This window comes from Phalacrocorax carbo, chromosome 13 (assembly GCF_963921805.1).
Source record: "Phalacrocorax carbo chromosome 13, bPhaCar2.1, whole genome shotgun sequence".
NCBI lineage: Eukaryota > Metazoa > Chordata > Aves > Suliformes > Phalacrocoracidae > Phalacrocorax > Phalacrocorax carbo.
The window spans coordinates 5,836,950-5,950,502 of NC_087525.1; the positions used below are offsets into that span (position 1 = coordinate 5,836,950).

The window sequence follows — 113,553 nt, forward strand, 5'->3', positions numbered from 1 at the left end:
CAGCCGGCTGTAGCAGCCGGGGGTCCGAAAGCACTGGGCCCTGCCTGCAGTGCTCAGCTCTTTATTTGCTCCACTAGGAAAGTGGAAATACATGTTTTGCACAGGCCACTGCTCTGGGGAGCAGCCAGTACGGAAAAGGCTACATCTGTTATGAGCAGAGCTAGGAAAGGGGGTAAAGAGAGAATGATGGCAACAGAACAAAAATAGGCGTCAGCCTGAGCAAGGGGAAGAGCCTCTGCATGGCAGCTGGGTTGAACATGAGCGGTTTTTTTGCCCATCTTGGGAAGGCAGAACAGGTTTCTTCCCACACACTCTCTGCTGAGGTGGGACGAGGTCCATCAGACCTGGACATCCAATGCACCTTGAGCACATTGATTCATCTCAGAGAGCACCCATGAGCTCCCCTGTTAAATGCCGCAGAATCACCCTAACCCTGCTCAGCAGCGAGCTGCCCTCCAGGCGGGCAGCCCAGCTAGATTTAAGGGTGCTTTTTGCCACCAGCTCATGTTCAGCCAACCAACGTTTGGGGACTGAAAGCAAAAATATATCCTGCCTCAAAACAGCAAAGAGCTGGCAACCCAGGGAGAGAGGTTTGGGTCAACCTTGCGGGATTTCTAAATCCAGCCCTGAGCAAAGATGAATTCTTAACCTGGCCGCATCTGAGCTCAGCGCCTGGCCCCCGTGTTCACCCGTGTACCCGGAGCACCGTGGCACACGCAGCAGGGCAGAATGTGGCATCCCTCGCCTCTCGTGCCACTGCCTCTTGTGTCCGAGGGCGGTATCAGGACCTGGCCTGTGAAGATAAGAGTCAGATCTTGCAAGAAATCATTAACGTTCACATGCATTGCGTAGAAATCAGACATTCGCTGCCATCTAGATCGCACAGAAGAGCAACTCCTTGTTTTTTCCGATGATGAAGGTCAAGCAGCACATGGGGAGATATCTTTGCTGGAAAGCTGCAGATGTGTCGAGATCGAATGGAGCCACTGTCTGATAGGAAGCTGCCAACGGCCTTTCCCCACCAGCGATCTCCCCTCTGCCAAACCATTAACTGGGCAATGGGCCTGTCCTTCAGGAGGGAAAAAGGAGCCTTCCTTCATGCCGGGAGGTGCGATGGTTTCTGCTTGCACGCGTTGAAGCCCAGCACAGCAGGAGGTCTTGGCTAGCAAACTCAGGACTATAGTTTAAAAGCAACAACTTGTTAAGACACGACACATGAGCTGAGCCCCAGTTTCTGGTTAGGGAGGCAACTCCAGTAGCCATCCTTCCTTCTTTAAAACCGCATCCCAGAGCAACTCCAGCCCTGTGGTGGAACTGCCCAGCCCTCACTGGGCACAGGCCCTGCTCAGCAGAGCAAGGGGGAAGGGACCCCTCTTCACACAGCTGCTCGTTGGGAAATTGCCCCTAAAACCACAGGGAATTAACTAGGGAGAGAAAGATGGTAGGACAAAGATGTTTTGAAAGGAAAGCGTGGTGCCCTGTTCCTCTGCTGCTTCTCCAGGAGTGTCTTCTCGTTGCAAACGAGTTGGTGTTGCAGCGTACGTAGCTGGTTCCAGCTTGGTTACCTGGGTATTAGCACAGCTATTTTTCCATAAGATGGTTTCTCCAGCACAGGACACCCTCACGACTGAGCTGCTCAGCAGATTTTAGATGTGTTTTATCATCCCTGGGCTCTTCCCCTGTAGGCCCACCCTGAGCAGCTCACCTTACCTCCGCTCCCTGTGCGAGTGCAAACCTATTTCTAAGCACAAGCCCCGCCAGTGCCACATAAAAACTTCATACTGTGGTGGGAGAGAGAGGGCATCAGCAAATTTGGGAAGATGAAAAGGAATGGGAAGCACAGACATGCCTGCAGAGATCTCCCTGTGAACCAGATCCACTGCTCCCTTTCCATGTGTAAACCAGAGCTTCAGGCCCCAATTAGCCAGCCCTTTACCTACCATCGTAGCTTTGCGACCTTTGCTGTGTTGTGGGGGAAAGAGATGAAATTACATTTAGACTAGAAGAAAACAGGTTTTTTGCATTTCCTATTAACCAAAGGAGCTGGGTAGTTTTTAGCTAGGTTTAAAGATGTTTCTTTTAGTAGAAATATCCTTTGTTTTGAAGCGTGACACGCAGAAGAGAAAAACAAGGCGTGTGAAGCAGGCCTGCCACGGGAGCCCCTCCCCGGCGGGACCGCACACCCCAGCCCACCGACCTGCCCCATGCTCTAGGGGTGGGCGCTGCTGCGGCACAAAGCAGCGCATTACAAACGGCCCTCCCGCGCCTCCAGAACCAGGCCACGCTGCCAACGAAGCTGCTCTGCCCTTGGCAGCACAGAGGATTAAGAGGAGAACGTCCCTTTAGAAAACATAATTTGCATTAATTAGGAGAAAAAAAGCATTTTTTGCCTTTTCTTACTTCAAAGAGACAGGCTTTATAATAGCTCTATTTTTAAATCTCTTCCAGCACAGAAGAGCACTCAGACGGGTCAGCCAGCAGGGAAAGCCAAAGCCGGAGCAGGAGTCCTCTCACGGAGCGTTTCCAGCAGAGAGTGCAGCTGGGAGGCCAGGCCAGGCTGACCAGGAAGGCGCTTGCAACACCTCGTGCCTTTATGGTCTTTTCACGAGCCCTATGTAACACCGGCAGCTCGGTGCCGTAAGAAAACACTTAAGGCAAAGCACATGGAGAAGTTAAAAGGATTTGAGGGTTATTGGCCAGAAGTTCCAGATGTGGACAGGCAGGACAGACAGCAGCGTGCGACACTTGCCAGGGCTAGGTGGCCGCACGCAAACCATCGGTACATGTTTGGTGTTCAGAGTAAACTTTGCTGGCAGGGGGTTGTGGTGTTCTTTACTGCCCCCTCCTCGCCTGCAGCCTACGTGCTGGCAGTCAGATCCAGTGTCACTATTTTAATCTCCTTGTCTGTACTAGATGTCGCTTCTAGGGTGTCACTACCTCTGTTACTTAAAAAGCCCTGGCTTCTGGCAGACGGAGGCTCTGGGCCCACCCGATCGCGTCCTTGCGTGGGCTGCTGTGAAACGTCCCTGGCGTTTGCTGAACCCACTGGCTAACAGCGATGGGCTCAAGGAGAGCAGATGGCCAGCACTGAGCAGTTTGAGGCCCTGCCTGGGAACCACTTGCTCTTGCTCCCTCCAAGACAGTTGGCGTACAGGAAATCATCTTGTTAATTCCTTTGTTTCTTTTCGCACCACCCATTTCACCTGTGGATCTCGGAGTAGCTGACGCAAGTGCTTGTACTCCTCTTATGCCATTCAGTGACTAACACCAGCTCAATCCATCACACGCCCGTCGCGATCTTGCACTCAATCACTCACCCAATTCCTGTTTGTTTCAGCAGAAAATTGTGTTAAAAGCCTCGATCAGTTAAATCTTTGCATTGGTGTCTGATGCGAACTAGTATGTCTCTTCCACAGCGACAATGAGCACGTAAACAGACTTGAAGTATTTTGTGTGTAACAAATGCCAAAACCTCAAGCACTGAACATTTATAACATTGCTAAAACCACCTGAATTAAGGTCTTTGCCATTAAGGGACCAGATTATCAGTCACTTCTCTCTAAACAAGTGCTCGATACCACAGATTTTCTGTTCTGAAGGCAAGTAAAATGTTTGCAAAACATGCCCTGCTTAGTGTCCTCTGTCCAACAGTCTGCCTGGCGCATCGTCCAGATCTTCAGCTGTAATGACACAATCGTACAATGGTTTTGGAAAAAAAGGCACCCAGACAAATAGTCCTCGCAGGAAACCGCTGACTGTTTGTACGCCTACCCGTGACAAGAAAGAGCTGGAAACCACCAGCCAAACTGTAAAATTAAAAAGTACTAGTAGGCACTTTGGACAGAGTTCCTGGGAAGTTCATAAAAGCAGTTTTCAAACCAAATTTAAAATCTGCATTAGTCATTTGTGATGAGCTCTACAATAGCCAAAGATGTTGCAACTGAAGAGGAAAGAAAGTTGACAAACGCTTCTCACCACAAATTTACGCACTTGATTTTAACATAACAGTCTTCAGTTCTGTAACTCCAAGACTACAGAAAGGTTGGCCTTGTGAGCTGCCAGTCCAAGTCCTCCTTTGCAGGACTGTTCTTGGGCATTTTGTAATGAAAAGTTCTCCAGAAAACATCTAGGAAATACTGACTAGCTCAGTCTTTTAAAAGAAAGACTCGAGTAAAGCTCATCTTCACCCGCTCAGTGCTGAGTGAAAGGAAAACACCAAACAAAACTGAAACGCACACAGCCCCACGTTAACAGGATCAGCCTTGTTTCTCGTTGTCTGATGTGAAGCTTAAGCAGGCTCCTGCAACAGCTCCAGACATGGAAGCGCTGCACCGATACCTTGAGGCAACTCCATTTTGCAGATCGAGAAGGAAACAATCTGCCTCGCCAGGACCACGCGAGCCTGGGCCGTGGGAGGATCAAAACTCCCAACAGAGGAGCTTTGGGGTGCGCAAATAGAGCAAACCCAGCCTGGGGACCTTTTGCTTTTGCCACAATGAGGCAGCAACTGCCACTCGCTGCTGCCCTTGCAACACGGAGGAACCTGCTTTACTGCCGCAAAGGGGAAGCGAGGGCTCGCTTCTGCCTGCTTCCCCTGGTATTTTGGCTGGCCTAAGAGAGGAGAATGGCAAAGGACGCAGCTGTCACCTCCTGCTGCTCCCCTCAAGGGAAAAAAGAAAGAGCCTCCCTTGATGGGCTTGTAGGGAGAGACAGACAACAAGGCACTGGTTCCTTTCTCTCCTGAAATACTTAAGCACAGCATAACCTTCCCAATAAACCCATTTTATAACACATACCATGTCTCTGGCCAGCACGAGAATTAAGAGCATTTCAATTGAAACAAAACTGTGCTTTTAATCAAACCAAATTACTTCTCCTACTACACACTATTTGGAGAAGTACGCTGAGGTTATAGCCTCTGAGTTCAGATCTCACCCTTGATATGAATTCTGCACAAACATGGGCTTCTCGTAAACTTCGCTGCTTTATGCTAAGGAGGAAAAACTAGTAGAACAACAGAAAGGTTTCAGTTGTAAGATATTTTTGCTGTACAAAAAGGAGTACAAATGCAGGTTAGATTAAGTTCACAGGAACCTAATCTTTAATTAATCTTTGAAATAAATGCCTGACCTCACACATACTTTACAGTTAAAACTCAACATTCCTGAAGGGAGCTTTGCTGCCTAATCCAACAAGCTCCCCACCCCCTTTTTTTTTTTTTTAACCTAAATACACAATCTTAAATTCATTTTCTCAAATCATTGAACAGGAATTATTCAAAAGGTTTCCTTAAAAAGACACGTCTTAAAAGGACCACAACATAGTCTTGAATATTTACTATAGGAGAAGGCGACTCGGCGTCATCGGTCTCTGCAATTCTCTGTGCATTTATATGAAATGTATTTGCACGGTACCGTACAGTTCTTCTGAAGAGCTGCAAAGCTGAAGCGTTCCGGGATATCTTCAGAGGAGAGAGGTCTCCAAACCACAGCACCAACCACACAGCTGTGTCAAAAAAGCTCTGATCTCTCTTATTTCCGGGCCTTCTTAACTACAGACCCGCTCCTACCTATCTGCTGAGCTCTCGCTAGGATTTTGGCAAGCGCAGGGTGCTCCTCTGCACACCACTGCCAGTTAAAAGGGACGCGCCGCCCCGCGCCTCGCTCGGCTTTGCCTGCCCTGCAGGTAACTTTTAACACTTGGTTCAGACCAGTATTTGAAGGATATAGCAGGAAAAAGAACAAAGAATTAGTTCGTATGCTAGATAGCCCAAAATCTATCCTTCCCCAAATTACAAGTAAACTTAAGTTTGATGAGCCAATCCTTGCTCTAAAAAATTTGCTCAGAGGCACTCAAAGGAGGAATAGTGAAGAATAGAAGAAACAAAACCAAACGCCAGTGAATCAAACCCAAACATGTATCGCCACCTTCTACTTGAATATGAAGCTAGAAGATAGTAAAAAACAATTTTAACTTTCCAGTTCTGAGTTTGTGGTAAAGCGCGTGCTACCCTGAATTGAAGTCATGGACAAAAATAACGCGCGGTACAGCCCGCCGAGAACTGTTCCACGGCGAAACTACGGGCCGTCCTACCTTCAGGCCATGGGAAAAACTGAATTAAAGACCTGACAGCAGAAAAACACCTAAAGGCTGATGTAACAATTGTTTAATGAAACAGAAACACCACACACGCATGTGCACACACACTCTCCTTTACTCTATATGCATGCAGGTTGCTGGTCTAATTTTGTGTTTTGCTGCCTCTTGTTTCCAGTACCCATTTGCTGGCCTATTTGTGGTTAGACGTCTTCTGCAGAGAATTCTGCAAGCTACAGATTTTCACCACACGTTTAGGATGTACATGCTTTCTTGCTTGCACATGCTTCCCCCTCACGCTCTCCAAGCTAACATCATTTTTTCCCCCTCTCACTTTCTTACATTTTCCAGAAGAACCCCGGTTGTTTTGACTGTTCTCCTTCAATGCCTTCTATTGCTGTAAATGTCTTCCCACGACCTTGACGGTGACAAGACTGCTGGTGCAGACTGGCACACTCCTGCGCACCCCATTATCTTGTCACTTCACTTTCCCCATATCCCCTGGCATCTCTGACCATAACCTCTTCATATAGTTGGACAATGTGCTCAGCGTACATTTTATCTAAAACAGTTCCTGGTTCATAATCCTTCTATGGACGCCAGGAATACAAAGAAACCCCTGTGTACATTTCAGGTCAGAAATGCAGCCTGGACTTCCATAAAGGGTAAATAGGTGGCTAAATTAGAACAAAGCAAAGGTTAACAGGTTGCATAGAATCAGGAATGTTGCCAGATCAGGTCGTCCTCGATGTCCATCAGAACAGCTTTAACAGAGAATTCAGCGATCGCTGGCGCACAGGCAGATTTTGAATAGTGCCTCCGCAGCGCTGGGAGCTGCACCAACTTCAGAGGGGTCCCTGCTTGCAGCTCCTGCTAAGGCAGCGCCTGGGCTCCCTGACCAGCACAAGGTAAGACCACACCATCCCAGGCCTTCAAGCTGTACTCAGCAGCTGTTGGGAGCACTAGAGCGCAGCACCTCTACCTTGTGAGATCTCTACAGTGCGGTTGAGCGGGGCATCTCTCTTCTCCACCAGAAGCAAGAAAGTTTGCAGCTTTCTTGCTCTTGGTTTTGGTACTTCAATTGCTCACACTTTTACCAAAGACAGTCATGGAAACACTTTCACAACTATTTATTTTGGCCAAAGTTGTAACATATATCGGATCTCAGTAAGACACAAGGAAACAGAATTCTAAGGACTCTGAAAAAAAACATTTAGCCAAGCTAGTCCATTTATTGAGCCTCTATCAACTAAGTGTTGATTAACAGGGGTAAAAACAGAACACTGAGCAACACACAAAATAAATACCAAAAATAACATAAAGCTCCCTTCATACAGGTAAAGTTTTCTGGGGACAAAGGTTAGAAGAGATAAAATATGTTCTAGATAGAAGAATGTGCCTCAGGTTTCTCAGAAAAATTTTCCAAGAGAAACAAGAGATACAGCACTACATTTAGAAACTGAACCATATGCCAAAGGAAAAAAAACAGAAGGGAGAAAAGGTTTATATTTACATACAGGACAAACAATACAAGGCATTAGCTGGACATTCACTTTACATTTAAAGTTTATACCATTAGTGTGGGCGAGCTACTGAACTGGAGAGCTCCGAGTTTCTCACAAAGATATACTACGGCAGGCTCGAGGCAGACTGCTGAACTGCAGGCACCTTAGTTCTACCAATCGGTACAGCAGCTGTCCAACAGCACTGGTTTTGACAGATACCATTTTAATAGTGCACATTCCCTTCAAGGCAAGTATTTATATGAACGGACAGAGTTTTGCTCTTAGCCTCTCCATTCTTGTTGGAAGAAGACCCACCATCTCCTTACTGAGTTCCAGTTCAGTTTCAATGGCACGGACAGCATCTGGGTACTTCTCACAATAGTCTACCAGAAATGTGTAATATTCCAATGATGTCTGCATGTTTTCCAGCTGCTTTTTGCTATCCGAAGTAATAAGCTTACCATATAGTCGTGCAATATGAAATTTTGCCACCATTGCAGGGCGAAGAACATCTTCCTCGAGCTTTTCAGGAAACACCTTATCTGGGTTCCTCAAAGAATCTAAGAAGAGTTCATAATACTTGATCGCTAACTGAGCCAGAGAATTGATTTTTTTAATTGTGTGGGAGTCTAGCTCCTCCAACCTGTTACCAATAGCTACCTTTAAATCCATCATCTCATAATAGGTGTCGGCCAGTTCAAACTGAAGCTGCCTACTGATCAACAGGTAGTACTGTGGATTCAGGTCTGCATAGATAGGCTCCAGCATGTCTATTCTACGCTTGTGCATTTTGCAACGTCTCTCATAGTCTTCTTCAAAGAAAGCAAGGACCTTAAACAAAGCACTGTGATCCTGAACAATTTCAATATGGTCAGTAACATAACCATCAACCTGAAAGAACTCTTTTGCTTCCTGAACATAGTTCTGACCAACTAGAAAGATTTCTCTGGCTTCTTGAAAATCTAAAGGATATGCACTGCTCACTTTCTCTTCCATGGCTAAGACAGAGTCACATATATCACTTGTCCCAAAAAGGACAGCCTTTTTCCTGCCCTTCTCTTTTTCATCCTCTTCTTTTCTCCTTTGGGCTTTAAGTTCCAATTGCCTGTCTGGATCCAATTCTCCTATGTTATCCTGAAATGACAAAGCATGCTAATTAAAAATGCAGGTGGCTTACAAAGAGTGACTTACACTGAATCATTTTATTTACGAGGTACCTTTGAAATGCAAACTACTTAGCAACAAGACAGAAGAGAAGATGCGTCGGCATATTAGACCTTATGTTCACAAAATATCATGTAAATTAGTCTCAATTCTGTAAAAAAGTTAAGACTAAGACAATTTAGTCTCCCTACCCCATGTGACAATATAGCCAAAACAATAAACATAAAGCCCAAAAGGCCCTGCTTCTGCAAAGCACTTCAGCAAATGCTGTTTTAAACATTCAAAAGAACGATTACATGAATGGAACAAACGCTTGCATGAATGAGAACACCAGCACGCAAACCATTGCATATTAAGATGTTCTTACTAGCAATTAAATAAGTCATCTGTCAAACCAAGCCGCAAGAAAACGCAGCAGAGAGGAGAGAAATCTGTGAAGTTGCTGTACAAGCAGTGCACTGATCACACTACGGAGCTGATGTCCTATCGTGCTTATTTCTAAATGCTGCATTGAAGTCAGAGCGCACTATGAAACACCTGCTACACTGCAAGCATCGACTGTATTGTTCACCAGGCAATCGTTTATGATTTGCTATCAACTACGAATTGATTCCTGTTACAAACATCAAAACAGACACTGTTTTTAAACTATGGCAGCTACAGAACAGATCTGTTTGTTACCTCAAGTAATTTCCGAGCGCTTTGCAGGAGATTCAGGCAATACTTAATCCAGCACCTTGCAATTTCAGCTTTTCTCTGTCGAAGGTCCTGTTGGTCTTGCTCCGTTTCATCTCCTGAATGGATGTAAACATGTGAAAACCTTAAAAGAAGTCAAGCACTCCAGCAAGAACCTCAAATGTTACATGCAAAGAATACATTACTTGTATTAAATTAATTTTCTCCTCATTTTTAGACAGAAACATGTTCTCTGTGTTAGTTTATGTAACAATTCTGTAAACTGTCATTCTGGTAGAAAACCATAAAGATGAACATGGATTTGTCATGCAAAAATTCTTCCCCAAAAATAGATCATAATGTACGTTTAAGATGAGCTTTGATCTTGGAGGTGTTTTACTGGAAACGGTTTTTATGTCTCTTTTCTGAGATTCAGCTGCCTGCCCAGTAATTGTTTCTGAGGATGACTACAGTGTCTGTATTGCAACGGGCCCCAGACTTGCTACCAAAAAAGGGAACAAAAGGAGGGGGAACTGCCTTTGGTTAATCTACCTGGTACAAACACAAGATTTATTAGCTCTACAACTTCTGTATTTTTCTCCCCACAGTCTCGCCACTGTTGCAAGTAGCAGGACTGCTGACGGCTCAAGATAACGTTTTCAGAAACCAAACGGATTCCAAGGAGAGCTCATCTCCCAGTCTCTAGGCAGAAGGCAGTGAATTAGCTGACCAATGAGGGGACGCTAGCATTCCTGTTCACCAAATAAAAAGCCAACTTCAGACTCAGATCCACTGTGTTCATTATCTTTCATTAGAGCCAATCAAGCTGTTCTTATTAAGGAAATAAGAATTTGTTACTGTGTTTATGTTCCGATTAAGATGATAAAAAGAATGCGCTTGAGAGCGGCCAATGCTGGCTATGTATTAAGTCTTTCTGTACGTTAGACCTTTCTGCATAACGATCAAGTCCACAGCCCAGCTCTCTGTTCCACGAAAAGGGAAAATAGGATGAACGTTTACTCCACTGAAACAAACACGCTACTCCCATTGGTGTAGGAGAATGTCAAGATAGAAGTTAGCTGACCAAAAATCACACAAGAAATCTATAAAAAGCCATTAAAAATACGACTCTTATCTACCACTTCCACTCTTCACGTGAATTTGAAACCATAACTGACTGTAGGTTTCTACACATGTATCAAAAACATAACCTCATTTTTTTGGCTTAAATATCATATTAACGAACTCTGACAACTGTGCAGTGAGGTAGCTATGGAAGCCCACAAACACTGATTCAGACCTACTGAATATTTCCTCATATACTGTCTTCAAACACCCTAACAGAATAGTATAACCTGACTCTTGATGGCCCTGCTTCCCTGAAACTAAAATGCTTTTGGACATGATCCTCAAAGTACTTAAATAGTAAGAAAGGCAACTGCATCGAGTTCTATATTTTTTAAGCTACGAGCAATTGCTAAAAGCAATTAATGTACTGTCACTCAACTTCAATTAAATAAAACTCAGTTGTGTCTATTCAGGTTATATTTTAACCTGAAATAAAAACATCAAATGCATTAAAGAACTTGTGCTCTAAACAGCTCAAACCATTAAAAGTTAACCAATATATTCACTGTTCAAAGTCAGAGTTACCAACTCACACAGGGGCTACTCTGAGTACTCGCTCACTCTCTAAGGGTTAAAGCTGTATTGATGTGAAGCCTTCATTCGCCCAAGACACAGAATGTAAAAGGCTGTGCTGTAGGTACATCTGGTTTAGGCTTAGTCTTTGTTTATGTTGCGTACTGACACTGTCATGTAACCACAGGTCCTAAAATTATGGTCCGTTCTCTAAAAGTTTCTTTCATCTATTTTTGCACTGAACCACAAAGTTGTTCCTTTGCATCAATACTCAAAACAACAAGGAGAGGAGATACAACCCCAAAAACAGCCTCTAATGAGGCTGCAGCATCCAGCAACTCAAGACAATGTAAGTAACTCCTGGATTTCAGGCTTTTAAGAGCTGCAGTTTCCCTCCCCCTTTTAAAACTACTCCCAGGAAGCATCTGGTTTGGTTCATTGAATCGCTGCCCTCTGATCATGGAGAAGCAAAGGTTAAGCTGCATTTTAAGCACATGTACAAGGACAAACAGTGAACAGAGACATTGCCACAATTGAAATGGATATTGTTTTAAGTTTCACTTTTATTCTGGTATGCTTTCTGAAACACCAGCAAGAAGCACTTGAGTTGTTCCTCACAGGCAGTCTTAAGCTGTAGTAGCAGCTCTTCAGAAACATTCCACTTTCTTGTTAATTAAAAAGATTTTAGAAAATTAACACTGGGCTAAGTTTTGTAGATACTGCCAGACTTCACTTCTAACATTATGTATCAATGATGCTTAACTCACAATATTCTATTCAAAACTTTTATACGAACTTACTGTCTTCAGCAGATGGCACCTGTCCAGCTTGGCTAAAGATGACACTGGCTGCTGCTAAACAGTGTCGAGACTCCATAAAGCATTGCTGAGAAAAAGAAACGGTGTTTATCACTGGTATAAGCAGCCCAAACACTGCTCTCAGCTTGGCTAAACGCCTCACCCCAGATAGTAAAGATACATGAACACAAGGGAAATGGTAAAACTGAGAGACTCTGAGGCATATTCCCCCGGACACTGGAAGAAAAGACACAGTTCTTCCACATCTACTACTGAACACAGTATTTTCTAACCAAGCATTTTCTCTCTGCCACAGCCACAACAGCAAGCTTTGCTTCTCATATTAGACACATACACATTGTGAACATTTTCACTGTTCTGATCTATGCTACTATCGCTTCCTTGCGGTAAAGGAAGTGATGTCTTGTGGTAAAGATTGTATCACGTTAGTCAGAATGAGCTGGACATACGAGTCAACATTATGAGTCAGATTTAGATTCCTTTACTTATATTCGGCAATGCATTGTTTGATGATTAGTGCTACAAATACATCAAAGACACGGAGATTACAAAGTACTACTGAAATTAGCATTAGCTGTCATTAGATGTCATCATCAGATAAGAACATCTGAATAGTCTAGAATATAGAAATTCCTAGATAGGACTGAAGCATTTCCTAACATAGTGGATTATTAGGAGTCAACACAGATGTGTGAAAGCAAACAGCTACCATCTTACACATCCGCTTTGATGTTCACATAGGCTCAAGGAAGCCTTAAGCACATACTGAAGTACAAAGGACAATAATTTATAGGAAACATACAACGTGCAACACCTCCATTCTAAGATGTTTTTGTTTTTAAACTCTGTACTGCAACAGAACAATGTGATTGTAAGAAACAATTTAAAATTGATTACTTAAGTTTAATTTATAAGCATCACATAACATCACTGCTAAGTCTTCATAAACTATAGAACTTTTCTAATGTTTACAACCCTGCTCGTTTTTCTCCGCTGCCATCACACCACCATGGGAAAGTGAAGCCACTATATCCTCTCAGAAAAAAACTAACAGAAGTTTCATGTCAGAAGACAACTTGTCCTTCTGCAGGACATTTTTAATTCGACAGGGTACCCCTTCTCAAACAGCTGTCTGAACGATTGTCTTACTTGATAGTTACACATTTATGATATAATTACAGCAGAAAAACATTTGTTATATTACCTTGGAGAGGTAGTACTGTGACAACGTAGCAGCATTGAGTGCCCATTCTACTGGGTAGTAGCCACAATACTCAAGCTGCCGTTTCAGAGTAGTATGGCAATACTGAGCAGCTTTCTCAATCATCTCCAGGTGTTGGTAGACTTGTGCCAGGTAATACAGAGTATGTGTATAGGCTTTTTCAAATCTAGAAAAAAACAACAGTCTCTTTAGATATTTTTTTTTCCCCCTCCCTAAATATACCCTCATAAATTAAAAAAGGAATAAAAACCTAGGTATGCTGTTACACACCCACCTTTTGGATCTTTCTTGGTCTGTGAGTTTTTCTTCTTCCGCCATGAAATGTTCACTGGGATCCAGGGGAGGATTTCCATCCTGCAAGAGTTCAGGATGTATTCAGTAAACTACATTTCTCTTACTTTGTAACATAGTGCTCCCTCTTCTGGCTGCAGACGATTTACCGTTTTTCATTCCCAAATTCAATAAAACTTCATGTAACACACCTACGCCTATCTGAATGTCACATCTCTGGAGCAATGCCACAAAACTCAAGAGATTTAAAGGAAGAAAGCCACAATTCCACATGGAATTATAAGGTTTTCAGCTTGTAGAAGACTTCTGCTTACATACTTTAAAGTAATGCATGCTGTCCGCACCTGAAATACTAAACCAGGATCCTACAGATCTGTAACTGGGTGTCTTTAGTTTGTACAATAACATAGTGTGTTTTAAAGCATCATTTTAATACTAAGCATGCCTTCAAGTGTGAAATATTCGTTTGCCCAGCTGCACTAATCAGTAACAAGAAAACATCCTGCAGGAAGTACTGCAAAGAACATGATGTGCCGAGTGTTCAGCAGACCTGGTGTAAAAACTGCTCTTGCTACTGTGAAATGACTCCCTTTGTTCGCAAGCTGATAAGGCTGTTTACTCAAATACATGAATGAGACAACATCTTTGGAGGGTGAAGGCGCCAAACCTTGATATAAGGCATGACCCACATGCAAGTTATTAATGATGTGAACTACTTCATTTAGAAGGGCTTTTTTGTTTTTTAAACCATGATTTCTGTCAGAATCCTTATGCAGCAACGGGTCTCGTGACACATACAAAATAGTTCATTCTCCTTGATCAAGAACACAAAGCAAGGTATTGCTGTGCACACAGAAGTTACTCTGATTTTAAACTTTTGTTTAAAGCATTCCGTGACATTAGTTTCTGAGATGAATGCGGAATGGTGGCAACTATACATCTTTTAGGAGTGCTCTCTTCCACCTTTCCTTAAAACAACTGTCGATAAAGTTACAGCAGCATAACTGTCAAACCCAACAGACGAACATTGCTTATGGCAAAGTTTTATTAGTCTGCACTTATTTGATTTCCTTCGTAATTGTGAATAAGTTCAGATGCCAATTCTAACATGCTTCAGCTGAAGATGTCTTTCTTAAAGCTGGCTTTTTACCACTGCACAGTGCATTCTGAAAAATGCTCAACATGTCTGCTAGCAACGAAGCCCAGTTTAGTATGCAATTTTCCTAGCCCTTTCCTAAACCCATTAATATCTTAGCCCAAGAAAAATTAAGGCAATAAATAAGCAGCAGACCAGAGAAATACTTTTCGTAAGGTAACAGAGACTCAAGCAGGGAAGGAGCAACAGTAGAGACTGCATTAACTTTAAAGGGAAGAAAACATACTCTCATGTTCATAATTCTTATAATTAAAAAGATCCTGAAGGGATTTGTTCGTTTGTATTTAATGGAATTTTTTAATTCATCTTCAAACATGAAAAAATGGATCCAAAACAGACAGCAACAAGTAAAAGTGTTTAACCTGCCAGAAGTATAAATTTTTATATGACCTTTTAAACTTTAGGGTTTTCTGCTTATACCTCATTGGTTTCTAAGTTGTCAATTTCTAACACTCCATCTTGTTTTCTTTAGAGATACAAAGGCTTGCAACCTTACATAGGCTCCCAAGCCTTCCAACAAGATTTGTGGTATATTCTGGCAAGACCAGAGCTCATAGTCCTGCAAAGAAAGCAGCTGAATTGACACAGTAAGCCAGACCTTTGTCTCCTTCCTGCATCTACAGATTTATCCTGATGTCAAGTTTTATGCCTTTAATCATCCCAAGGAAGAGGTCCGCAATTCTCCTCTGTTTCAGGTGGACTTCATCAGCCCAAGCTCCAGCCCATAGTTTAGCACCCTCAGTTTTTCACCATACTGCATTAAACAATCAAATACCTTTCCTAATAGCAAGATGTTGGTACAATAACTAATTATTTTTTTTTTAATAATTTAAAAATAGATGTGAACTCAAAGCATTCAGGAGCAGAAAGTAAAGGAATCTTTTAACTTTACCAAAATAAATATTTTCTTGCAATTGCCTTGGTTGCACTCTAGTTGCTTGGCAGGGCATCCTGGTTTCAGCTGGGAGTTAATTTTCCTTCTAGTAGCAGTGACAGTGCTGTGTTTTGGATTTAGGATGAGAATAATGTTGATAGCAACAGCTAAAACACCAGTGTGTTAAGTAGTGCTTACACTAATCAAGGACTTTCCAGCTTCCCATACTCTGCCGGGTACACAAGAAGCCAGGAGGGGGCACAGCCAGGACAGCTGACCCCAACTGGCCCAAGGGATATTCCATACCATGTGATGTCATGCTCAGCATATAAATGGGGGTGGTGGGGGCGGTGGTGTGTGTGTGTTTGGGCAGGGTGGGGAGGCAATCGCTGTTTGGGGACACACTGGGTATCGTTTGGTGGGTGGTGAGCAATTGTATCGTGCATCGCTTGCTTTGTATATTACTATTGTAATACTACTACTATTTTACTTTATTTCAGTTATTAAACTGTTCTTACCTCAACCCATGCGCTTTCTCACTTTTACCCTTCCGATTCTCCCCGCCATCCCACCACGGGCAGTGAACAAGCAGCTGTGTGGGGCTTGGTTGCTGGCTGGGGTAAAATCACAACAGGTGGGGAACAAACCAACACTACCCAATTTGTAAGTTAATGAGACCCAGTTAGAAAACAACTAATCCACCAGTTCAGGAAAACCACCAACAATTTACCAAAGATTCCCAGAAAGGAAGGCTTCCTAATAGCCTAAAAATGGGGAACCTTAAGAAAAGTATAGTCATATCTTTATAATTTCTGAATTATGAATGTTGACACAGTTGTACAAATCCTAAATATCAAACACCACTGCAAGGAACTCAAGTCCTCTTTATAAGCCATAAAGCAGCTAGACAAGCTCCTTCATCCCCTGCTTTTAATTTTTTTATCTCAATTCTTTGTGAATTACGTCAAATACAGTTTAAGTCTTTTCAGAAAGATATGACACAAGCCCAATAAAGTTATCGCAGAAACAGTCTTTTGGTGTAGTTGCTTTCTAAAAGAAGTGTCTTTAGACATAGACACATTTGACTATAAAATGCCCTCAAATATACGGGGCGGGAGGGGAAAATGTGACAAGTGATTTCATGTGGGCTTACTGACAGTCATGCCTGTATACCCAAGCCGGGCAGCAAAGCCCCAGGAGGAACGCTCACTGCCATTGCCCAACAACAAACACAGATAACTAACAAAAATTAACCATTTCAGAAAAGCCCATGGTAAACAGGTGAAGCGTTTGGCAGCATGTTTAATCAACTGAAATATGTGGTAGCACTAGTACAAATCCATAATCACTGGAGCAAGTGCCAGAACCTTTTAGGGGCAATGTAGAAGCCAACTATGTCGTGCTTGGCTGGGTATAAATTTTTAGGTTGAACATCAGGAATTAATTAGAGAGAGGGTCTGCAGAGAGATGTACTACCTCTAGTTAGACCAACCGATCCAGAGGGCAGAAAACAAACAGACAAGCTTTTCAGTGCAAGTGTTTTTTCTTTTTTTCCCCTCCTGGATCCACTACCTGGCCTATCGCTGTAGACCGGCATGGCTAGAAAGGTGGTAATACAGCAGGAGATAACCTATAAGAACTAACCCATTCTAAAATTTCTGTAATAATCCATGCTATAAACCAAGTTCACCTAAAACCTGAACTGCAATTTCATTAATCTAAGTTCTGTCCAACCTTTATAGCTGTCCTGAAGCACAGATACTGCTCCTTTAAGGCTACAAATGTTTCTAGCACACTCACAAACTCTCCCTGAGGCAGGTCAGTGTAGGAAGAGCTTTGCAAAGAGCTTAAAAAAAGCACAAGGGAGTCTTTGTTGATACACAGCAGAATCCACAACTCAAAAGGTTGTTTAATATGCATGAGAGGTTTAGCTGTTTATAAGGTTGTCCTCTTGGATATGGAACTAAACTACTTGCCTCAACACAATATTGTGCAGTCAGAGCAAACCATGCAAATATTAGTTTTGTTTCCCTTTCCCACAGAAAGCAATGGATTGACATTCTATAGCATTTCCAAGCGAAGATTAAGAACAGTCTCTATTAAAAGCCAACTTCTGCCTAGCTTCAACTTCGGATTATCAAAGAGCTTTCAAAAAGGACTGTTATTTTTGAGGAGAATTATTTTCCTGAATAAGCCAATTTTGAAATTAGCAAGTGATCTTCTAGATTGCTTCTTCCTATGCTAGCAGTACAAATCAGATTGCTTTTCAAAAGTATCACAGCAGCCAGTATACAGCTCAAAAACTCCAATTCCACTGCATGTTTTTTCAAAGATTACTAAAACTGTAAGTGGCACATCGAAGACAACCTGCCACAATATTAATAAACACAGTACCTCTTTCATGTACTGATTATACAAAGCTTCTGCAGATTCCAAGTAAGTCTGCGCAGTTTTAATTTCATCCCTTTCAGACCACAGGATACCTAGATTGTTCTAAAGGTAAAAGGAAAAACAAAATAGTTATTTTCTCATTACGTTCCACTTACATCGCACATTTTCTCCAAACAATTTATCAGTCTTCATCCTTATATGTACATGTACTTCATAACTTGTTACTGCATCTGTGTACCCACCTTTTACCAAAAAGTATCACTAACTTTATTAACAAAGACTGAAGGCATTAATAACAATCCATGTCTGATGTGCTAATTTAATTCCTAGGCAGCATTATTACCAAATCCAACAGGGCTAAAAAATAACTTTAAAAGAGTTAGGATGTGTAATTGTGATCCAGCTCCGTGTCCCTTTCAATTCCATTTTATGATTTTTAAAAGAAAACACCACGTAGCATGATGTTTATGAACAGAAATGCTTTGCCCATGGCCCAGCACTGGAATGGACCAAATTTAATTAGACAGGAAGTGTCATATGCATCCTCATGCAGAAGCTCAGAAATTAAAAGTAGGGCTACAGAAACAGGCCCAGCAAGGAAAAAGAATGCTCCTTCTTTCAAAACAGAAGTCAGCTCTGTAACAACATACTCTATACAACCTGGAACATGCCAGTGGCCGCTGGTGACATAACTGCTTTTATATCAGGTTGGTTTTTTTTTATTAGATACTCAAGTCTTTTACATCCCTGGGGACAGAAAACCGAGGGCATGCTCATTTATCATCATTGCTCTGAACTGCATGCCTGATGATAGAAGACCTGTCTTCTGCTGGACCAACAGCACTTCATATGCTAACACAGAAAGTTTATCCTGCTGTTTCCTAAATGTCCCAAAACAGGAAAACCCATGCAAAGGACAACATTAGTCCCGTAGAGAAAAGTACTGTTTCCAACCCACCCATTCAAAAGCACAGTGGAATCCCCGGCCCTCAGCCACAAAAGCAACAACTCCCCAGCAACGCACACTGGGAAGATGTTATCTTATTTTGACTGGCTTCTCGAGCAATCTCCATTCTTATAATGAGTAAGATATTTGTAGCCATCATGCTGAAGGACAATGAGCAGATGCAACCTCATGAATTCCAGACAACTCAGTTAATTTAACCAATGCAGGACAAGTCACTGTTTAACTACTGCCTTTCCACGTGAACACACAATTCCTTAACAGTTTTGCAATGTTTGACAAGGAAGTACTACTAAACCTGTTCTAATTAGAGCAGCCATTTTTGACAGGGACATCTAAACTGCTCTATTTCATTTAAAGTCTAGAGACAGATATCTAACTATATGCCAGTTACCGTGATGGAGTAGTTGAGCAAAGGCCCTTTTGTGAATCTTCATGTGATAAGAACTAATTTTGTTAACAGTATTACTTTCTTCAGAATAGAGAGGGGCATATTATTTCTAGCCCTGCAAGACTATATTTACTCATCTGGAATAAAATATAATCGATTAAGAGATAAGAGGCAAGGCTGAAAAGCAAACAAGTAAATGAAATCTTCTGAGAACAATTTATGTTTTCAAGATACTGCATAAATAAAAGCATCCCCCCAACTTTACTTTGACAACAAATGACAGTTAATGAATCACGAAAAAGTTCTGGACATACTGAGGTCTTCTACTAATTTATTCTCGCTCAGTTCTTACAAGTTCTGTCTCAAACTATCCTGAAGAGGACACTGCTTTGCCTACACCCAGTTTTTATTAAGAGAACACTGTTAGACGCTCTGCACACCCAGAGGCATCAGCAGCAACCCTGAAAGAGTGCAGCATCCCTCCACAGCCCTCACCCGCGAATTATTTGTTCCAGCACAAAATAAATGCCAGCAGCCCTGATGTTTATTACTTAACAAGCCGTACTTGTCAGCAGGGGAGCGAAGTGCCATGAATCCCCCGTTCCAGACCGCACAGCTTGGTCCAAGCACCCTCACACCACCCACATACAACCACAGAACCCCTCACAGCCCCGCACCACAGACAGCCCTTCGGCCCCCACAGCCCCGGCCCACCTGGGCCTGTATGTAGAGGGAGACGCAGTCTGGGGAGAGGCGGTGGGGCTCCAGGAGCTGCGTGCAGCGCTGCAGGTGCTCCTCGCCGGCCGACAGCTCCTCAGTGTCGGTGTGGTTGACGCCCAGCTCGTACTCCAGCACGGCCCGCCGCACGGCCACCAGCCGCGCCTCGCCGCCCTCCTCGGCGGCGCTCAGCAGCTGTTTGACCTCCTGGAGCAAGGCCCGGGCACTGTACTTGGAGCGGTAGGGCTCAGTCTCCGGGTCCTTGCGGGACTCCACGGCCGAGAGCGTCCGGGCCGTGCGGAACTTCTCGCACACCTCGGCCCATCCGCCTCCCGCCGCCGCCGCCGCCATCTTCTCTCCCCCGGCCGACCAGCGTCACGTGCACTGCCGCCCAGCGCGCCGCCGGCCAATCACTGCCGCGCAGCGGGGAGGACCCGCCCCCTCGCCCCTCCCTCGCCCCGCCGACATGGCGGCGCAGCGGCGCCCCCTTCCCGCCGCCACCCAGCCCCTCTCTCCCGCTGTTCCAAACCGTTTTCCCCCAACAACCTCTGTGACGGGGCTGAGGGCAAATGGTGCCAAGCGTGCATAATCAGCTAGACGGAGACTGGCAAGCGGGAGCACCCCCGCGGCCACTGGAAAGGGTGCAGAGTGACTTGATCTCAAATTTTTCTGAGAAAAAAATTGGGTTTAGAACCAGATTTTTTTCACACAATGGGTGCTGAGCAGGCAGGGTGCAGCAGCTACGTGTTCAGAAGAGCACTGATCTCCCATGGCACCAAGTCTCCAGTGAAATGCTCACCCCTCCTGTCACATATGGCGTTTAATGGCAGGAAAATGGAAGGTGGTTCTTCTTGCCCAGCAAACCAGCTGCTGCCAAAAAACCGGGTCACTTCAGCAAATGTGATTTTTAGCCATCCTCAAAGACAGGCTGCCTTATCAAGGAATAAAGACAAAGAGGAACGTCTAACAAGCTTTTACTTTTTGATAAAAATCAACTCAGTCCATATCTGTACCAGAGGTTAATCAAGTGACCTGTTAAAATCGTGTCCCCGGTTTCCATTCTTAAACCAGTTGTTTCTCTTGAAGCCACTGTCACCGTGTCTCCCATTTCCAAACCTGGAGAACCCTCGTCCTGCCTCCTGGGGGAACTCTTCCAACTCTGGCAATTCCTTTGCCACCGACAGTTGCCAGCGCCTGGTGTCCCTCCACTGCTCCTGAAATAAGACCAATGTAATGAGACTTTATGTGCCTGCAGGTATGTCCAATATATCATTAGAAGTAACACAAATGCAAAGTCATTTCCGGACAAATCCCACCCTCACCAAAATAGGTCGGCAGATCCCTCTTGGGAGATAACTCAGTCCTGTGACAAAGGGACAAGGGGGAGTAAAGTCAACAGAGAACTGGTTAACTCTCAAATACACTAGAGAGGTCAAAACCCAGAGCAGCCAAAGAATACAGGATATTGCTTAGTAAAATCAGGTAATATAATAAGAACAGAAATTAGAAAGAGGCATGACAGTATTTTCTAACGACTGTGCTGTGCTCTTTCTAATGACTGTTTTCTATGCAACATTACCACACAAACCTTATCCTCCCAAACCACCCTATATTCAATCCTATATATGACAATCACCAAATTCCAAATCTCCAGGTTCCAAAGCCAATTCTGGCTACAAAAACATACCTGTATGTTACTCAGTTCGTCAACAGGGATATCAAAGCACACCCCCTATAACAGAAATACAAAACAAAACATAAGCATTTGCTTTCTAAAGATATATCCAAGAATAGAGACACACAGCTCCAGAGAGGCAGCACCTGCTACTAGCTCATACACACTAACTGTAGAAGCCAGAAATGCTAGAAAGCATTGTCTTTTGGGGGAAGCTTTTTATAAGCCAAAGAAAAAAAGCAGTTAAAACACAAAAGCTCAGAGCAAAATGCAGATTCAAATGCTCCGTGCTGACAGCTGCGTTGCCCGCAATCAGCCTGTCTGTTTGAAAGTAAGAGAGACATCACCTGGCACCACAAGCTCTCTGAGAACACACTTGCACAAGAGACAAGTGTCAGGAGCCAGGCTGACAGTCAGATGAATACTGTGCCGATCAGCTCCGGCATGCAGTCACTGCCCTGCTCTACAGCTGTCTTTTCAATGCAATGGTATACAGTGTTAGCAGGAGTTTACAACAACAACAAAAAAAAAAGGTCACAACCACCACTCTAACTATATACATATGTCTGATGCCTTTTTTGTGGGGGAAGATAATTCCTGCATTACCATTTAGGAGCAATGTCTCCATTAAAATAAATGTCTTTTAAAATCCTCGACTAGCTGTAAGGATTTGGGGTGGGTTTTTTTGTTTGTTTGGTTTTGGGGTTTTTGTTTGTTTGTTTTTTTAAATAGGTATGCACACAACCAGCAGTTACACGGGAGCCTCACAATAGGTTACCATTTTATGAGAAATGAGATTGAGTAGGGAGAGTGAGATATCAACATTTGTGTACTGGTATTTCAGAACTCCTGCCTCAGTCGCTGCAAAAACTGGCCATATGGGTATACACACCCACCCACCCTCCTTCCACAAGATTGGCCCATCTTACCGTCTTCCCCTTGAGGAAACGCATTGCAGATACTTTGGAGTCTACCTCCTCACCAAGCTGTTCTTTTAGTCCTCGCCAGGCATAGCTCATGGAACGCATTTCTATTGAACACTTTAACACCATGGTCACAAAGCCCTTCAGGAAACAGAAAAATATTTACAAAACTAACCTTAGTTGGACAGCCTGTAACTCACTAACTAACGAGCTATGCAATAACTTGTTATTGCAATGTAGTATTTAATCCTAAGAAATCAGTGTCCCAGAAGTGAAGCAACTAAAAGCCTTCTAAGAACCTGAAAGCATCCATCTAACTTAGGATTGTGCATTGATATAAAGGCCAATAGCATTTCTGTATTTTAGCCAGAAGCAGAGACACATTTCTTCAATACATACAGAAAGTTACTGCTAGAAAAGGGGTAAAAAAAAAAAGAAACACCCAGTCACATGCTATTACCAAAATTATGTTACCATGTAACAAACTGGGCAAAGTTGTCCCTAAATGCATTAGAAAAAGGAAGGGCTGTACTTTTCTTCTGTCAAGATCTCTTTGAAGTCAGGTAGTCACATGCCAGACTTACTTGAAATATTACAAAAATGTAAAAGCTTCCTGGGAAGGGAAAAACTACAGGAGCATGAACCAATCTCTTAGCTTGTAAAATGTCATTAGTTAAACTCTCTTAGAGCATCAAAGTCTCCTGTCACTTAACTTCTTTTAACTCTCGTTACAAAAAAATTTAGTAACTGATCTCGAGTTTCTCTGGTTTCCTGCAGAGTGCCAGTATTTCAGTTAAGGAATGAGCAACAAACCAGAAGCTGGGGATAACAGCTATTCAGAAACCCTACTGGAAGAGCCTGAGAAGATGCCACACTCGGACTGGGCGCAAGCAATTAATTTATCCGTTCTTGTTAACATAGGTATAATGTTATTTACCGCCGTTGAGTTGAGTAAGGAGCGCTGCTGTATGTAAGATGCCCCAGAAATATGAGCTAAAGCTGCAGCCAGGGCAGCAACCGCCCCTTTTTCATCTATGAGCTCTTGAGCAGATTGTCTGAAGTAGTCTACTGCAGAAGGAGGAATGGTCTCCAACAACCTACAGGGTGACAACAAAAGAGGTCAGCAAAGGCCAGTGTGAAGTGCAGCCACGTTTGAGAAACAGACTTCAGACAGCTTTCAAGATTAATGAATTATCTCTAAAAGCTAACAAGTTATCTCTGTCATGCTCATGCTTCACTACCACTTATTTAACTCAACACCTTCAGGATGTTGAATACCCACCACCTCTGTTCATTGAGCCAAGCCTCTTGAAAGATGTATTCAAAACTGAGGATGTACAACTTGGCATGTTTGAGCACATTGATAAAAACATCAAGGGAAGGCTCTACAGTATCAGCATCCTTAAGGCTCCACCAGAAAGTGTGGCCAGCAAACCCAAGAATCCCTTGCTTTTACTTCATGGGGAAAAGAAGCAAACCACTTCAATGCCACTGATGGGCTGGAGCAAGGCACTTCTCGCTCTCAGCGCAAGCTGATTAAATTCGTTATTTCTGGGAGAGGCAGTGAAAACAAGCTGGGAAACCGAGAACAGCTACTTCTGTAATGCTATATTTGGTACACCAGCACATCACGCCATTTTTCAGCACGCGGTGAACCCAACACCATGCCCATGATCTCCTTTACACTCGTCAAATCCTTGCCAACTATAATAATCTCTGTCAAGGCAATTTCCACCAATGAGGCAGCAAATGTAAACAGAGCTGCACGGAATAAAAAACACAACCGTTGAGAACAAAACAATTCAAAGAAACACAGGATGGGGCTACAATACCCTCACTACTGCAGGTTAACTCCTCAGTATACTAAGTATTGCTTTTTACACACTGCTACTGTATCATCTGAGCAGACAAAATCAGTTTCCCCTCATGACAGTAATTCCCTGTTCTGCTATTGGTTTCTGATGATATAAACAAAGGTTAATTTTTGCAAGAACTTAAAGAACATTATGTTGTATGGAAAGGTCTATGTTCAAGCACACAGAGGTTTATTGGTATCATCTCATGAAAATAAGGCAGTGTCTACATGCAAAGCAGCTGACTTCTATGACACAGGCAAAGACATGCTCACATAGAGGTCTGATCCCTTGAAGCTTTGCATTAACAGCATTGCTGTTGGTAACATGTCTAGACACCTTTTAAGAACAGGCAAATAAACTTACTTTTTGGCATCATTACTTGAAGCTTTAATTACATCTGTAGCAGAGGGAACACCTACACGCTTAAATGTAATCCCCTGAAATCAAGAAAACAAATTACAGTTAAAGGTATTTTCAGCACTCTACAACTCAACCCTACCTAAGTCACATTACTGAGACTTCTAGTTACTGTTTATAACATCAACACAGTCTTTAAGTTATTTATAAAGCTAGAAGAAAGCTTTTAAGTTCCTGCCTTTGTTATTCTGGAGCTACTTTACACCAGTTTACATGCAGGCTGTAATGTGAGGTATGGTCGTCTTCATGCATTCCTGCCACAATCTGCCTGCTGACATCAAAAGAGTACTACCAACATGAGAAAACTCATGAGACATTAGAACAGGCTGATACAAAAGCACTTACAAACACTTACCAAATATCAATGGTTTAGGCCTACCAGTCTACGGCACATGAGTCCTGTACTGGACTCAAAAGGAGCCCATGATAACAAAGCCTAAGAGTGACAGAGTCTTTTTAGGAGCTGAATAATTTCATTAAGCAGAGGTCTGAGGTACAACTCACCGCTTTGTGCTCAACTTGTTTCAGAAGATCTTCTTCTCTTCTCTGAAATAAACAAATGCAGATCCCGGTCCGGCCAGCTCGACCCGTACGTCCAGAACGATGGATGTAGGAATCAACATCCTTCAGAAATCCAGATTAACATGAGATAACCTTATGTCATCTAAGATGTTGACATTTATACATTGTAAAAGGGAAGATGCAAGCTAAATGCTAATTCAGAAGCCTAAGGAGTGATGCTTTATGTCTCTATACCCAAACCTGTAACTACATACAAACCATTCAGGTTTGCGTATGCTAGCCTGCCCAAGGTATGCTGCCTCAGGTTTAACAAAATCACTATTGACAAAAGTTTGTTGTGGCTTTTTTTTTTTTTAAATAAAAAGCTCCACTGGAGTTTCAAAAGAAGAAAAAAGCAGCAGGAGCATTTTAGAATTATTATGAAACTCAGCAACGTACAGAAGGGATTCAGAAATGCTGAAACAACATAACAAGCTATCTTACGACCTTCCAGAGTAACTGAAAACCATCACTTTTTCTTTAATCAAAGCTCAAAATATAAAAGTTTAACTAGGAAGTTCTAGGCCTGCATTTACAAAAAAACACACATCAATTTTGAATCAGAACATACTGCTGGTGAAACAAAGAAATAACCCACTATTCTGCCACAAAAAAAAAAAAGAATACTACAATTTTAGTTTCCCCTGATGACTTACTTTTGGTGGTGAACACTGTATAACAAGGTCAACCTCAGGAATATCCAAACCACGGGCAGCTACATTTGTTGCAATCAGAACTTCAAAAACACCGTTTCTAAAGCCTTTTAATGTAATTTCTCTCTGTTTCTGGGGAATGTCACCATGCAATGACTGGGCATCCTGCAGTGAAACAAACCATTAAGATGTCATTCAACAGAGGAGTCTAGGCTGCAGTATCTAAAGGCATTTAATTACAAAACCCAAAATATTATGCAGATCAACAGAAAATAATTACACAGCTGATACTAAGAGAATATAAAGCATCCTACTTTGTGGTTTCATCCTTCTCTGGGACAATAATACTTATTAGTAGTAGTTTTACCATAACGTTATTTTTTGTAGCATACCAACAGAAGTAACTTTGACAAGGAGAAAGACAAGAGTCACAGGCTCAGAACTCAAATGAGTAACATGTTAAAGCAGAACTTACTAACGTAAGAGAAAAACACGTCACGTACTGACACAAGAATAAAGTAATTGGATTTACTGTGAAAGCAGTTGGGCCAACAGACAAAAATTGTTGCTGCAAGATTTTAGTGTGGAGAGTACATTATATTTATCAGATATTGGGCAAACCATGTATTCCCACCTCTGCTCTTTCGCCATAAATTAGTATTTCATATCAAACAGGATTTTCTCTGAAAAAAATCCAGCACTCCCAAAAAAAGGGCGCTAATTCAAGCAAACATAGAAAACCTGCTCAATATGTCACCTGAGGTCTGAACAAACTGTTGGACAACAGGGCATTCTGTCCTACCATATCAGTTGGATTTTCCTGAATACTGACTGTTCAAATAATAAAAGCCATTAAGAAATAGGAATCCAAAGAGCACACTAAAATGAGATGAGATGTGTGCACTGTAGTAACAACAGTAATAAATAGGAGCTATCTCTGCTTATTCAGCATAAGCTGCTTATTTCCACTGATCCGGTCCTCCATGAACAAATTCATAATCGCAGCCAAAAGGGTATTTCAACTGCAAAGCTCTACTTTTAGAAACAGCTTTCCTAAGTCTTAAAACCACCCACAGAAACAACTTTATCCGCACAGTTTCAACCTCATATTTATTTCACGGCATTCAGCCCCTGAACATCCATAACTGCTTCTCTCCATTCAGACCCCAGTACCTGTTTGAGCGAAGCATTCATAGCCAATTCATTTGCTTCCTTTTTGGTCTCACAAAAGACAATGGTCCGCCCATGGCTGCCACTGTAGACTTGAATGATATCCCCAAGTACTCCTGCCCTCTGAGATGAACGACACTGTATAGCCAAGTGCTGTTTGGGAAAGAAACACGACAAGCATCCACGTTAAATCTAAGCCATGCACAGGACAGACAAAATGAACACAGAAAGATTTTTATTCTTTTCAAGCTTCCAAACTACTGCCCGCATGTGAAAGCTTTGCTTAAAAAAATATGTGTGTCTATCATGTGAAAAGTCATTCCACACCATCATTTGTAAATGCAATGCAGAACCCATCTCATCCAGGCCACATGCTCTCAGGACCCACACTGCTCTGCAGCAGAATCACTCACTTCCACAGTCGTGGCAGTCCTTTGAGTTTTCTTTCCAATCAGGTCAATCTGTTCATATTCATCTTTCATGTATTTTTTTGCTACATCATATACCCATCGTGGACAAGTTGCAGAAAAGAGCAGGGTCTGGGGGTTGTTCTCAGAACCTGGAAGGAAATGCCACCAATTTCAGTCATCACAAGAGACTTGAGAACTGATAAAAAAGCAACAGAGTTGCTCTCAGATTGAGAGGTTTATATGTGCAATAAGTCAGCAACAGGAAGAAAACTTAGAACCAATGAAACCCTTAGACACCAAAGGCAAAATTACAGTAATTCTAACTGGACCAAACTGAATCCCTCATCCTGCCTGAGAAGAAATGCAAGACATGTTTCTAGATCATTGCTAAAAATGGTTTAGACCATGCCTGAAGTCCTCTCACATACCTGAAAGAACTCTTGTCTCGATCCCTCCTTGCCTGATATTCACAGCTAGTTAGTACTGGAAGAGTATGGCTATGTGCAAAGGTAAAAGGCTATTAGCATCCTAAAAATGACATTCTGCAGACTGGGGCGCGAAGAATAACAAGATTGATTACCCCAGGAAAGAACAGTTTAACAAACAGTATCTTGGAAGAGCTTAACCTACCTTCATAGCTTCACAGGATCGGACAGAAAGAAACACACACTGCAGAAGAACGCTATTATTCCCTACAATTTATTTTCCAGTTATAAAGAAAACTTTTAAAATTGAATAATTATGATGACTCTTCCAAAACCTTGATAGATATCTCCTTTTTTAGGAGATTATCTGTACTTTTTGGCTGTCAGGACAAAGACCAACTCCGCAGAAACTGGGAGAATGTAACAGTCGGGTAAAAATGACAGTGGCTGTACTGGGCCAAACCTAAGATCCATAAAGATCATATACTCTCTCCAACAGCAGTCAAGTGCAGTTAACAGAGATGTGAAGAAACACGGCCAGCAACCAGGCTTTTGTGGCTTCCAGAGCCAGAAGTGATACCCTTGGTTTTAATAACCCTTGATACTTCTAATTCCAGTAATTCAAGCCACTTTTCAAAACTTTTGGCATTAGTACAATGTGGCAAAGAATTTCATGCTATTAAAATAACCTCCTTCTGCTCTGTACCTGCTACCTGGCAGCTTCGCTGAATGCCCATTACATCAGAAAAGAGCAAATATTCCCTATTTGTCAACTTTGTGCAATGACAAGTGTACAGACACGTCATAACCCTGATGTTATGCTCAGTCACCTCTCTCTGGATGAAGAGCACTAGGGCTTACGGATTTGGGTTGGGTTTGTTGCTTTTTTGCCCTTTTCCCCCCACTGCTCCCAGAGATGCCATTCTGGCCCCTCAGACATCTGTCACCTTGCTTTGAACCTTTTCCAACTCTACCTTACCCTTTTCTCTGAAGTCCAATACTAGCGTCACACAAAGGATTCAAGTTGAAGGTGTACCACCAGTTTTCAAAGTAGCATAATTGTGTTTTCTGCATTGTCTGTATTCCTTTCCTGATGTCAGAATTTACCTTTTTTATAAGCAAATCCTAAGATTTCTTCCACTTGTTCAGCAAAGCCCATGTCTAACATGTGATCAACTTCATCCAAAACAACATGCTTCACACTGGAAAGTTCCAGTTTGCTATTCTGAATGTGATCTTTGATCCGTCCAGGAGTTCCCACTAGAATATCAATGCCACTTTTAAGGAGATCAACTGGAAGACAGAAAAACAAGGACAGTGTCTGAATGCTAAGAGACAGCAAGGTAAAGAGCTAACAGTCACAGCAACACTTCTAATTTTAGAACCAGAAAATAACTGCCCTTCACTTTAATCTCCCAATAAAGCACTACGTCCAGTCCAAGTAACAAACAAGTAAGCTCAACAGCAGTTCATGTTGCTCTGTCAGGAATACCAGCTAAACCACAAGCAAAGTTACAGTAAGACATGCCAATTTCTAAGCACCAATGAGCTGGCATTAAAAACCTCCAGAGCTTTATCACAGAAAAATGCTTTAGTTTTTCAGCTAAATTCTTTTTCACAGCTACCTCTGGAGACACACAACAGAGCCACACGCACATACACGGTTCTCTCTTTTCCTTGGACAGTCATCTAGTCCCAGTATTTGTCCACGCAAAACCCACACAAACATGCAATAAAGAAGAAACTAAAAGGACTAGTCACTTTGCAGACCTACAACTATTTTCTTAAATAAAGATTTATTTCAACTAAAATAGTTCAACCCAGGCTGTATGCTTCCTTTAGAAGCAATGTCGTGGTTCCTAACTGAAGTGAAACTCTGTGGGGGGAAAAAAGCCAGTTTTATTCATGGAATGGTATTCGGAGAAAGTCAACTCCAATCCAGTTGTAATTCCTTAGTGTTTACTTACGCTGGGCTTTATATGGAGTTCCTCCATAAAAACAAGCCACCGACAGTTTCCTGGTGAGATTCTTGAAGTCTTTGGCTACCTGAGTGGCCAGTTCCCTGGTTGGAACAAGAACCAGCACCTGGAGGGATTGAGAGAGACACAAAAATGCAGCTGTGCTTGGGAGGGGGTGCTTCACATCTAACAGCTTGTACTCCCATTCTTATTCTACGCTTGTTGCAGAGGTGCCCACAGCTCCCCACCATCCCAGAAATATTTCCTGCCACCTGCAGATCACAGCCTGCAAGAGGAAACAAGGCAAAGCATTACAAGATAACAGAGATGTAAAAGAGCAATATAGTTTCCTTAAGTTAATGCCAGATAAAATAGACACTTTGGAAACATTGCCAAGGACAATGAAGGTGCAGTTCAGCATTAAAGGATAGGAACAGTCACTAAACGATTTGTAGTAAGACTTTAAAAGATACATAGCATGACGCACTGTAGCCAAATATCCTCCTCCTTTACCTGCCTTCCTCCCATACCTATCTTTCCCCCTTCATTTTCTTTTAAGAATGAAATGATAAAGAGCTGAATTCTTCTCTAGAAATCTTTCTGACAACAAGACTTTAGAATTTACATCACTGTTAAAATTAATAAAATAGAAGGATGAAGTAGGTAAACTATAAACAGACTATAACAGTTTTTCAGTCTAATGATAATTCTACACACTTCATTTGCGTGGAAATATGATATCTGTTCTGGGTAACAATTCCATCTCGCGCTTAAGTAGAAAGGTAAACACCGCTTGCATCCATCAAGTTGAATCTCCAGACGTGAGGGGAACAAAGCCTCCAGTTATCACCATGGAATTTATAGTGAGAAACAACCTCAATGAATGGAGACAAGTCCAGCTGACTCAACCACTACCTGAGAAGCAGGGGCTTCAACCCCAAAGCCGCACACTAACTTCCTGAGGATAGCAGTGTCCCAAATAAGGTCACCAGGAACCCTAGAAGTGAAATGTGCTAGCACTGCAATGCTGCAAAATATGTCAAATTGTAGCTCCTGATCTGAGGAAAGTGTTCAGTATTACGAACACCAATAAAGGAGAAGTCCCAAGAAAGTCCCCAAAGCAATTACAAAATAATTTTTGAAAACTGCCATATTCTAAGGTTTTTATGTTAACCCTTAAGTGGTAAGTTACTTTTGGTGAACGGCCTCTTCTCCCATCTTGCGAGACACTCTGCAGTTTTTCAATCAGCGGAAGAGCAAAAGAAAAGGTTTTCCCAGTTCCTGTTCGAGCTTGAGCAATTAAGTCTTTGCCGTCATATATGGGTTGAAAAGTCCTCACTTGCACGGGGAACAGGTATTTTACACCTCGAGCTGTAAAATAATCCAAAGAGGTTTCATTAAAAGGTGCCGATTCTACTGCAAGCTAGACAATTAGAAGTCCTCATGTATAACAAGCCCAAATATGTAAGACACATTATGTCAAATCCTGTATAGAACAGAAGTATTTCCCCTTAAACACACAGCTGAGTATTCACAATGAAATAAAGCCTTCTTTATGTTTGGCATAAGACAACCAGAGGGAAAGAAGGGGGGGGGGGGGGGGAAAAAACACCACCCAAACATGTTATTTTCTGATACAGCCCAAGATTTTATGGTAGCTTGGTTTTGAGGGCAGGGGAGGAGACGAGGGTGTTTATTTTAAGGTATTCTAAAAACTGAGAGAGATTTTGCACAGCGGAAGTGAAACAATTAATCCAAAAAAACTTCCAAGCAAGGAAAATCTAAAGCAACTACAAGAATTTAGTCTGGGCAACAAGAATCACAGTTTCCCAACACAGAGAACAAGAACTCTACAGTGGTTACATCCACAATAATCCAGTATGAAAATGCCTGGAAGTACAAGACTAACCAGAGACAACACATTCACAGGAGCCAAATAGTCCTCATACAGGAAACACCATTACACTTATTTAAGAAGTGATACTGCAGAGACCAGATACTGGAATTAAAATAAAGATATATTGAAAGTAAAATGAGGCCAATGAGAAGAAAAACACTGTCTCTAGAATGCATATGTAGGAATAACCAGACCATGGAATAATAAACTCATCTTAAAACGACAGCCCTTGAAACAGAAGATGACAGAGATTCTGTTCCTAGTAATGACAGCAGAGTCTTCGAGTCTACAGTGACTGGTCATGTGCATGTTCTTACTCCGCAATAAATTTAGGACAATTTACCCTTGGCTTTTGTCTCTGCTTGCATGGGTAACAGTGCAATTCTGGACAACCATTTACAGAAATTTCTTTTGCCACATTAACTAACCTTCGAGAAGGTTGATGGTGTTTTCGGAGAGAGGAAAATTGGAGAAGGCGCCTTCTTTTGCTTCTTCTGTCAGCTCCTAATAGGATAAAAGACAAAAAAGAAAAAAAAAGATCAGGAAAACTTATTACCCCTAAGAGATGAGCAAACACCATACGCATGCACACACGGAAAGCTGTGCATTTACTTTGTCACTGCAGTTTTACCAGCTACCTCCTTTCTGTTTAAAGGGAAAGAAAACCCTTGTGATGCAGGTACTTTACACACAAAAATGTCATCACAGCCTAAAGTGGGAAACTGGAATCCAGCCACCCTGTATTAGAAGACAAAACACACTGACACAGGCTGCACCAGTTAGCATGACAGAATTCCTGCAAGTGAATCCTGTTTTTACACCATTCTTCAGTAAAGACTTCCTGCCAAAGGTCTTCCTGCTCTCGTTACCTGCAAAAACTTGTTCAAAACCATGACTACTGCTATCTCATCCCTATTTCAGATATACCTGCACCACCTTTTAAGACCCATGGTAAACAAAAGGGAACAAATGACCTTTCCGTGGGATCTTACCACATTATGTATATATGCTTGGCAAGTCAGAAAAGGGAAACTACTTGTTAAAAATCTTAACTGGAGTCTACTGAAATCATTAGGAAACTGTTTTTCACAGCAAAACATATTTGGTGTCACAATTCACTGTGTGAAGCAGGAATTTCCCTCTAAATCACACCTACTTCGTACACCATGCAAACAGCTTCTAAACTTTGCACACTGTTACTTACTTAATACTCGCTATTTAGCATCTAGTTCAAAGATCCGAGAGATCCCATCATTACACCCAATGTACAAAGAGCACTCTCTTGATCCGAATTCCCATCTTAAACACAAGAGAGAAAACTTCCCACAGAAGGCCCTATACAAGGGAAGGAAAGCTGCAGGGCCCTCTTGTACACACATGTAAGGCCAACAGTGAAACCTCAACAGGAAGAACTCCAGAAGTGGGAATTGATGGGCATAACCATGACCTTCCCTTAGAGGACACCTTGCCAAATGCTTCTTCAAAGTGTTTGCTAGGAGCAAAAGTGCTTTCACAGCACAAAGCAATACACATTTCTGGGATGGTGACTGCCTAGGCAGCAGGGAGACACCCTTACGCTGCAGGACAAAAAACAAGTTGCCACACAAAGATGGACATGGAAACTGCTTCCTGCTAGCTAGCCTCCTCCACTGCAGGATAGCTACTCCAAACAGCCTGGCATTTACTATGACAGAGGAAGAAAAAGGAGGGATGGCTGCCAGGTTCTGGTGTATGTACTGCTGTGCTTCGCTCATCCACCTACAGCTCTGGTGGAAACAGGCATGGTACTGGGCCCTGCCTGATGCCCAGGTGCCATAAATCTAAGGGGAACAGCTTGCCTTGGCAGCCAAGAGGGCCAAGCATGTCCTGGGGTGCATCAAGCACTGCACTGCAGCTGGTCAAGAGAGGTGATTGTCCTGCTCTACTTTGCACTGGTGCAGCCTCACTGAGTACCATGTGCAGTTTGGGGTGCCACGGTACATTAAGGATACAAAGCTTCTAGAGAGTGTCCAGAGGAGGGCCGTGAAGTTGGTGAAGGGTTTAGAGGAGAAACCATATGAGGCACGGCTGAAATCACTTGGTTTGTTCAGCCTGGAGAGGAGACTGAGGGCAGACCTCATTGCAGTCTGCAGCTTCCTCCCAAGGGGAGGAGGAGGCGCAAGCGCTGATCTCTTCTCTCTGGTGACCAATGACAGGACCTGAGGGAATGGCAGGGAGATGTGCCAGAGGAGGTTTGGGTTGGGTATTAGGAAAAGGTTCTTTGTCCAGAGGGTGGTGGAGCCCTGGAACAGGCTCCCCAGGGAAGCAGTCACAGCACCAAGCCTGGTGATATTCAAGAAGCACTTGGACAACACCCTCATACACATGGTGTGAATTCTGGGGTTGCCCTGTGCAGGGACAGGAGTTAGACTCGATGATCCTTGTAGGTCCCTTCCAAATCAGGACATTCTATGATCCTATGGTTCAAAGGCTGCCTATGACAGCAGCCTAACCCTCCCACAGCCCTTGAGTCAGACTGTTCAGGAACATAGGTGGATAATGCGCTTTGTAGTTTAACATAATGTAGTCCTCAAATTGTAATTTGATGTGACTTAGAAACATGCCAGTAAGAGTAAGTGACTTATACAACACCCATAAACGTGCTAAGGTTAGACAGGAATCAGAAACCCAGAAAAATGAAGGAATCCCCTGGTGTGCACAAGAGAGAAGAGGAAGTGAAAAGGAAAAACACTTTATGAGGCCACCTGTGAAACCAGACAGAACCAGCTTTACAGGCTAAATCTACAAAAGGTGAAAAGGGCACGGGGAGGAAGACTCGGGGCCTTCATCACCACAACCACCAGAGAGACAACCCGAAGATTCCGTGCGTTCACAGGCAGAATAATTAAGGGTGGGGAGAAATATAAATTAGTTCTGGGAAACCATTACCATAATGATGTGATCAGAGGCAGACACAGTATAAGAGGATGAATACTGAAACAAGGGGCATGCGTGCCTTTGGAGGAGTGATCCCCCACACACCCAGTGCCAAAATAAACATACCTACTTTATAACTCTTTGAGTTGTAAAGTTTGTTCCGCAGCTCACCCTCATACCCAAAAAGTGATAGAATCATAGAATCACGAAGGTTGGAAAAGACGTCTAAGATCATCAAGTCCAACCCAACACCACCACGCCTCCTAAACCATGTCTACACGTTTTTTGAACACGAGTCTGGACACAGCACCCAGTATGTTATTAAGCCCGCTCATCACCAGCGGGACTTCAGTTAGACAAGACAAGGGCTACACTGGTAGCGTTACTACCTCGGCATCACTCTCCTGCTCTGCAGCGGCCAGGGACGCCTCATCATTGCTTACAGCGGAGATATGCTCGGAGCCGTTGCTCTTCTCCTTGACTTTTTTTGTCTTCTTGGGCAGGGGGGGCTCAAGGTCGCTGTCACCCAGCTCGCTCTCCTCAGGCTGGGCCTGCTCGCCCTCTGCTTTACCGCGCCGCTTCAGCTTCTGCCGCCGCTTCACCTTCTTCTCCTGGGTCTCCTCCTGCCGAGGGGAAGCAGGCGTTACACGGGGGAACCTCCTCCCTCGCCCGCCCCCTCCGACATAACGCCTGAAGCCCGGGGCGTCCCCCCCGGATCCCCCCAAACCCGCGGCGGGGCCGGGTCGGGCCACACAAAATGGCGGCCCCCGCGGCGGCACGTGGCGCGCGGCCCCCGCTCCCTCTCACCTTGGCCTTCCTCCGGCGGCCGCGGCGGAGGGACTCGTCGCCCGCCGGCGCCTGGGGTTCGGCGGGGCCGGCGGCGGGGCCGGCGGCGGGCATGGCAGCCGGCTGTTCCCCGGGGGGGTGCACGGACAGGTTGCTGCCTGTCTGGCAGTGACGGCCCCAGGATCGGCGCCACGCCCCGGCGCGCAGGAAGTGAGGCGCGGCGCTGAGGGCAGCCGGCGGAGGGAGCGGGCCGCGGGGCAGCGCCGCCGCCAGCAGCAGCAGCGGACCGGCCCCGGTGCCGGACAGACAGCCCAGCCACCGGCGATCGCTGACCGGGGCCGCCGCTGCCGCCCGGGCCGCGGGGAAGCCGAGCCGCGCCGTGCGGCCCCACACGCCGCCCATGCAGCCGCTGCGCCGCCGGCTCGCCCCGGCCCGCCCCTTCCGCCGCGCTGCGCCTCTGGTCCGTTCCTCCGGCTTCCCCGGCGCAGCCGGACCCGAGCGTCCCACCGCCGCCTCCCCTCGGGGCGCTGCCGTCGCACCTCTGTACCTGCAAAACAATACCCGCCGCAGGTAAAAATGGGTGTAACCGCCTCCTATGGAATCACAGAGTCGTTAAGGTAGGAAGACCTCTAAAATCATCGACCCAACACCCCCATGCCTCCTAAACCAGGTCCCGAAGTGGTCGGCCACCCTCACAGTAAAGAAGTTTTTCCTCAGGTTAAGGTGGAACTTTCTGTGTTCCAACTTGTGCCCATCGCCGGGCACCACTGAAAAGGGCCCGGTCCCATCCTCTTGGCACACACCCTTCAGATATTTATAAGCATTGATAAGATTTCCCCTCAGTCTTCTCCAGGCTGAGCAAACCCAAAACTTTCAGCCTTTCCTCATAAGGGAGATGCTCCGGTCCCCTGATCATCTTGGTAGCTCTTCGCTGGACTCATTCCAGCAATTCCAAATCCTTCTTGAACTGGGGAGCCCAGAACTGGACACAGTACCACAGATGTGGCCTCACTAGGGCAGAGCAGAGGGGGAGGATAATCTCCCTAGACCTGCTGGCCACACTCCTTTTCATGCAGCCCCGGATACCCTTGGCCTTCTTGGCCACAAGGGCACGGTGCTGGCTCAGGGTCAACCTGCTTCCACCAGCACTCCCAGGTCCTTCCCAGCAGAGCTGCTTTCCAGCAGGTCAACCCCCAGCCTGTACTCATGCGTGGGGTTGTTCCTCCCCAGGGGCAGGACCTTACACTTACTTTTGTTGAATTTCATGAGGTTCCCCTTGGCCCAGCTCTCCAGCCTGTCCAGGCCTTGCTGAATGGCAGCACAGCCTTCTGGTGTATCAGCCACTCCTTACAGTTTTGCATCATCCGCAGACTTGCTGAGGGCATGCTGTCTCTTCATCCAGGTCATTGATGAATATGTTGAACAGGACTGGACCCAGCACAGACCCCTGCGGAACATCTACACATTTTTGAACCCCCCCCAGGGATGGTGATTCCCCCACCTCTCTGGGCAGCCTGTGCCAATGCCCAACCGCTCTTTCAGTAAAGACATTGTTCCAAATATCCAACCTAAACCTCCCCTGGCACAGCTTGAGGGCATTTCCTCTCATCCTGTCAGTAGTGACTTGGGAGCAGAGACCAGCCCCCCCCTCACTCCAGCCCCTCTCAGGCAGCTGTAGAGAGCAAGAAGGGCTCCCCTCAGCCTCCTCTTCTCCAGGCTAACCCCCCCCAGCCGCTCCCTAGCACACTTGTTCTCAAGACCCTAACATACAAACACGCTCCAAGCGTGTATATTCAGCTACATTACTCACCTTTGCCCAACACACGCGCTTTTAAAACCTAACATAGGATATGAACTTGTAAAATAATATTTTATTTTTCTGGAAAATGTACAGGTTTGACCAGGGGTTAAGATCTATGTATTATACAGTGAGCCAGGCAACAGTTTTGAATGCAACAGACATATTCTGGAATAAAGTAGGTCTTACAGTTGAAATGGCGATACAAGAAAGAAAGGAAACAATAAGTTTTATTTTTCTTGTGGTTTTTTTTTTAAAGTGAATAGGATCTTGTTTATGACCAAAGCAGTACTGAGAAAAGAAAAAAAACTCTGAATGACAGATTTTTCCAAGTGGTACAAACACACAGGAACAGCCTATTTTAATGTAATATAAAATACTGCAGTCCCATTTTTTTCCCACTTCTGGATTGTTGAAGTTAACGATCAAATGCTCTGTCAAAACTTCGTTTCTGGCCTCTGCTTCTGAATCTGTTTCTACTGGAGCTACCGCGCCGCCCATTCCTGGAACTTGAGAAGCTTCGGCCATTTCCTCCGCCTCCTCCTCGCTGTGATTCTACTAACTCAGGTAATTCAGTCGCCACGCACAAGCGCCATTGTTTTGAATCTTCCCATCTTGCCTATCGAAATAAAGTCAGACATCAGAAATCAAACTCAAGGAATGCAAACACATGGTATTTCATAATTATTAAATTTGATCAACTGAAAAGGTAAAATTGTGAGCTAATATATGGGATTCAAGATTCTAACTAAAGTAGTCAATACCGGTTTCAAAATTTTGAGTGTATGAGCTACAGATGTCTGAGTACACCTCAGATACTATAGAACAGAACTGAAACCCACCTTAGAGCTTTACAGAGCCACCTCATTAATAAACTCTTTCCCCACCTTTAATTTATTAAGAATACTAGTATAATTATTACTGATCACAAATCCACACCCTCCTCTCAATTCCCCTCTAATCCAGAACCAAAAATTGTTTTAGGAGTGAATGAATGCCAGGGCACAAGGGTATGGAGATGCACTAACAGAGAAATACCTGAAGGAAAGATCGGAAATCTAGAGAATTTTGGCATGGGAATTTTAATTCTGCCAAGCAAAAACCTGCAATTCACTTTTCTGTGGAGAGAATTCTGGGTGAAAAGAATGGGCGGTGAGGAAGAGAAAAAAAGGGGATTTTACAGTGGAACGAGACTTGTTGCCTACAAAGATGAATCCAGCAGCAGTAACAAGGGGTGGATTGTTCACACCACCACTCTTCTCACTGCAAAAGTCTCAAGCTACAGATTTTTGGAGACAGGGTAATACTTTAGGAAAGGAACACTGTATGCTTGTTCTGTTCTTCAGTTCCTTCAAAGACATCCCTTTTGCCACTAGGAAAGGCAGGACAGAGGCGACATAACGTTTTCTGCCTAACCTAGTCCTGCCAGTTTTATCTAGAGTCTGCTGTAACCAGAAATTTCAATGAATGTACCTCTATTTCTTTTTGGTCCGCTGCAGGAATATCAAAGCACACACCCTAGAAAGAGAGAATAATTTTAATGGATTGACTACAACTTAAAATTAATCAATAAATAAATTGAGCCTACAAATCTATTAGATTTGGTGGATGGATATGAACGAAGTATGCATGGCAATGTAGGTGTGTGAAAGCACCAGAAAAATAAAACAGCACAATAAAGGACAAGAGAACGGCATGTTTTGACAGCACATAAATTAAGTCATCAAGATCACAGCATCTCTCTGCAGTTTTATTCATCAGGGTGTGCTGAGAAATAAGAAATACACCCCCCAAAAAAAAAACCACAAAGACAAAGCAAATCAGCAATAACGACCAACAACTCGCAAGAACAGGACATAAGCATTCCTTGTCCTCTGTCTCACCACAAAGAACTCTGGACAGACTATCTGATTGCACATTTTCATGTTTTCGAAAATGCATACAAATTCTGAGACAAGAAGGGTGAGGGGAATCACTTTTGTTTAAAATAACTGTCTCTCAGTGAGCTTTGCTACACTTGTTGCAACACTTAGGTACACAACTCAAAAATTAACTGTCTGATCTTTCACTTTCAGGTACCAGAAGTATGATGAACATGCACTAATCAGAACTAAGCAATCCTGATCTATGTTCTGCCATTAAGGCACAGTAAACACAGTTCACACCTTTCACCTGTTCCACTCTCCCTATGGCCATGCTATACACTGCATTATACTACCTCCTTAGCTTGTCAGCGGAGCAGAGCCCTAAGCCCCCGAGATGCCTAAGCCCTAATGAAACAGATTGAGGCCCATCCTGCTACCAGAGTCATGTCCTTATCAACAGAGCCTGGAACAGAGGAAAAAAGGCCAAATTTCTCCTGACAATTGCTGGGAAAAGGCTACAACCAGGAGAGCTCAGCTGCAAAGGTACAAAAAAGCTTACCATTTTTCCCTTGAGGAAACACATTCTGTTCACCTTCCTGTCAACATCATCACCCAACAGTTCTCGCAGTCTTCGCCAAGCATAGCTCATATTGTTTATTTCTTCAGAGCAGTGTAGTATCATTGTAACAAATCCCTAAGGAGTAAGAAATGGAGCGTGCTCCATTCAGTCAGAGGAATAAGCTTCGGCACATCTATCAGACATGAGAAACAGCTCATAAACTAAGTTTTCAAGTGGATACTGTTATGGGAGAGCAAGTGTATTTATACCCACTATATTCTTGCTTGTAACTAAATTAGTAGTTCCTAGTGGCTTTAGTACAGTTTCCATAAACAAAATCATATGGAGACAAATAATTATCTATTTAAACAAGAGTGAGGTATGCTGTTTTTTTTCAGATTCAAGACAAACGTTAATCCATACACCCTTACCGCATCCGAGTTCAGCAGGGAGCGCTGTTCAATGGAAGTAGCACCTGAAATATGGGCTAGAGCTGCAGCCAAAGCATTAACTGGTCCCTTTTCTTGTATTAAGAACCGAGCAGATTCTTTGAAATACTCGATAGCAGTTTGAGGAACAGAATCCAGACACCTACATAATTAAAGGGGGGGGGGGGGGGGAAATGTATACACTAGTATTTAGTAGGCTCTGGAGTAGAAGAAAAACAGCAGTAACAATGAGCAGTTCAGAGAGTTCAGAGACAGCAAAGAGCAATCCAAACTGCCCTTCTGAGCTAGAACAATAAGAAGATACAAGAAGGCTTGAGTCACCAAACACACCTGATGGCATCTTTGCTGGAAGCCTTTATTATATCTGTTGCAGTAGGAACACCAACACGCTTGAATGTAATGCCCTGAAATTTAAAAAGCAAAATACAGATGAAAATTGTAGACCATAAATACTTCCATTCTAAAGAAATAGTACTGACTCCAAGGAAACAACCATTTAAATCTATCATTTTTCTTCTTTTCACTTTTTAACTCCCAACTTTTCCGAGTGAAAATTACAAGGTTAAGCTTACAGGGAAATGGTTAACACTTAAAAGCCTTTCATGTAGCAAGATCAGGTCAGTTTGTTTGATCCAGTGCCCTTACACTGAATCAAACCATTTTGGCAGATTCCAGGGGAAAAGGTCCTACAAATTCTAAATTTTTTATTATAGTTTGATTTACTTTGATTTAAGTACAAGTTATACAACCTTTCTAAATTTAAGTCTGAGTTTTATGTGCCAAGACTAAACCATCTCATCCCAACTGACCACTTAATTGGCAAGAGAACTACCACATGGAACAGTGCACAAAGTGCAAAAAATGGAAGTAACAGTTCTCAGTAAAGCTACACATATGCAAATCACTTATCAGACATTAACACTAAACTGAAATCCTGCTAGCTTTTTCTCATTTCCACAGGTACAATCTTACTGGCATTGAATCCAAAAGCGTGGGCTTGAGAATCTGCAGTGCGGTCCCTGCTCCTGTAAGGTAACTGAACCTCAACTGGGTGCTTTATAAGCTATATTCTTTAATTGAATTATTGACCAAAACATGAAGATTTTACGTGCTACCCTAACACATTACATTTGCGTGCTTGTGATTAGAAGAAAACTATACTTTACCGCTTTTTGCTCCACATATCTTAACTGATGTTCTTCCTTTCGCTGATAAAAACAGATACAGATCCCAGTCCGTCCAGCTCGACCTGTGCGTCCAGAACGATGGATATAGGACTCCACATCCTTCAGAATAAATAGCCTTATGATATATCTAATTTATTGTAATTTAATCAATTCATTGCATTTACATAGCTTAGTAGAAGCTATTACAGTTGAGCCTGAACAATACACAGTATCTGCATCAGAGAATTAAATGAAAAACCATTGTTTCACTAAAGTCAAATGAATAAGCCTTTCCATAACCCTCTAAAAATCACAGTTTGAAAGCCAGAACCATGAGAATGGATCAACTAAGTCTTGTTTGGCATCACCACAGAGAACGTGAGAAAACATTTTGAGTGTATATACCTCTGAAACAATCCCACTCACCCTCCTGCACATCAACTCAAGCGTGGTTACCAAGATATTAATAGTGAATTCACTGAAAAATTATCTTGCTCCTTTTAAACCCTCTTAACTTCAAGACAATGTTGGCACTGTTGGGGTCCCCTCCTCATATCTGCCCCTACTTCTTGCAAAGCAAATACCCTTTCTTCACTCCAACTGTTTCCAGATTTGCACTCACCATACATGGCCTTGAAGGGAGAGGCTTTGAACAGCCTTAAAAGAAGGCACTTTATGGAGACCATCTTTAAACATCCTAGGGACCAACGCACGCTGAAAAAAATCCTCTAAGAAACAACTACTGTGTATCGGGACATTTCTTACCCTCAAAGGCAACGCTGATAAACACTGTGTGGTGAACACCATCACCTAAGTAGCATATACTGCTTGAAAACAAGACTACAAATTATTACAAGGCACCTAAATAACCCGCTCCTACCTTTGGTGGTGAACTTTGTACAACCAGGTCAACTTCAGGGATATCTAAACCACGGGCAGCCACGTTGGTTGCAACCAGAACTTTAAATGCACCGTTTCTAAAACCTTTCAGGGTGATCTCTCTTTGCTTCTGAGGAATGTCACCGTGCAACGACTGGCAATCCTGAAAAACAGTGTTATTACAGGACTGTACCAAAATCCAAGACAGTGCTGCATTTTATGGTCAGTTTTGGGTACGATATCTTGGTATTTGATAGATACCACATGGCAAGATACAGAAGAACTGAATTACCAGAGTTTATATTTTAGCTGTCTTACCATATTTACTCAGTATTTCTTATTCATATACCTCACAGACCTTTAACAAAAGTAGGGAAACAGAATTGCAACGTGCATCTTATCTCCAGCTCTGATTACTGTGACCTATGAAAAGAACTTGCCATCCACACCATCTATGCAAGGCTTAGCTGTTTCAAAAGTTATTGACAATTTTCTCAGGCCTTTTTAGTATTCATTTAGAGATCTTTTCCAGAATATTTTTGCTTCTTAATCCCCCTTAACACACTAATTTCCCCTACTACCAATTAAAAAGCATTAAAACATAAGTGGTCCTAAAAAAGAAAAACAACTACAGCTTCAAAGATAATTTTCTTTCAATCCAAACATTCTGAAAGTCCTTCTGTATCATAGCAATAACAAGTACAAAGACCAAACATACAAAAATTGGCTTTTCCTCCACTTCACATTTCACAGCTTGCCTGTAGATGGCTGCCACATTTTCCACATGTAAACAGGGAATGATTTGAAAAAAGTACTAACACAGCATGAAGGTCAGCACAGAATTCAAAAACTCTTTTTGAGACAGTTTTGGATTAATGTCAGCTGGTAAATGGAAGAGGCATATATCCTGTTTTCAAATATCAATATGCTAAAACAGAAACATCTAAGTAATTTCCTTCTCTTACCTGCCAAGATCAGAGTTCTGCATCGCCTATGCAAGATTTGATATCACTAACAGCACCAGTAACGTAAGATAAGGCTCCACGCTCAGGTTTAGCTGTTACTGACGTCATCTAGGAGTGTGGGAGAAACACTCCTAACACAGCTGTGGCAGATGGAAAAGCTTCTCCTTTCCCTAGGAATGTAATGCTATACTGCTTTCTAGACATAACTCAACCCACCTCCTCAACAAAAACACATACAGAAAAAGGAGGTGCTGTGATACCACCACCAAAACCAAGCATGCAGTGGCAGTGTCGCTACACATCATAAACATTGCACCACTACATCAACGAGTTTTTTTCCACCAGTGCTAGAGCATGCCATACCACAAATCTCAGGAATACACTAGAGGTCATTCACAAGAGATGGCAGATTGAATTCTTCCTGTGTATACATCATTAAACTCTTCATAACAGCTAACAAACATCTGAATGAAGATACAAACATAGCCTCTGTTACATTACAGCTCTAAACCATACTTGCGCCCTGCTGACAACACTAATGTCAGCATCACAGCTCAGTAACTGCAATTACAGTATCATGACCCGTTATCCTAGTATTCCAAGTCTACTGCCAACTTTTAAACCAAGACAGTCCTCTCTGCAGAGAAATTAATTCACAACTGCTTCATTTAATGTCAATGAGAACTCTTCTTCTAAGAAAAAGTCCTTTGTAGCCCAGTACCTGTTAGTGCAGCCTGGTCCTGAAGACTATAACGCTGTAAATTTTCAACCAGTTTGGGGTTTTTTAAAGGGTCTTTTTGGCAGTTTTGAAACTATCTGGCCACCTGCAAAAGCCTGCCTTACCCACTTGGAAAGTCTCCCTTTAAACTTACTCAGCATAGGTCTGGTATCAACATAGGGTTGATAAGTCTCTGACAGGTTTTGTTACTTAATGCAGATGGTAAAATACCTGTTTGATTGAAGCATTCAGAGCCAGTTCATTTGCCTCCTTTTTGGTCTCACAAAAGACGATAGTCCTCCCATGGCTGCCACTGTAGACCTGAATGACATCTCCAATAACCGCAGCTCTCTGAGACCAGTGACACTCTATTGCCAAATGCTAGGGAAAATAATTCCAGTGTTAAACTTACATAAAATCACAAGACTCTTTTTTAATACATTTGAAACTGTAAAATCCCAAAATACTGAACAGTTAAACAGTTTCCTGAGGGGAAAATACGCTAAATCATGTTGTTGCTGGAACATGCAAAATCCATAAGGCTCTTACATCCACCACAATTAGTCTAACATTCAGTGAAATAATTACAGTAAGAGGAAAAAAGATGACAGTCCACAAATCACTTTTTTAAAGCAAGGAAAAAAACCCAGGAGGTGTTATACCACTTCTCTGGAGGACAGTCAGGGCTGCAAGATTTTGTCACAGTTCTATCAACTAAAGCTTTATAACAGATAAAGTGAAACAAATACATACAGTGTTAACAGCTTTTTTTCAAGCACAAGAATAACATTCTTTCAAACCAACTGATACAATTATGATGTGTCCAACTGATCTGTCAAAGTAACTGCTAAGCAGTACTTAAAATAAGATCTTGGTTTTGCCTATCACATAAAGATAATTAATTCAGGCTTCTTGCATATGTGTGTTGCATTCCTTACTATGGTATTTACTGCATAGCAAGCAAAGGCCTAGCGAGGTGAGATACCACAGGAAGTTTGAAAAAAGTCTCCTGTATACAGAATAGCAGAATTTGACTGTGATATCTGTGGTGATTTAAAAGAGTCAGGTTGATGTTAATGTGTGCCTTTTGCTTCCAGCTTGGATAAATTCAGGTATTGCTTTTCTCTGAAAACCAACAAAACTGATAACTGAATCTTCATTCTACCCGAGATGTTTATATGGTTACCAGATCCTGTGATGAGAGGCAGATCCAAAACGCAGAAACAGTTTGACTCGCTGTGATATGCCTTACGCTTAAAAAAAAAATAATTCTCAAAACTCCTTTCAACATTGTTCTGATAATGTACCTTAGGATGGGATGACCATTTGTAGCACAGAGGAAAAGGCCTGAAAACATTCCACATTAGATAGATTACTCACTTCTACTGTTGTAGCAGCCTTTTGAGTTCTTTTCCCAATAAGGTCGATCTGTTCATATTTAGACTTCATGTATTTCTTAGCCACATCGTACACCCAATGAGGGCAAGTTGCAGAAAACAGTAGCGTCTGGGGATTGTCTTCAGAATCTTAAAAGACAATGTTTCACAAAATTTATATGTTTCTTCTTACAGATGTTCACAAGTTGACTATATGGGTTATTAAAAATATGAGGTCAAATATCAGTAGATAAAACAAAGAAGGCAATTCTGCTTTTTAAGTTGATGCATTACCAACAGCTGGAGAAAAAAACACTCTAGAAAGTATAAGTACTTTCAAGATTAGGAAAAAAGTTACCATGACCAAAAGTCCACCCTGTTTTCAAACAGTGAAAACAGTAAAATAGCTTCTAATTCCTTTTAACCGGAAGACGACCAAGTACAACTTATAGATAGGTGTAAAAGAAAGTTATTTACAGATCCCTAGGTACTGGATTTTAAGCTTTGCAAAGGTACTATGAATGATTCCCACTTTTACAACACTTCACATGCTACATTCACAGTATGTTTTCTACAACACAGACACTTCTAAACAAAGCCACCTTGCAACTTTCAGAAAAATATACTGAATTTTAGCACACTAAATTATTACTAATATTTCCTACTATTTGTTTAAATATTGAGATTACCTTTCTTGTATGCAACTCGCAAAATGTCTTCCACTTGCTCAGCAAATCCCATGTCCAGCATCTGGTCAACTTCATCGAGTACAACATGCTTCACCTTGGTGAGGTCCAGCTTGCCATTCTGAAGATGGTCTTTGATTCGACCAGGTGTCCCAACCAAAATGTCAATGCCGCTTCTCATGAGATCAACTGATAAACAGGAAAGAGCAGAAGAGAAGTTAGCAGTAAACACATGGTAGCTACATAATAATTAAACGGTTTCTTAAGCCATTCGTATGTACGCCCCTTACAAATGTGAGAACAAATAATGAACAGGAGGAAAAAACTTGGGGGGGGACACAAAACAAAAACTGGTAAGGTAGAAGTTCTACTGCTCTTCCTGAAGGAAGAAAGATTTCCCACCTCCCTTCCCTCTCCCCATGATTTAAATAAAGTGGCAAACAAACTGCTTCTTTTAACATACTTTGGAAATAGTTAACTTTTCCCAATTTGTCCACCTTCATTAGAAGCTTAAAAAAAACAAACAAACAAAAAACACTTCATTCATTTGACTATCCAAATTACTGATATCACCTCCTTCCTGAAGTTCTGCAGGAAAAAAAACTTCATCCCTAATATCTCAAGATATGTGATGATGAAAGAGCTTATTCTCACTTGATTAAAACCTTCAAGATGGCAAATTATGCTGTCACAATAAATGAGTTGTTCTCCACTTTGTAAATCCTCTAGGTATCCTGTATCACACAAAAAAAACCCACACCCACTCACAGCTCTAATACTAAACATTTTTTAAAGAAAACATAAATGTTTACAAGAACATAAACCCATATACTGTGTATAGATACAGTATAGTCTCTGTCACTTTAAAGTACGCGAGTAGAAAAGGAACACCATGATTATAACTGAGAGCTATGGTTATTTCTCACCATAAGAAGATATATTCCAAGCTACTGAAATCCCTATGAATACTGTCCAGTTATTGAGTTAAAAATATATGTTTGGAAGGACCCAACTGCATTTCCCAAATACGTCAGTCAATAACAGAGTCGCAGAATGGCAGGGGTTGGGGGGACCTCTGGAGATCATCTTGTCCTGCTTGAGCAGGCTCCCCCAGAGCAGGGGCACAGGGCCGCGTCCAGGCGGGGTTTGAATGTCTCCAGGGAAGGGACCCCACAGCCTCCCTGGGCAGCCTGTGCCCCTGCTCTGGCACCCGCACAGGGAAGGAGTTTTTTTCTCATGTTTATGTGGAACTTCCTGTGTTCCAACTCGTGCCCGTTACCCCTTGACAATTGACATTTCAATTCTTAGTGATGTGTCACTTACTTTGTCCATTATATGGAGTTCCCCCATAAAAACAAGCTACTGTTAGCTTTTTTGTGATGTCCTTGAAATCTTTGGCAACCTGATTTGCCAGTTCTCTTGTTGGACAAAGAACTAGTACCTAGACAGAAGAAAGACAAACATATGTTTTCTCAGCGTGGCTTCTGCCAGAAAACGACTAGACTTCTAATCATCAGTTTAGGTCTGACCATTTACATAAATTAAAAACAAAATCTGGTTTAAGTAGTTATCTAAGCAAAGATTAGACAACACACTGCTTAAGTCTTTTGTAGTATCATTCATCTCCTTCAGCACATACTCATTTAGGACAGCCTAACTTCTTTTTAAATGAGATAGGAGGTACTTAAATCTTAGTTCTTGAACAGATCATCTACAAGTTTTCATCTATATGCGCATATGCTTTTTGAGTACAAGACTGAAGGATTTGGGTAGTAGAAGGGTTTTTTTACACATGCTTGGTAATGCTTCACAGTCCTGCGAGAAGGTGCAAGAAAGAGCTATCAACTGTCTATCAGCTTCCCTGAGACTGAGGGGAATGTATGTTCAGTCTGCAAAGCTGGTGTTCTGCATGATTCTGAGCCTGTGCTGATATCTCCAAAGAAGCAACCAAGGAACCATCCTCTCTTCCAATACACCGGCTTCACCGCAGGTGATGGACAAGCTAATTTAGTTTAACATGTGATTGCAGTACTGCTCTCAAACCTGGCATTAGTGGCTTGACAAAAGGAAACTTAAAATCCTTATCATTGCTTCTTTCAACGTTGAAACACATTACAAAAAAAGAAAGTAGCAGTCTACTATGGTAGAGAGGCCTGAAATCTTTTCTATTTTAAGACTTGTGACCCCCTCAAAGAAAGCTTTCCCTTCTCTGCAAGACTGCCAGATCTAGAGCCAGCATTCTCAGTCTAACAGCCAACATGACAGGCAGAGGCAAATAAAACACCTAGTACTAGTTTTGGAATGAGTTTCAGGTAATCTATGAGATGGGTGACAAGATGAAATAAATTGGCAAAAAAAGTATTCCACTATTAATGGGGATCCAATAAGCTTTGGCCTATCTAGTTTTGGAGGGCATCATAAGACTTTGGTGAAAAAACATACATGGTATTCCCCAGCAGAATGCAGACAGCTCATAATGAAACTGCATTCTCTGGAGCAGAAGCTTCAATATCTGGTAGTAGTCCTATTGAAAACTAAGCCTATTTTTAAACCCTCCCACTATTCACATGTTTAAACAAACACGTTTAAATAGACAGCTTTTATCAATCAGAAAAAGTCACTATCTGGGAGAAAAACCAGCATCCAGTAACCACTGGGCCTGAACAAGTAAGGTGGCAGAACAAAATTAAACAGGAACACTTTGAACACCTGTAGCTTTGGTCTCCCTGTAAGCAGAAAAAGGAATTGACATGTGGATACAGCTATTTTGCTCTTGATCAGAGGGTATGAGGCAGCACAGGATGCAGGCAAAGCTCAAGAAACATGACTTTTAAAGCGGGTTAGCTTATCCCTGCACAAACTTGAAGAACTTTTCCAGCAGGTTAAAACAGTGAATCACTCCAACATGAGAAAAAGCAAAGTCAGCACTCTAACTAAGCATAGTTACCTTTGGTGAACGGCCTCGTCTTTTCTCCTGTGAGTCTCCCTGAAGCTTTTCAATTAAGGGAATAGCAAAAGAGAATGTTTTCCCTGTTCCAGTTCGTGCCTGAGCAATTACATCTTTGCCAGAAAACACTGGGTCGAAGGTCTTCACTTGCACAGGAAATAGGTACGTCACTCCTCGAGCTGTGACAATTTCAACAGACTTCTTTAATATGATCATTTTACAAGTGTTCTTGCATACTCTTCAGAGGAAGCTATCCTAAGCAGAACTTCCATCACTTCTAAAGTAAGTCAGGACTAAATTATCCACTCCAATGATTTATTTAATCACAGAGGTCATCTGTAAAGAGTGCCCTGGGACTGTCCATTTTGTTCTCCCACTTCATACCACCAGACAGTGCTAGCTGTGACAGATGAAGTTAGCCTTTAATGTAAGCCTTTAATGAAAGCTTTTAAGTACTGTGGCTTTATTTATGTAATACTCCCCACCAATCTTCAAAAATCTCTTCCTTTCAAATAAAAATATATCAAAAACACTTCTATTCTCTTAATTCATACTAAGTCATGGACAAACTAATGGCAAAGTTACTAAACATAGCTGGTTTTCCTTTACTCACAGTGAAATAACTTTTAACTGAAAAATTCTCACACTGAATTAATTTTTTTTATCTTATGCCATTTGAAATTGTACTGTAAAGGCTGAACCGGGCAATACTGCAAACAAAAAAGTCTATGTTCAAAGATGTATTTATATGCCAATCAATATGCCTTGGGTATAGCATCTGTGCTTGCATATGCACAAACAGAGCACATCTCAAAGATCATTGATTATGTTGAGCATAAAAACACATGACAGAGATAATTTACCTTCTGTGGTCACACCATGCCGAGAAACTTACCTTGAAGAAGCTGAACAGTCCCTTTGGAAATAGAAAAATTGGAGAAAGCACCCTCTTTCTGTTCTTCAGTCATCTCCTGTTAGGTAAACAATAAATCAGATAACATTCCATGTGAATATTATATGACCATCAGAAAATTCAAAGTAAGGGCATAGGCCCTGGTGTCATACCCAAGGGTCAAATTTTCAGTGACAGTGTCACAGCTGCAGCTAAAGAGCCTTCTTTGTTTTACTTACTGTCATATTTTAAAGTTAGAAAAAAGTGATCTGTAATTTAAGACTGTTTCATATCTAATGGCATAACCCTGAAAATGCAAAACACCCAAATTAAAACTCTGAAAACTCTTAAATTCTAACATTTCATTTTAAATAATTACCAATGGCCTAACAGATTATACTGTAATATGCAAGAAATCAGGGTTGATATCTAGCCTATTTCCTACTTCCCAATTAATAGAGCACAGTGACTTACAGATACAGAAATCAACCCCCAAAAGAATAACATTACTAGGTAAAGCATCAAACGTGCCTACTTAGTAATGCATCATTTTCATATACATTTTAAAAGCACAGTGATTAAAATGCTAAATGGGAGGAAAGAATGCTAACCATGGAAACCCTGGATGCTTTGTGAAGCATCAGCTGGAACAAGAAACAAAACCAAGCAACAGTAGAACATACAGGTATACAGACTTTTCAGAACAAATCCTAGGTACAAGATATGTTTCCCTTAAAAAAAAAAAAAGGAAAAAGACCCACAAAAACACTATGGTTCACTTCAAGCAATTTTAAAGGAACTTAAATCAGACAGAAATAGTCAGACAAAATAAAAACATTCTTACAGGAAGGTTTAAAAAGACTTACAAAGTTATTACAGCATGATTATGTTAAGGACCATCTTATCACATTAACTACTACTTAATAAGATGATAACGTAAAACATATTCACACATAACTTTTCTTTCTCCACTAGCTAAAACCAAATAATTCTTATTTCACTGCAGAAGCACTCGTAATACCAAGAAGCCAATTAAACTATATCTGTAGCAATTACAATCACATCTAATGATGCTGAATCATATTAAAGCACCATCTCACTGCAGCTTGTCCGTCTGCCAACAGCTACCACAGTACCGGACTGTTGAAGTGGGGAAATCATGGTGCACTGATCTTGAACTTCATGACTTTCAGAATTTAAAATTTTGGAAATAATTGACAGAAGGGTCAGTTCAAGTAGCTTTAAACCCTGAAAATTTACAGCAGTCTTCCCAGTGATTGGGGGAAAAAAAGGGGAAAATAACCTGTTTAAATTTAACCTTGTTGCAATGCAGTAATTGAAAGCTAAACACACTGTTTTAACTAAATCAATCTTAGTTTTACCTGCTCTTGGTCACTGTCACCATCACCACTTGATGTTTCACTAGAATTACTGTGCCGTTTTTTGCTGGTGGATTTACTGTTCAAAGAAGATAATCTCATGTTTTCTGAGCTTTCTTCTCTCACACTGCCGTTTTGTTTAACTCCACTCCTCGACTTCTTGAGTTTTGGGGGGTCAACATCATCCTCCGACTGCTCGCTTTCATCCGTCTGAGTCCTTCTTCTCTGAGATTTGTCATGGCGTTTAGACTTCTTCTCCTTTTTCTCCTTCTGGCAAGGCACAGAGCAACAGTGCGATACGTGAAAATACACGCACATGACCCAAGCAACAAGAAACAGAAAAGACTTTGCAGAACAACTAAAACTTTACGTTCCAGTTATTGACCAGGGGGGTCGTATAAAGCAATCGATCCCTCCCTGCCGCAAGCAGGTGCCGCCAGGAGGCATTTCCCGGCCACGACACACCCGGGCCTTCGTTTCTGGGATTCTTGTCCCATCCGAACGCGCTCCCCGGGCCGCTGCGCGACCAGGGCAGCCCCAGCAGGCCCACCCCGGTCCCCGGCAGCACCGTCCCGACATCAGGCGGTGGCCGTGGGCCGTCCCCACAGGCCTCACAGCCCGCCCGCCTCCCAGGAGGGAGGGAGGAAGGCCCCGCCGCCGCCGTCGCCGCGCACGTGGCCGGCCGGCCCCTCACGCCCCGTGGCCGCGCCGCTCAAACCCGCCCCGGCCCACGCCTCGGTGGTGACAAGAGAGCGAGGAAAGCCCCGCTGGACATTTGCCCCACCGTGCAGGCGAGGCGAGGCGAGGCGAGGCGAGGCGGCGAGGCGGCACGGCGCGGCCAGGCCGTACCCGGCCGCGGAAGGCCCCGCCGCCCTCCCCGGTACCTTGTGCCGCCGCCGGCTGCTCTCCAAGGCGGACTCGCTCTCCATAGGACACTCGGGATCCGACTCGGCCCCGCTGCTGGCGCTAAACCGGGTAGCTTCAGGCATCTCCGCTCACCGGCAGCCGCGCCACGCCGCCACCGCCACCGGCCGCCGCTGTGTGACAGAAACAGAACCCGCCCACTGCCCCGGCAACGCGGGGCGGGGCCGCACCGCCCAACCGCCGCCCGGCAGCCAATAGCCTGCCGTCCCGCCGCTGTACTACAACTCCCAGCGTGCCTCGGGACTCACCTCCGGACTACAGCACCCAGCATGCCCCGCGCCCGCCGAGCGCGTGGTGAGCTCCGCGCCTCGGCCGTGAGGCGGCCGCCGTGACGGGCGGAGCGGGAGCGGCGGGTTGCGCGGCAGCCACCGGCGTTCCGCCGGGGCTTGCCTTCTGATGGACCCCCTTGCGCGTCTGAGCCCCTGGGAGGAGGGGTTTTTTTTTGAGGAAGCGGAAAAAGCTGGTGGCAGCGTGAGGCGTTGCGGGGGAAATCCCGGTACCGGCGTGACTGGAAAGAGTCCGTGGACTGAGGAGGACGGGGGAGAGCGCTGCAAGGGCTCTGCTCGGCCCCAGCCAGCACAAAGGCAGTTTTTTTCAATTTCTTCACAGCCAGAGACACCTTCCCTAAAATAAATCTCCAGTAGCTTTAAAAAAATGATAACTACAACTTTAGCCATCTTTCTCCATAACTGCACGGACAAGTTCTCAGTAAAAGCGAGCCTAACACAGCAAGTAACAGTATGGCCAAGTGCCTCTAAGATTTAAAAGGACCGCAAGCATTTGGTGATTAGCAGCATGAAACCAGCACAGTGCATTTAGCTACAGGAAGAAATCAGAATTAGGAAGTCAAAATTAGCCTTCTGAACTAAAAGCTGTAAAGTGCTCCTGATGTCTGCTAGGATGTTGATTCCTTAAGAGATGGAAAGGGGTGGCTGGGGGCAGAGCGGGAACGTGCCGGCCTGCAGCAGGGTTTCTCTCAAAGCAATGCCACTGACCTTACCTCTTGTCCCCTGCACCAACACATTTTAATTTGCAAAGACTAAATCCTGCTTGCCAGATATAAACACACCGAAGTAGATTCAGGAGGACAGCTGAGGTTTCAGGCCACAGTTGAAAGAACCTCGGTATTCAAGGAATGTTTGTAGTAACAAGGTACGTGCCTATCTAGCTCATTGCTTTGTTTTCTGACAGGGGAGATGGAGCGTGCTGGTATTTCTGTGGCACAAGTATGGAACACTTTCAAGAATTACAGTGTAAAATAGTCCCATCCAGCTGATACAGTTCCTCTTAGAGCAACAGATACCCTTTCCAGGTTAATGGTGTGATCGGAATTAAGTATATCCGTTCTCATTTTTATTATCACAGGGACACAAAAACTAATTAATGATGAGATTAACAGAAATACACATTAGCTCTCCAAATACTATGGTCAAAAGTTTTAACTAACAGCTTTGATATAGAGACAGCCTCACAGTTGTGACTGGTCACATTTATAGTATGGTTACCTTGTAACAAAGGGAAAGTTTACAAAGCTCATTAAAAATATAATCAAATATTCATGACCATAATTAGCCAAAGCAAGGAATTTTGTTGTGATTGTCCTTCCACTTTGTCCTCCTCTTTGCGTTAGTAGCTATGCCTCAGAATTTGGCAGGAAGCTTCAGCTTTTTTTCAGTCCATCTAAAATAACAGAATTATTAGACATCAGACTTCACAATCTAAAAATAAACAGAGTCAGCTTAGCTTCTGTTACTACAGATGGCATCAATACAAACAATCAAAAAGACCCTTTGAAATATATTTTGCTAAAGAGCATCCAACAGATTTCAAGTGTTCATGTCCAAGTAATACACTAGAAGTCTGCCTGAAAGAAAGCACAGCCAAAAGCTGCTAAAGGGAGGAAACAAACAAAAAAAAAATCAGCAGAATTTCATTAAAAACTGTAGTACGTGATTTGTTCATTCATATAGTAGCTTCTCAAGGGGGTGGTACATATCTAATGAGAACTCAAATGGTTTAATTACATTTAAATGCCAGTTGTTTACGATCTTAAGAATATGTGATGCTATTAAAAAATTGGTATGATTTTTCCCTCACACTGTTTTAACTTATGTTCTTGCCAACTTAGTTAACAGTTTTGTAGGTCTTTTCCACGTGCAACTGTGTAAAACGTTGTTTCATATCAATTTGTTTTTGATTAAGGGATTTTTCAAGTAGTTACAGGCAAAACGTACCCTATGAAAGGAAGCAGAAGCTTCTAGCATAAGTGATGTACAGATTCTCCTGTCTATTGTGAGCAAGTCAGATGGTATTTTGTACTTTAAATTGTGATTGAACACCTTTGTAAATGACTTTTTATCCTTTGTCTACAACTGGGGAAACTATGGCGATATCCATAATGTCATATGGCAAGATCAATGCCAGCTGAACCTGCCTGCTAACAGGAGTTTAATCAATCACCGTGTTTAACACCAAGTTTATCAGTCACCATGTTTCTTAATACTTCTGCACTTGGCCATCTCCATCTGCAAGGCAGAGGTCATACTATTTTCTTGACTCATGAAAACAAATGCAAAATATAAGCAGCAGCATTTGCATAGCTGATTTACAGGGAATGTTCATTTAAAAAGACATGGTAGAACTATACAGTTTGAGTATTTCCAGGACATAAGACCAACGTTTTTAAAGATAATAAGAATTTTGTAGTTGGGGGACGGGGTGTGATTTACAGCAACATTTCTGCCTAAATCTGATTGTTAATTTGAAGATAAAACGTCTAACATAGTTTCATGTGTTTTCTTACCTTGGGGAGTCAATTCCACTGTCTCCTGTAATGCTGTGGTTTTCTGTCCCTTCTGAGTGTTTCTGTCCTGGTACCACAGCACACGCATTCTTAAAAAACAGATCTTTTTTTCCTAGAGGATTTCTCATGTCTTTGGTCTGTGATCCCAAAGCACAGCGTGCCACTACTCTACCCATCTCATAGGTGAAGTTCTGCAAAGTGTCAGCATCTGAGTCAGCCTGATTAGTGTGGCAGAAGTCCACTATAGCTGAAGCCTTCGCACATTCAGTAAGGCCAGTTTCTTCTTCCTTTCTGAGGCCTGTCAGAAGAACCTGACTGCACAAACAACTTTCGTCTGTGAAATCTGTTTTTGGATGCTCTTTTGAGCCATTTATTGATTCTGCAAAACTAGCACTTTCCTTATATCCATGCTCTTCAGGGTCATGCTTATTTACAGTTGTGTTGTACTGGGCAGGATAAGTATTAACCTTACAGTTTTTTAGGGACATAGCTTCCCCCAGCTTTTGCACAGCTTGACTCCAGTCTCTTGTATCTGAAAAAGCATGGCCAAGAGGCAGGTGACATGGTTCATTGCCTTCAAAATTGTCATCCAGATGTAACGAGTTACAGGTGTCACCATCATGTGCTTTTTGGTACAAAAGACAGCAGTTATCAGTAAATCCTTCACTTTCCAGATTCATTGATCTGGGATGGCTGGTACAGTCATAATTAAATGTAAGTTCAGTTGTCTTATCAGTCTTTTGTCTGTACTTCACACCTTTTTTTTTTGCCAGGTTAACATTGGCTGTATAATTTGACAGATGGACATTTTGAAATTCATTTGCTGTTTGATCTAATAACTGACATACTGTGTCAGCTTTGCACCTGCAATACTCATCTTTCAGATATGAGAATTTTGCATCTTCTTTGCATGCACCATTATCTTCAGTGTAGGAGTGAGGGGATGTTTTAATACCCCCAGGATATTTTTTTACTCTTCTTCTGTAGGTGTTTTCTTCAGAAATATTACTCTCCAGAAAGTATTTACTTTTATTATCCATTTGCAAAGTACTGCCTTGCAAATAACTAAAGTTTGCACTTAAACTGTCTTTCTTCAGTTGGAGGGAAGACCTATTAGCATGGAGTAGTTTATTTTGCTTAGTTTTGTCAGCCTGCATTGCAGTAGCCAGCTGTTCAGTTTCATAGACAAAGGTTTTTGAGGAGTCCAAGGACCGTGGCCTTTGTAAAGCTCCTTCTTGCTTTCGAGCCCTGGACTTCAGCTGACTGCTAATAGTACCTTTGTACCCTTTCGCATAAAAGTTGTGTCTCCATGACATACCCTGAAAAGGGTTCTTAATTTGTTTTTTATATATGACCTGAGATTCCACTGCTACATCAGATGGCTGCTGTTTTCTGATAGGTGGTGAAGGGTTCTCTTCCAGTTTCTCATTTTGGGATGTTAGCTCATGTATATAAGATTTCCTGTTGCTTCTGCTAATCTGCCTCTCTTTCTTTGACTTGGTTTTCCTGGTGTGTTTTGCTGTTTTGCTTTGTGTCTTTTGAATAAAATCCTTTGAAAGATGGTTTTGCCTGACTATTGATGCTTCAGCCAAGATACCCTTACTGATGGTTTTTTTTTGCTCCTCAAAATTCTGCATTAATATTGTGTGTTTAATCAAATTATCAACTGTAAGAGTAGGGTTAATACGCTTGATGATTTCATGTTCAATATCACGTGGAATATTATCTAAGTCATCTTCATCCCTGACTGGCCATTCCTTGGGGGGAAACTGGGCTGAAAAAGTGGAGTACTCCTTCTTACATTTTTCTTTTTTAGAAGCACTTCTCCGGAAAAGGCCAAGGCCAAACCTTTTGCTTTTCAGTTTTTCTTTCGCAGATGTCAGGGATTTGATGGTGTCCCAGGAATGGTTTTCAGCAGATGTGGACATCCCTTGAGTTTGAATTGAAGGCTTCACTTCACTGCAGCCTTTCGTACCTCCTCCATTAGGTTCGTGGTTCATTAGCTGCCGATGTCTTTGTTCACAGAGCATATTCTGGTGGAGGAAACCATGGCAGGATCTGTAACAGGATACTGTAGGAATGTTTTCTTTCACTGAGTCTGCACAATGCTCAATGTTTACCAGGGAAGTGGTGGAGGGTGATGAACAGCAGCAACTGTCCTCCAACAGGACCCTTCTGTTATCTTCTGTGGCATCTTTTGTGATGAAGTATGTGTTGGGCATCACAATGAAATAGCCTTCTCCCATATGATAGATTTTCCTTTCTTTCTTTAGAGTGCCAAAGATATTGTATAAGATATCGTGGGAAGGAACTGCAATGCCTACAACAAAGATACAGATACTTCAAATCAGAAATAAGTTTTCAAATAAAGTGGGAGCTGGCCAGAAAATAACTTACATAAAACAGATCTGGAAGCCACTGAACATGAAATACCCAATGTATTTAGTTCACAGGATTCCAAAAGAAGTTTGAAACTGACCTGGCAAGTGTAGTTTGAGTAGGGCATACTCAATTTCAACATGAAAATGCCCAGTATCAGCAGACAAAAGGCAGGGCGTCTGCACCTGCAGGGCAGCGACGGCTGCCCCACCTCTCGGGGCTAGCACAGGCTGCAGCCCTGAGTCAGGGAGAGTCCTTCTGGACCAACCAGGCGGGGCAGCACAGAAACATCATCCATCCGAGGGCTCTGGTAGGTACAATCCTACCCATGTCTTACAGATCAGTAAAACCATTTTTAACTCTGCCGAGGCAATTCCTCACTGATGAGGCAAGGTCACCCCTGAGGAAGAAGGTAAAGGCCAGCTGCGTTTTCTGGTTATTGTCACTGCAGACTGCTGTGATGAAGCTCAGGATGGTCTTCAAATAAGCAAGGATGTTCTCTTTGTGTCTATCAGGATATGATATTAATGAGAGAGACCTTTTGCCAGGTACAAACCAAACAATGTGTTGTTCAAAGCATTTTCCTCTTGGCAGGTTATCTAACAGTGACTTTTATCACTCTCTTTGAAGCTTCTGGAATAATTTTGTCAGATGACAACTGCTTACCTCACTGAGACTGGCCTCAGCTACTGGTGTCACAGTCCCAGAGTCATTAGCCTAGTGACATCTGATCTACTGTCCCAGGCTTCTGCTGATCTCCTGCCCACAGGAATGAAAACTTCCAGCAAGGTGAAAACATAGCAAGATATATGCTCTCTTCCTACAAACTTTGAGAGTGCTACTGCTGGCTGACTTAAAAATGCTACCTTGTGGTTGTCTCAGTGCACATATGGACTACAGCACGTTCCTGGCAGGGTTCTGGACCTGTTCATGGGGTTGCGTTAAAATTTTTCCCACTAGTGAAAATGCCTACCAGATCAACCTGTAACGTTTGCAAAGCTGTTAAGTTTACGACTCAAAAAGGAAGCTCAGTGTCAAACAAAGCAGCCTCCTGCAGAGGGCCATCATGAGCCTTTAGAGTCTCACATGCACACAGACTTCAACACTGCAGATCTAAGGGTAACTGAACATTTTTCAGACTGAAAAGAAAACGCAGTCTTTAAGGGAGGTGGCTGCTACCCCATCAGAAGAGAAGGATTAATGCTCATTTAGTGTAAGTAATTTGCTTTCAGGAAGGAAGGGGCTGGAATTTGACCAACCTGAATTTGAGGCCAGTTGTGTTTTTTGGTAACAAACACCACATGTAGACTCCTACCCACTCCCTTTGCTGTCAAAGGCAGCTATGTTCCTGTCTCTTAAAGGAGGACTCAAAGTCTTTGTGATCTGACACACAGTCTCTTTTATGCTGTTCTATATCTGGCACCTAAATGCCTCATCTATGCTTTCCCTCCCTGTAGAAAGGGCATACTCTCAAAGTACTCTGCACTCAGTTCCCTCTTGTTCTCAAAGGTTTATTTAAATCTGTAAAAAAGATTACATTCAAAACAATGCTAGTGACTCTCACAGATTGATGAGGATAGTATGCACATTCATGTATTCTACCGGCTGCCTGTTAATTTATATTCTTTCATATTGCCAGCTTTGCTTGTAAACATTCAGTGATCACTTGCCCAATATCAGAAACTTAAGCTTGATGATACAGTCACTTTTAAAAGGAAGGAGAAATTAACACATTACCTGGATAATTTTTCACTAATTGCTCCATTAAAGTTTCCTGTGTGACCATCACATGATCTGCGTTCACGTCTGATACGGTACAGCATATCCCTTCTGCCGGAGAAATGGAGTGTGACTGCGAGAGAGGATTCATGAGAACAGGTGTCACATCACCTGAAGTCCAGAAGGAGAGAAGGAAAAAACCAAAAAGATTGTAACACTACTTAATTCAAACATTTTTTCTATTAGCTGTGACAGATTTTCACTGAAAGTTTCTTGTGTTACCTCAGAACAAGCACCTTATCCTCAGCTAATTTTCTTTGGGAAGTTACTCGGAAATATTTCTCAGAGAAGGGAAATGACTCTAGCACTTTTCAAGTGCCTTTGTAATGAAGGAAAGAGAAGGTTACCTTAAGCATGTTAATTTGTTTGGTACTAAATTTCAGCTTAAACCATCATTTAGCTTAATAAACAGGCTGGTGAGAGAGAGAATTATGTCTGATGACTGATGACTTTTTAGATGACTGTTTACATATGAAACAATGCAGAACCTGTATTTCTCTAAGTAGCTACTGAAAAAAGGTCAACATCTAATAATGTAAGTACAAAATCTTTTCACTGAGTCAGAATGCAGGGGAAAAAAGACCAGGAACAGGCTTTGTCCCTTGTCTAGCACACAATTTTGAATAGAAATGGTAAAAAATTCCATTTGTAGACCAGGGTCTAGAACTAGAGATTATCTACTTGACTGGGCAGAGGGCAAAACCTCTTGTTACAGCTGCATGCATTTTTTAGGCTACATCACCATCTCTCCCGGTAAGAGACAGTAATGTTGCTCAGAGCGGCTGAGAGTGTGACCCAGCTCTCCCAGTAACTCTGAGTCCCAGCCCAGGGGGCTGAAAGGGATCTTAGTCCTTCACCTGAACACCCCCGTGCATAAAACACAAAGATAAGCACTGCCCTCTCCCCTTCTCCCCTTCACAAGATGGCAAGGCCAGTAAGAGCAAGCCCAAAAAGTACTTCTGACATGGTACCGGTGAATGATGTAGGAAAACCTGAAATAAGTATTTTCCCTGAAAGCTGATGACAAAGCACGAAGCAGGGACTCACCTGAGGTCTGTGCATACAGTAAGACAATGACTGCATACACCTTCTCAGACAAAAAAAAAAAAAAAAAAAGGTTTCTTCTTTTCTTTTCAATAGACCAATGGTCTGTTCCTACTACCTGGTGATGTTCTGTGCTTCCCTGTTCTGTGTTGCACAGAAAAAAAACCTTGAGTATCCTTAGCTACCAGAGCAGGCAGAAGGGACTCCTGGTTACTTCACAAGGCAAAAACTAGGGTTAAACGCTAATGGTAATTTTCTCGCAAGTAAGAAGTGACATATTAGATTAAGTGATATTCACGTTTAACTAAACTGCAATTGGATAGTCTGTTGGATGACTCTGTAACCCTATATTTATTCTTTAGGCAGAAAACTACAATGCAAACATTTCTCTGAGTAAATGAATTAAGCAACAGCACTTTGAAGAGCTTAAATTGCACTTGACCTTTGTTTTACAACTGTGGCTCTGCTCAACAAAAAGCACTCAGAAAAAAGTCCTGGCATACAGTTTCCTCAGTGGTGTTGCTAGGATACTCCTTGCAGGTGCAGAAACCATTGCAAGCTTTCTTTCTGTGTGGGAAAAGACCATCAGCATTCAGTAATAACTCTTGTGAATAGTTTGCTGTCTCAGGCCTCTGCTGTAGGCATAGTGTGCTGCTGCCAGTTTTACCATTTGTTCCTGCAGAGCACCAAATTGCTAAGGAGTAAAAAATTTATTCATTATCTTTATTATCTTGCTATAATTTCCTGCATATGACTTGCAGCCTCAAATCCCGTGTCTACATACAGGGAAGATCCTTTCAGAGTAATATTTAAACCAAAGCATTAAGCAAAAGCCAGCTTGGTACTGAAGGAAAAAAGTGTCCCACTAAAATTGTGTTCAAATGCAAGTCTATTTTAAATTATTGTTGCAGATCAATAGTGCCAGAGTACACACATGCTAACAACATGAATATTAGATACCATTCCCTCATGACTTTGAAATAAAATCTGAAATAGCGAAAGCAAGAATTAGATCATTGGCAACACTGATAAGTGATTTGGGAAAAGGCCCGGATAGCATGCTACAAGTGTCTATTAATTTCTTATTAAAAACTTAATTGATTTACTTTCCATAGCTAAATAACTGTTGTGGTTGCACTTCAGATGTTCTCCCAAGTTTAGTGGAAATACATAAAAGCTGCATCCCATAGATTTGCACAGGGAGCAGTCTTAATGATTTGTGCAGGCTATGTCTCATAGGCCTGATGCACAATCACCAAAATGCCATGCTCATTAAAGCCGTTCACTGTCGGTCCCTTTACAGCTCAAAAAAGACTGCAGAATCCCCTGCCCCCTTCCCTATTCTACATAAATAATCTGATGAGAATCATCTTCCTGGTTTCTTCACAGTTTTTACCAAGGACTTACTTATGCCTATGCGCAAGGTACTTGTCAGCAGGCTAATCCTCTTGATCGTTTAAATACAGCACAGTTCCTGTTTCATGCTCTGCATCTCTTACAGAATCATGTTTACCAACACCAGTCCAGGCAGCTTGCCAGTACTCATGTATTATCATCCTGCAGTTTGGTTTACCTGTCTATTCAAACTCTGCTCATTACCTGGGCACCCAAAACCCAAGAATTCCCTTTGGGAGCACGTATTGGTCACAATGTGGGGAAGTCATCTGTAATACGAGCATCAGATAACAAAACTCAGCACACAGAAAAGCCTCTGGGTATTCTTGACCAGCACAAAGTGTTTTTTTGTTCCATCTCTCTAATGTGAACTTTACCATTTTTCACTGCATTGTTTAACAATTGCAGAATTTTTGCATCTCTGTCTGTAAGAAAAATTACATACAAGACAAGCTTTATCTGGGTAAAAGCCAGGCTACTTCTAGGGAAGTAAACAGAGAGGCATTTTATTACAATAACGCTCAATTTACTTCTTAAAAGTTCAGCTAAACAACTTATCTAACAACAAAAGGTTAACAGTAAATTCATTCCAGAAAAAAAAAAAAGGCAAACGCAAATCAAGAATAAACTCCGTTAAATGATTCCACTCACATCTGCTGAGACAGAGACGATGAAGCAAGAGGAAATGGAAGATTGACTTTTCTGTTTTGTAGCTGGAAAGATCTGTCTGGAATTGCTTTATATGCTCTATTAAGTACAAGAGATCCCACAGATCCTGCGCCTCTTTGCGTGAGAGCCCTGTTAAGCTTGATGCACTTCACTTTTTGCAGAAATACACCAGGAAAGCCATAAGCAAGTACAGTTCTGCTAGAACTGCAAGGCTTCTGCTTTTCTGTAGACTAGAGTGCATTGTGGTCATATTTAATACCAAAAAAATATTATAATTAAAGACAAAGATTTTTAAGGAACAAAACACACCAAAGTGTCAGATTTCCGTACGAATTTCCATACCTACTGATTTATGCAAGGACACTCCCAGATCAGGACAATTAAGCAAACAATGTACTCCATTTGGACTCAGTTGCTGATTTTTACAGAAGATGATGCCATGCAACTTGGGGAAAAAAAAAACACAAACAAAACCCTACCACTTTTTTCTGCTTTCCCAAAAAAAACCAAAAGCCTAGTCCCAACTGCAAGTGTCATGAACTTTAAAAAATATGACCTATACATGCTTTCTGAGGTTCCTAGCCAAGAGCCACAAAATCCTTACTCTAATCTTAGGCCTAATGGCAACTCACAACCACCTTTTCTTTCATTAGCAATAAGAAAAACCCACAGGCAGGTATGTGGAAGACAAAACAGGATTCAAGAAGAAAGGCAAGAGCTCTCTCCTACAGTCTTGGTTCAAGCCCCCAGATAGGAACACAAGCTACACCGCAGACATCAATATGTTCAGCGTGGGATGGGTTTCCTTAAGCTGAGCACAGTGGGAAAGTTTTTGCCCTTGAAATGTGTATCTCTGCTATTCAGAGAGATCAACCCCTTCAACACTTACCGAGGCCACTGACACGTCCACTTAAATGCTCCAAGAACACCTTGAGACCAGGTTTCAAGCTCCAAAGGTACAGATCAAACACATGAACAAGCATGCAGCTTCAAATAGACTGTTCAAAAGAAAACAGCACTTCTGCTTGCTTGAAGACTAGCCGGCAAGTTGTCCAGTAGAGATCTGGGTTTCACCCGCAACAGCTGGCAAAATAGCCAATGAGCAAAACCGTATACAGACATCTGCTTTGGGGCACTCCTGCTGTTCACTGCATAACTGGCAGAGAAAATGAACTATGAGGAACTCAAGATAATTATTTTTCATGTACTTTAGCATGCCAATAGCTTTTAAGTTAATTTGGATATGGCATTGAACATAACCAGCACAACTGATAGTGAGGAAGATAGTCTTTAACCGTTTCAGCATTCAGTGTCAGGCTGGATCTTAAAAAGACAGATTGATTCAAAAGCTTCATTGCAGGGAGCTAAAAATAATACAAAATGAAACAGTCCCAGTTAAGTTGCAAAACTGACAATGACTAGCCTGTGGAGCCAAACAACAGAACAGGAGCAAATAAGTCACTGGCAACGTCTCTGGCTCCTTTAACTGTCTGCAGGTGCCGCCATCCACCACTACAGCAATTTGACACAGGCACATCTTTTCCACTTGGCCTGGTCTAGACAAGCCCCTTTGCAACCCTGCTGTTCCTTCACTAAAATAGTTCTGCCTTTTCCTAGCTCCCAGCGCTGTCCTCTTCTGAATAAATCTCAGACCATCCAAATAGCTCTTTAATGTCAAAACCTTTGTTCTAAGCAGAAAGTGCTACTGGGTGTTGGTTAGGTACTTACCAATACAGTGAAAGGCTTACTATAAAACCATCAACACTCAGTTGTGCACTCCTGTGCCTGTTCAGCTAAAGGTCAAGTCCAACTGCTGCACTATTCACAGGGCTGATTCCTTTGCCTGGAAAGGTGCTGTCACACAAAAGGCAGCCACAAAAACTATACAATATAAAGCTAGTCATGGGAGTAAGATATACCTACGGTCATGTCTCCCCTTCTCAGAATGGACAAAAATTCACTTCTTTGCACACTCACTGGCTTCAGCTCACATTTACCCCAGCCAAGGAAAGTCACACACTAGTATTTCAGAGGAACAGCACCCACAGAGCTATTCAAAAGAGAACATAACCCCTGCAGAGGGTTTCCAACAAACCATGAGTCAGTGGATACATGGCAACTATTATGTCCAACTCACTCCCAGGCAACACTTGCCCAAATATTACCCACCACCGTCAGCGAGTTTGGTGCAGTTGTAGCTTCCCTCAGACACAGGCCTCTGGCTTGCGGTGAGTACAGGAGCCACCATCACACACTGAGGTGGAACAAAGCAGGCCTCAGATCTTGTTTCAGGATGTATCCCACTGCAGGGAGGGTTTTTCATTCAGCTGAGAACAGAGCTTTGATGGTATGTGGGCAACTTCACACCTGCCTGAGCAGCTCCTGATGTTGATGGATGTGCGCAGCCACTTTTCCTTCTACTCTCCCTACATGGATATCCAACTTTAAAGATGTTCCCTATGCTAGAAAATAAGTTTCTGCGCCCTCTCATTGGGCTAGAATTTATGGCCCACAGAAAAAAAAAAAACAAAAAAACACACCAAAACCAACCAAAAAACAGATTAGACATGAAAAGCAGCATCTTTACCACCACACAAGAGGACTCAGAAATGTTGTTTGGACGCTGCAGATTAAACAGCACTAGGGTGGAATTGAGGACCTTAGCCTGCAGTTCCCAGATCTTTCTCCATGGCTTTAGCACTGTTAAACACGCTTTCCACACTTCAGTTCATCTAAATTTCAGCCAAAAGGAAGTCTCAGAAGACAAACAGAGCAACTGAGCACCTCCACTGTGTTACAGAAGACTCAGTAAATACCTTTTCAAAAGCCAGGTTAGCAGAAGCCTTACTGTGAAAATACTGGGTTGTTTGATCTCACAGGCTGAGGTAAAGCCTCCAATGGAAATTACAAGACATGTAATTCTATAATCCCCAACATCCCTGTGGGATGTTGAAAATGTAGGAGAACAATTTCAGGGGAAAAAGTAAATGATGCAGTCCATGAAGTACCTTAGCAAATTATCTGCATGACAGGCTAGCTTTGCTGCAATATTTTATTGGGAACAGGCAAAATATTTCATAATTTCAGTGGAGTTTTCAACCTTGGAAACTTAGCATACACCTAGCCATAGCCCACAAAAGAGAAATCCAGTATCCAGGGAAAAAAACTGTGACAAAAAATAAAGCTCGCTCTTTTTTTTTTCATTTAGAAAAGCAGAATAAAGTTCACAGAGGTTCAGTTTATTTCAGTTTTTCAAATACACAGTACTTCAGCTTTCAAAACAGATTGAGTTTGCTAAACAAACAGCAGTTTCAGTTGTTTCATTGCCCAGAAATCTTTCTGCTTCAACACAAATCAGGCTGCTTAAGGAGAAGCTATGCACCACTAGCAAATGGAACATGGATTGCTGCTGATGCATCAGTATAGGATAAAGCATACTAGGAAAAAAAAAATTGTTTCACATCATATATTAATAATTCCCAAGGGTTTCACTGTATTCTTATCAATGAGGGCAGTTTGTTGGGTTTTGCATATTGAGCTTTCTGTTCATTAGCAGTTTGGTAGCACTGTGTGAGTCACATTAATAATACACACTACTAGCATCTCTTTACTTTAGTTCTCCCAGGAGTGTTTTTATAAAACATAGTAAGGAATTGGCAGCATGGCTCTAGATGTATGTTGTTTTAGAAATGCAGATACCTACATTTCTCTCACCTAATGTTTAAGAAAAATCCCAAAACAGATAGCAAGAAAAATCTTGTGCAAGTACCACAGCAATTTTATCAGGTTAAAGAAAACCATGCTGCCATCAACCTCAGCATCTGTGTGCACATCATGCTTAATTCTGCAACTTTTTAGCTCATGGACTGTATAATCAAAAGATCACTAAAGCTCTTTAAGTGTTAAACAAGAAACAAAGTTGTCTGAACAAAGCTACTCGTGTCCTTCTACTGATACTCCTAAGGAATCTTTATTTAGTATTGAATGAAAGCAAGCTTTTTAACAAGGCTCCTCAGTATTGAGGAGGCTTGTATTACTCACAGCAACAAAGGCCAAGACCATCATCCTAGGCTGTATTAAGTGCAGAGTGCAGAGCAGAGTGAGTAGGTCAAAGAAAATTATTATCTGCCTCTAGATGGTGCTTGTTAAACCATGCCAGGCATACTAAGTCTAATTTTGGGTCTCCAAAATGGAAAAGACATCAATAAATAGGGGCAAGTTCAGCAGAGGGCCACAACACTCACCCTGTGAGCCAAAGCTGAGGGAATGGGTCTCACTGAACCTGGAGAAGAAATAGTTTTGAGGGGACCTGACAGCAGCCCCTTGAAAAGATGGAGCCAGGCTCTGCACAGCAGTATGTGGCGGGAGGATGAAAACCAGGCATCAGTTGGAACAGGATAGGTTCAGACAAGCTATAAGGACAACCGTTTTACCTTTAAGGACAGCACGGCAGTGGAGCAGATTGCCCAGAGCAGTTGTGCAGCCTCCAGTCCTGGGGTGTTTCCAAGATGTGACTGGATAAAGCCCTGAGCAACCTGGACTGACCCCACAGCAGACCCTGCTTTGAGTAGGAGGTAGGATAGGCTCCGAGGAATAAAACAGTAGTCCAGTCATCTGGTTTAGTTGGACGCTGGTACCTGTGCCTCCCACAGCTACTCTCACCCCCCACTTTGACCACCCTGCTTTCCGTAACCCAATGCAACAGCACTTCCGACCTCCACTAGCTGTGAAGTTTCCTTGGGTTACACCAAGTTAAAGAAAAAAAGGTTACACTTATATCATGCTGTTAATGAGGCTATGCAAAACAGCATTCGTATGGTAAAACTGTTGGTTTTCTCTTCAACCTTCAAATAAATAGCTACTGGTTTTTGAACATTTTTTTCATAACTGAACTCCATCTGTGGGGGCTCATTTTAGAGCTGCTCTCTGCAGTGATGGAGTGGGCATGTCCTAAAGCAAGATGACAGTGTAGAAAAGCTAAAACTAGCCTTGAAATGAAACCTCTGATTTTGAAACCGTATCAATGACCATAGCAGAAGCACTACTAATTAATGCAATTTATTTATTAACACAAACTATTGTCTTTTTCTGTCTCAGATAAAAAGTTACCAGTGTTCAAACTACCCTCATCCTAAAATGGCATTAAGGCAGTTAAGATCTGCCACTTAAGATTCAAGGTGCAAGAATTGGAAATACTGAGGATAGGATAGCACAGCTCAGCCTGTTTTCTTGAATTTTATTTTCTCACTCAAAAGAGAGAAGCAAGAGTTTCTTCTGCTAAAAATCTTTAGCACTGAGAAATACACAATACATACCAAGTTCTTCACAACTGATCTTGTTAGAGGTTATTTTTAGAAAAAATCAGAGTAAAATAAACTGAATGGAGCTTGTTATAAAAAAATTATACATTCCTGTTCAGGGGTACTTGTTAAACTGCATGACTAGAGACTACTTGCTGAGACAGGGAAAAATTTGCACACACAAACACTTTTGCAGATCACACCTCTCAGGTAATTCAATCTGAGCAGATCTGGTAAATGCTTCAGGATTTTGAAGAACATTACAGTACCTTGCTGCTGTCAGTTCAATCAGTAGTTCGAATATAGCATCTGGGTTTAGTGCAATACATATTCAACTGAGAAAAGGCTTTTATAATACAGGATCAATACCTTAGTAATAATTTTATATGGAAACGCATGAAACATGCAGTGGTATCATCTCATCTGAAGTCAGTGGTAGGGGCTGAATGCCAGCTAAAATTAGGTGCTAAACATTGTGAAATAATGTAAGGTTTACATAGCCATTACACAGACAGAATGAAATTAGTACGCAAGTAATAGCAATGCAGATAAAATGTTGTCCTTCAAGGAATACAAATGCTTTCTTCCTTTTTTTCTCCTGAAAATATATCGACAGAGTCACCACTGGAACAACTGTGAGAACCAGGAAAACCCAGTTACAACAGAGAATGCAAGTCAGTAAGTTCTGAATCAGATACCTTACTGACAATAACTTTAATAATAAAAAGTTTAAAACTCCATTAAACTGCTCATGTTCTGGCAGCCTATACATAGTGTAAAATAAAGCACCATTTTAGGTCATCCGCTCTTTTCAGACCTGAAGAAAATAAAAAGGAACAGAACTCTAAATAATCCTAAACAGTCCAATATGAGGTATGACCACATGCTGTGAGTTACATTTCACAGAAATCACCACCATTGAAGTACAAAATTATTCTCCTTTGACTTGCAAACCTACATCCCTGTTTGTGAGGCAGGATGAAAGACACTGGAAGAAAGGGACTCCAAAAGAAAGGAATCCCATGAAGCACATCCCCAGCCTCTTGCTGGGCTGCCATCCTCATTAATACCGTGTGTTCCTGTGTGTCACTACAGAGCGCCTGACAAACAACATCCACTCCGGAGTCATGACCTTTTGTAGGCAAAACATGAATCAGCTACTCACAAGGCCATAACTTAATCTGTAGTTTCATTAGACACACAGCAGAACGATGCCGATACTGACATTAATTGCTGTGAAAAAAATTAAATTATTCAAATGAAAATGAATCTGTCCTAAAAGCTTGCAGGTCCATTTTGGAAAATAAGTTGTCCCTCATTTTATGCAAGTTTGAGAATTGCTAAGAAGCAGAGAATAGATGGATTCCAGGTGTACCGGTTCCACAGCTGGCCCTTCAAAACCGTTCCTGAAAGCTGGCACAAACATGCAGAGAAGCTCAGCATGTGAGGACCTCTACAGCGAGGCGGCCAGTGCCTGGAGAGCCCCATGTCAGCACTGCAGAGGTCACTAAAGTTACACTTGGGAGTCATCACACAGGAACAAATAGAGCTCCCCAGAACTGCCCCCCTGCCTTTGGAAGGTAATTACAGCCCATAAATACAATGAAAGTTTTACTTCTCAAGCTGTTGCTGAACCTTTTTCAGGAGATTTAACTCCACCCCTCTCCTATCACAGGAATTCTGTCTGAATATCAAATTAGTATTAAACCCCCACAAAATAAAAAAGCTTCAGAGACCATCTCTGCCCACTTTTTAGCTCTTTTTCTGAGTGCTCCTCTTCTCCCTAAGTTCTGGGAGAGACTCACACAAGCTAAAGAGAAGTGAGGAGCCAGACCTATCAGATTACTCCACAAAGGCACAAACACCACCACAAAACAATTCCTTGTCTGATCTCCTTCCAGTTCAGTCAATACCTCCAGCAGAAATGGATAAAACTAAACACTTCACAGAAAAATGTACTGTCCTTTCAATGTCACTCTTCAAGAGGATGTTTTCCAAACGAGATGAATTTGCAGCCTGCAGCAGGGGCTTAGAGGCTCAGCAGAGCTCAACAAGCAGACCTCTCATTGAGTGGTAATCAACACATGATGTGATCCCAGAAAAGTCACAGTCTGTGTGCCAATCCCAGCCCTAGCCTAACTGGAAAGTGCAGGGCTTCCCTAGCTTTCCTTGTGACTAGTTTGTAGCCCTGCAACAGAGTTGCTGAACCTGCAGCAAATTCAGCCTCTAAAGGCTAAGCAAAAACGTTTTAATTTTCACTTCTACCCGATAGGAACCACAAAAAGGGAGTCAGGCAGTTCAGGCACATAGAAAATGCTGGTGTCAGGAGAGAAGGTGGGCTGAGATGACAGAAACGAGTTCCTTGTGACCAAGGACAACAAGCAAGCAGCTACTGAGGTGCATTCATTCTCCTGGACTGATCACCCCAGTTTCTCTCTTCAAAGGCTCAGGAGGTCAGTGCCTTCAGACTGAGGTATAGATACTGATGGTATCTATAAATCTCAGCTGAGCGCCCCCTACTCCTCTCCCAGCACTGCCCTGCATGCATCCCCCGTGGCTGTGCAGGAAAGGTGGGAGGGAGCAGTTTTCCCCTTGTTTGGTTAACAATTGACTGAACAACTCAGCTAAGCACAGGAGATGGTCCGACAGAGGGACGTTAGCATTTCGACAGAGACTGCTCAGTTATCAGATCAAGAGGAAAAGTTTTTTTTTTAAACTAGCCCCTATTTCACCCTCTGAGGGAGATTTGAATTGCCATGATGTTCCCTTCTTCCCTCCCATCCCTCCAAGGAGGAGAATATTCCAGCTCCAACCTAGTCCTGGGTGTACCATGCAAACCGTGCAGAGCTGGGCTCCACATCAGAAGGACAGAGAAAGACATTTTGGATTTTACTTGGGAATAAATACAGAAGGTCATTCGTGATTCTTTATAAGCTTTCGGGACTGGATTTTCCCTTTAATCTTCTGGTGGAAGACATCAGTCAAGGTGTAGTATACTCTGTAAATTCAGGATGCCCAACTCCCCAGTATGTTTCTCTGGAACAAACCTCATTTGAACTGCTGGGACAAAGAGTAACACAAAGATCTGTGGGACCAGAGTGTCTTTTGATGATGAGCAATAGCCAGTAAGGCTCCTTGAGATACAGTAGTGAGGCCTTCAGAGTGCCAAGAGCTTTAAAGCCAGCGTGCAACAGGGACTGGAGCGTGACAAGACCCTAGTATAATTCTTCACTGAAATGTGACTTGGCAAAATTTGGTTCTGCAATGCTGCATGCCCACTGCTTCTTGCTTACTGTCCAGCAAAAATGTGGTTGTGGATTAAAAAGGAAAAAACTCAAAATGGTTCTCTGCTTTTTCTCATGAGTCTGAAAACTCAGACTTAACTCTCTTCATGTACCATGGCCAAGGATAAAGATTCTGCAGGCCAAGCGATTCCCATCACTGACACCTGGTGCACCCAGATACCTGTGACAATTCACCCAACACTGCTGGGGTTTACAGACACAGCTGTTGCTATGGGCTGCAGGAAATGTTTCCTGAGAACCACATAGGACATTGCTTGGTTCCCAACATCCCAGCCTTTAGTCACGAAGCATGAGAAACCCAAGTGGCTTGAATTCCACATTATTGCAAACAATAACATAACAGCAGGTAGATTAAAAAAAAGCAGTCAAATCTCTCTCTATGTAAAATAAAGACAGCAAAGGTGATACCAATAGCTTCATTTTTAAATATTGTCACTTTCTTTAAAAAACAAAAATCAAGAAACCTTTGTCCCTTGCATTTTAGTTGTCTAACTTGTTGCTTGCTTTTCTAGAGCAAAATATATATAAGGAATGAGAGAAAAGTCTTCCAGAGCAGAAAATGGTCATTATGACAACTGATAGAAGAGAAGGCACAGAATACATCAATTTTAACCAGAAAATTACCTAAATAAAGACAATCAAATTGCAAATTTGTTTCCGTTAAGCTTCCAGAAGTGGAAGCAAAACCATGAAAATGTCGCTTCAACATTAGTTGTCTGAAAAAGTAAAATTCACAAAGAGGAGCTTCTTCAAAGGCGTTCCATTAAAGAACCGGTGAGAGAACTCTAACTTGTTAGAAACCCCTTTTGGTGTTACTGCAGCAAGACACAAGATAATAGGGGAAATTCTCTAATTCATTTACCAGAGTAATTGAGATTTGGATTCAACCAGTTGTCTTATGCATCAGAAAAGAGATTACTGGGAAGCAAGGAGGTAAACAACAATGGAGTCAAGGACTCTCTCTAAATCATCCCCAGAAGACCAGCAAGTAACATATCAATATTCAGCAGTGATATAAAACTTACCTATAGTAAGAGAGAACCATTCACACATACCTAGAGGTATTCCTGCTTTTTAGATGGACACCAGTGAGTAAAACGCTGTTCTTCCTTACAACACCTCACCTGGCTCAATAGTTAAAAGGTTGGCAGGTTACTTGTGATCAGGGAAGATGACCTCAAGCTGGAGCAGATAGTACCAGATTTTTAGTAAAGTTACCGGAGAGCCTGAGACAGGACACTACATGAAGAGATCAGTTTTTCTAGTCAGAAAATGGGGCTGCAACAGGGAGTGGCTAATCTGTACCAATTACTGGGAAAGAAGGGTAAATACCAGAAAAAGAAATCTATGTGATTTAAGCTAAAGCCAGTGTTAAGAGAAGCATAAAGATGTTGAGCTGGCCAAGGACAACACAGGCTAGACATCACAAACTTTCATGTTAAAAATTTTGAAACAGAATATTAAGAATTCCTCAAGTCTTCCAAAAGTTGACAAATTTATTGCTTCAAGAAAGAATTCATAACTGCAGTTTTACTCAAAGAACCACTAGTTAGCTTTAACAAAAAGCTTTTGCAACATTTATGATCTAATTATTATTATTTGTGATCACATTGTTATTACCTGCCTGAGGTGAAATGTACTTCTAGCTTAAAATATAATTCGTCCTTGGACAGAGAGGATTACAGAGCTACACTCGGGAAAATAACAATAAACCGCTCAAATAATGACAGCTATGAAAACCCCTACTAACCTTTGGCAATCCAATTGAAAACGGATTTGTTTGCACTTCACCAAGTACCTAGTACTTACTGCGGGGTTGAACAGCTGTAAGTCTTCAGCATCTTCTACTCGGTCTTTGTTAGCAGCATTCCTGGCTTGGTTGCTAAGGCTTCCGATCCTTCAGTTTTGGGAAAGTTAAAGCACAAGTGGTTCGCATCAAAATGTGAAAGCAGGCATCTGAGCTGACACAAAGCAAGGACTAGCCGCTCACTTATCACTTACCGGTGTTATGGGCGGTAATTAGCACTTGGTATCGCCTAGAATCACCTTCGACAGAGAGCAAGCCTAATTAACCATGTCAAAACCACAGAGAATGGCAGGACACAGAAGTGCCACAGTATTGTCTCTTCCCGCTGAAGGCTGGTCACAGAAGAGCAGCCTTCCGGGATGCTCCGCAGGATGAACTGACACAAGCCCCGCAGGACCAAGGGTAAAACAGTCTCAAGGATTAATGACCTCAGCCTACCGAAGTCTGTCCCCCCTCCAGGAACTGCAAACAGTAAAGGGCTTTACTGACCGAAACCAATGCCTCGAGTGAAAACTGAAGAGCTGTGAGGCAGCGGTCAGTACTGGGAGCAGAAATTTAATCTGCTCTGCTTGTGAACCACAGTTATCATGCTGGCTGAGGTATTCTGCAACCACCAAGATCTCAGAGGACTTTTTGTGTCAGCCTTGCATTAAGAGCACTTGAAAACCCAGCAGCTGTACTTTTTTGTGTAGACTAAGCCCTTGATTGCAGCCTGCCCTCGTTAGACTGCAGAGGTCACTAGCACAATTGATTGAATATGAACTAATTGCAAGTAGCAAACAGAAATAATGGCTAAATAGCCACCAGTACGTTGTAGTTAAAAATACTCATAAATTTGCCTTGAGGTTGTTTTGTCATCGTTGTTACTACTGCCAGATGATAGCATGTTCTCTGTGTATCCCATGAAAGTGAATAAATTAATTTTAAATGAAGGGGGGAAACAAGACAGTGCTGCAGGAGGTCATCATTTGCAAAATTCTCATCTTCTGGCTTTTTAATGTGAATAATTACATATTTAAGGTAGCAATCTGAATGTGTCTGAGCCTGATTTCTTACATCTTCCATCAATTTCAATTTTATGCATATTTAGAACAGATTTAACAGATCCCTTTGTAGGATTTTGTTTTGTTTTGTCTTTTGGTCAACATTTCCAGAGGAATTAAGACTAAAAGCAGCTGCTGACTTAAGAGCATCATGTCTGCATTAGGAGGCAAAGTCCCTTCCCTCCCCGGCAGCCGTTGCCCCCGCCACAGTGCTGTGTGCCCTCCACCTTTACCTTCTCCAGCGGCAGCATGTTCTGTAGCTCTTTCTCAGAGAAATCTTGGTGCTGAGTCAATCTGTAACATCCAGCCCCAGCGTTTCTACACATCATCTTTTGTCTAAAAAGTTTCATGATGAATGAAACTAACTTAGTCTTCCACTGGTTATGAGTGCACCATCCAGTTCATTGCAGTATCAGTCTCTGGACACATAATATTCAGTCACCTCCTCCAGGAAACATTACCCACAACAAAACACCAAAACCAACCAGCACATCTACTTCCTGTCATATTTTTCCTAAATATCGAGTGCCCATGTCTACATTGCAATGACTCACCAGGTCACCGCTGACTTGACTTCAAACCGGACTACCAGCAGCTGAAACCCAGTTTGTCCCAGTGTCTGTACTGATGGGGAGGCTGTGCCTCCGGAGAAAGCTGTGGTGGTGATGCCCTGATTACTCCCCACTTTTCCGTCAGCCAGGCTGCAGGATTTTTGCCTGCCGGGATTTATACTAATACCGCCGATCACAAAATGCCACAGGCAGAAGTTATCTGCGTGCCGTGAGAGTGTGGTTTGATACTTCCAGCTGATAAAGCCTCTGATGGCAGCTCAGGCTACCTGGCTTGAATCAACCAGCAGCCCTGCAAAACTGAGGATCTCATCATCGGGATCACGTGGGCAGGCAGCGAAGGAGATTAGAAATAGTCAAGATGAAAGTAAAGAAATTCAGCAGCACTGGAGGGCTCCAGCACTGGCCATGTGCTGCTGCTGCCGTGGTCAGCCTTGCCCCAGCTCTCCCGCTCCAGGACGGGGTGCTCACCCTCCAGAAAATCCCACTCTGGGCTGGAGGAACCTGCCTCTATTTTACACTAAAACTTCACAGACAAAGGACTCCCTCCTCACCCCAGTGTTTTCCTCCCCCTGCACCAGGGCCCTTGCCCTGTCTCAGATTACACTTTCACCAGTGCAAAGGTGCACAGGCCATGCTCCAGCACTGCTCCGTGTGCTTTTTACATGTTACTCGTGCAGTTTGTTCCTGTTCTGCAGAGCTACAAATTGCATCTTCTCATTTACTGTGGAAAATCCTTGACTGACAAGATAAGGGCACTGCTCGCTTTGGAACCTGGTGCTCACAGAGCGATTTTGTGTCCAATTCAGTGCATTCTTTAGGGAATTTGTGTAGGTTCTTAAATTGCAGGTTGCATTCGAATAATTTTTTTTTCAAACTGTCTTAGCTGAAAAAAAGACCTAAAGTGGATTCATTTTCTTTTCCTCTAAACTTCAAGGATGAAGTACATATTTGAATGAATTCAGTGCTCAGAATATCTGCACAGCCATCTCTTACCAATCCTACCTATTCTGAGCTCCTGCTACCCAAAGGTCACGCTTTACAAATTCAGCTTTTGTCCACAGATCACAATTATTGTATTTTGTACTACCCCCACAAGCCCCCTTTTGTGCTGTCCATCATTACATGGCCAAATCACAAGACTGAAAATGCTGCCTGCACATTCCTTGCAAGCATATTACTGGATCCCATGGATAGTCAGAAGATTTATAGATGTGCTGCCCACTCATACGTGTCCCAGTGCGAAAGGTCATCTATTTTTCCTCTCCTCAGGGTAATGAAAAGATATGTCCACACCCCCCAAAAAAAGACATCATTAACTTGATTTCAGGAAATACACTAAAGCAGAAAATCAGGTTCAGTATTGGTAAGCAGCTAATCCTCATTTTCATCTGCTTAGTCACATTATACATGGCTTCCTTGTATCAGAGGAGATACTTGACAAGTAGAAGCTTCTCTTTGTAAACAAACTTCTTAAGAATACTCTCAAGTTGCATTTCAAAACTCTTCCCCAAGATCTTACAGCTTGTAACATGAACCTTGTAACAGTTACATTTAATGTAATGTCCTTAATAGAAGCACTTAATTTGCTTGAATAGTACTTTGATAAAACAAGGCATCAGGAGACAAGCTGAAAGGATAGCCTCTTATGGGAGACCTAGACTAACTCTTGTGAAACAGATTCATCTTTCCAGATGTTTAAGAGAACTTCCACAATTCTCTCATTAGCACCAAGCTGAAAGTGTAACAACCTGTCTCCCCAAGCTGGGGGTGAAAACTCCCCACTTCTCCTCTGCACACACGCAATGGCCTGTTTTACAGTACATCAGGTTGGTCTGCGAGACAACCGGGTTTTGAGACCAGCATTGCAAAGTGCTTTTATCTCCATTCATTTCTATGACATGACATGTGGCAGCAATTTCTGCTTGTTTATACGCAGACCTGCTGGCTACCATCCAGCCCTGCTAAAAAGGGACCAAAACTGAAGGTTGCTGTTCTCCAGCTGTTTCTGCCCCTTGCATGACAAAACAGGAATGTAACCAGATGACCCCGTGTCAGGAAAACCAAAAGGAATTAAGCAATACAGGGAAAAAAACCAACTCACACTCAAACAAATCCTTTTCTACACCACTAAAAAGACTGCCAGCAAGGAACAAAGCAAAGTAGTACTCTAAAATTACTTGCTGAAAAGCAGAGCGGGGGGAGTTCAGGCTGGGATTCTCTGCAGTATTCTTCCTCTCCACTCTTCCCCTCTACCCAGCTGTGTGCAATGACATGTGAGCAATGATTCAGTTAACAGGATCCTTTCACTTGTGCCCCTCACTAGTTTGAGGGAAAATAATCTAGGAATCAATTTCCCATCAAAGCATGTGGCTTTCGGAATCTGTTGCCTTGACGGAAATCCAGCTCAAGTACTTTCTCTGAATATTCAGAGCCCCCTCACAGGACTATCATTACCTACTTGTTCCAAAAGATCGCTACAACAGTCTAGTATCTGCTGAAGTGGAAGATCCTAGAGCACACGAGAGCAGGGACTTTTAGAGGCACCACATGGCCTATAACACTTGCCTCCCACAAAGAAAGGAAACACACTGGGAGACTGCTTGCCTATGGGAAGTTCACATGAACATGCCGTGACACTGCAGACCAAGTTATTAGCAAGAATAAAAACTAGCTACGCAAGCTCCTTCCTCAGCCTGGGGGTGACACAGAAGGGAAGACTATTAGTTCCTTACAGAAGGACGTCACTGAACAATTTCAGTCAACAAAGCATTTCAACATGTACCTGTGGCTTAACATGCTCTGTAAATGGTCCAAGCGTAATGAAGTACTGCAGGAACTAGAGAAAAACTCTAGTAGTTTAACCTTGTAACTCAGCACCAAACCCCCAAATTTCAGCATGCAACAAACAAATCCCCTCAGCACCACTATTCTGCCGTCATTTTAGAGAGAAGAAAAAAAGAGAAGGGAACTAACATTGGGCTGGATACAACAACTTACAGGATTAGTGAATCACACCTGAAAAGATTCTAGTTCTTACACGTACTGTAGGGTACTTAACCTGAATCCTCAAACAAGTTAGAATCTACTTGTTAGAGAGAACAATTTAAAAACCAGCAGGATACAAGAAATCGAGAGCAGCATGCGACTGCAGTGACATAGTTTCAATACAAATTCAAGTATCGATATCTAGAAATTCAAAAGCCATTTTCCTAACGACAGTTAAAACACTACAAGACGTATGACTTCAGGCCGTATTTAGTGTGTTCCAAAACTCTACGTTTATATTCTGTATCATGATGCTGTGGATTGTAGAGTGGATGAACAAAAAAGGAAAATGGCTTTTGCTTGAAAGTAATGCATTTTGTTATTAGAGCTTTTTACTGTGACTATTTCCGTGCAGTACATCTAACGAGGCCCAGTATGCAGAAACATAACAAGTTTGGTGGGAAAACACTGGCAGTTTTGATAGCTGAGAAGGCGTATTCATTATTTATGCCATTTTTATTGTCACACTACTCAGCAATACACAAGTCCCAGATGAATTTCTACTTGAACCGTTTCTGCTTTCTGGAAAATATTCGCATAAGTGTACTGACTGTGCTACCTACACATTTTGCAATCTATTGCTGGCCATAAGACTCAGTCACTCAAAATGAATTATTTTATATTTTATATCTTTATATATAAACTGCACTGAACAAATGCATTCAGGGTAAGAACCTGACCTGGATACACACAGATTACAGAGAAGCAGGAGAAAAAAAAACATGGTTTGTGCACATTCAAGATTATCAGTGAAAGTTAACTGTGTTACATAAATCCAAACAGTACATTACTCAGCAGAAAGATAGACTGAAAGCCATTAATCTCTCTTAAAGTGGTTAAACTCTGAAAAAACATTAAAGGACTAGGCTTCATAACGTTGGATTCTGAACCAGCTCAACTGTAAATGCTGGGTCTGTGGAAACCCACAGGCATCAGACAAGGAATTCCAACTTCCCCACTGTACACTTCAGGACACCCCAGGCTGAGCCAGAGAACGTCAGATAAACCAAGCAACAACTGGGAAGTGCTTTTGCAGCAGTGCCCCGGCACTACAGGCACAACCATCAAGCACTGGGTGAGTCAAGAAAATATCATGTCTTCATCATGGTAAAACACGCAGCAGCGCTGAAATGATATACCGCTGCCTTTTCATTACCGGAGCAGAAGCAAAGGGGCCTCAAGAATCTACTTTATTCTAGACAATTTTGCATGCAGATGTATCACATGGAAGTGTCTTCCTAGCCTCATCTGGACATCCTTTAGTCTGAATATCACTTTGTAAGGGTTTAACTCTTAATTCCCCCATACTAGACAACATACAAAAAGGGAGGGAAATAATCTATAAACTGAGATCAAATGCCATTTACTGGGCTGCTACAGCAGCGCTTTCTCTGCAGAACAAGATAGTCTGAGATTTACTACTTTCCACAGAGCATCTATGATGATTTTAAAACTAGAACCAAATTGGACCTTGAGGCACCAGAGCAAGACCCAGCTTTGGCTCACTTTCACCACCCTTTCACCAGCAGCTGACATGTAATGAAAGACTTTAAAGTGGAAAGCCCATGAGGTGGGAAGTGTGCGCATGAAATGGAAAAACACTGTTCATAACTTAAGATTGCTTCTCCAAACCTCTATTACTGACACCCTATTCAATTTCCTTAAGAATTAGTTATATGTCTGGGCATGTTATAAAGAAGCTTTAGCCAACAACCAGCATTGATGCTGTGTATATACAGAACCTTATACTGTTCAGCAAAGTGACTTAAACAGTGTGTAGAGGCGTCTGTTTATGCTCAGATGAGTTGTGCTGCAGGAGGCCGGTCAAGCTCAGTGTAGGCTCTAAAACTTTTCCTTTTTTTTTTTCCTTTCTCCTTTATTCTTTACCCTTTTAACTTCCTTTCCAACACAAATGCAGACTGTACATAGTATCTGAAACACTGTTACATCAATGCAATAGAGAGAAAGATTACACTCATTCTAACAATTTTTTTCTTAAATACTGTAAAAAGCTGTATCACTCTAGCAACTATCTCAAAGGGCCACTCATTGAAACACAGGATGCAGCCTGCTTGTTGTGACAACTGCTTTCAGCTCAGCAGTTTAAGGTAAAAACACCCCAGGCAAAATAGTTCAACAGATGTTTTGCTGTGCCTAAAAAGATGTTATCTTGAATTCTGAACTATTTTCTTGTGTGTTCACACGTACTGCTGAAAATTCATGAACAAAGTATTTCAAACACAATCCTTTCGAGTCCATTTAAATAAATGGTGCTCAACATCAAAAATGAAACATGCTGTCAACAATCTGTAAAAAGGTAAAGATGAAAAATATAATTTGATTACAAAAGAATTTGTTAACATCATCTGTACACCAGTTAACGCTTTTCATAAGATTGATATATGACCATCCTCATTCAATCATTCTAATGTTGTCTCCTAAATTATAAAACATGCATCTTCTGTGTACTTTTATGCAATAATTAGTGTTTCTATAGTACTCCCTACTTTACTGTGAACAGTTAAGATATTATACAGCAACTCAACTGAGATGAATGAGGGGGAAGCTTATGCATGTTACTGTAATGAAAAGGTATTTTACTTGCCTAGCTCCAAAAGAGCCAAGAAAGGCAAGGGAGAAATGCACCAGCTTAGACTCTTTTGAGCATAAATTCAGGCATTTAATGTGTATGTCAGTAAAGCTACACGACTTTCCATGTAGGTTATTCATACCTATTATGGCACTTGGACTCTCCTAACAAGTATTTAGTTACCTAGGACATCTAGGCTAAAAAAGAAAAGGTCTGCTAAAACGAACCATTTCTGTAAGAAAACACTTCTATCCCAACCTTCAAACCCCTTAATTCTCATGGAAGTTGCACCAAAATACAATTGTTCGTTTTTCACATTATTTGAATAAGTTGCCTTTGACAAGGATGTCACATTAACTTTTAATTTTAATCTCTAGTGATTTGTGAGCACAAAGGAAGGCAATCTTACCCACTTTCAACAAACCAAGTTGCGTTCTGCCCCTTAGAAATTATAACATGGAGTATTGATAATACGTGTGCATCCATGCTTTTGTTGGATTGAAATCTTTGAAATAATTACACGTGTTAAGAAAGAAGTCTGAATTTAATTAAACGCAGCTTACAATGGTAGCTTTTTCTCCATGTAAGGCATTATTCTGACATCTACTGGCCTGGTATCCAACCATACATTTTACTACACTGCATTTGTTATTAAAAAGGAGCATATATATATATTAATCCAAAGATAAGAACAATTAAAGGAACAGAAATGACATACATTTAAAACAGGCCCATGTATTTTCATATAAATCTCACAACCCTACCAGTATTTTGGTAGGTTTCTATTGCTGCCTTAACTCATCCGAACTACTGTATATTATGAGGCTTTAATACAAGCAGCTTTGGGGAAGAAAGTTACATTTGCAAGGGAAAAGAAAGTTGTGACAAGTAAAAAAAAATCCAAGCAGCTTTTTTTTTTTTAGAAAAAAAAACCTTTACTTGCAAAATGAAGCAGCATGCTATTTTGTGATTTATATTCGAATTTAAAAAGACTAATTAGACCGAAATAAAAATAAAAACCTAAAAATGACCATTCTATAAATAATGAAAGTTTTGATTTCACTACACTTTAATGAAAAACATTTGGTAATTAAATACTTGCTACTGTTCGTTATGTTGATGAACTTTATTAGGGTGAAAACTATAACAAAGTTCATCCTAAAACATTTTGCAATGCAAAATTATTTTCACTCGAGGAGTGTCTCAAACCGAATGCTAAGAATTACAAGCGATCTTCAGAAGCAGACACTCACGTTCATAAAACTTTATACATCTTTTGGAACTAAGATATTTATACTACTAAAATCAAACATGCATCACTTCCCATACATTCTGGTATCATGATTTATATTACATTATGTAACACCATTCTTCTAAACAGCAGCAGTTTTATCATACGTTTGCTCCATTTTCTTTGGATTTCTGATCTTTATCTTCATTCTTCACAATATCCTTTAAAAGAAAAGAAAGGAGGAAGATAACATGAAATCTAGAAGAGGCATTTCTCATCTGACCTGTAAAGGAGCACGGGACAAGGATACTGTTTAGTGTCAGGTTTAAATACTATGTGAACTGATCTCTCATGCAGTTTAATTATAACCAATTAATAATTCCAGTATCTTTCTGGAAAACTTTGGGGGAAGAAATAAATATGACCTAAGAACTTCTGAAGAGAAGCACAAAAAATATCCCCAAGCCTCACTTTATAGTCAAAAGGTTTGGGGGGTTTTGGGGCTTTTTTTTGTCCCCCTGGTGGTTGGAGGGTTTTTTATTGTTGTTGCTTTGGGTTTTTTGTTTTGGTTTGGGTTTTTTGTTCGTTTTTGTTTAAGAGCAAGTGAAAACAGTTTTTGCAAAATCCATTAAATTAGGAAAATAACTTACTACGGCAGTTGTAACATAAAATACATATATTGGTCAAAGCCATCTGAAAACACTAGGCTTAGAAGACATTTTCATCTCAAAAATTCCAGACAGAATGAGCAAAGCTATTTATCTGAGCTAAGAGCACGGCAAAGGAGGGTTAAACAATGCCTTCAGCTGCCAGTTCGGGAGGAGTAGCAGGCCTACAACAGGTAGTGAAGCACAGGACTGCATAACTATAGTGATGACAGCTGCAAGGTAGTGCCAGTTTAATAAGCTGCAGTGACTTATATGGTGCTTCCATCACCTGCACCCCACAAGGAGGGAAAAAGGGTTCTAACATTTGTCGAGTTTTGTAGGTTTATTTTTTCTGTGTGTGGTTTTGGTTTTAGAGCTTTTGTAGATGCTACATTGCCTTGTCAAAATAAAGGTAGGCAGAAGCAGAAGCAAGGCTCCCTCATGGTACCAGTTTGCCACACAGTAGGTTTCATAACCTACTTCTATTCAGCCTTACTTAACGGGCCCCCAAAGCCTTCCTAGGGAATATGTGAGTATCTTTCTCTACAGGAACAGAAATGCTCTGGAGCATTATGCTGTTTGCTTAGAAGTAATTTTATTGAAATACTCCAACATAAATTGAAATACTTAAGTTCTGCCTTGAGAAATTACTCCTAACGGATCAAACCGGAGCAGATTTGGACTGTTGGGGATGAACAAGATCAGGGCAGGAAAACATTAAGATGGTTTCAGATTTACATTAATACTTACACATTTTGAAAAATATTTAGAGTCAAGAACATGGGTTTCAGGCTAAGAAAACATACACTTTTAATCTTTAAACACTCAGTATCACATTGAGCATCTGTTTTATACATAAATATATGTATTTTTAAAGATATTATTGCCCTGAATTAATGTGAAAATTTTTCATTCTGAAGTTTTTGTTCTGATAATTTAGTCTACAGGAAGCCTGCATACATGAATAAACAAATGGAATTAAACAATTCTAACCTGTTTAAGAACACTCTGTATTTCATCCATAACAGTAGCTAAATTTTTGATTGTCTTATTCAGCTGACCCTCAAATTGCAAATTTTTATCATTCGAGATCTTCAAATTCTCTTGCAGTTGGCCAAGGTCCTTTTTCACTTCTTTGAGCTCTGTAGATAGACTTTTGTTAGAATTCTCCAGTTGTAGTATGGTCTTTTCATCCTCATCTTAGGGAAAGAAACACAACAAAACAAAAAAAAGAGTCAGTCGCTTCCAATGCTGCGTACTTTGCATCTTAATATTCCATTTACATGCCAACACCATAACTACTAATTTTTAAAGAATATTAAGAACTGCATTGCATTACCACCTGGTAATACTCAATTCTGACTATGTTTGGAAGTCTTACATTCCACTTGAACAAAAAAAAAAGACAGAAGCATTTCAGCATGGTAACAATGGTAGTCAACAATACTTGGTGTGCAAGTTAAAAGGGCTTGGGAAACAGAAAATACAAGTTTATGGTAAGCAAATAGCTAAGAATTTTAGATCACAAATATTACTCAAATTGATTTATCTACTTAAAAAGTCTTAGCATCTTGCATCCATGTAAATACCACCTTCAAATTAATGTCCCACCTGTTTTTTCTTCTAGTAACTGAAGCTTTTGTTCTATCTCTGCCCGCACTCTTTCACTCTTCTCCAGCTTCTGCAAAAGGCTCCCAACATCCACCATAGCTCCATTGTACACAATGAGGCCGACATTTTCTTCTATGGCTTTTGATTCTTGCTTTATAGTAGGTGATGGTAACAGTAATCTGTTTCCTGTATTAGATTAAGTAGCATTAGGAAATAATCATTCTGTTATTTTTTTTCAGTTCTAGTGGCTAACCTAAAAAACTTCTTAAAAGATTAAATTCTTAAGAGAACAAATATAGATTCAAGTTTGCTGGTCCATCCCTCACATGTGTCTACTCCTTCCTTAACCTAATCCTACCCTGCCCCTGAAGGAGCATGCTCTTTCATGACATTCATCTATGTCTCCTTTCTGCAGTAATTTGCCTTCAAAAATCAGGCTTTGTTCTACTACCTACAGCAAAGCTGCTGCTGTGAATGAGAAATGTTCATCAATATCCAACATTAACCTCTGCCCTTGCCGTTCCAAGATATTAAGATTTATCCTATAGATGCAACAAGATGTGCTGCAAGCCAGAAACTGTAATTTATGAACTGCTAAGATTTACTTTTCCAAACTGGCAGGTTCCCTGCAGACCTGAATTAGCTTCTGCAAGAAAGCAAGTATCTCAGAACTCTCATTATCATTCACACAGAAGCAAGTCTCTGGAAGTTTGTTGCATAAAAATAATACTACCTAACATATCTTCCTGAAGCTCTTCAGACTCTTCTTGATTTTCTTCATCTTTAGAAGTATCTGTTAGTCTTCTGTAAAAGCAAGATTCTCTAAGCACTACTTTATTAAGTAGCTTCTTCACCTAAAACACAACCATGGAAAAAAATGCAGTGTTAATTAACACACAGGCATTAGATTACCTAAACAAGAATGTTTCAACTTGGAAAATTTAGAGAAATTGCACAGCTTTTTGAATTTTACCATACTGGGACTGAAAATGAAAGCAAGCTAGGGAAAAAACAAAAAGGATACAATTTTGAGACAAAAGCTACATATATCCTATGGCCATATTAACAGCTGCAAACCTCACCTTTTAATTCCAAGACAATTAGGAAAGATTAAACTAGTATTTCATTATAAATGTGAAGCGACTACATAAAAAAATCAGGGACCAGGTATGTAAGCAACAGCATTTTGAACCTAAACTACAATCCTCCCACTTACAGCATTCCTGTAATATTTTCAGAGAGATTTATATTACTATACAAAACCTGAGCACGTGACAGGTGTAGTCCAAGGGTGTACAGTATCTCCTCCATGTCCTTCTCCAGAAGATATCCACAATGACTTTGATCAAAATAAACGAAAGCCATCAGAAGATCCCTATTAAGAGTTACCATCTGCGTCTTGTCTTTCTCCTACAGAAAATTCATTCTGGGATCATTAGGAAGTTAAAATATTTTCCCACCATCTATTAAAAACATGTCAACTTTTCAGTAAATGGAAATTTTCCTCTGTTCATTTTATCATTACTTTCAGTCAAGTGATTAAGATAAACTAGCATTTACCTACTGAGCTCAAATATAAGCAAGATATTTAGGACAAGTAATCTTTCAAATATCTAAAACAATTACAGCACAAAGGACAGTAACATATGGTAGACACACTTTTCTTTTGTTCATGCTAATGTGTCAAAAAAATTTTAAGAATTAACCTAATTAAATAATAGTCAACATCTTCTCCCAGTCATATATTTTACTGAACAGTTTCCCAAGTGAAATCCCCATAAACATGTAACGGATGAGCATCCAACTCTCACAGGTACAGCAGTTCCATAGACTGTGTTTTTCCATTATTCCTATTCCTACATCTCCTTTTTTTCCTTGAGGAAAAAAATAATCAGAAACTTGTTTTATTCTTGCACTTACAAAAAAAGTTTAAGCATAACAAATCAAACTTATGCTGTTCCTTAACCTGAACTGGGGAGGCAAGCTATTGGCCTCAGGACAGGAAAAGCATCCGTTTTCCTGGAGGGAGATGTAAAAACATCCATAATGATTCCAAGCTTCACAACCGAAAAGCCAGTTTATCCATCAAGCTAAGCTTCTGCTTCTCTCACATAAAAACAGAGCAGTTGAAAATAATGGAAAAAATGATCACATCTGCTGCCTCTTATGTGCACATACAGCCCTAGTCCTCACATCTTTCAGACAGATCAGTATCTCATATAAGACAGGTTTCCCAACAGCTTTCACCCAGCGAACAGTAAAATGTAAGTGAAGGTAGGCTGCAAGCACCTTATCCAAAGCTGTCACATGTTCCCTAGCTTCTATATACACTTAATGTTTCAGCCCAGAAGTGCTGAAGGAATCAAGGCGTGCAAATAGGTCTTAAAAACAAAGTTAAGCTTTAATTAGGACACCTCTAACAAGGTTATAAGTAGTTGTTAAGAAAGGCGGTAATTACTTTATCTTTAGACGACCTCTCTTTACAATGCCTATTTCCCTCTCTTCTGTCCTCCCTTTTGTTCATTTCTTCTTCATCCCGGTCTGTAAAACAGGAAAAACATTCAACATACCACAGCAAACGATTCTATAACTATTATCTCAAAACATATGTCATTGAACAGTTCACATAAATCCCCAAATATCTGAAATTAATGTATTTCCCTGAAAAAATAAAAAACCCCAAACGGCATTCAAGTGAGTCCTGTTAAATTTTTATTTTCCTCTGGTCTTACTTTAACATAAACTATCTGTAATTTTTTCCTGAGTTTCTTTCACACGCAGAGGATAGAAGAGCTGAAACAAATGCTAACTAGGCCAAGATGAGTTCCACCAACATCACCATCTATTTAAGTGGTGTGCAGAAAATTACCACGATTCTCCCTAATGAGGCTTGGCAGAGTCTGCACTCAGCTATGGTTACTCCTGTGAGGACAAAATCAGTACTATTTACTCTCAAATATTTTAGAAAAACCATATCAACTATATAATTGAAAGCATGTGCTTATACTTGTGCCTGAGTGAGGTATTACTGATCCTAAGATTTCGATTCTCCAAGACGTCACAGATCACATCGCTTATTAGATATGAATTACAGACTACAGGTTTTTTGTTTAAATGTCGACAGTACTGTAAAACTAAATCCAAAATCAAGAGAGAAAGAGCAATATGACAACTGCAGGGATGGATTACGGCATGCAGCTCTGTACCTTACGTGCAAGTCTTTGGTCAGAGAATCACGTGCCAAGTTCAGCTTTAAGCTCACCTTTCTTGTGAGGAAAACTTTGGAAAAAAACTACGTATCACAACATTTGTCTAATTTTGCCAACATGTTTCTGAGAACCAAAAGCTTTCTCCTGCACCTCCATGGCATGTTGGATTGTTCTCAGCAACTCTGACTGGGAATGGCACAAGGACAGATTACGGGAAGTAGCAGCACTTGTACAGAAGAGGACAAGCCCAGGGCACTCTCACTCCCAGATTATAGAAACCACAGATTAGCACCATTTTTTTAAGGCTGGTGCAGTACTCTGCCAAAAATACAACTGAAAATGCTAGTTAGAAAATGCTGGGACTGTAATATCTAAGCAGTTCAGACCCACATCTCTAGCAAAAACTCTCCACTAAAGGACAAAACCCCTGAAGAAGTACAAACCAAAAAGCATACACCATGTCTTACACCCTTCTGAATCTCCGAGCAGGGAAAGAGGGCTACTGCTGCTCCCTGGAGACCGGAAAGTTCCCCAGCCCCTTTCCCAGTTTCTTCAGGCAAACACATCTCCACCCAAACAGAAATCTACTCCTCGTAACAGCACCCCACGCTACATTCTGGCCTAATAAAAACAAGATGACATTTCAGAACTGAGGAATAGGAAGTTAGGCACTTAAAAGTGGCTTGGTTTTTCAGAGGTGCTGAATACTCACATCTCCTACTGACTTCAATGGGAGTTGCGAGTGGTCTGCATTCTGAAAAAAATAAAACCACTTCTATATGCATGCCTTACTTTGAGTACCGCAGCTAGTTTATATTAACTATGTTCATACAATGCCTAGCATAAAGGCACTTACATTTTAAGTAGGTCTGGTCAGAATTACTGAAATAAAATTAGTCTAATAATGCAATTTTAAATTGTCTAGTTCCAGTACATTCTCCAGCTTGAAAGAACATATTCAGTAGCAATAAAAAAAAATTCTGAAAACCACAAAACTCATAATTCAAGATACCTTCATCTTCATCTTCAGCATCTTCTGCCTCCATCGGATCATATTCTTCCTGATTATTGTCATCTTCAGTTTCATCTTCATCTTTAGAATCATCTTTCCTTTTATCCTCCCTCTGTAACAAAAGTTCCTAAAAATTTACCCAGTCAGAACTAAAAACCAGGGAAGTAGAAACCTCACTACCATTCATTCAAAATTTGTGTATGCTCCTATTTATCCACTTAAAAAACCAAATACAAATCTATATGGTACAGCTGAGCGTTAAAATAGCCCCAACACACCTGTAAGATTTTTAAATTACTGAATATGATTGAAGCATATTTAAACAGATGAATGAATCAAATTAATTCATTAAAAACCACAAGACCTGAGTTTTTGAAAGCAATGAAGTAAAATTCAAATAGAAACGGTTTAATATTGATCCAGACAGGATAGTACTTCATATGAGCTAGCTGCAGACCTTCTTTTCATCTCTATCTTCCTTTTTCTCTTTATCATCTCCGGATTTTCTCCTCTTAGGTTTTGGATCATCCATTTCATCATCTTTTTCTTCCTTTTTTTCTTTTCTCTCATCTTTTTTGCTTTTTTTGTCTTTTTTGTCCTCCCTCTCTGGGAGAGAAATCAGTGCTTTATAAATTCTGACACCAAAATCTCTCTGAAGCATTTCATTGAAGAGTTCTGCAAACAGCGATACCTGCACATAAAGAAGAACAAAAACAGAACTGACAAAGAGTTTCAAAATATATATTAAAAATTTGTAGACTTACGATTAAATAGCTATGAGGTGTTATCTTACAAACTTTCACGATGTCAGAATTTTATGTAGTGTCAGATTTCCTGCTCTCTGCTTTGAATACGGAAACCTTAAACAAGGTTATAAAAATGCTTCTTTCTTACACTGCAGTCCTTTGGGACCTAGGCTAGCTGTATAAATAAGCTCAGTTCCATATCTGAAAACCTGCATATTTCTTCTGGATATCATACAGTGACTGTACTGCTATTGTAAACCATGTACCAAAGACTGGACAATGTTTTCTAGGTATTGCACACAGAAACTAACTTAAGTAACTTTTATTTTGCCATGCTATCATCAAATTTTACTATTTAAGAATACTGCAGTTAAAACACAGAATTTAAAAGAAACAAGAATGGCTAACTGTAAGTAGCATAGCTAGATTACCTCAAAGGAATGTTCTTTATTATCTTCTAATCTATAGTCCAGAAGAACACTAAGAGACATAATGCTACAGTCAAACTTCCCACTCTTTGCAGCCCAATTAGGATGTACTATGATTGCTGGTTCATCTGGCAAGATATATCGTCTCTCCCGCCGCTGACGTTCCATTTCTTCTTGACGTTTTCTTTCCTCTTCCTAAAAAGAGACAAAGAACAAAACAAAACAAACCCCCAAAAGACCATACAGCATATTCCAAAGCTGAAGTTTCAGCCTATGTATTAGTTTTCAGGACTCGTTGCTTTAAAGGAAGTGAAGGAAAGCCTAAGCTGCTGAATGCAACACAGAAGACAGAGGTCACACACTAGAATTTCCAGAAAGCAGACTGTGTCCGCAGCCAACACTCGCCAAAGATAACTGGAAACTTCAGCAACAAAGACGGACATGCAGTGCTGCTTAGCCCAGAGAGCAACGAGCACCTTCCAGCTAACATGGTGCTAACTGCAGCGTATTCATTTGACATTGGAAGGACTCAAACTAGTTCACTTCAAGAAGTGGTATGCAAGCTAGCAAAGGAGTTATGTTCCTGAGGGGTCTATTGTTTGTTTAGGGGCGTTCTTAGAGCTGTACAGTACAGTAAGCTGTCTTCTTCCTTAAAGAGGTACAGTAAAGGCTTCATATATCATCTTCCCAAAGATATCTAACAGCTTTAACAATTACTAGATGACAAGTCAATTTACTCCGCTCTTTTGGCTATGGGAAATGCAATGTCTATAGATGAAACTGACACAAATCAAAAAAGGTTAAAAAAAGGTAAAATACCAAACAGCTTACTGATCGCCAAGAGAGAAATATTAGTCTTATGAGTATGGAAAAAAGCCATGGCAGAGCTTGTGCTTTCTTTTTTTTTTAAAAAAAAAGCACAACCAAAGCTCCCTCCCCTAATCTTAAAGAAAGCTGTGGCAAGAAACCCCAAGATAGCTGAAGCCCATCCAAGCTGTGGGAGAAGGCAGCAGCTGACAGAATTAGCAAGCACATGGCCTTTACTCCATCAACAACATTTAGACAGATGTATAAAATTTCAAGTCATCCCACATTGGTTAGCAGGTAATACATAACAAGGCAGGTTTAAAAGCAACTAAGACACAATACATTAATGCCCCTTTTCTGTGACTGAGCTTTGGCCTTATTGTTTATTCTCGCGAAACAGCAAAACAGAATAACTCGTACTGAAACTACCAACTGCAAAACTGAGAGGCTTCAACACACAGGAAGTTTATCCAAAAGCAAAAGTTAAAGCTTCACAATAAAATTAGGAAAACAAACTGATGCAATCCATTAGACTTGCGAAGGAACTGGACTGTTTGAGACACTAAACTTGTACAGACTGGAACCTGCCCTCCTCCCATTTCCACAGTAATTCCCCAAGCCTTATATGCCACTAAAAGCCAATACAACTAAGCAGCTACTTTTCACATAGGCTTAAGAAGTTAAGATCTTGTTAAGTATGTTCACCTGTTCTCAAGCATAGTTTTTCTTGGGAGTTTGGGATTTATTTTTCCTTCCATTAAAGGTCTGACGTTAATTCAGACACCCTTAGTGCAGCTGCACATTTCAGCTGACTTTGCTGATATAAAGAAATTCAAACTTGCCAAGATTTCGTTCCAATTCAGCAGCTCAAGTTACAGCACGAGCTCCCAGTACAGTCATCCCAGAACTACAAAATCCCAACACTAGGCATATTCCTGTCATTTTAATACTTGTATATATTTATTTATACAAATTTTAGTGTTCTATGTATTTATGTATATTTAATAAGACTGAAACCAAACATGTCCAAAACCTAACCTCTTTGTCATCTTCAGATTTCCTATCCTCCTCCTCTTCCTCTTCTTTCTCAGACTTCTCTAGCTCCTTTTGCTCTTCTTTTTGTTCCTCTACTTTCAGCTGCTTTGTCAGTCGAGCTATCAACTGAGATTTCAGTCCTTTAGAGCTAAGGGTTCGACTTTCTAATTCTTTGCGAAGGTCATTTACCTGGTAAATAAAAGCTCTGTAAGTGGTATCAACCAGTGACATTGCAAAACATTTGATTAGCAGAAAAGGTGAAGTAAAAATTATGTAAGAGCACTGAAGAGTCAACTGTATTTTTTAAATCTGTACTGAAAACTACTAGTACTTACTGATGTATAAAACATATTACATTTAAAGTTACATTCTCCTCAAAGAACCCCTTTCTGAGGAACTTTTCACAGGGGAAGGGGAATAATTTTACTATAGTAAAATAGTTTATTATTCCTTTCAAGGAAACTTTTTATTATGTCTCCTGACATATATTTTTGTATAATTATTGCCTTTTTAAACTAACATTAAAGTATTTTAGACCCCCCAGTTTTTAATGCAAGTAGATATGACCAGATTACTCCAGTTAATGTGTCGTATGTGATACCCTTTAATTGTACAAAGTTCAAAAGTTCAGAACAGTTTCAATTAGCTGTAGTCACTTATTAAAATCAGGAGTCACACTTGCATACTGTGATATCACATCTAATACCTATAAAATTAGCAAGGAAGAGAACACACTACTCAATTTTTTTTTGCTCAGTTAAGGAAATATACAACCGTATTTCGGGTCGTGCCTTAAAAATGAATATGTATAATGGAATCAAATTTTAAGAAAAGTATTAGTTACCTTCATCGTTTTTGGATCCAGTTTAGACCAGTGCGTAGGTGTCGAGATCTCTTTAGCTTCCCCATCATCCTTCTCCTCTTCGTCCTGACAAATAAAATTTAGAAATTATCATTCAGAAAGCTTGAAAGCATTTCAGTTATTTTTTAAATTCTGTTGCTGATCTGTGCAAGGTCACAACTGTTTCAGATAGTCTTCTCCTAAAGTTATTATTTAGACAAGTTCACACACACATTCTACCACTTTATAAATGATCACAGTGCCACTCAGCCAATACAAGCCAGATCTGTGGAACACAAAAGGGTGATAAGCAACACCACAAAGAATATCAGGGTTACACAGACACTGCTGGTCTCCATTAACCGCACAGTGTGTGATCTTCCCCCAGATTTTAAGTCCCCAAAATTACTCTTTGTTCAGTCAGACCTTCCCTTATTTCAAGATGTTCATCAGCCACATGGCCTGAAATTCAAATGTTTCAGACTAGTGTTTGTTCAATTTCAAATATCAAAATTAGAACTGGCCACAAGAGAGAATTTAGAAATTTTAGAAAATGGCAAAATGTTTAGAGACAGCTATTCATAAACTGCATCTCACTCAACAACTGGTCCCAGATTCCAGCAACTACGTCTATGATAAAAATTTTCTGCGCATCATAAGCACAATTTTATTCCATTTGTGATATCAACATACACATTTAAAGTTAGTGAACTAGCTGAAATAAAAATAAAAACCAACATTCACTACACTGCTGAAAGCTGGTTTACCAGTCATTGTTACCAGTTATGTTCCTCCTATGTATGTATGTTGTGTAGTATGTGGTGTGCATTTTGTGCCTGTGTTCCTGTGCCTGTGAGAAGCAGAAATAGAAAAAGGGATTAGCGTTCAGTGCCTGTTCTCCATCAGCCTCCTTGCGTTCACCCTGAAGCTTCTCGACCAGCTGCTGCTTGTATCCTCGGGAGAGGGTTTCCCACTCTGAGCGGGTGGGAAGGCAATGCCAAACATCCGGGAAAAATAAAACCACTGTCTCCACATGAGCTGGAACTGTACGCCCCTTGTGGGTCTCCTCAGGGCGATGGTAGCGAATCTCTGCAAAACGGTACCTGTTGCAAGGGAAGAAGCATGTTGGAAAAAAAATTCTACAATACATTTTTAAGAGCCTAGATCACTTGTAGCACATCAAGTAAAGAAACTTTGCTGCAAGACCTTGAAGTTTGTCTAAAGAAAAAAATTATGGAAGCCATATTTTCTCTTTTGGCACATTTGTAAAAAGGTATCACAATTGAAAAGAAGGAAAACCAACAAGATTCTTTTTTATATAACTTGCTTAGCACACATAGGTTTAATGCGCCAATAAAAGTTGTTGAAGCACTTTAAATGTAGCGTACAGTGGACTTTCCTGGTATTAGTACAACCGCAGTGAGTGCTAACACAGGACAAACTCATCAAGAGAAAATATGGCTATATAACGAACGGCTATTTATTTATAACAAAAGAACAATGAAATGAAGTTCTCTTGGCGATCTTCTCCAGCTATGTACAAAATGAAAAATATTTTCAACGCACCTTCATTAAAAAAATTACAGCATAACGTCAAAATAAATCCAGAATTTTTAATTAGTTCTTAATGCAGTATTCATCACAGTTGGCACCAATCAAGCTTATTACAAAACAGAACATCCTTTGAGCAGTTTACCTGCACTACCGAGAGCAGCCGACAACGAAAAAGAGGGGTTTCCATCTTTTTTTTTTTTTTAAACTTCTGGCAACAGACAAGTCTTTCTACAGTGTACTTTGCTTTGCAGTACAGTACTTACCATTGTGTGCACACACTTAAGTCAATCCCTGTAAGAGCCTTGCAACAACGAATAGCCGTCTTTATCAGCACGGAAGGGTCCTTTTCTGGATCAGGTCCATCCAGTGATGGGGACCAGTGTCCGCCAATAGCCATAGCTTCATCTTTGCCTTTCATACCCACTAAAAACTAGACAAAAAGAGTCTTCTGAATGTTCCCCTACTAGGGGTAAAGAGTCATTTTCCCAAAGCGCAAAGAACATTTCACAGCACACACACAGAAATCCGTGAGTAAACTGTCACATTATTTTGAAATCTGAAAATGAAAGTCAGTCAAGAAAGAGTTCAGTTATTTTTTTTCCACAGAGTATTTCAGAAATGGAATAGGTTTAAAACATCATCACTCATTCTTGTTTGCAAGACTTTCCATGAAGTTTCTTTACTGGTATAGGCTTGGTCCTTTGCAATTAAAAGCTTTCTAACACAAAAGACAAACATACTAATTTAAATGGTGTTTTAATTCCAATACGTATTTATAGACATTCCTGCTTACAAGCGATAAAGCGAAGTTACAAAACACAAGAGCACAAGAGCATTTTATCTACAAATTCAGGTACTCCCATTTGCTTTAAGATGATGGAGTTTAATTGGAAAACAAGTCTGTGCCGTCCTGGAACACCAGAGCACTTACAGGTTGTTCAGTTTTAACAACAGTTAAATTTCACTTAATACAATGGTTACTTAACTGTTCCTTCATTTGTATTCTCTTCACAGCTGAGCCTTTAAAAAAGTCTAAGTGCTTGTAAAAAACCTAACAAAGTTAATTATATAATTAACAGGGGTTTCCCCAAATAGCTATTGTTTGAGTTTGACTAAGTTGAAGAAAGCAGTAATTATGAAAGCAGTGAAGATGGAGCTCCTATAAACTGCAAAAAAAATTTGACATATAAACTACGTCTCTTCAGAGGAAAAATGAAGCCACAATTTAGCTGCCTACAAACTCCTCCCTTATCGACAAATATTTTAAAGCTCTATAACTAACCTTTATTGCCAAAAGTGTCTGGCATTGAAGCATATTTACCTTTACAAGTCTAGCAGGATGCTGAAATCCATCACGAAGTTCTTGGGGATCTTCAGCCAGAGCGCATGACTTGTGATAGAGGTCTTCCATACTAGGACTAGCCATCAACATCACCTGTTGTGTAAGTCAGATCAGTCTTGTGAAGGTCTCCCACTATGACTGGTAAACAATGACCACAACTTGCAAACACATACATACAAGTACTTTTTCCTTAATGTCACCAAAAAAAATCAGAACAAGTAAAGGTAAAATAAAATTGTAGAACTGGGTGTTAAAATGTCTGCCAAGGACCAATTTCCCTCTGTCCCATATGGACACAATGTGAGATCTTAAGCAATATGCCTTGCATGTTATGTTATCACTTTATGCCAAATATCCTAAACCAAGAAGCACACTGAGTACATTTCTGGTTTCAGTAACTGATTCCTTCTGTTTTGCCACAATCAGAAGAGGACTGACCAACACATTCCTCTCATCTTTGTAGCATCCATTAGCCCAGTCAAATCTAACAAGGTTGCTTTATATCCTCAACAGGTTAGTATTATGAAACAGGATGCTACTCCTCAGTTACTGAATGTATTTTAAAACTTAACCTTCTGAAAGAGGGCTCTTGCTCTGCATCAACAGACAGAAAAGAACAGTATGTCCTATACCTGAGCCAAGGATTCGAAGTTCTATACACACAGAAGGCAAGTGAAGTTAAGCCTTTCAGAAACACATGGGTTAAAGGCAGTTTTGTGTCTAAACCTGTCTTTAACATGAAGCACTTCTTAAAACAGATTGACCTAGAAATCTCAGACCTATTTTATTGAAAGAGCTTTCAAATGGAACAGATTTTAGGAAGATGTTTTGACAATGAGGTCCTCTATACATCATTACAGCCCTTGATGCAGCATGTTTTGACATTGAGATAATCCCAATATGCTCAATCTACTTTCAACAAATAATAAATGTTGAGATGAACCTGAAAGGAGGAAAGAAAATATCACTAAGCAGAACACAAGCTGCACAGAAAGGACTCGGGGAGGGGGGGGGGGGGAGGGAGGGGGAAGGACTCCATTAACTATTGAGAATGAATTGCCTGAGAAATACACTCAGAGATCTTGCAGGAGCTGGCTTTCTTTCCTATGATCAGATCAGTGCAACTGGGTGCAGAGAATGGAAGAGACCTCAGTAAAAACGAGATTTACGACAGCTCTAGTATCAGAAAAGCGAACTGAATTTCAGTCATGATTCTTCAAGCTCTACATCCTAGCTTTTTACTGAAAAGTTCAAAACACTGTTTTGCTCAAATCACTGTAGAATATTTTCAGTTCAGTTATACTCACTTTTCCACCATATTGGTAAAAGAATTTCTAACGAATAGTCATAATACTGGAATCCCATACAAACCTTAGCACTGTACAGATGATCAGCATCAGGTGGATCAAGGACAGCAGCGTTTTTATCTATAGGATCTACTTCTCTATGCATCACGTAGAAATTACAGTAGTTTCCCAGCTGAAATGGTCTAGACATAGGAAAAGCATCCACCCATGTAAACTGAGCATCAAAGAAATCGCTTGGGATATACAAATTCTGGTAACGCCTCCTCAGCTCCATCATATCACAGCTACGACTGAAATAAACAACATTATTTGAAATATACAGCAGTAAAAGAACCATTAGTAAAGCACATAATTTAGAGGTATATTAACTGGAAATACAACCACTGTATATTTAATACAATATATATAATTTAAAGAGCAATATATTTAAGTCAGTGTCATGGACTGAAGTTTAAAAACGTATTAACTACTAAACACTCTTCCAATTAAGGTGTCTGTGCATTAGGGAACATTTATTACCCAGGGTTATAAAGGTATTTTGCCGTAGCATTCAAAAGTAACAAAGAACCTAGAAAAAGCTTATCATACAAGGTTCTCAGACATGACATATTTGATCTTTCTTTAAAGTTAAGATCGCCATTTAACACTCACTACACACAATGTGTGTTGACATGGCTCACCATAATCGGTGCCCACAATTAAAGCGAGAGGTAGGTAAACATCTGGCACTATATACATACCAGTCCAATGAAAACTTGGAAAACTGAACCGTGTAACGAGGAACAACACGTCGCGGTCTTCGAGGTGACCTCTCCCTCTCTCGTCTAGGTGATCTCTCTCTGGAGCGTTTTCTCTGGGGTGATCTTTCCCGGGACCTACGTCTCTCTCGTTCTCTTTCACGACTTAAAAAAAGGCATACAAGATACAAATATTTTTTCATGCTGGTGACACAAAATGGTTTCTAGCACAACAGAAGCTAGACCTATCAGAGATGACTGAAAAAGGAGAGAAGTTCCTCAGAGTCTGTTTCAGTACACTGTCTCTTGTAAAGAGAGACTGATTACGCAAGCCCTTCATTTCTGACAGACAAGAACTCATCACTAATATCTCATGGTAAAGCCACTTGCGCTTATCACCGACTCCCTCTGGAGCAAGCAGGTCAGCTCTGTTTGAAGACAGGTCTTTACAGAATGCTTTGATGACAGTCTCGTCTTCTACAACATACCTCCTGTCATCTTTTCGGTTTGGCATAGGGTCTCCTCCTCTGTCATTCCTCCCGGAAAATCTGGATGGTGGGTCTAATCTTCGAGCTGGCTGAGGCTGTGAAACTAGACGAACAGGGGGCTGTAACAAACCACCTGAAAGAAAAATTTACAAGATCAATACATAATAGTGGGCAACAGTCTACACTTCACATTGTTGCATTACAGTCGTTTCACTTGTGTACATTTTCTGAACTCTAGAGTCAAATCTATTTTTAACACCACCCAACACCAAGAAACTCAAGACACCTATGCTTTTCTTCACTGATGCAAGCTGAGAGCCTAGTAAGTGAAATTGGTTTAAAAGCATGTTCTTAAGATGGAATATAATACAATCCAAGCACATAAAAGCTATCACAGTCAATAGCTATGCCTTTTCTTAGAAAAGCAATCTCTTTTAAAATAGATATACTACCTACTCATCGAACTAAAGAAAACCTAAAACTTATTATAGATGCTATTCATAGGTAAAAACAATTAGCTTCCTGAAAAAATTATTCTCAAATCAATTTATTATATCAATTCCCCAGCACGTACTTCTGCTGTCTCTAGACGTTTCACCAACTGACTGTAAATGGGGCAAACATTACTAACACCAATGAACAACTAGGTCTAATTAGACTATAATAAGCATTTATCCAGAACAGTTCTGCTTAGGTGACAGCTTAAGATCTTCTTAAGATCTTGCTTTTACTGTGGGTAAGACAAGTCTTAATTTTATCTTATTATTAATCCTACTACTGATTCTTCAGCCACTCAAAGTTCCAATGACCACACAATGACCTTTGTTTTAGATTTGCCATTCTAAGCAGTGTTTCTACTCGCAAATACTAACTTGGCTAAGTGAAATAAATAACAGAAATATAGGAATAATAGTTTTAACAATACAACTGTCTGAAACCTGATCTTGTTGAACGCTCCAGAAGACGCTGAAGAACTACACTGCCATTAATACTTTCAGCTCCTCAACTTGTCTGTGAAAGTATCAGGATAAAAACTGCACCAGATTTGCTCTTTGAATTATGAAATCTTAATATCAACAGGAGTCTAGGGGGATTTTGCTAACCAGGTGATTCTTGAGCTACTGCAGGCAATGTGCCTTGTAGATAGCTGCAGGATGATGCACATTCAAACTGAAAATTCTCTAGGGTCTTTTCTGTATTATCTCAGCTATTACTTCAGTCTTCTGACTAACAAAAAAACCCCCAACCAACCATGAAACCACAATCTGAGCACCAGAAGGACTACAACAAACTCTGTGCACTGAGGGAGCACCTTTCTGCTGTGGCTGCTGCAGTAATGGTTGAGGCTGTGTCTGAAGCAAAGGTGTGATTGTAGCTGCTGATATCTGTGCCTGCAACAAGGACTGAGGCTGCGGCTGCGCCTGAACACTGAACGCTGTCTGCTGCGCAATGGGCTGAAGAACTGCTGGAGGCGTCTTCAGTAACGGCTGAGCTTGCGTCTGGTTCTAACAGAAGAGAAAATGAGCTGTGAGCAAGCTTGAACCAGAAGCAGCCAGTACAAGTTACACCGGGTAACCCCCTTTACCTGATTTGGAAGTGTCTGGATCCTTTGTGCATTCCATTTGAATGGCATATTAGGATTGTAAGTAGCTTCTACCAAAACTCTGTCACCCACCTGAGGTGTCTTTCCTTTAACAGCACTGCAAACATTACAGAAAATGAATTGTGAGTCTTATCTGCTAGCTTTACATTTGCAAGTTACACTTAAAGTTGAGAGAAAGTAGCTTTAGGAACAGCATCTACCCCCAAATTCAGTGAAAGTACTATCTTCTTCACTTGGGAGTATGCACAGGAGTTTAATTCCCATCTTTGCCCTAAAAGCAGAAGCTCCCTGAACAGTCCTAAGATAGGCAGAGAACAACTTATTGCATTTAATCACCCACAAAGTCTGCAATTTCATATTATAATGAGCTTAATACCTTCTGAGTCTCCCAGATTTAGGTTTTGCATTAAGAAAACTCAAAAAATCACATAAAGGAACACACATCTAGTGTCTATTAACTTATTTGACCATCTGACTTTCAGTCTTGACAGAAAAAACATACTAACTGCTGACACTATCAAAGGAGTCACAGAATTAGAATGCAATAATCTAAACCTTTTCTTTAGCAAAGGTATCACAAAGTACATCTGCAGGCAAATATTTACATCTTACCTAAGTTGAAAAAAGACATCTTCATCCACAAAACCAAATGTATCATGTAGTTTAGTCACTACTCCAGTGAAGACACGCTGCTTTTGTGGTTGGGTTTGCTGTTGACTCGACCGGGGTGCCGGGTAAGAAACAGTTATCTGGGCTGCCGGTTGAGGAGTAGACAGGCTAAGACTGGTAGGTAGCGCAACAGCTGGCTGTAAGCAAAATAAAGCAAACTATAAATCTTACAGCCAGCTGACATACCTACAAGGAACAGTTCCTTTACCCATACAAACAACAGGAGTTTAAAACATCTCTGAAGCAATTATTATGAATAGATGCTTTCAGAATGCAAAGTTGGGTTATTTGGTTGGTGGGGTTTGGGTTTTTTTAGATTTTTTTTCTACTTTAAATGAAGACTGGCTTTGTTTATCCTTTCCTTTTAAAAAAGTCAACCTCTCCAAAATATGCACATTGTCTAGGAAAAAAAATGAAGACTGTGTTATTGGTTACAGCTAACCCCCACAGTGGGCCTGAAGAGGCAATAAGTTCCTAATTTTGTAGGAATACACACTTAGAGATTATTCTCCATTTATATTCCAGCTCTAGTGCTGGAAGTCAGCAAAGGTCGAAGCTATCACAAACCCTTCCCTAATTCAACAATTCACGTGCATGCCTTCTCACAAAAGCAGAACACAGTAAGATAATGAAATTAAGTAATCTATTTTTACCTTTTTTAAAGCATATTTAAAAGGTTAAGTGAAAATGGAAACAGAGCAACTTAACAAGTGTTTTAAACGGTTGCATGTTTTAAATCTGTCAAGCTCAGCAGGATTCTTTTTAAACCTCTCTATACACATATTGCAATACTGTTAACACAGAAGGTTAAATTCCTTCTCAAAGGAGAGAAGGAAGGTTTTCCTGGTTTGGTTTGTTACTTACTGCAAAACAACTGAACACTTGAAGTTCAAACAAAAAAAAATATAGTGTAATCAACACACATATTCCCTTCAAGATTAAGGAAAAGTGGTTGCCATTAATTTTGAAACAAAGGCTATGCATATTTTAACATCTGGATAAAATAAACCTGTACCAATAAGATGTCCATTCATATTATTTCATTTTACAGATTAAACTACTCAAGATGTCACAAATTTGGACTCTGCATTATCTGCCTTTGGGGATGAAGACCAAACAATAAAACCAAACTAACCTGAGTTAAAAGGGTCTGCTGAGGTTGCTGCAACTTAAAATAAATAAAGTTATAAATTAATTTTATATGGTTAAGGAAATTGTACAATTTTACCTCCTCTTTACAAGTAAGAGTTTTTGCTTAATCTGAGTCAGTTAATAGTCCTTTGGGGTTTGGTCATTTCATCAGTTTGCATATGCATAAAATTGTACTCGTGAGGTTTATTTTAAGAGGGTATAATCCAGGTTTATTCAGTAAGCAGAAATGCCTTTTTTTGTTTTTGTAATTGAAAGTTAATAGCAATACCAAAAAAGGTTTTGGCAGCTGGAGAAGCTTAGGCCTGTAATTTCCATGTCCTTTTATTCTTTTTCAAAATCCTGTTAAGTTCAAAGACCATAAAAAAAAAACAAACGTGAAAGGGAACTTTTTTTGGACAGCATCTTTCCAGCAGTTAAAATACACGGCCCTGTTTAGAGCAAAGTTTAGCAGGAATCGTGTACACATGGAGTAGTGTATATTTTTAAATTTCCTTTTTGCACGAAGGTAGGCAGGCTTCCATTCGGGATACGTCTCTCCAAGTTTATGAACTTCAAGCTCTCTGCCACTACAAAAAATATTACTTAGTTTCTTTAACAACTTCCCATACGAGGATGATTTCGGAGACAAATCCTACAAGACACACAACCAACATTATTTTTAAAATTATTTGTGATGTACACAGTAAGAATCAGACAAACCTGTTGCTGTACACTATAGAGAGTCTGCTGAGGTTGTGAATATTGCTGAAACAGATAAAAGCAAAACATCTCATAAACAGGAAGTATTATTACCCCAATGATACCAAACACAAGTTATCTGCTAAGCAAGTTTTAGACAGAAACTATTCACATTTAACAATTCTAATACAAAACGTAAGCAATAAACATATATTCCTTCCATAACAAATATTCGTAGCCTTTAGAGCAGAGTCCGATGTACTCTTTCTAGCTAAAATCAGCAATTTTTGTTAACCCTGACACTAGGCCACAGTATCTAGGGCACAGTATGAAATCATGCAAAATGCTATTAAGGATACATATAGAGATGGAAGATACTTGGAACTTGAGATTCTCAGTTTAGGTGCAGCAAAACTCCTTTTCCCAAAAGGCTTTCCATAGCTAAAAGTCAGGACCTCCATAGCCAGAACTCCCACCATCACAGATTAATACAACTATTGATAGCTGTAGAGCTAAAACCAGGTCTATACTGCAATATTCACCATTCCCCATTCTGCTTCCCATCCTGGATACTTTAGCTTTACAAAGCCGCTGGTTTATATCATTAAAGTTCATACAGTCAACAGCAAACACTCCCTTTTCTTTACCTGCTGTAATGCAGCTGCTGCAGCTGCAGCTTGCTGCTGTAAAGCAGCTGTCTGAGTTAGCTGATAGTTCGTTGGTGTTTGTGTAGTTAGGCCTGCTGCTGCCAATGCCGTCTGCTGGGTGTATATTGTAGGAGAGGCTCCAAGCAGCGACGGCTGCTGTACACCAAGAGCAGCTGAAAAGAGAACACACACAATAAGCACTAAGAGCAACTTTAAACAACTGAGGTGTCTGAGTTATACTAGACGCAGTATGTGATGCTTCACTCCTGAGTTGAGCTCTTGAAGTAGATAAATCCAATTCAAAAACTCAGGATAAAGGATCTCACCTCACTAGCTTCTCTTCTAAATTAATTTACAAATAGTACACCACAGCAGAGGCACAGAGACCACTTAATTTCCTCCTCTCAAGTTGCTCGTGATTTTAGAGCTCTAGTAGTCGTCATCCCCATCTGTGCCCATTCCCCACACATACACAGAGTGTATTCTTTCTTGAACGTATTTCAGGTTTTGGATGAGCCAGATGAAGATTGCTGCTCTGTTTTGTAAATTAATTAATACATTTAATTCTGTCTGAGGGCAAGAGAAATCCTTACTGTAATAGCAGCTATGAAACAGAGGTTTATGGAACATGTCCTCTGAAAATGCACAAGGCTTTGCTTCACTCAGTACTGTCTTTGTCCCCGAGTGAGCTGGATTTTGTAGATGTGGGGGCTGGTAGAGAAGGAACTGCCTTGTAACAGCAAGGAGTTTAGTCGGTCCCCACGTCCAGCTCTTACTAGCAAAAGGGTTTCTGTTGCCCAGACTCAAACTGCCTGGAAAGAAAGATTAGTTTATTTTATTGTTGTATCAACTTTTAAGTCACTGCAGAAGATTAAGCAAATCATGAGGAGCAGCTATCCACATGCTATGCTTCTTACGCATGCGATACTTCCGAACACAGTACACTTAAGCCTTACGGACAGAACTTTTAGGGACAAAGAGCCCTGCATAATGCAAATCTGAGTGAGGAACTGCAAACGTATCTGAAAACCTGCTCCCTCTTTGGCAGGAGTTTTAAAAAAGTTATCTGCAGCTGCATGATCAAATATCACTTCATCAAGCTATCAGTCTAGTCCATATGTTTAAATAAAACCAAAGAGAAACTTAGCAGGGAAACATATTGCCAGCACAAACAGGTCAGCCAGCCACCTTCAGAACTGAATAACATTAAAGTTGAACATTCAAGGTCAACTGAACTACATTAAAGTTTCTCTTCCAAAGCCATTAAAGGGGCACAATGAAATGAAGAACAGATTTACAGTGTTCTTCCTGCAGAGTTTGTGCTCCACACTGTTCTTACTCATCCAAAATGAAGCTTGCAGTTGGTGATCATCACCAGAGATGACACAAAAATGCTGTAACCAACTCAACAGATCCTTTCCAGCAGAGTACACTCTTCAGAAAACCAGTTGATGGCACTGATCATCCTGCCATTTTGGAATGAAACAATGAAGAAATATACAAGCAACCATGAAAATAATCACCATCACTATGATCTGTATCAAATATTGGCTGATAAGTATTTGAGGAAGTAATACTATTTTGACAGTGAAATCAAGCATTCTGTAGTACCACAAAATTTCAGTATTTCCAGTATTACATGATTTTTTTCCTGGAAAATTCCAACACTTGGGTTTCTTTAGAAGCCAAGCAAGCCAAATCTGAGGCTTCTCCCATGACAGACCCTTCATTCTCTTGACCCTCTTGCCTCCTGCTTGTCCATCAGCTCCAATTTGAACGTACCTTTTTGACCATCCAGAAGCACCCTCTCACCTGGGATCTCACCAATGCCTCACATAACACATGTTAAACAAACCTTTAAATCTAATGAAAATGCTTTGCTGCTGCATCCTGGGACAATGTTCACTTTTCTTGGCTGCATTACTTTGCTGGCTCACTCAAGGCAAGTAACCAATGCATTAATCTTTCTCCTCTTGTTTCCACATGCTGAGCAGTAATTCCTATTAGTGCAGAAATTTACTTCATGCTATTACCTTTGAATCTGTTCAACTATATTAACTATTGTCATTCAGTCTAAAGTTCTAATGTAGTACCAACACTGGGATGAAGTTAGGAAGCATCATCAAGCAAGTTTCACAAGTTCTCTCCTACTTTTTTGTACCAAGGATATGCACAAAAATATTAACATCCTTGCTCCCCAAACCAGATCTTGGGGTTACTCTGCTCTTCAGTTGCCACTATGATAATTTCCCTTCCAGCATAACCCATAATTATCTCAAACAATTCCCAGACCACCCTAAGACTCTTATCCCATTTTGTCCATTATGGGGAATTTTTTTTGCCACCTCTACCACCACTTTATGAGCATTTAATATTAACTGGCTGTCATGTCATCTACAACACTGCAGTTCAACCTACTAATAACAAAGGGCAAAGACAAAAGACTGCTGAGATCCCCTCAAAGGATAACACCTGTAGTAACAAGTTTTTCAAAGCTGTATCTTGTTCCTACCAATTTGCCCTGAAGTACTCCAGGAGCTTAATCTGACTACCTGTCATCTATGTACTCATCTTGGTCAAACAGGCTCCGATTAAATAGGCAACTGTGTTTGTATTAATGGTTTAGAAAAAAAAAGGAAAAAGTCACACAGAAAAACAAAAGGCAGAGAAGTAACTGCAGACTGAGTGGGGAACTGACACCTGACTGCCATATTTTTATTACTGGCAACGAGCATCTGCAGTGACAAACAATAGCTTCTTAGGATTTGTAGTTATCTCAGTAAGTACAGAGAAGGAGATGCCTTCTTTCAAATGCAGTCTCAGCAATTTCCACTCGCACCAAATGCTGCACAGCATGTCCATCTGAAAGGGCCTGGATAGAAATTGGAGTCCAAGGCTGCAACTCAAACATCTTTCTAGGTAACAGATATTTCTGTTGTAGCAAACAAAGACAGTATTTAGCAGTCCCTCTACATTTAGGGAAACATCTTCAAAGTACATAGCTAGCTACATATATCTCCCCGGTAAGTGACGCAGATTTATTAGGATTACAGAAGAGGAGTACCCTATCCAGGGCTTTGGACACTTTTCACAGTTGGCAGAAATGGTGAGTTTGGGTCCTTGGGTTTTTAAGTTTCTTCAAGCTTAACACACTTGTAATACAAACACCATACAAGCTTCCCCAAAACAATTCCTTTTAGCAGACACACAATAGAAACTAGGCTCAGCGTATTTATCACAGGACATCTGTTTACAGCTAGCCAGCAAATTGTGCATCAGCTACTATTTATTAGTGGCTCTGTGATCCACTAAATGTTTGTCCTATTCTCATACTTTTCTTTAGTCACCTCAGAGGGGCCACCAGCAATAACAAGATAATGAACTTCAGGCACTTTTGCTTTCATCAGGTGCGCTGCTCTTCACTCTAATGCAATGAAGTCTGGATATCACAACGACAACACCACCAATCAGCCAGAATGCAGCATAGCTAAGATTTCTCCTTGACTGCAGTTCTATAAAAACAGGCTTCACTATGCAACCAGAAATCATAACCCTGAAAACAGTATATGCCAAGCACTGTGATACAAACCAAAGACATATCAAAAATCAATAGATGAGAGAATAGGAGGGTAATCTCCTCTGCAGATATTTCAGGAACTTGCACATCATTATGCAAGTTAAAAGTATAAACACTACTTGCAAAAAGCAATCAGTGCTATCTAGGAATTCTTAATTTTTTAACCTTTCATTTTCTGTAGTAGGCATGATTTAATTTATGCTTTAACAATACTTAACCAGCACAGCAGGGACTTCATGCTGGTTTTAGTCATGTGATGCATGAAAGAGAAACAATATCACTGTGTAACAAGTAGGAGTCTCTTCACACATAGATCTTTGCTGGCACCTGGAACTACCCGTCTCTTCTAATACCACAGGCACAGACAGTAATTAGTAAGCTATCCTAAAGGGATCCCAGGAACCCTTCATTACACAGCATGTCACTCTGAAATTACCTTGGAGTGTCACACCTTAACAATTAAGAGCCTTAACTCATATAGTTACTTCTTCACCAGGGATGGCCAAGACAGCATCCAAGTCAGCAATACCAAACAACCACAAAACACCCACAACCCAAAAACCCCTCCCCACTCCTGAAATTACCTTTTTGCAATTATCAAACTGGGTTTATAATACCATCACTCACCACTTTTGACAACAGCCTAGGAAAAAGCTATATATCATGTTGCTTGTGTTATAAAGAACTCTCTCCTGCACACCCAAGCACCCTGATGCTTTGGAGAAGGAGCCTGACACTTGGATAAAAGCAGATGACATGCATAAATATATATAACACCTTTTGCCAATTCTCTGAAAATATGTGAGTTTGGTAAATGTAGCTGTCTTAAATCAGTTTATGAACACCGAGCTTCACCAGGGTAAGCCAATCTGTGCAATTGAGTGCAGCTGCAGGTGAGTAGTACATGCTCACCAGCATGCCTGAGCACTGACGGCACCTCTGACAGCAACCTAGCTGGACAGTTGCACCTTCATGTTGAAAGGTGCACGGAAGGTGACGACTTAGCGGGAGTTCAACAGTAAACACCGTTCCTCAGCTCTCAGCCAGGCCAAAGAGCACTGCATACTTTTCAAAATAAGTTTCCTGTGCTCTGTATTATAAATCATTAAAAATAAGAATTGCCAATAAAAAAAGCAGGGGAACAAGTATGTACATGGGTACTACAAAACAGGAGCTGGGCAGCAGAATCCTGGGTTTAGTACAGACAGGGTAGAAAGAGGACACAGACACTGTGACTGTGTATGGCAGCAGGAATAGGAAAGGACTGCATGGAATGACACAAGGAGCTAGATGCCTTCAAGCGATCCCGGAGAAAAGATACTACAGTGTGAAGAGGGATACTAGGAACATGAAGAAAGGTAGAACTAGCACAGGAAGAAGGAAAAAGTGCAACCATATGTTAGTCTTTAATGGCTGTCATGTTTGAATCAGGTGCTGCTGGATCAGGTGAACAGCTAAAAATCCCTGGAGATACTGTCCTCACTGAGCAGGTGAAAAAACACTCAGAGCAACTGATGCTGACTAGTCCTATCCCAATTAAATTTTGCACTTCATTTAATTTAAGGAAGCTCAGAAGTAGGCTAACCAAAGGCAGAGTCATAGGAACAGTAAAGTGGATAAGAAGTTGATGTGTGCTTCTTGTGCCCTTGCTCCATCCACCTCTTCTCCAGGGCCCCCTTCTGGCCCTAGCTCAGTGAGGTCTAAGATGGCTGCCAGCTCCTCCCCTTCAGCAGGTTTTACGCAGCTTTCCCACTGAAACAGGACATGGAGCTGGCCTCCACCGCTATTTCTGATGCACTAGCTGTCACATCAGCCTATGTGTCAAGAATACTCCAGCCCAGATGCTGCCATCCTTTGACTGTTACGAGGTATGACCCAATCAGAGCCAAGAACCAAAAGCAAAGTTTGTCTCTCCCATGCTCATGTTGCCAACCCTTTCCAGCTGTTAAGCCATTTCTTAGAGGAGAATAGTGCCATTTGGATAAGGGAAGTGTAAGCTATTCAGATAAATGGTGCAAAACTGCTTGTAGGCAGCTGGTTAGGTACAGCAGTGGTTTAGGAAGAGAATGGGCATGGAGGAAAAGGAAAAGGCATGCTGCGATGGAGTATTGTGAAACATGTGGAAGGGGGTAGCAGTTCCCTGACCACACGCACTCAGATTGGACCAGTGCCCAAAGAAAAAAGTGGAGATGGAAGAGTCATTTCAGGAAAGAAAACTGAGTCAGGAGAAAGAGTTGTTCTTTTTTTAACCCCCAGACATGCATCTCCAAAGAACAGCAGGCATTCCCAACTTCTGCTACGCTCCCAGACGTAAAACCACTGGCAAAGGAGGTACGTCATTCAACTTCATATCAAACTAGAGCAAGACACAAAGGACAACTACAAAAAACATCCAACTCTTTAGAAAGACATCTCTTCAACCATGTTACTGCCTGTGCTCACATTCTCATGTCCTGAATCCTCAACATGCCACAGCTTTGTTGAAGCCTTTTCACATCAGACAATGAAACTACAATGTTTAGGAAACACTCTGTATTCAAGCAGAGAAAAAGGCAGCCCAGAACTGGAAATGGATGCAGCAAGCTTCAAATTCTTGCCTCAAAACCTTTTATGCTATAAAACAACATGAAACATGAAAATCTAGCCAGTTAGGTTTTTAAACACACTAGCCTGTGATTAAATAAGGTGTCTTAGCTAAATCAAAGGAAAACCTCTATCACTATCAGGGCAATACCTTTAGCTATAGGGGTCCTCGAGTTCTAACTTGGCATTTAAAAGATGGAAATACAACCCCTCCCCACCCAAGCAGCAAATTTCAGAGACCTCTTCACTATGCCCAATATATTAGAAAAGGCAAAATACTTTGTAAACATTGATTTAAGCTGCCTGGGAAATGAAACTCAGGCAGCACTTAAAAAAATCTATAATGCCTTATTAGCACTGTTATTATGCAATGTGATGAAAGGTAATTTGATTTACACACCTTTGGATGAGTTACTTAATATCTTGTTTACCGACCAAGAGAATCAATAAAAAAAATTCACCTGGGATTTTACTTATCACCCCCCAAAAAATGCCAAACCCAAGAGCTAGCATTAGGCAGTGATCTTTAATGTCTCCATTGTATAAAAAAACTCCCAACTTAAACCATTTAAATATAATTTAAATACATTAATTAGCATGGCGCCACTCTTAACTGCATACCCAACTACAGAATTTCCAAACCTACTAGATGTCAGGGTTCAAACATGAAGTGATATGTAAACTGACCTGGCTGAGACACTGCAGTGGCTGTAAACTGAGTAGCCCAAGGGGGATTCTTCTGTCCTCCAAACTGAGCCATGGCGAAAGGCAAAATCTCCTGGGTGTCTATCTTCTATAACTGCAATCTATTAAAATAAAGCACAGCTACAATCTTTGAAATATACAGCATCAGGCTACTTTAATTCTGGGTTAAAAAAAAAAGTGTTTAAACATTATCTTTACACCCCTAAACCTGGTGGGCAGCACGCATCAAACGCGGGAAACACAAAAAGTTGCAAGACGAGTTGTTATATTTTCCTAAGGCACCACCTCCGCCCTCCCCTTCCTGACAATGGAACTAATGCTATTGAAACACTAAAAATTTATTCAAGTTTCCAACAGAGACTAAGGAAAAAGGTGACTCTGCAGAATGAAGGGGTTTATTTGTCACGATTACTTCTTTTATAGGGCTATCGCTACGCCGCCGTTGGGAAGCGCTGCCGGCGGAGGAGCAACGCACGCGTTCGGTGTAGCTCCCCGGGCGGGGAAGGGCGAGTTGCCAGCCTCGCCGCTCGCCAGCTCCCCCCTCCCCCCACCGGGGAAACCGCCCGCCCCTTCCCCACAACCATTATTTTTAAAACCGACCGTACCCCTCTCAGCACCGCCACCCGCCACCCCCCCCCTCTTTTTGTTGTTCGCGCTATCTCAAGCACCCGTCGCGTAACCGGGCCCCGCCGAGGGGCGGAAAACGCGGCCACGGGAGAAAGGGAAGGGAAGACGGCGGGGGCCGGCGGGAAGCGGGCGGCTCCCCACCCCCCGCCGCGGCGAGGCCGCCTCCTCCGCCTCCCGCCGTCCCCTGCCAACAATGCGGGCCTGAGGGCGGGCTCCCCTCTGCCGCGCCCACCCCCTCATCCCACACCGCACTCCAGGCGTTCACCGCGGCTCCCCGCGCCCCGCCGGGCCCATCCCGCCGCCGGCGGCGGTACCTGAGTGGCGCCTGGCCGGAGCCATGGCCGGCCTCCCCGCGCCTCCCGCACCGAGTGCGACCACACTGCGCAGGCGCGCCCGCCCCCGTCGGCGGGTGGCGCACGCTGTTTACGTCAGGACCCGCGACCGCACGGAGCCGGGAGGACGGAGGACGCAGGCGCGGGGCGGGGCCGCGGTGGCAGTTGGGCGCGCGGCCCGGCTGGCCGCGTGCGGAAAGTCCGTTAGGCGAGGGGCGGGGCCCCGGCGCCATCTTGGCCGAGGCAGGCGGGGTGGGAGGGCCGCCATCTTGCAGCGGGGCTTGGCTCTTGGAGCCGCCCGCCCTTTGGTTAGACCTGGCGTCGATCTGGGCGGGCGTCAGGCCCTTCTCGGGTGCCTTATTGCTGTAGGAGACAGGCATCCCTTAGCAAAGCCATGCGTGAGCCCGTGAGGGCTGATTGTAAGTGCACAAGCATTCAGGCTGTTATGCGGGGGGGGGGTGGGGGGGGTGGTGTAACAGGATCATCTGAGGTGAAAAGGAGAGCCGATTCACCAGCGCGACTAATCAGAACACTCAAGATGCTTTGAAACAGAGTTTGCAGTCAAGAATCATTGCAGTAAGCAGTTCAATAGTTCATGGGCAACAATATTTCTCTTCTTTTGATGATGTTAGAAGGATCCTTCCTTACATAGTTTTTCACAAGTTTGCTTTGAGGTGGAATACACCCATGAGATATTACTTAATATTTGAGAGTAAAGTCGGCAAGACATGCTTTGTAAATGAAAACGGGACCCTTAAGTGTTTTATTCTCATTAGAAACAAAGTGATGGAATAAAGTCTTGAGAGGCAACAACTCTCACAGTGGGCTGGATTATGTTGTATGAGATCAACTAGAGAAAGAAGCAGGAGGCCCTCAGGTGAAGGTAAACTTCTTAGCATTTGGTACTCAATAATATACTAAGACAGATCTGCCTTAGCCCTTTAAGGTATATTCCAAATTACATGAGGGTTTAGATGTTTTGCACTAATAAGCATAGTTCTTCATTTGTAAGTCTACATATTTGAAACCTTACTCATGTCTCTTCCTGGCATAACTGTATCCAACTCAGCTGACTAAAGCAGAATCTGTACTCTGTAACCTAGAAATAAGATTAGAGGCTAAAAAGGTAACAGGGCTTTCCCCCATGCTCTAAATGAAAAGGGACAGTGGCAAAATTGTATTACAGGAGAAAATAATTGTCAGCAAATGTCAGAATTTTATGAAATAGCTCTATTCTTCAGTCTTTTGGCCCAAAGCCTTTTTATCAGAGATGCGTAATTCTTAGTGGTGCTTTCAAGGAAAGCCTTAGAAACTCATAAGAAACCACAAGCCTGATTTCCTGCATCTCAAGTAGAACATTGCTTTGTGTACTTTCTCCTTTCCACATACGTATTGCTACCATTAGCTGGCACATTTTGCCACTGCCATTTATATTACATTACACTAATGACTTCTTTTGAATTCTTTAGGTCCCTATATCCTTTTTTCAAGATGAACCATGCTGTTGTGATGAAGAACCGAAAACATAATGGAAATTGCAGTGAAAAAATGTGAGCACTTCTAGGCTTGTTTTCTTCAAATAACTCTAAGCACCCTAAGTATCTTTTAAGTACATTGGACAGTTTCATCCAAAATTGATGAAGGGGCAAAATTCTGAAAGATATGACATTTCTACAAGTTTCTACAGCTTTCTCATTTGCTTTTTACGGATCCATAATCAAAAGAGCTCTCAGAAACAACTCTTTTTATACCATTTAACACAATCACAGAAATAAATACATTTTCCACTAACACCACAGCACCCAGCATTACTGATTCAGCACTGTAGAAGCAACAGCTAATACACCAAAGAGTATAAACACTGAAGTAGCAAGTAGAAGCATGCTGATCTTGATATTGGGTGTAGGTGGAGTGCAGATTGAGAAGGGGATATCACAGGTCTCTAGTGAGCATACTGGGTGTTCAAAAAGCTAGTATATGGCTTGCTTTGAGATAGAGGAGTTTCTCCATTAGCTCAAGGAATATGAAATTGTACTGTTTCTGCGTATGGTATAAATTTTGGACCTGCACTGATGCTGGTATGTATCAACATTTGCCACATTATATTTGTCGTTTGGTGCAGTATCTCACCTTCAGCTGAGAAATAAAAAAAAATCCTGTAATTCATTAGATACAAACACATTTGCCCTTAGTGAAGGTGACTAATTTCTCCAACTTCAGATCCTGGAGGTACTGAAGAAGCAGAAAAAATAATCACATTTTTCATTAAACAAATCTTCACTGTCTTTGGAGCACCCCTAAGGTGTCTCATAACAGTGACTGTATCATAAACTTGCCACAAGACAAAGTGTGTGCTGACAGGGTTTTGCATCCTAAAAGGAATGACTGGGTATCAGCTGCAAAAAAAATTAGCCATTGCTTTTAGGAGCTCTACCTTACAGCCTTGGAAAAGTAAAAGTCCTATTTTTGAAATAAATTGAAACAAGAAACTTATAATTCTTATCTTTTTGTCATGGTTTAGCCTGGCAGGCATCTAAACACCACATGGGTCTTCACTCACTCCCCCCACAGTGGGATGGGGAGAGAATTGGGGCGGGTGGGGGTGAAGTTAAAGGCAGCTTAATAGGACAGAAAAGGAAGGGAAAATAACAATAATAATAATAATGATGACGATGATGATAAAAGATAAAAGTGAGGCACAATGCAGTTGCTCACTGACCAATGCCCAGCCAGTTCCCGAGCAGCTGTCCCCTGGCCAGCTTTCCCCCAGTTTATATACTGAGCATGACATCATATGGTATGGAATATCCCTTCGGCCAGTTGGTGTCAGCTGTCCTGGCTTCGCCCCCTCACAGCTTCTTGTGCACCTCCAGCCTTCTCAGTCGGTAGAGCGTGAGAAGCTGGAAAGTCCTTTACTTAGTGTAAGCACTGCTCAGCAACAACTAAAACGTCAATGTGTTATCAATATTATTCTCATCCTAAATCCAAAACACAGCGCTGTACTGGCTACTAGGAAGAAAATTAACTCTATCCCAGCCAAAACCAAGACACCTTCTTTTGAAAATAAGAACATGGGTACGGTAGGTTGTCAGGAACCAATGCAAACTGTGCGCTTCAGAGGCAAGTTCTCCTGTTACCTACACTAATGCTGATTGCTTTGCTATTACTGTTTAATAAATCACTATATGTTATTGACGCTCTATAGAGAGCTCAACACCATAATAAATACGTTATGGCTGAACACCTGTGATATAGTGTCCTTTATACAAAAATTAAGCACTTATCAAACAGTTGTCACTGTATGGCAGCAACAGAGGTACCGAGATATTTTCCTGCACCGGGTAGAACAAAACTAGTTTGAGATATCTTATGTTTGTGCTGTGAAAGGAAAATGTAGAAGAAAATGTGGAAGAGGCTTAATTTTGGTTGAAGCAAACTAGAAACAGATTTAACTGTATTCATACTATGTATTCAGGATAATTAATTGGAGGAGAAATTACAATCTTCTAATAAACATAGTTTTGACAATATGTACAATCGAGAAGACACAGAAATCAGTGTTTCATACCAAACATGAAGCTACTGGACAGAAAACTAGTAACAATCAGTAACTGGTCCTATTGTATCTGTCCAGCTAAATGTAGGACCTTTGCCAGTTACAAGGAGATGGTTATTCCACTCCATTTTGATGTTGTAACAACTCTGAAGAGGAAAGATCATTGTATTATTTTTTTTTAATATTCTTGTTGGAAATATGTTTCTATGCATCCTGCTCAGTTCTCAAATTAACTTTCAGATCTATACATGTTATTACTGGAACCTGCTTTTTGTAGCTGTTGATGGGTTTATTTATGTATTCTCTTCAGAATGCCAGAAAAGATCATTCAGAGATTCAAACACGTTTCTACCTTTCTAGATATCTGGGAGTACCTGATGATAGCAAGGGTTTGGTTAATGGCTTTTTTGACACTGAAGTTATAGGAGCCAAGTGCAGTATATAACCTTCTGAGCAAATTATCATAGTGTTTTTCTTGCACAAAAAATTCTCTTTTAGTCTTTATGACTATAGTCATACGTACTTATTACAATACAACACATT

At 41.4% G+C, this 113,553-nt stretch overlaps 5 protein-coding genes, 1 long non-coding RNA gene and 1 other non-coding gene across 14 annotated transcripts; 1 reads left to right on the forward strand and 6 right to left on the reverse strand.

The window, feature by feature from the left end:
* Positions 1 to 7,209: 7,209 nt before the first annotated feature.
* Positions 7,210 to 20,299, reverse strand: KIFBP (kinesin family binding protein). Its single transcript, XM_064464674.1, has 7 exons — positions 19,903 to 20,299; positions 17,837 to 17,935; positions 13,396 to 13,475; positions 13,104 to 13,287; positions 11,882 to 11,966; positions 9,447 to 9,559; positions 7,210 to 8,735 (listed from the first exon to the last, which is right to left on the reverse strand). The coding sequence occupies exons 1-7, from the start codon at positions 20,254 to 20,256 to the stop codon at positions 7,857 to 7,859; spliced, it is 1,794 nt and encodes a 597-aa protein (XP_064320744.1). The 5' UTR covers positions 20,257 to 20,299; the 3' UTR covers positions 7,210 to 7,856.
* A 565-nt stretch (positions 20,300 to 20,864) lies between these two features.
* Positions 20,865 to 35,954, reverse strand: LOC104047029 (nucleolar RNA helicase 2). Of its 2 annotated transcripts, none has more exons than XM_064464672.1 (15): positions 35,574 to 35,954; positions 35,210 to 35,389; positions 32,279 to 32,354; positions 31,146 to 31,324; positions 29,963 to 30,080; positions 29,103 to 29,288; positions 27,574 to 27,719; positions 27,164 to 27,313; positions 25,994 to 26,155; positions 25,281 to 25,400; positions 24,723 to 24,796; positions 23,441 to 23,600; positions 22,510 to 22,644; positions 21,593 to 21,637; positions 20,865 to 21,119 (listed from the first exon to the last, which is right to left on the reverse strand). In XM_064464672.1, the coding sequence occupies exons 1-15, from the start codon at positions 35,952 to 35,954 to the stop codon at positions 20,925 to 20,927; spliced, it is 2,307 nt and encodes a 768-aa protein (XP_064320742.1). In that variant the 3' UTR covers positions 20,865 to 20,924. The 2 variants fall into 2 exon arrangements, with proteins under 2 accessions (XP_064320742.1, XP_064320740.1); XM_064464670.1 differs by having other exon boundaries at positions 35,156 to 35,389.
* Positions 35,955 to 36,031: 77 nt separating this feature from the next.
* On the forward strand, positions 36,032 to 41,541 carry LOC135315595 (uncharacterized). Of its 2 annotated transcripts, XR_010375074.1 has the most exons (5): positions 36,032 to 36,169; positions 37,610 to 37,917; positions 39,426 to 39,758; positions 41,184 to 41,250; positions 41,445 to 41,541. It is a non-coding gene; the product is annotated as an uncharacterized LOC135315595 (long non-coding RNA). The 2 variants fall into 2 exon arrangements; XR_010375073.1 differs by lacking the exons at positions 41,184 to 41,250; positions 41,445 to 41,541 and having other exon boundaries at positions 39,426 to 40,382.
* Positions 37,404 to 52,301, reverse strand: LOC104042038 (nucleolar RNA helicase 2-like). The gene is made up of 15 exons (XM_064464673.1): positions 52,116 to 52,301; positions 51,235 to 51,501; positions 49,856 to 49,931; positions 48,961 to 49,139; positions 47,337 to 47,454; positions 46,017 to 46,202; positions 45,332 to 45,477; positions 44,183 to 44,332; positions 42,270 to 42,431; positions 41,390 to 41,509; positions 40,554 to 40,627; positions 40,206 to 40,365; positions 39,775 to 39,909; positions 38,824 to 38,868; positions 37,404 to 37,969 (listed from the first exon to the last, which is right to left on the reverse strand). Exons 1-15 carry the CDS (start codon positions 52,218 to 52,220, stop codon positions 37,769 to 37,771), a joined length of 2,124 nt encoding a protein of 707 aa, XP_064320743.1. The 5' UTR covers positions 52,221 to 52,301; the 3' UTR covers positions 37,404 to 37,768.
* Positions 52,302 to 52,399: 98 nt separating this feature from the next.
* On the reverse strand, positions 52,400 to 59,236 carry STOX1 (storkhead box 1). The gene is made up of 3 exons (XM_064465008.1): positions 59,075 to 59,236; positions 54,959 to 57,278; positions 52,400 to 52,577 (listed from the first exon to the last, which is right to left on the reverse strand). Exons 1-3 carry the CDS (start codon positions 59,205 to 59,207, stop codon positions 52,400 to 52,402), a joined length of 2,631 nt encoding a protein of 876 aa, XP_064321078.1. The 5' UTR covers positions 59,208 to 59,236.
* A 19,915-nt stretch (positions 59,237 to 79,151) lies between these two features.
* Positions 79,152 to 109,544, reverse strand: CCAR1 (cell division cycle and apoptosis regulator 1). Of its 6 annotated transcripts, none has more exons than XM_064464676.1 (26): positions 109,437 to 109,544; positions 108,478 to 108,596; positions 101,631 to 101,803; positions 101,005 to 101,049; positions 100,289 to 100,315; positions 99,097 to 99,290; positions 98,467 to 98,581; positions 98,194 to 98,386; positions 96,882 to 97,014; positions 96,397 to 96,558; positions 95,721 to 95,946; positions 94,329 to 94,442; positions 93,271 to 93,437; positions 92,346 to 92,556; positions 91,457 to 91,540; positions 90,616 to 90,801; positions 88,774 to 88,965; positions 88,054 to 88,287; positions 87,597 to 87,723; positions 87,297 to 87,338; positions 85,834 to 85,916; positions 84,639 to 84,785; positions 84,109 to 84,229; positions 83,376 to 83,561; positions 82,758 to 82,963; positions 79,152 to 81,338 (listed from the first exon to the last, which is right to left on the reverse strand). In XM_064464676.1, exons 2-26 carry the CDS (start codon positions 108,548 to 108,550, stop codon positions 81,279 to 81,281), a joined length of 3,501 nt encoding a protein of 1,166 aa, XP_064320746.1. In that variant the 5' UTR covers positions 108,551 to 108,596; positions 109,437 to 109,544; the 3' UTR covers positions 79,152 to 81,278. The 6 variants fall into 6 exon arrangements, with proteins under 6 accessions (XP_064320746.1, XP_064320747.1, XP_064320745.1 ...); XM_064464677.1 differs by having other exon boundaries at positions 87,597 to 87,708; positions 100,289 to 100,321; XM_064464675.1 differs by having other exon boundaries at positions 100,289 to 100,321.
* LOC135315642 (small nucleolar RNA SNORD98) lies at positions 93,589 to 93,653 on the reverse strand. The gene has a single exon (XR_010375128.1). It is a non-coding gene; the product is annotated as a small nucleolar RNA SNORD98 (small nucleolar RNA).
* Positions 109,545 to 113,553: the final 4,009 nt, after the last annotated feature.

What these genes read in the sequence shown, in the direction of transcription:
- KIFBP (XM_064464674.1), bottom strand. Translation starts at nt 20,256, where the DNA reads ATGGCGGCGGCGGCGGCGGGAGGCGGATGGGCCGAGGTGTGCGAGAAG. An exon ending in CCCTCTACATACAGGCCCAG is followed by an intron (nt 17,936 to 19,902) that starts GTGGGCCGGGGC and finishes TTTTACCTTTAG; the next exon opens with AACAATCTAGGTATCCTGTG. An exon ending in CACAGTACTACCTCTCCAAG is followed by an intron (nt 11,967 to 13,103) that starts GTAATATAACAA and finishes TCTTTTTCTCAG; the next exon opens with CAATGCTTTATGGAGTCTCG.
- LOC104047029 (XM_064464670.1), bottom strand. Translation starts at nt 35,954, where the DNA reads ATGGGCGGCGTGTGGGGCCGCACGGCGCGGCTCGGCTTCCCCGCGGCC. An exon ending in GAAGAGGCCGTTCACCAAAA is followed by an intron (nt 30,081 to 31,145) that starts GTAACTTACCAC and finishes CAATCCCTCCAG; the next exon opens with GTGCTGGTTCTTGTTCCAAC. An exon ending in GTTTCCTCAAGGGGAAGACG is followed by an intron (nt 21,638 to 22,509) that starts GTAAGATGGGCC and finishes TTTCTGTTATAG; the next exon opens with GGGGTGTGCTTTGATATCCC.
- LOC104042038 (XM_064464673.1), bottom strand. Translation starts at nt 52,220, where the DNA reads ATGCCTGAAGCTACCCGGTTTAGCGCCAGCAGCGGGGCCGAGTCGGAT. An exon ending in AGGCTGCTACAACAGTAGAA is followed by an intron (nt 44,333 to 45,331) that starts GTGAGTAATCTA and finishes TATTTTCCCTAG; the next exon opens with CATTTGGCAATAGAGTGTCA. An exon ending in TCCAGCAAAGATGCCATCAG is followed by an intron (nt 40,366 to 40,553) that starts GTGTGTTTGGTG and finishes TTAATTATGTAG; the next exon opens with GTGTCTGGATTCTGTTCCTC.
- STOX1 (XM_064465008.1), bottom strand. Translation starts at nt 59,207, where the DNA reads ATGAATCCTCTCTCGCAGTCACACTCCATTTCTCCGGCAGAAGGGATA. An exon ending in ATTAGTGAAAAATTATCCAG is followed by an intron (nt 57,279 to 59,074) that starts GTAATGTGTTAA and finishes TCTTTGTTGTAG; the next exon opens with GCATTGCAGTTCCTTCCCAC. An exon ending in AGTGGAATTGACTCCCCAAG is followed by an intron (nt 52,578 to 54,958) that starts GTAAGAAAACAC and finishes CCCTCCTCCCAG; the next exon opens with GGGCTCAGACGCGCAAGGGG.
- CCAR1 (XM_064464675.1), bottom strand. Translation starts at nt 108,550, where the DNA reads ATGGCTCAGTTTGGAGGACAGAAGAATCCCCCTTGGGCTACTCAGTTT. An exon ending in CACTGCAGTGTCTCAGCCAG is followed by an intron (nt 101,804 to 108,477) that starts GTCAGTTTACAT and finishes TTCTCTTTTCAG; the next exon opens with CTGCTCTTGGTGTACAGCAG. An exon ending in TGGATCCAAAAACGATGAAG is followed by an intron (nt 90,802 to 91,456) that starts GTAACTAATACT and finishes TTTATTTACCAG; the next exon opens with GTAAATGACCTTCGCAAAGA.